At 42.7% G+C, this 144,179-nt stretch overlaps 4 protein-coding genes across 9 annotated transcripts; 1 reads left to right on the forward strand and 3 right to left on the reverse strand.

Moving 5' to 3' along the window:
• Window positions 1-27,833: 27,833 nt before the first annotated feature.
• Window positions 27,834-31,414, reverse strand: LOC117403484 (zinc finger protein 239-like). Its single transcript, XM_034005617.3, has 3 exons — window positions 31,210-31,414; window positions 29,854-30,108; window positions 27,834-29,462 (listed from the first exon to the last, which is right to left on the reverse strand). Exons 2-3 carry the CDS (start codon window positions 30,077-30,079, stop codon window positions 28,561-28,563), a joined length of 1,128 nt encoding a protein of 375 aa, XP_033861508.2. The 5' UTR covers window positions 30,080-30,108; window positions 31,210-31,414; the 3' UTR covers window positions 27,834-28,560.
• Window positions 31,415-33,306: 1,892 nt separating this feature from the next.
• Window positions 33,307-36,851, reverse strand: LOC117403586 (uncharacterized protein C2orf81 homolog). 3 transcript variants are annotated; one of them, XM_058986078.1, is made up of 4 exons: window positions 36,747-36,851; window positions 36,144-36,431; window positions 35,286-35,498; window positions 33,307-34,791 (listed from the first exon to the last, which is right to left on the reverse strand). In XM_058986078.1, the coding sequence occupies exons 2-4, from the start codon at window positions 36,378-36,380 to the stop codon at window positions 33,757-33,759; spliced, it is 1,485 nt and encodes a 494-aa protein (XP_058842061.1). In that variant the 5' UTR covers window positions 36,381-36,431; window positions 36,747-36,851; the 3' UTR covers window positions 33,307-33,756. The 3 variants fall into 3 exon arrangements, with proteins under 3 accessions (XP_058842061.1, XP_033861688.3, XP_058842069.1); XM_034005797.3 differs by having other exon boundaries at window positions 36,699-36,851; XM_058986086.1 differs by lacking the exons at window positions 36,144-36,431; window positions 36,747-36,851 and adding an exon at window positions 35,865-35,971.
• Window positions 36,852-36,883: 32 nt separating this feature from the next.
• LOC131697422 (WD repeat-containing protein 54-like) lies at window positions 36,884-44,064 on the forward strand. Of its 2 annotated transcripts, XM_058986097.1 has the most exons (10): window positions 36,898-37,156; window positions 38,193-38,418; window positions 38,775-38,837; window positions 39,496-39,562; window positions 39,914-39,976; window positions 40,211-40,338; window positions 40,840-40,940; window positions 41,525-41,687; window positions 41,964-42,038; window positions 42,839-44,064. In XM_058986097.1, the coding sequence occupies exons 2-10, from the start codon at window positions 38,194-38,196 to the stop codon at window positions 42,968-42,970; spliced, it is 1,017 nt and encodes a 338-aa protein (XP_058842080.1). In that variant the 5' UTR covers window positions 36,898-37,156; window position 38,193; the 3' UTR covers window positions 42,971-44,064. The 2 variants fall into 2 exon arrangements, with proteins under 2 accessions (XP_058842085.1, XP_058842080.1); XM_058986102.1 differs by lacking the exon at window positions 39,914-39,976 and having other exon boundaries at window positions 36,884-37,156.
• A 1,551-nt stretch (window positions 44,065-45,615) lies between these two features.
• LOC131696793 (rho-related BTB domain-containing protein 2-like) lies at window positions 45,616-115,927 on the reverse strand. Of its 3 annotated transcripts, none has more exons than XM_058986122.1 (10): window positions 115,059-115,927; window positions 79,555-79,756; window positions 77,705-77,808; window positions 67,344-67,529; window positions 65,826-66,871; window positions 64,773-64,891; window positions 55,513-55,663; window positions 54,177-54,256; window positions 53,442-53,547; window positions 45,616-51,817 (listed from the first exon to the last, which is right to left on the reverse strand). In XM_058986122.1, the coding sequence occupies exons 2-10, from the start codon at window positions 79,744-79,746 to the stop codon at window positions 51,606-51,608; spliced, it is 2,196 nt and encodes a 731-aa protein (XP_058842105.1). In that variant the 5' UTR covers window positions 79,747-79,756; window positions 115,059-115,927; the 3' UTR covers window positions 45,616-51,605. The 3 variants fall into 3 exon arrangements, with proteins under 3 accessions (XP_058842105.1, XP_058842101.1, XP_058842097.1); XM_058986118.1 differs by lacking the exon at window positions 115,059-115,927 and adding an exon at window positions 114,737-114,958; XM_058986114.1 differs by lacking the exon at window positions 115,059-115,927 and adding an exon at window positions 88,939-89,295.
• Window positions 115,928-144,179: the final 28,252 nt, after the last annotated feature.

The raw sequence follows: 144,179 nt of genomic DNA on the forward strand, positions 1-144,179 counted from the left end.
TCAGCTAGTCAGTAGCTGATCAGCCACGCGTCCTCACAAGGTTTTTAAATTATAAAAACAACAACAAATACGTGGCGCTTTGATCTGCGCCGCAAACAAAAATACAAATAATAATAAAAATATATATATATATATATATATATATAGGGGCGGGACAATCCGCCACAAAAGCGTGACAGGGCAAGAGCGGTCAGGGCTTAACAATCAGAAAAGAGGGTCAGTACATGAAAGGGATGGAATCTCTGCCTCCATACACAGAAAGTAGAAGGTCATTGTTGTGAAGTATTTTTGGTAGCTCATTGCTAACTTCCCAACTTTTAGATATATTTATTACAGGAGCGAGTATTTGAAAAATGAAATATTGGTCATATGGTTTCTGATGCTATGACAACTGTTATGTAATATCATATGTTTGTTTTTTTTTGTGTGTTTTTTGTATTGGGTAACAACATTACTGCAGATCTAGTGGAAGCATAGTAATTAGCAAACGTTTTAACTTCCATCAGCGTTTGCTGATCATTAAGTTTATACTACATTTAACATTTTTTGTGTTCAAAGTTATGTAAGAATTAACAACAGAACTGTATTTTTTTTTTTATTAAAATACTGAAACTAAGTATATTTACTACAAAGCCTCCATGTACACCAGTGCTCTGAAGTACGATATTAACACATCTAGAGTGCAATGGACTGAGGCACGACTATTTCGGATGACGGATGCTAAATGATGGAACGGAGCCAGTGTGCAATGGCATTATGAGCAGTGTAAATCCTCTTGGGGGAGTGGATCTACGAGGTCAGACATTATGAGCAGTGTAAATCCTCTTGGGGGAGTGGATCTACGAGGTCAGACATTATGAGCAGTGTAAATCCTCTTGGGGGTGTGGATCTACGAGGTCAGACATTATGAGCAGTGTAAATCCTCTTGGGGGAGTGGATCTATGAGGTCAGACATTATGAGCAGTGTAAATCCTCTTGGGGAAGTGGATCTACGAGGTCAGACATTATGAGCAGTGTAAATCCTCTTGGGGGTGTGGATCTACGAGGTCAGACATTATGAGCAGTGTAAATCCTCTTGGGGGAGTGGATCTACGGGGTCAGACATTATGAGCAGTGTAAATCCTCTTGGGGGAGTGGATCTACGAGGTCAGACATTATGAGCAGTGTAAATCCTCTTGGGGAAGTGGATCTACGAGGTCAGACATTATGAGCAGTGTAAATCCTCTTGGGGGAGTGGATCTACGAGGTCAGACATTATGAGCAGTGTAAATCCTCTTGGGGAAGTGGATCTACGAGGTCAGACATTATGAGCAGTGTAAATCCTCTTGGGGGAGTGGATCTACGAGGTCAGACATTATGAGCAGTGTAAATCCTCTTGGGGAAGTGGATCTACGAGGTCAGACATTATGAGCAGTGTAAATCCTCTTGGGGGTGTGGATCTACAGGGTCAGACATTATGAGCAGTGTAAATCCTCTTGGGGGTGTGGATCTACGAGGTCAGACATTATGAGCAGTGTAAATCCTCTTGGGGGTGTGGATCTACGAGGTCAGACATTATGAGCAGTGTAAATCCTCTTGGGGGTGTGGATCTACGAGGTCAGACATTATGAGCAGTGTAAATCCTCTTGGGGAAGTGGATCTACGAGGTCAGACATTATGAGCAGTGTAAATCCTCTTGGGGGAGTGGATCTACGAGGTCAGACATTATGAGCAGTGTAAATCCTCTTGGGGAAGTGGATCTACGGGGTTAGACATTATGAGCAGTGTAAATCCTCTTGGGGGAGTGGATCTACAGGGTCAGACATTATGAGCAGTGTAAATCCTCTTGGGGAAGTGGATCTACAGGGTCAGACATTATGAGCAGTGTAAATCCTCTTAGGGGAGTGGATCTACGGGGTTAGACATTATGAGCAGTGTAAATCCTCTTGGGGGAGTGGATCTACGAGGTCAGACATTATGATCAGTGTAAATCCTATTGGGGGTGTGGATCTATGAGGTCAGACATTATGAGCAGTGTAAATCCTCTTAGGGGAGTGGATCTACGAGGTCAGACATTATGAGCAGTGTAAATCCTCTTGGGGGTGTGGATCTACGAGGTCAGACATTATGAGCAGCGTAAATCCTCTTGGGGGTGTGGATCTACGAGGTCAGACATTATGAGCAGTGTAAATCCTCTTGGGGGTGTGGATCTACGAGGTCAGACATTATGAGCAGTGTAAATCCTCTTGGGGTGTGGATCTACAGGGTCAGACATTATGAGCAGTGTAAATCCTCTTGGGGGTGTGGAGCTACAGGGTCAGACATTATGAGCAGTGTAAATCCTCTTGGGGTGTGGATCTACAGGGTCAGACATTATGAGCAGTGTAAATCCTCTTGGGGGTGTGGAGCTACAGGGTCAGACATTATGAGCAGTGTAAATCCTCTTGGGGTGTGGATCTACAGGGTCAGACATTATGAGCTGTGTAAATCCTCTTGGGGGCCTCATTTTTAATCGAGTACCTGACAGCAGCAGATGGTAAAGGGGGAGAATAGGAGTTAACAATGCAGATTCCTGCTAGATAAGTGTGACAAAGCGAGGCTGTTGCACAGCCTCATGTCATGTGAATTATAGTTAACAACAGGATAACACTTTACATTAAGTGTCTCTAGTTACAATGTACTTAATGTGGAAAACCTTTTGCACAATTTACGTACACCATTCTATCAGAAAAGGGTTAGGGTTATATCGTGCAAAAATATTTAGTATTATTTGTTTATTTAACATACACCTTTATCCATGGCGACTTGCAGAGACTAGGGTGTCTGAACTATGCATGAGTTGCAGAGTCACTTATAACAACGTCTCACCCGAAAAACAGCACAAGAAGATTAAGTGACTTGCTCTGGGTCACACAATGAGTCATTGGTTAAGCCGGGATTTGAACCAGGGACCTCCTGGTTACAAGCCCTATTCTTTAACCACTGGACCACTGGACCACCTGATGTGTAAGAACTGGTTACTCACCAGCTGAGAAAATATTTTACAATTTGGAACAGGTTTTTTTTATCCCTTATAAAAGTTTCCCATAGTAAAAACATAGCAAAGTGTAATAAAGCATAGTGAAAGCATACTACAGCAGAGTTGAGCATTGTAAAGGATAGTGAGGTATGGTAAAGCATTTTAATAAACGCTGCAGACCTGGGCAAACTATGGTAAATCGATAGTGTAACCAGGATTTAATTTGTAAACACAAAGGTACCGGATCTTATACACCTAACATCCTGACCTTGATAGGTTTTTGGGCGTTTTGCAGTTTGTGTGCAACAATAGTCAAATTACTAGTCTTTTCAGAAGCAGACTCAGCGGTTGAAAGATGACATTTTGGCTGGAGTTTTCATCATCAGGGTGCAAGGAACGTGGACTCATCTCGATATGATTGGATCTCAGATCACCTGTCAGGTCCTGTGAAGATGCAGTGCTCTCTACTCGCCCCCGTCCCCTCCGTCTGTCAGTGACTCATTTCACCAGGCTCACACATTGAGGTGCCATAACTCACTGTCACAGGCCTGACAGGTAAAGGACAAATAAAGGTAACCAAACAATGAAGTAGATAAAGGAGACAGGCGAGAATCAGAAACAATCATTCAGTCCCTTTATTGCCAGGTAATATTTAAACAGTAGAGATTACAGATGACATTTTTCAATGCATGGTGCAGTGCGCAGAGCCAGCACTACAGGTCTGAGGTTGGTGACAAGTCCTAATCCTCTACACACACACCCGCAATACAAAAGTCTGTTCAGACAATCAGTGCTATGCAGGAGAGTCGCATCCAATAACAGCAGCATGAGGCAGCAAAGTCATGTGAGCCCAACTACAGCCAGTCAGATTAGTGTTGTCACATCACTTTCGAAAACTGCATAGATTGTAGTCAAGGAGACAATGTCATACTCTGAGCATCATGCAGTGAAGTTGTACAAGTTAATTCCTGATGAGTGGAGTGATAGAACGCAAAACCCCTGGAGGTTTTGTATATTTTAATATGTTTTAATGAGGTAATTCATATTTTTACTACATGAATCATGGTGCTTCTCCCTGTGGTGTTGGAGACAGCGGGGTTTCTCCTTGTGGTGCTGTAGATAGCAGGTCTTCTCAATGTGGTGCTGGAGACAGCAGGGTTTCTCCCTGTGGTGCTGGAGACAGTGGGACTTCTCCCTGTGGTGCTGGAGATAGCAGGTCTTCTCCCTGTGGTGCTGGAGTCAGCAGGGTTTCTGCCTGTGGAGCTGGAGACAGCAGGGCTTCTCCCTGTGGTGCTGGAGATAGCAGGTCTTCTCCCTGTGGTGCTGGAGATAGCAGGTCTTCTCCCTGTGGTGCTGGAGACAGCGGCGCTTCTCCCTGTGGTGCTGGAGACAGCAGGGCTTCTCCCTGTGGTGCTGGAGATAGCAGGTCTTCTCAATGTGGTGCTGGAGACAGCGGGGTTTCTCCCTGTGATGCTGGAGACAGCAGGTCTTCTCCCTGTGGTGCTGGAGATAGCAGGTCTTCTCCCTGTGGTGCTGGAGTCAGCAGGGTTTCTGCCTGTGGAGCTGGAGACAGCAGGGCTTCTCCCTGTGGTGCTGGAGATAGCAGGTCTTCTCCCTGTGGTGCTGGAGATAGCAGGTCTTCTCCCTGTGGTGCTGGAGACAGCGGCGCTTCTCCCTGTGGTGCTGGAGACAGCAGGGCTTCTCCCTGTGGTGCTGGAGATAGCAGGTCTTCTCCCTGTGGTGCTGGAGTCAGCAGGGTTTCTGCCTGTGGAGCTGGAGACAGTGGGACTTCTCCCTGTGGTGCTGGAGATAGCAGGTCTTCTCCCTGTGGTGCTGGAGTCAGCAGGGTTTCTGCCTGTGGAGCTGGAGACAGCAGGGCTTCTCCCTGTGGTGCTGGAGATAGCAGGTCTTCTCCCTGTGGAGCTTTAGACAGCGGGGTTTCTCCCTGTGATGCTGGAGACAGCAGGGCTTCTCCCTGTGGTGCTGGAGATAGCAGGTCTTCTCCCTGTGGTGCTGGAGTCAGCAGGTCTTCTCCCTGTGGTGCTGGAGACAGCGGCGCTTCACCCTGTGGTGCTGGAGACAGCAGGGCTTCTCCCTGTGGTGCTGGAGATAGCAGGTCTTCTCCCTGTGGTGCTGGAGTCAGCAGGGTTTCTGCCTGTGGAGCTGGAGACAGCGGGGCTTCTCCCTGTGGTGCTGGAGACAGCAGGGCTTCTCCCTGTGGTGCTGGAGGCAGCAGGGCTTCTCCCTGTGGTGCTGGAGATAGCAGGTCTTCTCCCTGTGGTGCTGGAGGCAGCAGGGCTTCTCCCTGTGGTGCTGGTGATAGCAGGTCTTCTCCCTGTGGTGCTGAAGATAGCAGGTCTTCTCCCTGTGGTGCTGGAGGCAGCAGGGCTTCTCCCTGTGGAGCTTTAGACAGCGGGGTTTCTCCCTGTGATGCTGGAGACAGCAGGTCTTCTCCCTGTGGTGCTGGAGTCAGCAGGGTTTCTGCCTGTGGAGCTGGAGACAGCGGGCTTCTCCCTGTGGTGCTGAAGATAGCAGGTCTTCTCCCTGTGGTGCTGGAGATAGCAGGTCTTCTCCCTGTGGTGCTGGAGACAGCAGGTCTTCTCCCTGTGGTGCTGGAGATAGCAGGTCTTCTCCCTGTGGAGCTGGAGACAGCGGGCTTCTCCCTGTGGTGCTGAAGATAGCAGGTCTTCTCCCTGTGGTGCTGGAGATAGCAGGTCTTCTCCCTGTGGTGCTGGAGACAGCGGCGCTTCTCCCTGTGGTGCTGGAGATAGCAGGTCTTCTCCCTGTGGAGCTGGAGACAGCGGGCTTCTCCCTGTGGTGCTGAAGATAGCAGGTCTTCTCCCTGTGGTGCTGGAGATAGCAGGTCTTCTCCCTGTGGTGCTGGAGACAGCGGTCTTCCCCCTGTGGTGCTGAAGATAGCAGGTCTTCTCCCTGTGGTGCTGGAGATAGCAGGTCTTCTCCCTGTGGAGCTGGAGACAGCGGGGTTTCTCCCTGTGGTGCTGGAGATAGCAGGTCTTCTCCCTGTGGTGCTGGTGATAGCAGGTCTTCTCCCTGTGGTGCTGGAGACAGCGGGCTTCTCCCTGTGGTGCTGAAGATAGCAGGTCTTCTCCCTGTGGTGCTGGAGTCAGCAGGGTTTCTCCCTGTGGTGCTGGAGACAGTGGGGCTGGGCACTCTTGCAGTGGTAGGGCTGAGAGCAGCAATGCTGATAGCAGCACGGGGCCCTCCAACAGTGGCGGTGGCGCTGGCAGCGACAATGCTGACATCAGCGCGGGGCACTCTGGTAGCTGTTCCTCCTTCTCCTCCTCCTGGAGGAGGCAGTTGACTGGGAAGTGCCCCCACTCCCTGCAAGAGGGGCACCAACTCGAGACCTCAAGAGCGCTGAGGCAGGCGTCCCAGCTGCCCTCCTGTCGTGTAGCTGGCAAGGGTGTGGGGTATTCCAGCAGTGGTGACAGTGGCTCTGGAGGTGATACTGGCTTCTTTGCTCACCTTCAGGAATGACCGGTAGCTGTTCCTCCTCCTCTTCCTCCTTGACCACAGTGCCCCCACTCCCCGCAGATAAAGCACCAGCTTGAGGCCTCAAAAGCACTGATATAGGTGTCCCCACTGCCCTCCTCCTCTGGCCTCTCTCGCTTGCCTCCGGGACTGGCCATTCTCCTTCTTCATTTTCTTTTCTTTCTCTTCTGTCTTTTCAAACTTGCACTACTGGTCTGAGTCTCTAGGGGCACTGTCCCACTCTGAAACCACCTGTGTCAAGGCAGCATCACTGGCCACGCTGTTAGGACCAGTTACATTGAAGCACTAACGTGCATGTTTAATACAAAACAAAACAGAGAAACAAACACTAACAAAAGGCATTAACAAAATAACAGAAGCAAAGGCCAAAACAAAAGGTCTACAAAACACTCACGGAAATGTAAACAGACGGGACAAGACAGCATGGATCAAGGAAAACCTCTACTTCTCAACAACATCAACTCTCAATCATTATTCCCATCACCTGTGATCACCCCATTTATACACCTGCAGCTGGAGCCTTAATTAATTATTTAATCATGTATTCAATTCACAGCTCCAGCCACATTCCCACGTGTTTTGACAGGGAGAAATTTAACCCCCTCCCTGCCAACCCATTATTCCCCACACCAACACAGACACATGTGCACTGGCCTGCTGCACTGCCACAGATTCCTTCATCAGACTGGACATTCTTAATGCAGCCTTCACACAAAGTCTTCAGTTATTCCTACTGATGTATAATCCAAGACTTCACGCTGAGTGAAGAGAACTTCATCTTCCTACAGGCTGAAATATGTCAAGGAAGACTGATAGTCTTCAAATAAATTACACAGCTCTTTCTGAAAATTCGGATGTGGTTCACAGTGTAGTCCTGAAAGACATGTTTATTAGTCTTCCACTTCAATGAGATACCAGTCCGTGGAGTAATGTGCCTCATTTTACAAGGGGGGGGGTAGGTTTGTGCCATGAATCAAACCCCATTCCCATGCTGTAGATTACCTGAACACAGGGAGGGGGGTGGAATAGAGAAACCTGCAGGTCTTGGTTAGTGGTATGATCATTTCATGAACTATTCAATTTGGTTTAACTGATGTAGGTGTGTATAAAAGGCTGCACCTGGCCTGTATGTTCAGGCTTGTAGAGGCTGGGGCCTAGGAAGGAGCACTAGTGGGCTGGTGCTAAAAGCATCCACATGTTAAAACCTGTTGTTTTGCTTTATGTTTGTTGAATAAAAGTATTCAACAGCATTGCTATTTCAATGGCTGCATGATTTCCTGGTTGCTTTTGCCTAATCCTTACAATCCCTCTCGCTGAGCTGGTAAGCTTTCCTTTTGGAGGGGAGCTAAACAGAACATGATGGGATGCAACTCCAGTGCCTTAATACAAATACACAGTCAGTCAGCTTCCTAGTTACTAACTCAGTGCGCCCTGAAGTTATCAAAGCATACTGAGCAATCTAAAAACTGCTGAAAGAGAAACTAAATAAAAATACCTTAAAGAATTCAATTACATCCAAGACATTAGGAAAGACTTTTAGACAAAATGTTTAACATTGAGCTTATTAAGTTTCTTTTAGTATTTCTAAAATAATCCAATAAAACCTAATGGTTAAGAAACAAAGTTTATTATTGAGGAAATAGGCGAGAGAGATAAGCATACAAGACACACAACTCACAGGTAACAGCGTATTTATCAGATGCAGTAAAGAATTAAAAACAATAATACATCTTATTCATCTTCCACATGTTCAGAAATGTCTCCCCGTAACTCACTGATAAGTGATGAGTGTGGATGTACGATTATTGCAGTGCCAGAAATACTGGTGTTGCATGGAGGGATAATAATAAAACACACATGAAGTATGAGAAGCGGGGATGCAGAACATCGACAGGCAACGCAATCAATCCCACTGAAGCCAAAGGGCTGTAATGAGAACATTTTGAAAGACAATTCAAGGAAGCTTTCCACACCCCCCATGACAGGAAATCCATTTGACAAAACGATGCGCAGGAATGGCTAACAGCACTCTGAAGACACAAACAAAACCAGAGGAATGCAGATTACAGCACTGGAACCAGCGGGCCCATAAACAGCAGCGTTCAAAGCTAACTGCAAACGAGGGATTCTAATCCCTGAAAATAGATGGACAGCATGTCTTGAAATATGACATCACTCTCGCTCCTGTGGGTTATGTTTCCTGTTGGATATGTTTTGTAGTTCACAAAAAATAAACACATTGATAGCAATCAAATGGTTGTGCACCAAGGCTTTACATATAATTTTTAAATATATATATATATATATATATATATATATATATATATATATATATATATATATATATATATATATATATATATATATATTTTTAAATGGTGTCATAATATCCCATCCTGTCAGGTTCCATGATTGTGTAACACCCCACCTACTCCACAGGTTTGAGGAAGTCCTAACCTCTACCCACATACTGTATATTGAATTCCTGTAGTCCATTCAGCCAATCAGAAGGGTGCATTTGAGTGCATCCAATCAAAATAGCATTATGCAGCATCAGTCGCCGACCTGCAGCCAATCACTTTTGTGCTGTCACATGACTGGGATAGCGGTGGTTGCTGGGGAGCTGTTATACCCAAGCTGTGTGTTAGAAGCCTTCTTCAGCTCTTTAAAGAAATAAAAAAGCAACATGTCAAACTGAAACATCATGAAACATTGTAGCATTGCTTTTAGACCAACGATTGAGCGATTGAAGTCTTTGTCAATATCTATCTATAGCGTTGCTAGAGATTTCTCATCAAACGTTTACTAAGAATTTTTCAATCCCTTGTAAGGTTTCTGCCAGAGTAATAATGTAGGAAAGAGTCCTTGAATGAATACGCAGAAGTCCAGATATTTGGAAAGGCCTCAGTTTATTTTCCAACACATACTTCGTTACTCCATCCTCACAATCGAGTACACAAACCACAGATAGCCAATATATGCATATTGTTGTAAGAGTTCCCGTATCCCTGCACAACTATTAACCGCATTGCTGTACTTGTTCCACTCTCCTCTCCGACACACGCAAACACCTCTACTCTGTTGGGAGGTGGAGTTTGACGTCAGTCTCTCAAGAGCTCCAAACCTTAAAGGTGCAGAGCTAATATTAATATTATTAATTATAATTATAATATTAATATACAAGGGATCATTACACCCTGCTTCTAAAAAGTTAATTTTCTAGAAAAGACCACTTATGGGTGTGTAACTGTAATGTCTGCCCCCTCTGCAACAGTGGCAACTGTGAGTACATGTAAAATCTCTTTACAAAGCTTTCAAAAGTTTTTCAGAAGCAGTCCCTGTGGTTTATAAAAGTACATTACTTAGTAAGCCAGTGAAAGAATGAAGCCAAAACAATAATACAAAACACACACATGACATTAAAGGGAGGAATTCAATATTCTAAGAGCTTTTGATTTGATTTGAGAGTAGCCCTTTAACATATTTGAAAACATATTATTGAAACTTAATCTTGCCACGACTACCGTTGAAGGAACTTCTTGGTTTCTTCTCCCCATTAAAGCTCCTGTGTTACCTGACATGTGCAGCATGGAACTTGAGAGTCAGGGGGTTTATTGCCTGTTATACAGGAAAATAACTTGAAGTGTTGTGGCAGTCAAAATAAAGTCTGGAAAGCAACAACATTTTCAATGAGCTCACTGGCACTGCGGCAGAAGTCCTCTTTCCTCTGCAGTCTGCTTTGTAACGCCAGGGGACTTGGAGGGATGGGTTTGATGGCTGTCTAAATCGACTACACTCTCAAGCTGCTCCCTGCCGGCAGTAGCTGTGAGATCATGTGCGAGGAAGGTGAAGGGTTAAACAGCTGGTGCACAGTGATGTGCGGGAGCCCCGATGCCTGTACACTGCAGCTCCATCTGAAAGCTGCACTGACCAGCGTGCATCAGCTCCAGACAGAGCAGAGAGACAGAAAGACTGGCTGGGGAGCTCAGCTGGCAGAGCACCTGTGCTGCAGGAAGGCAGGTAGACAAGACAGCACACAGCACTGGGCTGATCACATTCCTGCTTATCCCACAGATTTCTGCCATTCCTTTATGCCTGTGTTCAGGGATTCATGTGCAGCTGGTACTCCTCACCTCGACATGCACCAACACTGCCATCTAATGCATTCCAGGAGTAAAGCAAGTTTATTTAACCATTAACATTAGCATGTCTGTCTGTATGAATGCTGTGTCTCTGTGCTGTCAAGCTCGCTGTGGAGTGTAGCAGCAAAGATTGTAAATCTGCAGTTTAGTTTGGGTATCCGGTATAAGTGGTTAGGTTTAGCTACAACAATTTCACTGGCCATGTCATTTTTGTGAATAACAGCAGCTATCATCTGAAGAGGCTCTAGCATGGAAGCATCAAGACATGTACTCGAGTGGAGTACAAGGCAAGACAAAGACTTCATTAAATCCAGATTCTTCTGAGACAATCTGTGTTCCATCTCGGACACTGTTCAATGTTTAACATAGGTTTGTAACAGGGGAGATCTGGACTGACTATCTGGCACATGCGTGATACTGCAGGAAGAGGGCAGCAGTCTCTTAGGATCCGCCTGTCAGTCATGGTTTTCATTATTATTTTTGAGCACCTGTGAATGCGCCTGCCTATACATGTGTTGGTAACCTGTGGTCCTAATTACCATTGCCGGTATACAGGCCACAGACAACAGCGCCCTCTGCGGGCAAAAATAAATACAAAAGAAAATAAATAAAACTGAGCACCTGTGCAGCGTTTGCAACTACAATCTTCTGTCTCCTGTGTCAGTGAATAACCCCACCCTTCCACAAGGTCTCTTTAATGTCAGACTGCAGTCAGATTTAGCAGTACTTGCAGAGTCTGAATGTCCTAGTGTTGAAAACACAACAGAATCATCTAGCTGCTTACTCATGGTTCTCTGTCTCTTTGTAGTACAGCTACACTACAGTGCTCATTCCAGAAATCTTCATCTTGACAGATATTTTTTTTAATGCATCTACTGATGCTCTTATCATCTCACCAGCACATCACAGATCAACAGAATGTGACTGAAGAACAGTATTGTCTGGCTTTGAAATACCAATAATATGGACTAGGAACTTTCCAAGAACAAAGCAGCTCTGTCTCTTTAGCTGAGAAAAAAGTCTGGATGCTTCTGTACATGAGTCTATGGAAGCAATATTATCCTCTGAGACTTCTGACAGTATATCAAGAATAAGATCCTGATTATCAGCAACACATTTGGTCACTTCAACATGACGTCCAGCAAATTTCTATCAATGTAGTACTGATGAAAGAATGCATACAGAGAACTACAAAGATCAAACAATCTCTTTGCACATGGTTCACTTTGAATTGCATGCACTAGTACTAAGTGCAGCTGATGGTTGTATCAATGTGTGTATGGTATGTGCCTTCCTAGTTTTCTTTGCAGTAAAGCCTGCACACCTCCATTAACCCCACTCATCACTGATGCTCCATCGTAGCACTGGCTGATGATGCTGTCAGCATTAAAACCTGCTTCAGAGAGGTGTTGAAGTGTTTGAGTTGTAATGTATTCTGCATCCAACTGATGCAGTTCAAGTAAGCCAATCAGATGCTCCTCAGGTATTGAATCAGTAACACATCTTACCATGATGGACAGATTTCCTACATTGCACTTATCTCCTGTCCCATCACTTTTGATAAAGTACCCACTAGAATCAGAATGCATATATTTCTCTTTAATTTGATTAAGAACCATTTACTCAATGTCTCTATCACTTAATTTTGTATATCTTTTGCTGTATACTTTGCATTTTGTGGTATAGTCTTTACTATCTCTGCTAATTTTGGATCTTTCTGTAGATTGTATTCAAATAGCTTTAAAAAGCCCAGTTGTAAAATGGTTATTAGTAGCTTATTGATCCCAGAATCTCATCAAGCAGCTTCTTGAAGTATCCCAGGGTGGCAGTTTCAACAACATTACATTTAAACCAACTTGTGTTAAAGCTTCTCTCTCGTTGACCAAACATACCTCAGGCTCTTTTATTATCAGTGTTTCTAGTAGTAGTGTGAGGCACAGACTCTTTTATTATCAGTGTTTCTAGTAGTAGTGTGAGGCACGGGCTCTTTTATTATCAGTGCTTCTAGTAGTAGTGTGAGGCACAGGCTCTTTTATTATCAGTGCTTCTAGTAGTAGTGTGAGGCACAGGCTCTTTTATTATCAGTGCTTCTAGTAGTAGTGTGAGGCACAGGCTCTTTTATTATCAGTGCTTCTAGTAGTAGTGTGAGGCACAGGCTCTTTTATTATCAGTGCTTCTAGTAGTAGTGTGAGGCACAGGCTCTTTTATTATCAGTGCTTCTAGTAGTAGTGTGAGGCACAGACTCTTTTATTATCAGTGCTTCTAGTAGTAGTGTGAGGCACAGACTCTTTTATTATCAGTGCTTCTAGTAGTAGTGTGAGGCACAGGCTCTTTTATTATCAGTGCTTCTAGTAGTAGTGTGAGGCACAGGCTCTTTTATTATCAGTGCTTCTAGTAGTAGTGTGAGGCACAGGCTCTTTTATTATCAGTGCTTCTAGTAGTAGTGTGAGGCACAGGCTCTTTTATTATCAGTGCTTCTAGTAGTAGTGTGAGGCACAGGCTCTTTTATTATCAGTGCTTCTAGTAGTAGTGTGAGGCACAGACTCTTTTATTATCAGTGCTTCTAGTAGTAGTGTGAGGCACAGGCTCTTTTATTATCAGTGCTTCTAGTAGTAGTGTGAGGCACAGGCTCTTTTATTATCAGTGCTTCTAGTAGTAGTGTGAGGCACAGGCTCTTTTATTATCAGTGCTTCTAGTAGTAGTGTGAGGCACAGGCTCTTTTATTATCAGTGCTTCTAGTAGTAGTGTGAGGCACAGGCTCTTTATTTTGTCGAATAAGAAACCGATCAATTGTGATGCAGCAGAACTACAGTAAGGAGGCCCAGAAGTAAATAAAACTAACTTAATGTACGCAATAATAACTAAATAAAATGAATGGATGGCAAAAAAAAAAAATCTATTTCCTTGGCAATCAAACGTTGATACTTTAAACTAAATCACTAACCTAAATTTACTAACCTTTTAATAATCTCTCTGTTTACTGTTCTTAACTGTCTACAGTACTTCCCTCTCTCTCACACACTCTCTCTCTTCATTTTAATGGCTTCTTAAACCGGATGTGAGCTTAAACTGAGTGGGCAGATATATATATTTGATAATGTGATGTGCTTTGCAAGTACTGTATCTATATTCAAGCATATGAGTCAAATAGAAAATGTAAAAATGCACAGATGAAATTAGAAAATGAAATGGAAGATAATATACACATTTGTCCCACCCAGCTTCACTCTCTTAAAGAAACTGTTTAGGAAAGTGGATCTGGGGGGGCCAAAGGGACATTTGGGAGGGCCGGGCCCCCCCTGGTATCCCCCTAGCGCCGGCCCTGATGTGTAAACATGTTATTATTAACAGTTATAGATTATTATTAGTGATAATAACACACTGTTATGATACACGTTTTGTAAGCATTATAGTAAGACAGGGTGGATTGATGTGCTGAAATATCACAATGGCAGAGGGGGTTATGAGTCCTGAAGCCACAGGCATCTAGCCCCAACTGATACAATACCTGAGCACATCACACCACCCTGAGTAATCAGAATGCCTTTATATGAAACAGCCTTTAATCATTAGCTATACACATGTTAGTTGGACACTTGAATACTAATCAGAAGGTCTAAATGATCTTTAATTGATCTATGCTTTACAAACTATCCAAATAGGTACAAAGAGGCAGGAACTTTCTGTAATGCTTTTAGCGATCATAATACAATTTATTGTATCAGAGATGTGCATATCCCTAAACTTAAACCGAAAATTCTCTTCAAAAGACACTATAAAAAAATTAAAGATGCAGGTTTTTAACTGCAGTGTCCCATATTGATGGGACAGTAATTACATGTTTCCCACAAGTTGATATTGCTTGGGGGTATTTTTTATGAATTTAGTACAGTTATCAATAATCATGCTCCATTAAAAAAAGCTGTGTGTAAAATATATAATTGTCCCTGATTCCCTAGTGAAATCAAAGGGTCGTTAGAAGCTCGAGACCAATGCTGGGCTAGAGCAGGGAAAACAACATCTGAACATGATTGGCAACAGTTTCGTACTTTGAGAAATAAGTGTACGAATTTAATCAAGAAAACTAAATCTGATTATTTCCTGAGACTAACTACTGATAATATGAATGACCCATGTACATTCTGGAACCCTGTGAAAAACATACAATGCACTACGATATCATCAGCTGTCCCTCATCAGGTTACATTTAATGACTGTAGTTATACTGGGAGTAAAGATAGTATTGATTGTTTTAATAAGCATTTTTATTAGGGACGGTCAAGCATTTGAAAACTTTGTAACACATTTGTCAACGGATTTGCTTGTTGCCAATACTGAGTCACACATTGAGTCTAACTTAGACAAACTAAGGAAGGATAAGACTACAGCTACATTTTATTTTCAAACTATAAAAACAAAGGAGGTAGTTAAATTACTAATGAACCTTGATCAAAGGAAGTCTGCTGGACCCGATAATCTGGAGCCATATTTCTTAAAGATAGCAGCTAGGATTATTGCTCATTAACTGAATTATTTAATCTTTCTGTAATCACCAATTCAATTCCATCAATATGGAAATCAGTATATGTTGTCCCTGTTTTTAAGGAAGGCGCACCCTCAGACCTTAATAATTATAGGCCTATATCTGTCCTACCAGTTATTGCTAAAATATCTGAGATGTTAGTAAGTGAGCAATTAAAGAGCTTTTGATTCAGTTGATTATACTGTTCTCTGTAGAAAATGAGGTGGCCTGGGAATTAGTGACAGGGCTGTGGATTGGTTCAAGGACAGCTTAACAAATTGAACACAAGCAATAAGAGCTGATGGAAATATGTCAACCTTTTTTATCTCTGTGCAGAGGGGTTCCTCAGGGTTCAGTACTTGGATCACTACTATTTACTTTGTATATAAATGATTTGGGATGTAACTTGGGCACTACAAATTCAAGCATACATTTATATGCAGATGACACTATTCTATATACAACTGGATATTCCATACAGGCTGTGCAGAGAGATCTGCAGAGTGCATAAATGCAACTAAGACTCAACCCATGTTATTTTGTTCTAACAGGAAAAACGTTAGTAGTCAGACCTGGGCTATTACTACTTTGTATGGTGAATCACTTAAGAAAGTTTCCTCCTATAAATATTTAGGTATATGAATCGATGAGCATCTTACATTTAATTATCACATTAATAAACTGTTTTCAAAATTAGGACCTAAACTAGGTTTCCTTTTTAGGAATAATACGTTTTTTTTTCTCAGGCTAGCAGATTAAAGTTAGTGACTATTACTATTCTACCTGTTTTGGACTATGGTGATTTTATCTATCAGTTTGCTTCCAAGCAGTCTTTGCAAAAATTGGATGTAATATATCATTCATGCTGCCGTTTTGTTTTAGAGTGTCCTTTTTTGACACATCATTGCCAGATGTATAAAAACTCGGTATTGCTTCGTTTTTAAAGTTATTAAAGGTATGGTTCCTGATTATCTTAGTACTTTGGTCAAAAGGTCAATACTGACTATAGTTTGCGATCTCATGATTCTGATAGTTTGGTAGTCCCAAGGATACGGACACGATCAGGAGAACTGGCTTTATGTTACCGACTCCCAAAAACCTGGAACCCTTTTTCACCTGGTTTAAGAGTGGAATTTGATCGCCTCTCATGTTTTGGTTATAAAGAGCGTATTGGGGATGTGCTTAAAACTCCTTGCCATTGCTTTTCTTTTAGCCCACATTGAAAAGAAATATAAATAAATAAATAAATAAATAAATAACGCTGCATTACTGCACCTTTGTTTATTTCTTGTTATTGTCTAAGGCTGGACCACACAAATATTAATTGTGTTGTTTTATGTACGAGGCTTCGGCCTCAATGGGTTAATTTCCTAAATAAATAAATAAATAAATAAGCTTATAAATATAAGCTTCCAGTGTATGTGTGTGTGTACAAGTGTGTATGAAAGAGAACTTTCATATGAGCATCCAGTGTGTGTGTGTGTGTACCACATGTGTGTATGAAAGAGAACTTTCATATGAGCATCCAGTGTGTGTGTGTGTGTACCACATGTGTGTATGAAAGAGAACTTTCATATGAGCATCCAGTGTGTGTGTGTGTGTACCACATGTGTGTATGAAAGAGAACTTGCATATGAGCATCCAGTGTGTGTGTGTGTGTACCACATGTGTGTATGAAAGAGAACTTTCATATGAGCATCCAGTGTGTGTGTGTGTGTACCACGTGTGTATGAAAGAGAACTTTCATATGAGCATCCAGTGTGTGTACATGTGTGTATGAGAACTTTCATATGAGCATCCAGTGTGTATCACATGCGTGTATGAGAGAGAACATTCATATGAGCATCCAGTGTGTGTGTACCACGTGTGTATGAGAGAACTTTCATATGAGCATCCAGTGTGTATCACATGCGTGTATGAGAGAACTTTCATGAGCTTCCAGTGTGTGTGTGTACCACATGTGTGTACGAGAGAAACTAGGGCCGGAAGAATAGGTCAAGGCAAGATTTACCGCTGTATTTTGCACTTCCACTTTAAGACCTTGACAGCATAGAAAATTAGACTTTAAAATAGGACCTCTTTGTTCTGGAATGCTTAGTGGAGTGGTGCCATGTACCCAGGATGTAAGTATCCTCACCTGCTTAGGCTCATGTGTGTGGCTTTAGCACCACCTAGTGGATGGTCTGCAGATTTCTGTCTCTTGCCAGATTCCCGGAAATGGCAGTGGTTTAATATGAATAAAATTGCAGTGTTATTGCTGAGCCAAACGCTATCAACAGAGCTGAGACCAACTGTTGTAGCGCAGATTAAACTTTATTTCAGAGGGACACCTACTTAGTTTGCCTGGTACTTATTTGTTTTTTTGGTGTATATATTTAGTTAATATAGCAAGTAACCTGTTTATAAACTAATAAAAACGGCAAAAGACCAAATGACCAAGATGGGCCGAACGGCCTCCTCTCGTTTGTAAACTTTCTTATATTCTAAATGGGAGCCACGACCCAACTGTGTTATAACCAATCCCGCACCATGACGAGGCGCATTATAACGGGTGAGCACTGTATGTATGTATGTATGTATGTATGTATATATATATATATATATATATACACACACACACACTACCGGTCAAAAGTTTTAGAACACCCCCATTTTTCCAGTTTTTATTGAAATTTAAGCAGTTCAAGTCCAGTGAATAACCTGAAATGGTACAAAGGTAAGCGGTAAACTGCCAGAGGTTAAAAAAAAAGTTTAGGTTACCAAAAACTGAAAAATAATATACATTTCAGAGTTATACAAAAAGGCCTTTTTCAGGGAACAAGTAATGGGTTAACAACTTACAGCTGTTCTGCAGCAATGGGAGTAAATTAAGCCTTGAAAGTTGATGCTAACAATTCCTACAGGTGTCCCAACTTTTGTTGATTACTTACAAATCCTCTGTCTGTATAAAAGCAGTGTTGGAACAGACTGTGTTACTACACCCTCTTAAGCATTATTTGGACAGTATTGTACTGCAGGAAGTAGTATATTGCTCTCATAATGGCAAGAAAAAGGCAATTAACAAAGGAAGACAGACCATTTTAACCCTTAAAAGTGTAGGTCTTTCCTTTAGAAATTGTAAAGAAAGCCAAGGTGTCAGTGAGTACAGTTTCCTACACCATCAAAAGGCACTTGGAAACTGGAGGAAACTCTTGACAGGAAGAGGTCTGGCAGACCCAAAGCCACAACAGAATCAGAAGACAAGTTTCTGAGAGTCAACAGCTTGCGTGATAGGCGGCTCACAGGACAACAGCTTCAAGCACAGCTTAACACTAGTCGAAGTAAGCAAGTCTCAGTTTCAACTATGAAGAGAAGACTTTGAGCTGCAGGTTTGACAGGTCGAGTGGCAGTAAGAAAGCCATTGCTAAGATGGCAAAATAAGAAAAAGAGGCTTGCCTGGGCCATGAGGCACCGCCAGTGGACTACTGAAGACTGGAAGAAGGTCTTATGGACCGATGAATCCAAATTTGAAATCTTCGGTTCATCACGCAGGGTTTTTGTACGCCATCGAGTAGGCGAAAGGATGGTTCCTCGGTGTGTGACACCAACTGTCAAACATGGAGGAGGAAGCGTGATGGTCTGGGGCTCTTTTGCTGGATCCAGAGTCGGCGACTTGCAGAGTGAGTGGCACCCTGAACCAAAACTGCTACCACAGCATTTTGCAGCGCCATGCAATACCCTCTGGTATACGCCTAGTTGGTCAGGGGTTTATCCTACAGCAAGATAATGACCCAAAACATACCTCCAGGCTATGTCAGAACTACCTTAGAAGAAAAGAACGAGACGGTAGGCTTCAAATCATGGAATGGCCAGCACAGTCTCCAGACTTAAACCCCATCGAGCTGGTTTGGGATGAACTGGACAGAAGGGTGAAAGCAAAGCAACCTACAAGTGCAAAACATTTGTGGGAACTTCTGCAACAGTGTTGGGAAGAACTTTCCGAACAATATTTGATTTCCATTGTAGAAAGAATGCCACGAGTGTGTTCGGCTGTTATATCTGCAAAAGGTGGCTACTTTGATGAGTCAAAAATTTAGATTAAATTTTGTTAAACAAAACGATTCCATGATTTCTTTTTTATCTCCAATTGTTTATTTGTTCTATGCTTTAATTTCAGAGTACATTGAGATATTAAACTGCGTAAATTTCAATAAAAACTGGAAAAATTGAGGTGTTCTAAAACTTTTGACCGGTAGTGTATATACAGTGCCTTGCGAAAGTATTCGGCCCCCTTGAACTATGCGACCTTTTGCCACATTTCAGGCTTCAAACATAAAGATATGAAACTGTAATTTTTTGTGAAGAATCAACAACAAGTGGGACACAATCATGAAGTGGAACGAAATTTATTGGATATTTCAAACTTTTTTAACAAATAAAAAACTGAAAAATTGGGCGTGCAAAATTATTCAGCCCCCTTAAGTTAATACTTTGTAGCGCCACCTTTTGCTGCGATTACAGCTGTAAGTCGCTTGGGGTATGTCTCTATCAGTTTTGCACATCGAGAGACTGAAATTTTTGCCCATTCCTCCTTGCAAAACAGCTCGAGCTCAGTGAGGTTGGATGGAGAGCATTTGTGAACAGCAGTTTTCAGTTCTTTCCACAGATTCTCGATTGGATTCAGGTCTGGACTTTGACTTGGCCATTCTAACACCTGGATATGTTTATTTGTGAACCATTCCATTGTAGATTTTGCTTTATGTTTTGGATCATTGTCTTGTTGGAAGACAAATCTCCGTCCCAGTCTCAGGTCTTTTGCAGACTCCATCAGGTTTTCTTCCAGAATGGTCCTGTATTTGGCTCCATCCATCTTCCCATCAATTTTAACCATCTTCCCTGTCCCTGCTGAAGAAAAGCAGGCCCAAACCATGATGCTGCCACCACCATGTTTGACAGTGGGGATGGTGTGTTCAGGGTGATGAGCTGTGTTGCTTTTACGCCAAACATAACGTTTTGCATTGTTGCCAAAAAGTTCGATTTTGGTTTCATCTGACCAGAGCACCTTCTTCCACATGTTTGGTGTGTCTCCCAGGTGGCTTGTGGCAAACTGTAAACGACACTTTTTATGGATATCTTTAAGAAATGGCTTTCTTCTTGCCACTCTTCCATAAAGGCCAGATTTGTGCAGTATACGACTGATTGTTGTCCTATGGACAGAGTCTCCCACCTCAGCTGTAGATCTCTGCAGTTCATCCAGAGTGATCATGGGCCTCTTGGCTGCATCTCTGATCAGTCTTCTCCTTGTATGAGCTGAAAGTTTAGAGGGATGGCCAGGTCTTGGTAGATTTGCAGTGGTCTGATACTCCTTCCATTTCAATATTATCGCTTGCACAGTGCTCCTTGGGATGTTTAAAGCTTGGGAAATCTTTTTGTATCCAAATCCGGCTATAAACTTCTCCACAACAGTGTCTCGGACCTGCCTGGTGTGTTCCTTGTTCTTCATGATGCTCTCTGCGCTTTAAACGGACCTCTGAGACTATCACAGTGCAGGTGCATTTATACGGAGACTTGATTACACACAGGTGGATTCTATTTATCATCATTAGTCATTTAGGTCAACATTGGATCATTCAGAGATCCTCACTGAACTTCTGGAGAGAGTTTGCTGCACTGAAAGTAAAGGGGCTGAATAATTTTGCACGCCCAATTTTTCAGTTTTTTATTTGTTAAAAAAGTTTGAAATATCCAATAAATTTCGTTCCACTTCATGATTGTGTCCCACTTGTTGTTGATTCTTCACAAAAAATTACAGTTTCATATCTTTATGTTTGAAGCCTGAAATGTGGCAAAAGGTCGCAAAGTTCAAGGGGGCCGAATACTTTCGCAAGGCACTGTATATTAGGGGTGGTACATAGAGCCAGTATCTGTATCTGTATTCGTGCCCATACTATTAGTACTCATGTTTGTATTCGTCAAACTGGAAGTGGGAAGGGGCAAACCCAGAAGTTGTTTAAAACTCGTTTATTTACACTTATTTACAATGTAAAAATGTCCTGAGTGACAAAACAATGCAACAATGTGCAGTTTTCTATGCAACACCCATGCAAACTTCACTTCTACTGTGTATAATATATACTGTGCAGTCCAGTCCTGTGCTGTATTTTGTAACAAAGCTCTACTATAAGTAGGGCGCTTCGCTTTCTTTTTGTATTTTTGATGACGTAATGCCCCTTTATGTTTGCCCCTTAAAGTTTTTTAAAATCGAATAAACACTCTTCTAAAATCCCAACCATCAGTAAGACAGCGTTTTTCCTCTTTCACACAGCCTGCAGTGCAGCTCCAAACTGGAGCCTAGTGCTGCAACTGTGCACGATACACAGAGACCATCGTCTTGCTAAGCTGGTTACAAAAATATTAATTATATTTTCACAACGTTTAAAAAAACTTCAAAGCTCCTACCCCCTCCAAAAACACTATTTTATTTAAATTACGACAACACAAGTCTTTTTTCTTGACACAGTGAAACAAATTTAAGCACAATTCCACTTTACTTTTCCCTATACAGCGCTCTCGAATCGAATGAACTGAAGCACTGACTCTGTACCCTTCTTCCCCACACTGATTGGCTTCCAGTGTCACAGACTGCAGAGGGAGGCGTGGTTGAAATGAGAGGCTCTCAATTCTCACTGATTTCAAACACTTCATTTGCAACGAATACGGCCTAATATTCATAAAAATGAAAGTCACTATTTGGCCATTACTAATATTAGGAAGAAGACCAATTATTTGTGCATATCTTAATACGAATTTATATTCGGTAAAAACCCCTAATTTATATATCTATATATAGATAGATAGATAGATAGATAGATAGATAGATAGATAAAATCTTTAAATCCAGTTTCTTATCAAGGAATAGTAAGAATGGTATATTGTATGTTGGTTTAAATTAAGAAACTGCAATATGTTAAACAACTTGTGAGTGGACATTTTTGTAATATTTACTGTGATGGCAAGTTTGGTTTGTCACTTATTTTAATTGTTTCCAGTAAGAATATTAATTTAAAACAATACAAAACATAAATACACTTAAAAATGAATCTGTCTCTAACTACACAGTACTAGATTTCCTGGGCCTCAAATAACACCTTATGTAAGTACCAAGACAAGTGTATTTGCGGTCTGTGAAATCAGACATTAATATATGAAGTGTTTCACACACTTCTAATATCTATTCACGTATACTTTATTATTATTATTATTATTTATTTCTTAGCAGACGCCCTTATCCAGGGCGACTTACAATCGCAAGCAAATACAAATACATTCAAGTGTTACAATATAAGTCATACAATAAGAACAAGAAATACAATAATTCTCAAGTGTGACAAACCACAATTCAATAATACAGCAGATAATAGTGAAAGTTACATCAGGATATGATTAAGTAGTGATAGTTACATCAGGATATGATTAAGTACAAAATACTACAGATTAAACACTTGGGAGATTACAATATTCTGAGGTACAGGATTAAATGCAGTAAAATAGGGGGCAGATAAGAGCAAAATAAAGCATATTTAAATGAAGGGTGATAGTGTCCCAGGATACAACAGAGGAGTTCTACAGGTGCTGTTTGAAGAGGTGAGTCTTAAGGAGGCGCCGGAATGTGGTCAGGGACTGGGCAGTCCTGACATCTGTAGGAAGGTCGTTCCACCACTGCGGAGCAAGGGTGGAGAAGGAGCGGGCTCGGGAGGCAGGGGAGCGTAGCGGAGGTAGAGCCAGTCTTCTAGTGCAGGCGGAGCGGAGAGGTCGAGTGGGGGTGTAGGGAGAGATGAGGGTCTGGAGGTAGCTGGGTGCAGTCTGATCAAGGCATCTGTAGGCTAGTACAAGAGTCTTGAACTGGATGCGAGCGGTGATCGGGAGCCAGTGGAGCGAGCGGAGTAGTGGAGTAGCGTGGGCGAAGCGAGGTAGAGAGAACACCAGGCGAGCAGCAGAGTTCTGGATGAGCTGGAGCGGACGGGTGGCGGACGCAGGGAGGCCAGCCAGGAGGGAGTTGCAGTAGTCTAGGCGGGAGAGTACCAGGGCCTGGACCAGGAGCTGGGTAGCATAGTTGGTGAGGAAGGGTCGGATTCTTCGGATGTTGCTCAGGAAGAATCTGCAAGTGCGTGCCAGAGTGGAGATGTGCTGGGAATAAGAGAGGCAGGGGTCCAGGGTGACTCCAAGGTTTTTAGCTGAGGAAGAGGGAGAGAGTGTGGTAGATTCCAGAGGAACAGAGATAGAGAGATCAGAGGAGGGGGAGGAGGAGGGAAAGAAAAGGAGGTCAGATTTAGAGAGGTTGAGTTTGAGGTGATGCGAGTGCATCCAGGAGGAAATAGCAGACAGACAGGTAGAGATACGGGAGGAGATGGTGGAGTCAGAGGTGGGGAAGGAGAGGAAAATCTGAGCATCATCAGCATAGAAATGGTATGAGAAACCATAGGATGCGATGAGGGGGCCCAGGGAGCGGGTGTAGAGAGAGAACAGGAGAGGACCCAAGACTGACCCTTGGGGGACTCCAGTCAAGAGAGGGTGAGGTGTGGAGGTTGCTCCACGCCAGGTTACCTGGTAAGTGCGGTTGGAGAGGTAGGAGGAGAACCAGGCCAGAGCAGTGCCAGAGATCCCCAGGTCAGCAAGAGATGATAGTAGAATAGAGTGATCAACAGTGTCAAAGGCAGCAGAGAGGTCGAGGAGAATTAGGACAGAGGAGAGAGAGGCAGCTCGGGCACACTTAAGTGAGTTGGTGACAGAGAGAAGGGCGGTTTCAGTGGAGTGAGCAGAGCGGAAGCCAGATTGGAGAGGGTCAAGCAGAGAGTGGTTGGACAGGAAAGCAGAGAGCTGGCGGTGTACAGTCCGCTCGAGGGTTTTGGAGAGGAAGGGTAGGAGGGAGACAGGACGGTAGCTCTGGAGGGAGGTGGGGTCGAGGGTAGGTTTTTTGAGGAGGGGAGTGATAGAGGCTTTTTTGAAGGCAGAGGGGAAGATGCCAGAAAGTAGAGAGGTGTTGAGGAGGGAGGAGATGAAGGGGAGTAGAGCAGGAGCAGCAGCTTGAAAGAGGTGAGTGGGGAGGGGGTCCAAGGCACACGTGGTGGGTTTGTGACCCTGGAGCAGGGAGGAGAGGTCAGAGTCTGAGAGGGGCAAGAAGGTGGAGAGGGAGGGCGAGTTAGTAGGGGATGTAGTGGGTGTAGGGGTTGGAGCAGGAGGGGGTGCGGGGGAGGGAGAGGTGTTAAAGAGTTTGCGGATATCTGAGATTTTAGAAGAGAAGAAGGAGGCAAAGTCGTCAGGGGAGATAGAGGAGGGAGGAGGAGGGGGGGGGAGGGTTTAGGAGGGAGGAGAAGGTAGAGAATAGTTTACGTGGGTTGTTAGTGGAGGCTTGGATTACAGATTGGAAATAAGCACATTTAGCAGAGGAGAGAGTAGAGGAGAAGGAGGAGAGAAGAGTGCGGTAAAGGTCTAGGGCAGCAGGGAGTTTGGTTCTCTTCCATTTCTTTTCAGCAGATCGCAGTGTGATTCTTGCCGAGCGGAGCACAGAGGAGAGCCAGGGATGGGGAGGGGAGGGGCGAGCGGGTCGGGAGGTGAGGGGACAGAGGGAGTCGAGGGAGGAGGTGAGTGAGGAGAAGAGGGTGGAGGTAGCAGAGTCTACGGAGAGTTGTGAAAAGGAGTCGATAGGAGGGAGGTGAGAGAGAGCAGTGGAGGCAAGGACAGAGGGGGAGAGAGAGCGGAGGTTACGGCGAGAGGTGACAGTGGGGGTAGGAGGAGCAGGGAGAGGGGGGAGAGAGAGAAAAAGAGATGAAATAGTGATCAGAGAGGTCCAGGGGGGTGACAGAGAGGTTGGAGGGGCAGCAGGCCCTGGAGAAGGTGAGGTCCAGTTGACGGCCAGCTTTGTGGGTAGGAGGGGACGGAGAGAGACAGAAGTCGAAGGAGTGAAGGAGAGGGAGGAATCCAGCAGAGTGGCTGGGGTTGGAGAGATGGATGTTGAAGTCACCCAACAGGACAGTCGGGGTAGACAGAGAGGGGAGGGAGGAGAGTAGATAGTCGAGTTCATCCAGAAAGTGAGTGAGAGGCCCAGGGGGGCGGTACAAAACAATGAGCAGGAGTTGACAGGGAGAGGTTAGTTGGACTGCATGAAATTCAAAGGTAGTGACAGAGAGGGAGGTGAGATCAGAGGGGACAGAAAAGAGTAAGGAGGGAGAGAGGAGAAGATCCGTCCCACCTCCCCGTCCGGTGAGACGCGGGGTATGGGACAGGACGTAGAGAGAGGACAGGGCAGCAGGAGTAACAGTGTTATCAGGGGACAGCCAGGTTTCAGTGAGAGCAAGGAAATCGAGCGAGAGGTGGGAGGCAAAGGCAGAGATGAAATCAGCTTTGTTAGCAGAAGAGTGACAGTTCCAGAGTGCACCAGAGAGTGTGCGGGAGGGGGGGAGAGGCAGAGAAATGAGGTTAGAGGGGTTGGAGGAGCAGTAGCGGAGGGAGGGCAGAGGACGAGGACGGGAGGACAGAACAGGGATGTGAGAGACAGTCATAGCAGGACAAGCAAGACAAAAGGCACAGTAGGAGCAGTGGGGTGGAGGATACAGAACTGACTAGTAGATGGCTTCTTCCAGAGCGCTGGTAGGTTCGGATCTAGTCGAACAGCGTCTCAGCGCAGGCCTCCCCTCGCTGGACTCCCACAGCTAGACTCCCGGCTCTTTTGTTGAGGCGCTTCTGTTGGCTGGCGCTTCGTGCTGGCGCTAAAATAAGCTGCTTGAATAAATGTTGTTACCCCTGCTTGGCAAAAGAACCAACTAAACTGTGTGGAAACCAATCAAATAGCAAAATCAACTGCTAATCAATTTAGCCACTCACCTGGTACTAATCACACACAAACTCAGCCAATTCAAACACCACCTTACAATGTCACCAAATGTAGTAGTTACAATTACAAAAAGCAGGAACTTATCTATCTGCCTCTCTCCCTGGTTCCCTGAAGACTGAACTAATTACCAGATGCCCACTCTTAAATAACTCCCTTCACTTAGCAAGGGAACTAGCTGCTAACTGCTCTGGAGACAATAGTTTCACACACTTTGATGGGATCACACAACTGCAGGAGCTGTGTGGAGACCAATTCAAATGCAAACTGCTCTAATCAAGTTAACCCACCCTGATTCAAATTTACAAATTACAAATTAAGTACTCAAAATAAGCACACTGCCTGGGATAAAATCACACACTCCTCCCCAATTAGAAACACCAGGTAATACTATATAGTTAATGGAAAAATTACTAGGAGCAGGATCAAATACCTATCTTGCTTCAAATGCTGGTTACCTGGTTACCTGTCGACTCCCACAGCTAGACTCCCGGCTCTTTTGTTGAGGCTCTTCTGTTGGCTGGCGCTTCGTGCTGGCGCTAAAATAAGCTGCTTGAATAAATGTTGTTACCCCTGCTTGGCAAAAGAACCAACTAAACTGTGTGGAAACCAATCAAATAGCAAAATCAACTGCTAATCAATTTAGCCACTCACCTGGTACTAATCACACACAAACTCAGCCAATTCAAACACCACCTTACAATGTCACCAAATGTAGTAGTTACAATTACAAAAAGCAGGAACTTATCTATCTGCCTCTCTCCCTGGTTCCCTGAAGACTGAACTAATTACCAGATGCCCACTCTTAAATAACTCCCTTCACTTAGCAAGGGAACTAGCTGCTAACTGCTCTGGAGACAATAGTTTCACACACTTTGATGGGATCACACAACTGCAGGAGCTGTGTGGAGACCAATTCAAATGCAAACTGCTCTAATCAAGTTAACCCACCCTGATTCAAATTTACAAATTACAAATTAAGTACTCAAAATAAGCACACTGCCTGGGATAAAATCACACACTCCTCCCCAATTAGAAACACCAGGTAATACTATATAGTTAATGGAAAAATTACTAGGAGCAGGATCAAATACCTATCTTGCTTCAAATGCTGGTTACCTGGTTACCTGTCGACTCCCACAGCTAGACTCCCGGCTCTTTTGTTGAGGCTCTTCTGTTGGCTGGCGCTTCGTGCTGGCGCTAAAATAAGCTGCTTGAATAAATGTTGTTACCCCTGCTTGGCAAAAGAACCAACTAAACTGTGTGGAAACCAATCAAATAGCAAAATCAACTGCTAATCAATTTAGCCACTCACCTGGTACTAATCACACACAAACTCAGCCAATTCAAACACCACCTTACAATGTCACCAAATGTAGTAGTTACAATTACAAAAAGCAGGAACTTATCTATCTGCCTCTCTCCCTGGTTCCCTGAAGACTGAACTAATTACCAGATGCCCACTCTTAAATAACTCCCTTCACTTAGCAAGGGAACTAGCTGCTAACTGCTCTGGAGACAATAGTTTCACACACTTTGATGGGATCACACAACTGCAGGAGCTGTGTGGAGACCAATTCAAATGCAAACTGCTCTAATCAAGTTAACCCACCCTGATTCAAATTTACAAATTACAAATTAAGTACTCAAAATAAGCACACTGCCTGGGATAAAATCACACACTCCTCCCCAATTAGAAACACCAGGTAATACTATATAGTTAATGGAAAAATTACTAGGAGCAGGATCAAATACCTATCTTGCTTCAAATGCTGGTTACCTGGTTACCTGGTTACCTGTCGACTCCCACAGCTAGACTCCCGGCTCTTTTGTTGAGGCTCTTCTGTTGGCTGGCGCTTCGTGCTGGCGCTAAAATAAGCTGCTTGAATAAATGTTGTTACCCCTGCTTGGCAAAAGAACCAACTAAACTGTGTGGAAACCAATCAAATAGCAAAATCAACTGCTAATCAATTTAGCCACTCACCTGGTACTAATCACACACAAACTCAGCCAATTCAAACACCACCTTACAATGTCACCAAATGTAGTAGTTACAATTACAAAAAGCAGGAACTTATCTATCTGCCTCTCTCCCTGGTTCCCTGAAGACTGAATACTTTCCTTTAAAATAAAATTATTTATAGGGTGCAGAAGTATTCCGTACAGCAGTGGTACTCAGATCTGGCCCCTGAGATCCATTCAAATCCAGGTTTTATATCAATCGGGTCCTAAATTAGACAATTGCCTCTTAGAAGGCTCAATTAACTATTTTAGAACCTTCTTGGAGTATAAACCTGGACTGGAATGGATCTCAAGGGCCATAATTAAGTACTACTGCCATATAGTGTATATGTTTACAGATTATCTCCTTTGTGAGTTCTCTGATGTCTTTTAAAGGATCTTAGCTGCTTAAAATTCTCTCACGTTCAGTACAGACATACACGTTTCTTCCGTGTGTGTCCTCTGGTGTGCTATAAGGGGTTGGGACTGCTTGAAGCTTCTCCCACACTCACAACAGTCATAAGGTTTTTGTCTCTCCTGTGTGTATTCGCTGGTGTTTCTTCAGTTGCATGTAAACCCGGAAACTCTTCCCACAATCAGTACAGTCATATGGGTTTTCTCCAGTGTGAATTCGCTGATGGATTTTAAGGCTCCTACACCGACTGAAGTTCTTCCCACATTCAGAGCAGTGATACGGTTTCTCTCCTGCGTGAACGCGCTGGTGCACTTTCAGGTCCCTGGAAGCCTTGTATCTTTTCCCACATTCAGCACACCAGTATGGGCTCTCGCCTGTGTGAATTCTCTGGTGTATTTTCAGGTCTCCCGACTGCTTGAAACTTTTCCCACATTGAAAACAGTGATACGGCCTCTCTCCTGTGTGGGTTCGCTGGTGTTTTTTAAGATTTCCTGGCTGCTTGAAACTCTTCCCACAATCGTAACAATAATACGGAGCTTCTCCTGTGTGAGTCCTCTGGTGGCTTCTGAAGCTCCCTAGCTGGCTGAACCTTTTCCCACAGTCAGCACAGTGATATGGTGTCTCTCCTGTGTGAATTCGCTGGTGTATTTTCAGGTCTCCTGAAGCCTTGAAGCTTTTCCCACATTCGGTACACAGGAAAGGGGCTTCTCCTGTGTGAATTCGCTTGTGTATTTTAAGGGCTCCCAACTGACTGAAACTATTCCCGCATTCAATACAGTAATAGGGTGGTCCTCCTAAGCGCAATCTCTTGTTTTTCTTGAGGCTTTCCAAGTCATTGAAAATCTTATCATATTCAGTGCTGTGCAAAGAGGCCTGGTTTCTCAGTATCTTCACGTATTCTTCTCTGTGTGCCATCTTTGTGTGCTTCTCCAGATACTGGGCACCAGTAAAAGAGAAGTTGCAGTGAGGGCAGGGATACGATCCATGTTCTGATTTAACATCCACTTCAGGATAGATGATAGATCGAGAAAGAGAGGGAGAAAAATAAATGTTACAGCACGTTCAGTTTAGCTCACCTTTACACTGGATATGAACAGGGTGTGACCAATATTAAATCAGCAACCAACATTAAATACTTATGGAATAAGACTCCTATTGCAGAGCCGTTTCCCCCCTTTCCAAGTTTTAAAATGAGCCTGGATAGCCACAGTGCAGAGGTAACAAAGCTCGGGCTTGTCTTATAAAACCAGGAATGGATCAAACTGCATGGATATTCTGAATAGTTACATTTTATAATGTATGGGAATAAGACTAGCAATACATACACACCACTTTGTATTTGAAAAATATTTAAAGAGATTTGAATCCCAATAAGGCTAACGTTGTTTTACGTACGTGTCACAGTGCTACTGGTCTGTGATGTTTCCTCTTGTTTAATATCGCCTTCGTCGTCTCCAGTGCTCTCGGTTGTTATGTACCCAGGACTGTCAGCCACCCTTGTCACCTCTTCCTTGATCTGAACACTCCAGTCCTCTGAAACAACACACTTCAAGGGTGCGGATGGCGGCTCGCTGGACTCCTGTTTGATATAAAAAGATTCCATCTCGGAAACGTCCTTCATGCGATGCTAAACCATTTCCTCTTCAGAACCTGTGTGGGGATAAATGAGACATTCTTACAATTGGGAAAATACAGTGGGAATTTGTTCCTTTGATGCTGTTCTGTGGGGTGTGCTGCACACTACCCTGCAGCATGCACTGGGACACCTTGTTGAGGTAGTACAGTATTATTATTATTATTATTATTATTATTTGTTTATTTAGCAGACGCCTTTATCCAAGGCGACTTACAGAGACTAGGGTGTGTGAACTATGCATCAGCTGTAGAGTCACTTACAACTACGTCTCACCTGAAAGACGGAGCACAAGGAGGTTAAGTGACTTGCTCAGGGTCACACAATGAGTCAGTGGTTGAGGTGGGATTTGAACCGGGGACCTCCTGGTTACAAGCCCTTTTCTTTAACCACTGGACCACACAGCCTCTATGTGTGACATTACTACAAGAGACAAGTCAAGGTGTTTTGGTTCGGGAAGCAAATTGAAGAATATAAGACTTAAGGTGATATTCAGAAACCACACTTTTTGTTGACTTTGATGCCTGCATAAGAAAAGCACACTTCAGTGAACACTAACATTTAAGTGTTGTTTCTGAGTATGGATAATCTACTGTGGATTCATATATTAACATCATTAAAGGCCAGGCAGGTTTCTGAAGCAGGTGACATTACAACGAAACATGTTTTGAGAAAATAATTTGACAAAGGGTGTAGGGAGTTTGGAAAGAAGGAAGAACAACATTTATTTTGCAGTTTCTTAAACGCACAGTAAGCTTGTGGATACTGTAGATACAGTAAAATTAATTTTGGAATATATATCCTTTTAGACAAAGGTATACAGTGGCAGCCATCAGTGCACTGCAGTGCAGTGCAGAACAGTAACGGCATCAACATACACCTACAGAAATATCGCCATTAAAATCGATAACAACATCACTATAGTCGGTTCTTTGACACTTCTTACGTCATATAAGAAAGGTTACAAACGAGAGGAGGTGTCCAGGTGTCCTGGATACCGTAACAGTAGTATGCAGTACAAAAATAAGACAAACATACAATTCAGTGACACTCAAGCTGTGTCTGAATCAGAGGGCTAGTGTAGTACTGTACTTGACGTTACTGTGCCTGTTCCTTACCTGTACTCGCCTCGGCTTTGTCGCTTTAAAGTTTTAATTCTATTTATCTTCGAGTCTTGCTTTCCACCTGTCTCACCTCTTTAGACTGTATACGACTTTTCAGTGAAATAAATATATGAACAAAGTAAAAGTACAGAAAATAATTTAACCTGAGAGACGCAGCATTCACATACATACAACAAAACAGTTATCTCTCCTTCCGTATAACAAGCCTCATACTGACCCACCCCCAAAGACTGACGAGGAGGTTAGCCAATCAAGTCCTCCTTTGGAACACCGTCAGCCAATAGCGTGGGCGGTTCATCGCATCGCTGTTTTTGTTTTGGATGGAGGGGAGACGTAGAAATCAAAGTAGCACTAGAGTGGTTACTTGTGTCATTTACTTTGGCTGGTAGAATGTTGTGTTTGTAAAAGTATCTGCTGGCTGGGCACTGCGCTGGGCAGCGTTACAGGGTGGGGAGTTCCGATTGTGCTTTAATGTACAGTATCTATACTGCAAGATTCTGAGTAAAACAAAAACAGCACATATTAATAAAACATGCTGTCAACAATTTAGTCTCCAGAACAACGTATTTAACAAGACTGTGGCACAATACGACACAACATAAGAAAGTACAGAACAGTAAAGTGGGGAACATGTGTGGAACACCTGGAATGGGAAATCAAAATGATAAAACATTGTAAAAGACACGGTAAAGCATGAGGAAGCAAAAAGCACGAGGAGGATCGATGCTTATTGACTGCAGCATGTTAAATGAGCTGTTTCCAGTTCAACTTGAAATTTAAACAGCAGTCTGCATCATATTTTATTTTGATTTATTCTGACTGTCCCCTTGAGGTTTTATGATGCACAGTAAGCATGCAGGCACCCAGGTCACTCACATACTGTGCTTTTAAGTGATGGCCTGTGTGAGAAGTCTGTATTAAGGTGCTTGAGTCACTATTGGCTGGTTTCACAGACCCGGATTAGCACTTAGTTATGTTAGGTAAGACTAGCGCTAATCGAGTTCTGTGAAACCAGCTGTATGTTTTTAGTTGCAGTTGCCTGCCAAGTAACTTTACTCTAGATCAGCCAAAGAGTCTTTATAAAAGCAAGAGTGATCTACCACTTTGGCTCATGTTTCCCGTTGTTTTACTGGCAATACCCAGCACAGCTGTTATTGGTGATGGCTCTTACTTAGGGAAATCACTTTAACACATACTGCTGGTGACAGGTTTATCACATGAACATGCATTTATGCATTTTATTTTGAGATGGCGTTCAGACACAGAATCATGAGAATCAATTTATAAATGGACCTGAGGAATGCCAAACAAGAACAATCAGACAGATTTGCATAGACAGAAAGCTACTCACTCTCCCCTCCATCATGTGCTTTGGCACTCTGGTCATTTGGCCATGCAGATGTGCTGTTGGCCTTTCTGTCTTTGTGGAACCTGATGGTCTCCAGGCTAATGCCATTGCAATGCAGTGGTTATAAATCCAGTGCCATGGTACAGAATCAAGACAAAAAGATGCACAGTACAGCACACTTCTTGAACTTTATTTACACTGCATGGATTTTACATGTCTCAGTGCAATATAGAAATATACTGCAATTACCCCAGCATTGGATGTGAATATAAAAAAATAAACTAATTAAATCAATAGTAACATTTCTCAATCATGAGCATAACAACATTCACAAAAGAGCTTTATCTTTTAGTTTTCCAGACTTTATTTTCACATTGACTCTGAAAGCTGTTTTGCCTGGCACAGAACTATTCGTTAATGGTAACCACCTGGTTCCATGTCCATACTCACTTCCTGTGCTGTAGGTGCTAAAACCCAGCAAGCTGCACAATCAAACTCAATGCTGACTCTATGTTGTGTCAATTGGATGTCTATTGCATTGCTGCTCTAAATAATGTGAACAGGGCAAGAAGACTTCATCACTAAATGCATGGGATCTTATTTTGAAGCAAATGCAAGACAAGGGCAAATTTCTAAGACAAATGAAATGTTTTTTTTTTAGCAGATTTAACAGGAGCTTGAACAGGAGTACTTGCTTCCTACAGCGTTGTGCAAGCAATATTAAGATTCAACAGAGCGGGTAATAAGCTTATGTGATCATTTACCATGCACATTAAGTGTATAAACAGTTCAAGAGAAAAGTGCTGCATGTAAGAAGCAAGTATGTTGAGCCTAATGGCTTTCTCTTGTTCCTAAAATCGCATGTTTTTGTATTTTGCAACAAGTTGCAGTGGGCATTTCTGCATTACAGTTGGTCTCAGTGTTCCATGTGTCTGACCAGGGGAACAATGATCACCAAGCGAACATCACCATCTAAAGCTGAGTTACATGTCAACAAATGCAGTTGAATCACCCCAACACTGCTGACCACACTTCTAACACAGACTGGAAACACGGTAGCACATTTTCATTACATTTTTCTATTTTAAATTACGTATTATTTTTTATTCTATTGTATATGCTTTAAGAAAAAAAAACAACTGTGATTTTTATTTTACCAAATATTATACAAAAAAACTCAATACAATACAATTCTAGCGCCCCACGAGTGGAGTCTGAAGTGAATGACGGGGGACAGCGTGGATCACTTGAAGACTGTGGCCTTCCAGCAGCTGGTCCACAGAGATTAAGGGTCGAGGCACATTGGGGAGGATGGGCCTCAGAACATTTCCTTGGTAGTCTCTGCCTTCTTGTGTGGACCCTTTCCACGAGCCTCGTCTGGCACCACTGGGCTCTCGAAGCACCACTCCCGGGGACAGCTCCATGCTCTCTAAGAGCAGACTGGCCATTGTGGACATGGGGCCATGTGGAACCTGCCGTTCCTCCTTATATAAAGACTTAGAGGCCTGGGGATCATCCAGCACACAGAGGGAAATTTGCTTTCTGGTGCTTTTGGTCACTGTCCGATCTGGTCGCGCCCCAGCTTCTCTGGCTCTCTGCACCTCTGATTTGTCTTTCCCCCGAACGGTCCTGCGCAGCGCACCCCACCCAGCCTTGATAGCTGCCAGCCTTACTTGCTCGGCCTCCACCTCGGGGTCCACCAGCTCGACCCTCGGCCTCACAAGGTGCCTGGGTAGCCGTGCCGGCTCTAGCCTGCGCACTGCGGTGACGTTGCCGGACTCATCGTAGGTGATGTTATTATTCTGCGCCGGCCGGCTCCCCTGGATCTTCAGAAGGTTGTGAAAGGCAGCAGGGATCAGTTTGGGTGAGTCTTGCTCAGAGGGGAGAGATTGGGAGAGTTGCTGGATCAGCAGATCCCTCTCAGAGTCCTCCAGAGGTTTGGTGAAGTTACGCAGGCCGGCTGACGGCAGAGCCCCCCGGTGGGGCTTGTACTGCCTTTTTGCTTTCTGCTCTTTGGGAGGGGGGGTGGGGTTACGGGGGAGATTAGTTTTTTTGGGTACAGGTGGTTCTTTTTTCTCTCTTTTGATCTCAGAGGTCTGTTTATTTGGTGTCAGATCCAAATCCTTGATTTCTTTCTGTCTGGATTTACTCTGTTCCTGCTGTGTGTCAGTTTCTGGCTGGTGTGCCGTAGGTTGTGTGTTCTCTTTAGTAGGAGGCTCAGCCAGCTTCTGCAGAGAAGGTTAAATGATGTTTCATTTTAATTTACAGCTCAACACCAGTACAATGACAATTGTTAAGTTTTCAAAGTTTCAATTTCTTTGTAAATTCTCTGTAAGTATACCCTTACTGTGTAAATTCATTAACAGGTATACCCTATCACTTTTTGGAATACCCAACAACAATAACAGTTCGGAATGAAGATAAAGAAACCGTTGTGTAGCACGCAAGCACAAAATCACTACTGCTTTACACACTACAGGGGGCTGCACTTCAGTAGTGGCTACATAAATCAGCTGTACAATTGTGCTCTGTAAAATACATTTTTGACTGTGTGGGAATGTGCTACATAAATGTCAGTTCTATTTCAATAGCTTGCAGAGATCTTACAAAGTTGTAATATCTTATAGGAACAGGAATAAGGACATTGTCAAATAATATAATCAATAAGGTAAGGCCTTACACTACTGTAATAACTACAGTTAAGACATGAAGAGCAGTGCACCTGTTTGCCTGTCCCACGTGGTGTCAGTCCTGTGTGCACAACTGGAACAGACCCTTGTGCCCAGGAATCTGTGCCACATGGCGAGGGCTCCTCATCTTCTTGCCAGGTGGGGTCGCACTGCACAGACTCCTCCCCCTTATCTCGGGCCAGGAAGCGCCACTCCACAATCTGAACCATTGCATCTCTTGCCTGCATCACCGTGAAGGGTATCAGCTGGTGGGAAGGAGAAAAGAGCGAGGCACATTTAGAATTTCACATTAAAATAGGTGCTCTTTGTGTCTCCTGAAGAAATGGGATTACTTGAGCAATGGTTTGCAGAAAAACATTGTTCATAACTTTGAATCCTTGCCAATTGGCACTGGCTCCGTCTGCGGTCTAGCAGGGATTAAAAAACAAACAAACCAAAAAAACTGTTCCTGATGTACAAAACTTAAATGAACAGCTGAGGTCCTACATCTTTAAACTTGTTCCAAAGTACAAAACTTTTTCAGTGCATTTAGAATTTAATGATAAGGAAGGCCAATTATTTACACCAACAACTACTTAAATAATAATAAGGCAGAAAGAAGCAGCACTTACATCTTCCGCTATTCATGTTATTATTAGACCACACGTGTCAGATGTAACGTGAAGTTCACTAACACTGAAACGTTTGTTGTCTTGACTTGTAAGTTTTACCTCTGACTGTTATTCACTCAGGCTTTGAAACTTTGCAACCTACTGAACTTGTTTGATCTGATCTACTTGGTGACACATCTCTGTTCACAGGTTTCAGGTGCAGGGCAGTCAGTAAGCAGGTATCGAATACTGTGGCGCTGCATTGTGTATCAGACGGTAATTAAATGTGTGCCTCCTCACTTGCTTCTTTAGGTAGGCTCTGTAACACTCCTCCATCACTCGGGCCATCAAGACATCAAAGACTTCCGCCACCGCCTCCTCCCCCTCCTCCTGCGCTACCATGGAGACCCAGTCGGCCTCGGTGAGTCGGCCCTGGACAACATCAGGGGGCGCTGTTTGACCAACAGCCTGGGAAACAGACACAGAGGTGGTGCGGGATTTCTCCGCCCGTGATTTGGACATCGCTGCGCGGGACATGATATCTAGCTGTTTGGAAAGCAAGCCAGACAGGGACACGGCGGGTAATCTCTGAAAAATAATAAAGCAGTCGTCTCCATTAGAACTGCTTTACAATTTACTAATATATATCTTAGAAAACATTGCTAAACATTTATCGTAAAACTGTTTACAATAACAATACACCTGGTATAATGTGTTTTATAAGGAAAAAAGTCTTTGACAGTGTTAGAAATCAATGAAAAAACATTTATGTCTTCATACAGTGATATAAAAAATCGAATTAAATGTATTGGAAATAAATACCCAACCAAACTACAGTTATTCTATTTAACGTACCTAAATATTGTTTCCAAGAGAAATCCCACTCCAATTCCAGGTGCTTACCAGAGTCAAATATCCTCTATTTTGGTGTTTTTTTCAATGTATTTATATCTGTTTCGCCTCTTCGCTGTTCTGGTTACGATTTAGGAGCAGAGACCGACGGGGGATGTTGTCAATGGTTGCTTAGCAACTCACCAAACGCGCGGCTAGTAATGACGTTTCGCACAGTTTGTGCCCTGCTTTGGATGACGTCATCGAAAGCTGCGCTGTCACTATGGCTGCAGACGATGCCGAATGTATTTCAGCAGCAGATGAAGAAAGAATACAGTATACTTAAACACACGCAATTACAGAAACAGCAATTACTATCGCAGTAAAAGACACGGCTGATTGATTTACAGAAAGCTGTTTGTGTTGTTATATTGATTAGGTAACCTGTCGAGGAAAGCATCAGTATAGACTGCTGGTAAAAGGTAAGTTAACCAGATGAATTTATATGTTGTACCCGAACCTGTAGAAATATACATACAGGTGTATATGTAGTACAACCAAACGAGCAAGATGGGCCGAATGGCCTCCTCTCGTTTGTAAACTTTCTTATGCGTAAACTGGTGTTGTAAAAACAACAAAACAAAAGGATAACACCACAATCATTGGCAGAAAAATAATTACTATAAAGTGTTATTGACTGCAACACAGAGAATGCTTCTCCAAAGCAAAGCACCAGACCATCAATAAACGAACAGGTCAATATCTACAACAATTATTAAAAATGCAGACAAAGCCAATAGTACTGTTTTATTTGTATTATCAGAGTTGCGTACAATGATTAGCTGGCTGTTTGAGCTATATATGTGTGTGTACAGTATATATATATATAGGGCCGGGATGCGGATTCGTACTTGGCTACACAGCATCCTTGCTGTTCAGATGAATTCCGTGTTGTCATTTTGCTACAGCCTCAGGAGAAATACCTATGTATAAGAAACGTATATCGCGTCACACAATAATGAGTGTATGCTGCTAGCACAAGAGACCTACTGCTTGCTGTACTGTAAAGCTATCCGCCCAGCCAGGCTCAGGTTTCGGTCATACAGTAGGCAGAATAATCTTGGCTGCTTCTTGTTCTCGACCCAAAAATGTCATGGAATAACGGGGGTCTGTTTTCATTATGTAAAGAGTGACGGCTCTTAATACCATCACACACAGATGCTTACAAATGTTGCCTGTGATTCATTACAAAGCAGTTGTATGCAAAAAACAAAACAAAAAACTATTTGCGATTCATGCAATGAAACCCTTTACTGTCAAGAACTGTTTTCAGGCAACATTCTTTTTTTATGTTACTGCAACATGTCCCATATGTTGGTTTCAATGTTTGGGCCATATTACTGTTAATAAATAAATAAATAAATCACAGAGATGTGTCCTGGTAGGGTTAAGTGCCGTACACACCCTCCGCGGCCCTCTAACCCTTGCATGCCTGTCCCCTGTGTGTCTGCCCTGCAGGATGTATCGCAGGGAGAAGAGCATACAGATCAAGAGCAGCGCCTCGGCGCTCTACAACAACCTGAGCGTGCTGCCCATCGCAGAGAAGTGCCTCACCTACTTCACAGTGGTGCACTGCAATGTGGTGAACATGGTGAGCGCCTCGGGGGACGGACTCAACTTCTCACACCGCCAGCTGCAGTCCAAGGAGGGCAGCATCGCCGCCAGCTCCTCCCTCATCATACAGGTGCTGCTGTACTGGGGTCTCTCATCACTGGAAAGAGGAGGGGGAGGAGATTTAGCCAAGCCGTTTGGCTTAATACACAGGTCTCTTATTTGGATAAGTGCTTAGGGGTTTTAATGAAGAAGGCAGACCAAATCAGAGCCCTCTTAAAATAACACTCCTGGCTCTGGTTCAGAGGAATGAGATTGTTCTTGGCTCTCCGTACCAAAAAAGAAAAATAAATAAATAAATAAATAGATGTTCATGTTACAAAGTATCAAGTTGCGTTTGTGAAAAGACAGAATTCTACTGGTATAGACAGCTGGTCACATTTGTATAGGGTCTTTTACCAGTAAAAGCTTTGCACCTCTGTGTTCCAGGCGTCCTGGTGTGTGCTGCCATCTCGAGTTCTGCTGGTTCTCACGTCACAGAAGGGAATCCAGGTGAGGGCCCTTTGCTGCTGAATTAAGTCCTGCTGTATTATTAAACCCTTCAAGATCTTCAACAATAGTGTTGTGTTTTAATGATCTAAACACCTTATTTCTGCATCCTCATTTACCTTTTATATTGTATGTAGTAATTTTTGGTCTATAGATCACCCCGGGGGAAAAGCCCTGGTGGTTTAATATACAGTTAAAGAGTGGCGGCCCTGTTTAGATCATTAAAATAGAGCCCAATGTGTCCTGGAGTTAAGCATCTTCAGGTTTTTACTCCTAACTACTGTAACACAATAGGAATAGACAGCTCTATCACTAACTTCAGGAGGCCAAGACTAAACTACAGAGTTTTGCTTTTACCATACCCTCATAAAAAAATATGGTATAGTAGTAAAAGCATAGCATTACAAAGTGTAACGAAGCACAGTGAGAGCATGGTAAAGCACAGGTAAACATTGTATGCTAAAACTGTTAAATGCATCGTATAACCATGGGATAACTGCAGAATTTACCATGGCAAACTTTTATATGGGTAAATAAGGACACTGTTCACTTTGAAAAGAGTTTTGAATTTGGATTGTATTCTTAACATTGGAGATTTAAACAGCTGCAGGTGGTGTTGCATTGACTGGAGCTATTAAATAGATATACTTGTCTTTTGAAGATGTACGAGTCGGATGGCTCCATCATGGTGTACTGGCATGCCCTGGACATCCCTGAGACCCCTTCAGGTACTGCACTGTCACTAGGGACGGGACACCTGTGTTACTAGGGACACCACATTGTGATTAGCATGAACAGTGACATTTACCCTTCTGATCTGTATTCTACAACTATAAGGGAGGACGCACAAGTCACAAGGGGCCCACTGTAAAGGAGTTATTGCCTGTAAGCTGCCCGAGAGCTGCGTTGTCCTCCGACGCTGCAGCTCTTGGGTGGCTGCATGGTGAGTCCGCAGTGTGAAAAAAAGCGGTCGGCTGACGGCACACGCTTCGGAGGACAGCGTGTGTTCGTCTTCGCCCTCCCGAGTCAGCGCAGGGGTGGTAGCGGTGAGCTGAGCCTACAAAGCCTTTGCTTTGTAGACGAGGCAGTGTTTGCTCGTGGAATTGCTGCAGCCACTACGCTCGGACACTACATCTGTGTGGGTGAGTTATTTCAAAAGAAAACTTGTCATCTGGTGACTGCTCCCTGAATCATTAGATTTAGTTTTGGTTAACTCAATTCTGGCGTTAAAGGGAGAGGTTTATTTCTTTATTTCAAAGGCTTCTGTTTTGGATCTTAGTTTGTAATTTAGTTTTCCTTTCAGTTCAGTGGTACTCGCATTGCATTGCCCTCTCTACAGTCAATCTCAGTCTCTCATGCTGTGTGTCTCTCCTCAGGCACCTCCTCTGGCTCTGTCCTGGTGTTTAAAATACCGGACAAGGGGGCCAACATCATCCTATCCGAGGTGCTGGAGGAGCACTGGGATCCCATCACAGACATCGCCACAGAGACCTCCAGCAGCAAGGTCATTCAGTAGACCTTTTTGTATTTTTATTTGGGTTTATAGCTGTCCCCGTCATGTTATCATAGTAAAAGCAGAGCAAAGTGGAATCATGGTAAAGCATAGGTGAGCAGTTCAATCCCAGAGAGTTATGGTAAAGCATATTAAAAAAGCAAGGCAAGCCAGGATAAACTACAGTAAATGAAAAAAAAACAATTACAGCAATGGGAAAACTGCTAAATTACCAAGCAAATGTACCGTGGTAAGCTTTTGTAAGGGGCACCTGAGAGTCTGTTCAAAGTCTTTGGAATATCCCATGATTTAAATTATAATAATACAATTAAAATACATTATTAACAATGTAACATGAAAAAGAATATGAGCAATTAAAGAATAATATAAGCAATGAATTTTATGGTATTGTGTGCAACGTACTTGTTGTTTTTCTCTGAAGAGCCCAATCGCACACATGTGTCCCACTGTGGGCTGTGGCACTGATCTGCATGTGTCTCTGTGCATCCCCAGGAATATATTGCTGATATAGTCAGTGCAGACGACTCCGGCTTGCTTTGTATCTGGAAAGCAGGAAAAGATTTTAAACTGCTGAAGAAGATCCCTGCTTATGGGTGAGACAGATCTCCTTGCACTCAGTATTCAGTCAATTTGTGTCACCTGGGTTCCAGGAAAGTTTGGACTTCCACTTTCATGTGGAGAAGAGAGCTGTACAGCCTCTTGACCCTCCTAAAACCTTTATTGTAAATCTTTTATGTGCACCAGGACAGCCCAGTCAAATTCCACATGTATAATTTCTACCTAAAATCTTGGAACGAGTGTTGTGAATAAGTTGCTGGACCCATTGGGAATTTCAGTCTGGTTTTAAGCATTCTCACAGTATTGAAACTGCATTGGTAAGGGAGCCACTGGTTACATTATTGGTTTATTAGGAAATGTCCAGAGCTGGTTTAGATCTTTTAATGTGTAGTTGCCTTATGGTGGTATTACATTTACTTGAGAGTGTTGACATCATCAAACCGTGCTCTAAGCTGTCAATGAGACACTAAATCTGCATCTGTTCTGACTGTTTCAACAGGACTATAGCATCATATAAATATCTGACAAAGGCACTTAACTGTATAACAAGTAAAACTAGAACAGTAAAACAGATGGTGCCGACAGTTAAGTGCTCAGTCTCTTCTTTATGTGTGTCCAGGTGCTCCTGCTCCTCGGTAAAGCTGTGGTGTGGGATTGTTATCGCGGGGTACGGCAGTGGGCAGATCCGGCTCTACGATGCCCTGTCAGGCGTGGTGCACGCGGAGGTGAACGCACACGCGCGCTGGATCTATGCACTGGATATCGCACCGGACTCAGGCAAGGTAGGCAGACTGAGTGCCTGTCCAGAACAGCAAGAGCCAGGACAGTGAGCAGTGATTGAAAACTGGAGCTGTAATACTTTGCTGTCTGTTTACTACAGTCTGCCATTATCCATCATTATCAAAAACACTCAATAGTCTAATCGTTTGACATTTAATTTTTAGTATTGCAACGTACTTCTTTTGTTGAGTTTTCTTATAAAGGCTTGGTTATCAACCCTTGCAGTAGCTAACTGATCCCTTCACCTCTGACAATCACTGTGTAACTGTCACACATAGCTGCTGTCCGGAGCAGAGGACTCGCTGGTACGAATCTGGAAGCTGAGCAAGTCCCCTGAGTCTCACACTGTCGAGGTAACGTTCTGCTGCATCTCCTGTGAAACGCTGTTACTGTTATTGCACTGGCTGCACCAGACATGTGGTGGGACTGCACACACGATCAAGGGACTTGGCTAAAGGATTAATGGGTTATTGTTTGAAAACATCTTGAGAACTGCTGCCACAAATCTTACCTGTTTTGTACTTCCATTAGTTCACTCAATGTGCAGTTTTGAAAGAAGCACATGTTGTAGCTCGCATGTATTTTCATTTTATAACATGATATCTGGTAATGCTAAAATGTGGGTTTCTTTCAAAGCTGCACATTTGAGACCTACAGTATATAATGAATGGATGTGTGTGGCAGGGAACATTTGTGGAACTATTTTGTTAGCTACAATCACTTTCAGCTCTTCCCTGATTGCCTGCACCTGTAAGCATCTTATATTGTGATACTGGGTGCGACCCACGAGAAGGAATTAGGGGACACATCAGAGGGCTAAACAGAACTTCCAAATTCCAGTGAACAGGGTGTTATTATAATAATGTGATATCTGTATAATGTAAAATAATGTATAATGTGATATCTTGTAACAATTGTAAGTCGCCCTGGATAAGGGCGTCTGCTAAGAAATAAATAATAATAATAATAATAATATTAGCAGTTCATGTGAAACCTTAAGAGTCCAAGCCAGTGTAGTTTCTGAAGTCATTTTGGAGAGCTTGTAGAAAAGTTTTTTTGTTGTTGTTATCCCGGGCCATGGAATTTATTCCAGTTACAGAAAAGTTTCTCCAGTGTAGCCCTCCGTTTCCCCACTGACTCTCCCTCCCTGCAGATCGAGCACCAGCACACTGAGTGCGTCACCGACGTCCAGATCTGTGGAGCAAAGTTCTGTGACCCTGAGGGGAGCGCCTTCGCTGTCACCGGATACGACCTGAGCGAGATCATCCGCTACACTGTGGTGTAGGGCCTGGGAGTGAGGAAGGAGCACGAACCCACAACACACAGATCATCTGCTACCGCCACATTGTGTGTGTGTGTGGGGGGGGTTCATTTAAATTGCTTATGGGGTCAAAAAAGTTGGGAAGACCTGACAAAACCTACCTTATGAGGACATGATTGTACATGCCCATATAATGTAAACATAACCATCTAATATATATATAATTTAGCTCAAAGAGCCAGCTGCCCAACGTTTCAATATGTTGTACATATCTTTATCAAGGGAACATTTGTTTGAATCAAAACATTGGAGGTATTTATAGGTTTTTGACGGCATGACAACTGTTTGTTATTGTTTATATTCAAATCCATGATTTTTTCTTGCATGATGTAATGGTGTTCTATATATTGTGACATCATTTTTACTTTATCTTTTAAATCTGTGTTAATTCTAATTAACATTATTTTATATAAACTTATATTTATATTATCATGCAATGCTGGCTCAGAGGATCAGCCTTGATTTGGCCTCCCCAGCGCATCAGCATGCATAACTTTAGAATGAATTTGGTTTATTTATTTATTTAAATGTTATGTATTTATTGGAGTTAATTGGTTCATTCTTTTTTTTTTTTTGAGTCCCGTTGGCATAATTGTGTTCAGTCTATTTATCCATTTACTTTCTTTTATTCTTCTATGTGTTGCATTGTCTAATTTTAGCTGTTCTAATACTACAAACTTTACATAATTTATGTCATGTCCATATATAGGTCCAAAGTCTTGGTGATGTTGCCCTTTGCAGCGATAACTGAAATGTTAGGAATGTTTTCTGTGTGTCTTTGACTTGCTACCACAGACAACATGTCTGGCCAGAAAACAGCTGCTGCAAAATTAGCTTGACCAGTAGAGGGCAGTTTTGTGTCACCTTTTACTACCCTGTACACCAGATACATATTTAACTTTGTAACTATAAGGGACCGTTTTAGATGTTCACTGTAGATTTTAAATGCAAAGGCGATTGTGGATGTTGAATGACAATGTGCTATTTTACTGTGCAGAGAACACCTATGTATTTACTGTAGGGATCTGTTTAATAAACTATTATTAGTAATCACTGTTTTCCAAACTGGAAGTTTGATTGTGTTCCTGGTATTTGATGTATTGTATTGTTCTTGCAGGTACAGGATGGAAACCCCTGTTCAACATGGGAAGTGTACAGTTACAATACAGTGAGCTTTCACAAATGCATTCATGTCCCTTTGTGTGTTGGCATACATTTTCTTATTTAGTATTATAATTATATTGTTGTGGAATTAGAAATAGGCTTTAAGCAGGGTTAGAAACATAGTCCTGGGTTCTGTAACTCCCCTCATGTAAGTATGTTACTAACTGATCAGTAGCCAGAGCAATCAGGTCAGTGTTAGTTGTTTCTCTCTTCTAGCTACATGAGCAAGTTGAACAAACTTACTCATGCTGAGATAAGTAGTGTTAGTTCAGAGCAGATTCATCAAGGACTTGATTACTCACATTTCAGGAACCTACTTACTGTGCCTACCTGGTCAGTTCTGAAACCCAGGACTGGGGCGTCAGTTGTGATTGACAAATTCGGGGCTGCTGGTTTCACCAGTGTCTAGGTATGTCACATTAGGAGGTCACAGTTTTTCCTACCATGGTCCGGCTCTTTGGAATTCTTTGCCCTGGATCATCAGAAATGCTGATTCCAAAGTTTAAGTCCTTCCTGAAGGCCTATGTGTTCTCTCAAGCCTTTCCAGTATGAATATATTTTATGTTTTATTTTACTTTTATTCTTTTACTTTTTTTTTGATTGTGAAGCACTTTTGAGTTGGCTTTGCTATGAATAGTGCTATATAAAAAAAAATTATTAAAATTTGATTGAGTGACTGTATGGGGGACTAGTGTGAGTGTCTAACCCTGGGCACAGTATATGAAAATATATTGTGTGCAGAAGCTTGATTTTACACCCAAACATCTGCGGCATCATGTATTCTAAACACAGGCCTCATAAGCTGTGTTAACCAGTTCAGTTTCCACAGAAAAGTGCTTGTGCTATTGTTTTTGCTGACTATGCTGTGTTCTTGTTTTCAATTCAATGTGCCTTCTATCTGAAGTTAATTGTACCTGACAGGCCTGCCTTGTAAACAAGGGCCAATGCTTCTCAAGCAAGTAAGTATTCCCTTGTGTAGAATTATAACAATTAATAAATGATATAACCCAAACAAAAATAATGCTATTGTTCTACTAGCCTTGTCACCAGCACCCTCTAGTGGATGTATCTGGGTACAGATTGCTATAAAATCTCTTTTTCATTTCTCACTCACTTCATGTTTTCAGTGGCTAAAATTAAAACCCTAACGGATCTTAATGCATTAAAAAGAAAAACATTCCAAGCATTTTCATGTTGGGATGAAGTTGGAATGAATTTGGCATCTCAGCCCCGTGATTGAGTGGAAAGGCAAGGGCTGGACTGTAAACCATCCGATTCAAAGACGAACGTCTCGCCATTAAACAAAAGAGCAAGTAAATCCTTCAGTTTTACAATGGCAATGAGGTGGTCTGTGATGGGGCCGGAATCTCAACATTATAAAGACAGAAATGTTTGTCCAAATTGCTTTTCATTTATATTCCAATAAAACACACGCACACAGCGTCCACATTTTAGCAAAGTTTTAATAAGTCAAGTCAAACATTAAAATACTGAAAACGGCAAAACTTTTTTTTTTGTACAAATCGCAGTGGTTCAAAAAATTATTACAAAGGATTTTTTTTTTTTTTTTTTAAAGCAGCAAAACATTCTGATTGTTAAAAAAAGCCCTTTAAAGTGTTTTGTTGTAGTTACTTTTTTTTTTCATTATTATGCACAGAGAAGCTCTAAATTATTTAATTAAAAAAAGTGCAAGAGTTTACTTAATTGTCACATCAAGAGTACAAAATAGCACAGAACAGAACCTGGACATTCATGAAACGAAACAACACACGGTCAGGACAGGGCCAGTTATGAGCACATCGGTTTCATACGAGCTGCATACAGCGTCAGGCAGTGTCAAATAGGGGCCTGGCGTATCCAAGTCTAATATGTACTTTTAAAAAAGCTTTGAACAACTCCTTAGGGTTAGAACTGGTCTCCCATTGCCTTTAAAAGGAAGAGAAAAATTAACTGAGGATTATAAAAAAAAAAAAAAACATATTGTATGTATGGTAGATACTTGGGGAAATCGCTCTTATGCCAGAGCAGAATTCATACTATCTTGTGCTATTTGAAAAGCACGCCATGCTAAGTGCACTGCTATGATAAATATCTTTTGGAATTATAAGAGCTCAGGTTTTTAAACCCCACGAGCCACGACATCGCCCTGCTCACAACGACATGCTCTGTCTCTTCACTGTCCCATCGTCTATCGGGCTGAAAAAGGGTGGATTACAAGAAAACAGGCAACAGTGTGTGAGAAGGCACAAGTAACGCCATATACGACAGTGGACAGGGAGTTCGGTCTCCATTCGTTGAGAGAGACAGAGAGGGGCACCTGGACATACAGTACCCCTTTTCTAACTAAACACTTCTGCTTCTCCGGTTTCCATAGCATGGAAGTGGAAAGCTCAGGATCTGTGGGGTTTCCTAACTATTATTATGATGTACAGTCTCATGAGCGAACTGATCGCATCCTAATAAAGGCAGCAAAGAGCTACCCGTTTAAAACTAAAGTATCTCAGAACTACTGCTTTACTAAAATCAAAAGCAGTACATCTGTGTAACAACTGCCAAGAAAGCTTCATTCAGATCAGCAAAGACTAGTGCTTTCCTATTGCTAGCTTATTAGAGCCTGTCCCTGCGACCCTGTGTCCCTGTGCTTCAGGGCACAGGATTAATACTGCTAAGAAATCTACAATTCAGGACTGACTACAGAGCAGGACTCAACATCACCGCCTTATTGCCAAGTAAATCAGATATTAACACTGCCCGTGGACCGCTTAATAAAACCTCGAATACAACAGTATTTGCATTAAACCTACACATTACTTCATAAACCATAGTTTCCTATACAATTACAAGAGTATTTGTAAGGGAAGAGCTGGTATTTCGAATGCATGTCATATACTTTCATACATGTATATGAGGGTTGTTTTATAAAATACTGCGGATTACAACAGATGCATACTGTAATATATGTTATCCTTACATATACTTGAAATTAGCATTAGCAAAATTTGAGTAATTACTATATTGAGTTTATATACAGTATATGTATACTTAAAATAATATATGCAAACATTTGTTGCCGTAAAGTCTGTGGTGGGAAATCTGCAAAATGAAGTTCCAGAGACATTCCTTGTTTATACTTTCCATTTCATATACATGTGTTTATTCACAGGGACTGAACTCATGAGCTATTTAAGAAGCACAGCACTGTTATTAAAATAAGCCAACAGTGTTAAGACAATGACTAGCTCATTGTAATAACCAAGTCTTTACAAAAGAAATTAGTTCTTCTCGCTAGCATGACAACTTCCTTGCAAGTGCGTCCTTCTCTTAGCATTCTCCTGTAGATCTTTTATAGTTCTGAAGATCGTATTTTCACTTTGAAATCGGACGAAGCCTCTTATCCTGCTGAACTCCGCAATCTAAGTGACTTGTGAAAATGTCTCAAACCTTGGTTATTACCCCTTTAAGTGTAATGTAATTTGGGTGGGTATGAAATAGTAGTTCAATGATTGTATTCTTCATTGAAATCGGGCTGCCTGTGATCTATACGTGTGTAAACTAGGCATGGCCAGGCTGTATACCTATAAGATGCTTGGCTCAAGATACATCCCACATACTGAAGAGAGTATATAAAGTGCTTTTAAAACACCACCAAAAACACACGCAGAAAACAAACAAACACCAGCAAAAACTGTCCATTACACAAACAAAACCGCTTGAGGGTAAAGAAAAGTGAAATGCTGGAGTCTTGCATCTGAAGCATGATGTAAACGCTAAACCTATACTGTATCTAGACTAGTATTAGCAATATAATAATAATAATACTTATAATAGCAACAATAGTAATAATAATAATAATAATAATAATAATAATAGTAATAACAACAACAACAACAACAACAACAACAACAACAATACTGCGCCTGTAAGCAAAACATTCCTTTGTTGAGGCTACACTGCACCTCCGGTCTGTAACTGTAAGTCACTGCAGTTGCATTTCCTTAGCAAAAATTCCACAGCAATAACAAAAAGGTATCAAAACACTGTCAGTTCATTAAGAAAGTTAGTGCAAATCAAGGGAAGTAAAGCAAAGCATCAACATTAAGCAGATCGCATCACCACCAGCCGAAGCAAATTAACTGCAAGAAAAACAATCACCACAAAAAATCTCAAAACTAAATGGTGGCAGGGTATGTGAACAGCAAAGAAATGACAACAGCAATGATGTTGTCCTGCGAACCTAAATCGCAGCTCATATCCTAACTCAGTCCTTACCCCTAACCACCTGGACCACACGCTGCCTGCCTGTAACCCCCTAAAAAAACAGCTCTTCACTTAAACTTCACTTTCATACTAACCCTAACCCCAGCTCAGTCCGTCACACCTAACACTGACCCACTCCTAACTCCTAATCCTACACTCTGAATCCAGGGGATGCTAATACTGCGTTCTAGAACGCTGCATTCTGCTTCTGTATGGCTAATACTGCATTCTAGAATCCTGCATTCAAAAAATCAATGTTGAGGGATCAATTCTGAAGTCCATTCTGCTTTGTCCTGTTTAAACCCCGTAAAATAAACACAAATGCATGTTTTGTGCTTCATAGAGAACCCAACCAGCTGGACATATTTTTAGCAGAAGAAAATCTATATTTCTAGTACTAATAATAGTTTAGACTGAGCACTGCACTACACTGTCTTTTGGTGCAGCCCAGCTGATGCACTTTTTTAAACCCACACCACAACACTCTATTTGTGAAACTCAGCTCTCTAATCAGCAGGCTCCTTGAAAGCAGCTCCACACAGGCAGAATGAACCTTGCAGTCGCAGTAATGAATAAAAACATGCCTGCCAGCTCTGCATGTGCAGCCTACAGTCTCTCTTACATCAGCAGACATGTTATTGCTCTCTGAAACTTAAATATGTGTTACAGCCCTTATAAAAAGTTTACCATGGTATCTGTGCAGTTCCCCCATGATTTGAACATCGTTGACCTTGGTTTGCCATGTGTGTTAATATGCTTTATCAATCCTTGCTATTCTTTATAATGCTTATCTAAATTAAATACATGGGGATAAGTATGCATTAGCATGCTTTCATTGTGCTTCATTGCACTGTGCTTTTACTGTAGTAAACTTTTATAAGGAAGACACTGTACTATATATATATATATATATATATATATATATATATATATATATATATATATATATATATATATATATATATATATATATAATAGATGGGCTTCAGTGAGTTACAGGAAAATAATTCCATCTAGGGTTTCTGTGACGTCATAAACTATGAAACCGTTAGGTCAAGTAATTTATAAACTGTCACAGAAACCCGAGATGATATTGTTTTCCTGTAACTCACTGAAGAGACCCATCTATTATTTTTTATAATACATGGATTCCCTTGTGATGCTAATATTAAAGAAGACGAGGTTCAGCAGTACACTTGGGTTTTTTTAAACATAGTGTGAGTGCCTTACAGACGTTCTATGTCATTATCTGTTTCTCCAGTTTCTCTGAGATACAAATGTACCAGCTTCACTTTTTTTTTTTAAAACATATTCTCATTTTGTTGATCATTAATGAACATTTCTGTACTGTGGGTGTTGTCCAAGACATTTTGTGTTTGAATTGACAGTGACAGTTTCGAGGAGTCGAATGGGTCAAAGTTCAAGTATATTTTCCTCTAGTGGAATTATCACTTTTTGACACCACTAATGTTTTTTTTTTTTTTTTTTAAGAATGGCTCAGGATGCAAATATAGCCTTCATCCATGTATTTATATATATACTGTGTATCTATATATATATATATATATAGAGAGAGAGAGAGAGAGAGAGAGAGAGAGAGAGAGAGAGAGAGAGAGAGAGAGAGAGAGAGAGAGAGAGAGAGAGAGAGAGAGAGAGAGAGAGAGAGAGTTCATACAAAACATCTGTATTATGTGAAGTGCTACTTGCAGTAAAACCGCAACATCTGACAGCGCAGTGCAACTGTAGGTCAAGAAGAGTAATCATTACATGTAAACTTAATAGTTGAACTGCTGGCTGATAATCAGTATAGCAATAATGTAGGTTTAGCCCTTATAATTCCAATAGGGGTTCTATATATGTGTACACATATAGAGACGCTACACTGACTAAAGCTACTGTGTCACTCATTTTACAGCTGAAGTGCACCAACACATATTTTTAGCTTATTTGTTTCCAAGTCATCATTACATTGCCATCTTCTCCTTTTTCTCACCATTCCAGGATTTAAAAAAATAACAGGGGGGGGTACTGTCCTGTGGAAGTCAGGAGTCACATTGTGCTTGAATAAGATTCTTCACAGCTTCATTTCGAATGCAAGAACATGCTAGTCTAGGAGACACCGCAAGGAGGGTTTTTTGAGTCGGGCATCGCGAGGCAGGACAATTGCATGATGGGTTGTATTCACCCTAAGTCTAATCTAAGGCAGGAAGGTGAGGGACCTCTAGTTTCCAGTGAGGTAGGCACAGGTACCCAATAACCGTGGTACCAGCCCATTGTAAAAGGCAGGTACCAGTTCCATATTTTCTCCCTGAGCCATCCTCTAGTTCCTGTCTGCCCAGTCAAGCAGCGAAGAAGGGTTCTGTCTCAGAAGAAGCAACTCCAGCTCCCTGCTGTCGACATTCCCCGTGAGACACAGTGGGAGTGTGGGAATCAGCTGCAGGACGGAGGTTCGGAAGGAATGGTATCAAACACCCTTTTAAATCCACTAATTCGATTTCCAAACCTTACTGTCTGCACCTCCCTGTCCCTGAAGTTTACAGGCATGTATTCCGTGGCAATCTGTCTCTTGTCATTCCCACAACTACTTGGATGACTCAACAACAGTCTGAAAGAAAAAACAAAATCCTAGTAGGTTTTCCATGACATGCCATAAATTCCGTGGCCGAATAAATTGTGTTTGGATCGATTTCCGTGGCCTTTTTCCTGGAGCTTCATCTGGAAAACCTCTCTCGGTATCCAGACCCCTGAGCAAGTCATATTTTTACTTTGTTTGTAGTGATCACAACTTATTTAATTTAGCTTACCTTCCGTGGCTTATCAGTCAAAAAAATAAATGTAAAAATCAGTGGCCTTTTCATGGAATGTCTAAGAAGACTATGTGCTCCATTTCCCCATGCCTTCACGGCCATACCAAATAGACCACCCCCTCCAACTATCCACATCCCTCCCAACACACACTTTCATTGAAGCCTCAAACACACAAAGCACAGGCTAAGTTAGCACCAATCACACAGCACAGTCAGCCAGCCAGCCAATCTCATCATTTTATCTTGTGTGACGTCACCGGGTAGCCAGTTTGGACAGAAACGGAAGGTGGATGGGATCCTGGGCTGCTTGTCTGTTTTGTCCCCAGAGGACGGCCCTCCCCAGTGGGTTTCGGAGGGGGGTCAGGGTCAGCTCAGGAGACATGGGGTGAGGAGGAGGAGGAGGAGGAGGAGGAGGAGGAGGAGGAAGAGGAGTGGCGCCAGAAGCACCAGCCGTGCTTGATGTGCTGCTTGCGGAGGATCTCCTCCTCCTTCTCCCTCTCCTTCCGGGAGCGCAGATAGCTGTCCTCCTCCTTCAGGTACCAGACTGGCGGCCAGCGCTGCTTCTCAAAGTGCCTCTGGTTCTCTGCAGAGACAGAACGTGAGAGAGCCGTGAGGACCTGCTGCCCATCGAGACACGCTTTACATTTGTACTACCGCAACAGCACGGAACCTGCAACTGCTGTCAAACGGGATGCGTCTGGGTATTCGTGAGAGCAAACCTTTAGAAATACTAGGAATATTAAACACTTAACTGGGCTAAATTTAGAAATAGTTAAAGAGTTCAATGACTTTTTCAATGTCACCCTGAGGAAAAATAATATTGAAGACACTGAAAAAGACTTCTTGTCAAAACGTTTGACATTTAACTTAAGTTTCTTTTAGTGTTTCTAAATGTAGCCCTATTGAATGTTTAACAGTTATGACAACAAATGGTTATATAAAGTGTACGTATACTGAATACTGTAAATAAATTACACACATTTTTCAACATGTTTAATAAACAAGAACATTTCTCGTAGCCTTTTAATTGAATACATTATAAACTAAGACATATCTTTTCAATCGAAGCTACTACTACAATCAGTATTTCTCTGACCTTTGCTCAGCTGATACAGTGTGGGCAGCACTGCTCAATCACATTTCTAAAAGGATACTGTCAGTGATAAAAGTTTGTGAAACTGTCCTACACACAAGCATGCTTGCTATAGTCAGCTGACTGCAGGACTTTGCAGTATTCCTGACCTGTATTGCAAGGCATTGTATAGAAGAAAGAATGTGTGAACACACACAAAAAACACCATGGGGTGAAAAATGAGATGATGCAGCAGCTAATTCAAAACCACACAATAAAGAATTCAAGAAAGGAAGCAAAAACGTAGGCTAGTGGCACAGGAGAACAAAAGACCCAACTGAGCAGTGTGTCAGCTCTGCTCCTTCACCGTCACACTCTTTAGAAGCAGGTGCACATCTTCAGAGAGGAATGCCACAGCTAGAACAGGACTCAACCTCTCTTTATTAAATGCAAAAAACAGTGGATTGTTTTAACAGAAAAGCACTTTGCTTAACCTTCACATTAACCTCTGTAAATTATTTTTTGTACAGGATTTCCAATCACTGTAATATTCTTTTAATTGCGAGGCATTTTTTATCTGATAAAACCACAGTGACTCGAGCTGCTGAGAGGCAGCCTGGTGTTTTTACTGTGCAGAATGGGGAGGGACAGAGAGAGCACTGTCATGGGAAAACAATCTAGCAGCCGACACGAATACATTACCCCTAATGTTTCCAAAAGCACTTCCGTCTATTGAATCAAATTGAATTAACACCCTAATGTCAGGGAAGACACAGGCTCGCCATCCTAATGGATTTTACTGTAAAACTCAATCAAAGCCTCAGAGCCTGTTTGGCAACTGGACCACTCTGAGATACGTGTTCCAAACCTGCTAGTGGTTCTGATGGGGTTTCCCAATTGCACTTTTAAACTAGCGTCCGTCACGCAGGGCTGCGGTTGGAAACTAGTTCAAGAACAAAGGCAGGAATGAAAACTACCAAGAAACAGGAGAGAACAATCAATCAGTGAGCTGCTCCTTCCTGGAGTTTTTCTTCTCGCTGTTTTTCTACCAGTATTGCTTTTACATCCCGTTATTTATTTTCCTGTTTCTTCACACCAGGGCACAGTCCGGAGATGCGGGGAGTGGGGCTCTCACCTGGAGACATGGCTTTCATCTCCTTGCGGAACCTGCGGCAGATGCTGTTGTAGTTTGTGCAGATGTGATGCAGGCACCACGTGGCCAGCTGTTTTGCGTTATGAAACTGAAAAGAAATAAGAGGGGAGACTCCAGGAATGGTTTTCATACAGGGTAGCCCTGCTGAGAACACACTGCGGCTACTTTCCACAGTCTGCCCGGGTCCCCTGTAGACACTCGCTGAACTAGCGCTAACCATGGCTTTAAACCCCACTTACTTACTTCTGCTGAAGATCTAGCAGTTATTTGCTTGTACGTTACACTACAATTTGGAACATGCAGGTATTTCAAAGACAAGGCTATAGATCAAAAGCTGCTTATTGGTACCCAGTCACTTCCTGTGCTATAGTTCAACTTCAATCCAATTGTAAAGCAGCAATCAGACCATGTGACCAACAGCACAGGTACCAGGATGCAGCAGGTCATGTAAAAGTTTTAATTTGTATTTTAAATAGGTCCTGAATTAATGTAAAACGACCAAGGTAAGGCAAGATTCTCAGCACCATAAAAGGGGGGCAGTAATACTATTAATAAAGCTGGTAGGAGAAAAAAAAAAGTTACTAAGAGATTCATCTTAACACCCCACCTCCTAGGGAAACCAGTGGTAAATGCACAGTATAACCATGGGAAAAGCATTGGGGAAAAGTGCAAAAATACTGCAAAACTACTGTGGGAAACTTTTATAAGGGAGCTTACCTGAGCCATCTCCAGATAGAGCAGCACCTTCTGGTCTGCGTCCTCTCCAGCTCTCTGCAGCTCGTCCACCGCGTGCTGTTCTGTGGGGGGAACACAGGGGACGGCTCAGCATAGCTCAGCATCAGCTGTCAATACCCTGATCCCCTGCAATAACCTCGTCTGCATTTACAGCATGGCAAGGAACTTCTTAACCAACTTTCATCAATTTCAGGCAAGCAATTTCAAAGATATATCGTGTTAGTCCAGCGAATCAAAGGCCAGAGCTACACCTGTGTGACACATAGATCCTGACACCGTCAAGAACCAAGAAATATCAATGGCAAACCCAATACCAATTGGATGAGCACTTCAACTTGAGACAGAGTAACAGAGAGCCCTTGAGATACAAACAGACTTTATTCTCTTTTGTTAGGGCAAGCGGTTGCCATGGCAACATGCTAATACAGGATGTCAGTTCACTTGGGAGAGACGCTCTCTGTCTCGCTCCTCAGTAGCCGTGGCAGAGAGCTGCAGACAGACTCTGAGGCACAGCTCACTGCGAACAGCATACAGGTAACGAGGAAGAACTAAAGATTGTCAATCGTGTGCAAAAACACCCTGGGATTCTTAACACAGTACAACCTACTGTACAATAATCATCAGATACGGTGAATGTAAGCCATGAGAGGTGTACCAACAAAACAACAAACTTTCAAGGATGAAAAGTGATGAGAGACAGCCAAAATCAGAGAGGACAGCTTGCTCAAAAGAATCAGGAAACAGTGTCTGTGTTTGAGGTGGTAAGTTGTTTGAAGCACTGTCTTAGACGGTCCCCCCGAGTCCACGATGCATCAAGGATTGCAGATGCTCACACCTCTTCCCACATGTATGGATGTCACTCTCTTGCTAAATTCTCCCTGTCTATGGAATACTGCAGCTGTTCAGAATGTATTATTGTTCTGTCTGAAAGAAGCTTGGTCAGGGGACAGCTGGACAGCCTAATCAGTGTCAGCTGGTGCATTCCTTCACACAGGTATTTAAATTAGGACAACTGCTACTTTCACACCGGAACATTTCATTCATAGTCCCTTTTTTAATTTGTTTTTCGTTATATTTAGTTCAATATCCGTCCTTGTTAGCTCCCTCTGGTTGAGGGTGCTAAATATTTTTTTTTCTCATCTACAGAAGAAAATGATGAAGAAGATGAAGATGAAGAAACAACAGTGCACAATTCATGCAAACAATAAGACCTGATAGGGAAAGTTATTCTAAAATGTCTTGTGTATGATCCCCTGCAGTCAGCTCAATGTCAGGACCCCCTCCCCACCGCACACGCACACGCTGGCCCCGCTCTGACCTGTGAGTGCGACGAGGCGCGGCAGGCACAGCCGGTTGGCCAGCATGACCAGCTCCATGGGGTCCAGGTCCGGGGTGGGGGTCAGCAGGCCAGTGTAGAGGTACTCCAGCACGGCGCGCATGCAGGCACAGTTTGTGTTGGGAATGGAGACCTGGGGAAGAGAGAGGAAACATTACAAACCCCTTCCATCTGTTATCACACCTCTCCAAGCACTGCCCCTCCAGGAGTGGATCTCAGGTCAGGGAGAGGGAGGGAAATTCAAAAAATAATAATAAAGCACAATGAAAGCATGGTAAAGCAAAGGTAAGCATGTTAAAGAATAAAGAGATATGGCAAAGCATATAAATAAACATGGCAAACCAGGGAGAACGTCCTTGACCTGGTCATTTTCAGTAAAGTATAACCATAGGAAACTGCAAAAATACCATGGTAAACCTGCAGCAATAATACAGAAAATGTGAGCAACCAACAAACTCAACTGTAAAATGGCATGTCGCTTAGCTTCAGTTCTTGTGTGGTAGTGTTAGGGTTGCAGCGCAGGTACTGTATAGTGCTGGCCAACAACATGATATTGCTGCACCGCCGCGCTGCACTTTCAAAGAGTCGGGCCACAACATCTTATTGATTCAGATCGGAGACGAGCCCTGATTTATCTTAGCGTTTTTTAAAGCTTTGATCTGTCTTAAGGTACCCCCTACAGTGGGCGTCCCGACACTCAGCGATGCAACAGCGCACTGAAAAGATCAGGTTTCAAAGAGCCAAGCCCTTGTAGCCTCTTCAGATGAAAGAGCTGGTGCTGCTTAAATGTCAGGGCTGCTGGAAAATAAACATCAAAGCACCCTGATACCTTCGGACAGCATCCACCCCAACCATGGCAATGCAGCGCCACTTTATTGACAATGCAATGGTTCTGTACTTAAGCACCTATGTCCGCTGGTCATTCCAGCTACATAACTGAGCATGGAGACAGTTATTATTATTATTATTATTATTTATTTCTTAGCAGACGCCCTTATCCAGGGCGACTTACAATTGTTACAAGATATCACATTCTACATTATTATACAGATATCACATTATTTTTACATACAATTACCCATTTATACAGTTGGGTTTTTACTGGAGCAATCTAGGTAAAGTACCTTGCTCAAGGGTACAACAGCAGTGTCCCCCACTGGGGATTGAAACCACAACCCTCCGGTCAAGAGCCCAGAGCCCTAACCACTACTCCACACTGCTGCCCAGTTAGGAGTCCTGAGCTGAACGTGATGCACCTGTAACAGGGCGGAGGCTGGGTGTGAACCTGCGACCCCACACAGTGCACGCAAGCATCTTAATCACAGTGCAAATGAGCCGGGCTCCTCTGCATTCATGGATATAGAGCTTTTAACCTCATCGCATCTCTCAGCCCTGGAGCTGAGGACCAGGGGGGCTTTTAACAGCTGTGCTCCTACTCTCTGGATTACACTGCTGCAGCTTATCAGAGACTCTGAGACTGGGACAGTTTTTAAACCTCGCCCTTAAGATGGATTTGTTTTATTTACCAACTGCCCTCCTTTCCAGCCCCGCTTCCTACCAAAAATTTACCACCGAGCTATTAATAGTTATAAAAAAATACTACTTAGTACAACAGCAGTGCAAACAGCATACTTCTTGTTTGAGCCAAACATGTTGGCGGAAGGATTCAAAGGTTCATTAAGGAGGGAATGGAAAGTGCTGTCACAGTTATTCCTCTGCCTCCTCTCTCTCTGTCTCTCTCCCACCGGCTTCCCTGAACACAACACAGCCTCTGTTCCTCCGGCCTCCTTCTCTCCCATTGTAGAACTGATATATAAACAGCAAGGCAACACACTGCCCACTCAGCTACCACAGCGTGTTAGATTAAAGAGAGACTGCTTATTTAGAGTAATGGCAGCTAACTAAATCATTTCACAAATCTTACCTGTCGTGCACTTCCATTCAATATGTAGGTCTCACACGTGCAGATTTGAAAAGAAAAAGAAAACAGGCTATCTGGAACCACAGCAGGTTAAAAACATCTCTGTTTGCAAGTCATGCTTTCAGACAGTGTTGCACTTCCTTGGTTCTTTCAGTACGTGGGTGAAATTGTCTCTACTCCCCAAACTGTCCATGGGTGAAATCTGTTGCTTCCCATGCTTTGTGATTTTACAGCGACTAACCTCATCTCATCTCACCGGCAGGCGACATAATCCGTAAGAGCAGTATATCACACAACACTGCCCATTACATTGTCCTTAAGGGTCTAGGTCTCTCCTGTTGGTCTGTACATAGAGAGAGAGTAAGTACACTATGGCTTCTTTTCTGAACAGCAGTAGTAAGTGTGTTTCCATTAATAGCTACAGTAACACATGCTGTGCCACCCAGCATTACTGAAAGTGGCACAGGGTTTGATATCCCTTCTGTCAGAGGACTCAGAGGACTGATGGCCGTTTATTTCCAGTGGTTTTGTTTTGCTGCTGTGTGATGTTCTCCCCATGTTGATACCAGTGTGTGTGGCAGGACAGGAGCCCTGCACATGAAGAGTGGGTTTTGTGTGTAAACATTGTAAACAGTGTTTTGTAAAATGTGTGTACATTTATTCTAAATAAATTATGAAGTAGCTGACGCTCCTGGGAGAGCCTGCCTGCTGTGTGTGATTACCAGGTGTGGAATCTAATCAGCAGGTAGGTGTGTTCCAGTGAGGGCATCAGGTATAACAAGGACCCATGTATTCACCTCATGACGGCTGCAAAGCCATAAGCCGACGGGCTGAAGATCGTCCACGCTACCCGGACACAGAGAACGAAATACACAGTGACAGAGGTGGGATTTAAACCAGTGACCTTCTGGTTACAAGCCCGGGACTTTAACCACTGGACCGCACTGCCTCTCGTCACCATGATTAGAAATTTTCCTTTTTCTTGATTTTTTTTAAGCATATTTCATGTCTGAAATTAGAAAGATGCTATCCCGAAGGTGATTCAGAGCACGTGGTATTTTATGTATTGGTCCAAATCAATACGTGTACTAAATATTTGGAAAGCGTACTAAGATGGCCTTCCATAGACACCGTCTGTGCATGAGCAGGATGTGCTCCCATAGCAGGAACATGGCGAGGTGAAGAGTTTTTTTCTTTTTTTTGGGGGGGGGGGGGGGTGTCCAAGCCGATGTGTAGGTGATGTGCATTTTAAAATCAGTGAATAAATTGTCAGGGCCAAACACATTTTAGCCTGTGTCTCCAGTAGGCTCCTGCAAGCGACATCAAACTGCTTCGCGAGTGACATGTGGCTCGCAAGCTATGGATTGGACACTCCTGGTCTATGTAAATAAAATCGTTCACCTGTTCAACTTCACCCTCCGTCTCGATCTCCTGCTTGTCACTAAACAGCGAATGCACGCCCCCACAAGGCAGACAGCTACCCTGTCACACAGTGTTTGCTTGTTTATTTAATATTTTATTTAGGTTGTGTCTTAAACTTTAACAGCAATATGACAGCGAACGTTTATAAGTATTTTTAATTCACACTTCTATTGAATGATAATAGAAGGGTAGCAGCCTCAATAAAGATCACTCGTCTGCAGGGGTTGTTTACCCACTGCGGGGGCGTCGGCAGGGGACCTTGACAGGCTCTGGGGTGTCCACGCTCTGCCTCAGCGGTTTGGGCCAATTAGCTGAATGTCAAGTTCGACATGGCCCCTAATTATCGTTCAAAAGGTCAGGCCGTCGAAAACAAGGTCAGGCCAGCGATTTGAAAGTTACGTTTTTAACCTAAGAGACTATCAAGGGCCATGCCCCTTCATACATTTCTGACCTACTGGTTCCCTATCTCTCAGGCCAGTGAAAACAGAGGCCAGTCTAAATGTCACGATAGTCACCTGTGCTGCCACGAACCTCGTCTTTTAAAAAAAATAAAATAAAAAAAATAACACTGCCATAGCCAAAACATTTTTCTGTTTTTCTGCTTCATGTATCTCTGAATTAATGTTTGAATGATAGAAGTCCTTGATGGGAGTAGAATCTGCAGTCTGAAGGCAGGACTGAATACTGCAGCCCTAGGTGATACTATGCAGAGGTATATACTGCAGTTATAGCAACATCTATCTATCTGTCGGCCATTTAGGTCAGATGAGACTAGAACATTTCAGCTGAGTGCCCTGCTTGTCTGGCACAGACACACACATGGGTGCAGGAATGTGCAGAATTCTCCGGTATCTGATAGGCTACAAGGCCAGGCACTCGCTGTGTGTGTGTGTGTGTGTGTGTGTGTGTGTGTGTGTGCGTGCGCGTGTGTCGGGAAGAGGAGAGAACTGGATCAGTATTCACCTGAGAGTGTGGAATCTATTTTAATCATGCTAGTGATTTACTGACCTCCTTACTAACAACACTAAATACAACACCCAGGGTTCCATGTCAGAGAAGGTTTATAGGTGCTGTTACTAGGATCTGCAGCTGTTTAAAGCAGTACATCAGAGGACACACAGTTGGAATTTAAGTGGATGCAGACTTAGGACAGACGGCAGGAGACGCTTCTTCACCGCACAGGGAGCAGCGAGGGCATGGAATGGGTTACCTAGCCCTGTTATTGATGCAGAGTCACTAGGATCCTTTAAGACCCATTCTGAATGGTCTACACACTTTCTTACTGCATGTTCTTGTGTTCTTATGTACAGCCCCTGTGTGTGTTTGTTCCAGGGAGCACTCGGATCAGGATGCTATCCCTTTAAATAGCAGCTGGAGCAGGCAGTGGGGCCGAGATGGAGTTTCACTGCGGGGGCCTCGCTGTCAGTTCTGTTTGCTATCTGATGCTACGGCGCTGGGTGACCTTTCCTTTACCCTTTGCTCCATATTGAGGCAGCCAGCCTGACACTGCAGTAGCCAGCGTCTCTCTGACTGGAGGTGGGGGGGATGATAGTTCATGTGTGTGCAGTACTGATAGTTCATGTGCGTGCAGGACTGATAGTTCATGTGCGTGCAGGACTGATAGCTCATGTGCGTGCAGGACTGATAGCTCATGTGCGTGCAGGACTGATAGCTCATGTGCGTGCAGGACTGATAGCTCATGTGCGTGCAGGACTGATAGCTCATGTGCGTGCAGGACTGATAGCTCATGTGCGTGCAGGACTGATAGCTCATGTGCGTGCAGGACTGATAGTTCATGTGCGTGCAGGACTGATAGTTCATGTGCGTGCAGGACTGATAGTTCATGTGCGTGCAGGACTGATAGTTCATGTGCGTGCAGTACTAATATTTACAGTTTCATATACCACAAGTGGTGTATGTGGTGAGTGGTTTTTTTTTTTTTTTTTATCCAAACCAAACAGAGCTCTAGCAAAAGCAGGTCACCATGGCCTATATTCTAACCCAATCAAGAGCGACACCAAATTCCATCATTACAATTAAATGAGCGATTCTCAAGATACAAAGACAGGTGCCTCCTCTTCACATAGATATTAACCCTTGCGGGGGATGGAACCCTCTACAGTAAGAGTTACATTTACACAGCAAGGGACGTGCTTCTTTAAACAGACCCCAAACTACTGCAGGATCACAGCATTACGCAGCGTTACTGCTAATGTAATAATTGCAATGCGAAGGTTTCACCTAATTAATTCACCTAGTTTTAAAAAAGAACTGCTGGTACAAAAATCTATCTGTTGATCTGTCTCTCTATCTGTGAGCGTATCCATGTACAGGCACGCCCGCAAACATCTTTCACATGGTACACACAACCACACCAACATCCCTTCTCATGCCCATAACGACTCTGCATCACCATGCTGTTAAGTGTTTCAGCCAATCAGAGTGCTGCATTTTTGTTCTTTCCTGAGTTTCACAGCACCTACACTGTCGCATTAAAAACTAATATCAAATTGCATCACTGTTTCCCTTTCTAAAAATGAATAAACACAGCGTGCTGCCATCGAGACAGAACAGCAACTATAGTGACAGCCAAATAGTCCACAACAGCAATAAAACCTACAAATAAACCTTTCTGAAATACACCATCAGTCTTCCAACACACTCAGAGTCCTGACATTTAGTTAGGGAAACGTCTGTCAACAGTTTAGTTAGGGTCTTCGTAAGAAGATAGGATTTGTTTTTATAAATCGCAAACTGCAATCACCATCTCCCAAGTCTGATATTTAGGTAATCTGCACCCAGCACTCAGTCACACTCAGCCAAACAGAAACATCTGAAGAATAAAAGAGAAAGGCAACCAGCCGTACAAACAACTTAAGAAAATATGCATCATTTAATCAGTTTATTAATTTCATTACTACCAAATAATAGAAACAACGGAAATAAACAATACAACATGTTGCATTTATTGATTCTCTATGAGATTTGTAAAACAGGTGAAAATCAATCAATCAATACTTATGTTCTAATCACTATTGAAGGTTTAAGAAACACAATTTATAAAATAATATTGTGGGTCAGAACATATTACCAGACAAAAATATCTCGGGTTGGTTCTGAGACGTAACGTAGTCGTGGCTGCATCATTCATGCATTACGGCTCAAAACTAACTTGAAACTGATTTTTGTGAGGTAGTATATTCTGACTCATACACAGTCACCTCCAAAATTATTGGCACCCTTGATAAAGATGAGCAAAAAAAGGCTGTATAAAATAAACAACACAGGTAATGAGCTATATTTTATACTCAAATATATGGAAAAACCATATTCTTTTATTGTAATACAATTGCTCAGAGAAAAAGTTTTTTATTAACAAGTAATACATTTTTTTCTCAAAATGACAGGTGTCAGAATTATTTGCACCCCTAAAGATTCTTCTAAATAAAATCAAACAAAATTAAATCTGCATTAACATTCTACTTATTTAAGTTAATCTCAGTCTTAAGGAACTGTATTGTGGCCTTCCATGGCTTCCTGTTTCACTTGGGTATAATAATGAGGTAACACGCATATGAAATCCATTTGTCATCCATCACCATGGGGAAAGGCAAAGAACTCACAAATGAAAAGAGACAAATGGTTGTTGACCTTCATAAATCAGGCAATGGGTACAAAGCAATAGCTAAAAAACTAAATACCACTTAACACTATTAGGGCAATAATTAAGAAGTTCAAAACCACTGGAACAGTGGTAAACTTGCCTGGTAGAGGACACAAGTGTATCTTGCCCCCACGCACAGTGAGGCAGATGGTTCGGGAGGCAAAGGGAAATCCAAGGGCCACAGTTGGAGAATTACAGAACTTGGTTGCATCTTGGGGTCACCAAGTCTCCAAATCTACAATTAGATGCCACCTTCATGCCAATAGGCTATTTGGAAGGGTTGCCAGAAAAAAGCCTTTATTGAGAGCAACCAACAAACGTAAGCGCCTGGAGTTTGCTAAACGGCATTGGCACTTCGATTGGAACTGGGTGCTATGGTCAGATGAGACGAAAATAGAGCTTTTTGGCCACGCACACCAGCGGTGGGTTTGGCGTCGAAAGAAGGATGCGTGTGCAGAAAAGAACCTCATACCTACTGTAAAATATGGTGGTGGATCTTTGATGTTATGGGGCTGTTTTGCTTCCACTGGTCCTGGGGCCCTTGTTAAGGTCAACGACATCATGAACTCTACCCAGTACCAGGACATTTTAGCCAAAAACCTGGTTGCCTCTGCCAGGAGGCTGAAACTTGGCCGCAAGTGGATCTTCCAGCAAGACAATGACCCCAAGCACACACCAAAATCCACAAAGAAATGGTTAATTGACCACAAAATCAACATTTTGCAATGGCCATCTCAGTCTCTGGACTTGATCCCTCCCAATGTGTTCTCCAATCTCATTAAACATTATAGAAAAAGACTCCGTGCCGTTATCCTTGCAAGGGGAGGGTGTACAGAGTACTGAAAACAAGGGTGCCAATAATTGTGACACTTCATTTTTTTTGGAAATAAATTTATGATTTGAGAAATGTGTAATTTTGGTTGATTCCATTGAATCATTAATAAAGTCAAATATATTCCACATGTTGGAAAATTACAATATAGCTCAGTACTGGTATTATTTATTTTATACAGTCTTTTTTGCTCATCTTTATCAAGGGTGCCAATAATTTTGGAGGTGACTGTATATTATAGGGTAACTTCTCTGTCAGCAAGAATACACATCTCACAGGCAGATGATTAGCATGCCTTTAAATACTTACTACCATTTGAAGGAGACACATCAAATAAGCTACCAGAATATGTTATACAAGAAAAAAGAAAACAGGTTCAATTTCCAGAGATTTTTCATACCACAATACTGCAGTGCAGTGAAAGCAATCCAGTTATCTGTCTGGAGAATGGGTGGGTGCTTAAAAACAGTCTCTGTAACGTACTGAATTGAACATTGCCTGGCATTCGCACTGAAAGAGTCGAACCTCTGCCGGCCTGCTTGGACCGTTCCTCAATTTCAAAATCACCAGCTATAAACAAATCTCTTATTGAAGAGCGACTGTGTGTTGCACTGTCAGGGAGTTGGTCTTTCAGGGGCTGTTTCTACACAGCTCAGCAGTATGAAAAACTACGGTACTGCAAGCGCACCAGGTTTGTTATTATATCCACGGGCGTCCTATTTCTTGAGTGAGCTCACCAACAGGGATTGAACATGTAACACTATACAGAGATATCCTTTCCCCAGAGCCAAGGCCTCAGCATAAACTGAGAGCGCCGGGTTCTTCCCCTCAGAATAACTCTACCTTTGCACAGCTAGAACATGAGCCTTTGGAACACTGCAGCTGGCAACTATATATGGTACGGTTTATAAAGGAAGCAGCATTTGTGAAGTTACACCTACTGTAGATTGCAATAGCAGGTGTAGTAACAACATACTTGATGCATGCATTATGGGCATGTATATACATGTGACATACAGACAGGTGGACAGGGCGTGTCCATAAACCATGCGATTCTGATTCTCTCAATAACTTGCAGGAGAATGCCATAACCAAGTCTCACCCATTGGAGAAGCGGTTCTCTAGGTAGGTGTAAAACTGTAAAGTGTGATGTACCTACCATACAGGCGTCTGCAATATATCTATTCCTAACTGTTTAACTTTAACTGCACGGCACTTAACAGCCTTCCCCCCTCTGCCAGCATCTCTTTATGGACAAACTGGTTGTCTTCAGTGGTGCTTATCCTTTTTGGCTTTAGACTATCACTGATAATATGATTTAACAAAATTATTGATAATATAAAGAGGATACCAACCCTAACGGGTACAGTGAAGCACCAAAGCCCTGCATGAACGAGACCCACCTCCTCAATGTAGCTTTCCAAAAAGGAACCCCGGAACATAGCCGCCATCCAATCACAGCTGGAGATCAGTAAGGGCTTGTGGGCAGGCAACTGTCCGTCATCCAATTGGAAGACAACATCTAAAACAACAGGGAAAACCGTCTCCACATGTGTCATCGAGTGTGGACACTACAAACAGACAGACAGACAGACAGACAGACAGAGTCAGACAGACAGACAGACAGACCGGCAGACAGATACAGATATTTGTTACAATCATACCTTCACATTGCTGGAGCTTCTTAATTAGCTATGAGATCCCTTGACATGAAGAGCCCTATATACAATAAAACTACATTTGTTTTGTGTCTGTAAAAACAGAACTAGCTAGCAATTATATTAACAAATAAACCACTCAAGTGCTCTTCCAACCCCCTCCGCTCTTTGTGTCCAGTTCGCTGAGCCTGGTCTATTCTCCCAGGGTGGTTTGTTTAGTTCCCTTCAGACTTCTTTCAGTTAAATCTTCTCACTGTAAAACCAATCCGCTCTACTCAGCAGCTCCGTCTGAAAATGACCTTTATTGTAAAACATCATAAGTGGCCAAGGAAGGAACTGTCCTGCTTAGCCCTACACTATGATCTCTTTGATCATGCAGTAAGCTGCTTTAAAGGACTGATAACCAAGACTTTATCTCCTTACCTCTTATTAGCACTGATCACACTACCACTGCCCCCATTTAAACTATACAACGATCTTAATGTTCTTTGTTTTGTTTTTTTATTTTATTGTACAGGTATGACGGAATACAATAAAAAATACAGGGGTGGAGAGGCCTTTAATATAGCAGGTTTACACAGTGGTGGCATTAAGAGATGCTACTGTGCAAATCATTAATAGACTCTTTCTGTAATTGTGGTATTACTGTTTGCACACTAGATATGAATTAGCATTAAAAACAATGCTAATTAGCTGGTTGAAACCATATTCTGGACAGTACTTAAGGGTGACGGATGAACACTGATATAGACAGACAGGTAATGTAGGCTGATAGACAGATTAGACACTCAGACAGACCTGCAAAGGTGCCCTTGACCAGGCACTCCTTGATGCGGTTGGCACGGCGCACATGGAAGGCCTTGGTGATCTCCTGGTTCATGAAGCTCTCCTTGTTGAGGATGTTGGCCACCATCATGCGCAGGTCAAACACCTCCAGCAGCTCAGCGATGGAGGCCACCTGCATGAGGTCCCCCCGGCCCTCGTCCAGGCTGCCGGTGTACAGGTAATTCAGCACGGCCTGGAACGGCCGGGGCTGGATTAGGCAGTCTATGGAAACCACCGTCATCAGCCTCTCTCGCCGGGTCACCGGGTCTTCCACCCGCTCCAAGTACATCCTGAGGAAGCCCCGGCCCCAGCCAGAGAGAGTCCTGCCGACTCCCACCCCACCCGGCTCCTGGGCCCTCTCCGGGAGGAGGTTGTCACTCTTGGAAGTCGTCAGGGAGCCCTGGTGTGAGAGATGCCTCCTGACAAAGTGGTGACTGCCTCCTCCCTCTAGAGGGTCCTTGTCGATGTTCAGGCTCTTAGTGCGGCTGGCCGGCTCCTTCCCTCCCCTGCGCTCCTCCTCTAGCACCTCCTTTTCTTCTTCTTCTTCTTCCTCCTCCTCTTCCTCCTCCTCCCACTCCTCCTCCCTTCCCCTCCAGTCAAGCTCCATGATGAAGAGGTCATAGAATTTTGAGCAGGAAGTGGCCAGGTAGGCCTTGTGAGCGAAGACGCGTGTGGTGCCGCCCTGCAGGAGGAAGAGGACGTCAGCGCAGAGGGGCACCGAGAAGAGGGTGGCAGGCCCCTCCCCGTCGCAGGGGGGCGGCTCGGGGATGACAATAATAGGAGGAGGGGGCCGCGGCGGAAGGAAGGGGGCTTGCAGCAGGGGGCGCTGCACCTTCTTCAGGTGGGACTTCCAGAACTGCAGGTGGCGGCGGGAGATGAGGGCGGCGCGGATGGCGTTGTCAAAGACATCCTTCACCCCAAACTGCGCCACCACGCTGGTCTCATAGTAGGGCACCCCCAGCTCCTTCGCCACCTCGTGACCCTTCTCTGGGGGCAGGATGTCTGTCGGCTTGATGGGCCTGAATGGAACCAAACACAGCAGCATTTTATAAGTTTAATATACGTGGCTTGTTCTGTGGGCAAGCATAAGACTACAAACACCATGAACACCAAGTGAATTAATACATTTTCTTGAACATTAATGATCTATCATTGTGGATAAGGGCATTAGTAAGGTTAACAGAATGATATGCGAGATTATATATATATATATAATGTTCTGTTTTTGTTCTGATTGCCCCATTGCTTGAGGAGAAAACAACCCAGAATGGAGGCTAAGAAGCATTTTTTGCCCCCTAGTCCTCTTAGCAGGTCTTGGAGGCAGTGTGGTATAGTGGTTAGAGCTAAAGGACAAGGGAGGTAGCGTGGCCTAGTGATTAGAGCTGAGGGACTGGGAAGGAAGCAGTGTGGTCCAGTAGTTAGAGCGGAAGGACTGGTAGGGTAGCTGAGCTGAGTCAGCTGGGAGAAGGGCAGTGTGAAGGCACTCCTCACTTGGCGAGTGGCCGGCGGGCACGGTTGACTGCGTCGAGGTCGGCATAGCGCAGGTCCAGCTGGCAGCCCACCAGGATGATGGGAGTGCGAGGACAGAAGTGCTTGATCTCAGGGAACCACATGGACCTCACGTGGCGCAGAGAGTTGGGGTTGGCGAGGGAGAAGCACAGGACCACCACGTCAGACCTGCCACGGACAGAGAGAGAGAGAGAGAGAGAGAGAGATGAGAGAGAGAGACAGACAGAGAGAGTGAGAGAGTGACAGACAGAGAGAGATGAGAGACAGAGAGAGGGATAGCTGGAGGAATATCTGTGCAACCAGGATCATTTTTCTGAGACAGAATGAATACAGATAAATAAATATATAAGTAAGCATAACAGACAACAGGGTGCGGTAATTGTATAACTACTGCGGTAATGCGACCATTTTACTACTATCTACTATTCTATAAATATTAATTAATAAATGCATTTATTAATGGCCGGATATCCAAGATTATATATAGTCTCTCATGAGATCCTATGGTCTTCAATGGTAAAGCAGGATGCCTCACCTGCAGTAGTTCGTTTCAGTAGCTATTAGCTGGCAGCACAGGTCTAATGACTGTGATATTTATCATTTGAAGGCTGGTCTGAAGGTGATTTCACAGGAGGCATCTCCTAACTATAGGAAAGTGTCAATTATTTAGTTTTTCTGCTGACAAGAAAGCAGCAGCGCAATCAAACAATGGCTTCTTCTGTTTGCAGCCAAAGATGATCGTCCTTTAATTATTCTCTGCTTTATTGGCAAACTGAAATAGATATTTAACTTTGTACGTCTTGGACTTTATCATCAAGGTTTTCCCTTATTAGCGAAAAACAGCATTCTTCAGGTTTCCCTGTGGTTTTCCCATGGTTACCACTGTTTATCACAGTTTGCAATCTTCTTTTTGCCATGCTTTTACCATACCTCTCTGTGCTTTATTACATTTTACCATGCTTTTACCATACCTCTCTGTGCTTTATTACATTTTACCATGCTTTTACCACACCTCTCTGTGCTTTATTACATTTTACCATGCTTTTACCATACCTCTCTGTGTTTTATTACATTGTACCATGCTTTTACCATACCTCTCTGTGCTTTATTACATTTTACCATGCTTTTACCACACCTCTCTGTGCTTTATTACATTTTACCATGCTTTTACCATACCTCTCTGTGCTTTATTACATTTTACCATGCTTTTACCATACCTCTCTGTGCTTTATTACATTTTACCATGCTTTTACCACACCTCTCTGTGCTTTATTACATTTTACCATGCTTTTACCATACCTCTCTGTGCTTTATTACATTTTACCATGCTTTTACCACACCTCTCTGTGCTTTACTACATTTTACCATGCTTTTACCACACCTCTCTGTGCTTTATTACATTTTACCATGCTTTTACCACACCTCTCTGTGCTTTATTACATTTTACCATGCTTTTACCATACCTCTCTGTGCTTTATTACATTTTACCATGCTTTTACCACACCTCTCTGTGCTTTACTACATTTTACCATGCTTTTACCACACCTCTCTGTGCTTTATTACATTTTACCATGCTTTTACCACACCTCTCTGTGCTTTATTACATTTTACCATGCTTTTACCATACCTCTCTGTGCTTTATTACATTTTACCATGCTTTTACCATACCTCTCTGTGCTTTATTACATTTTACCACACCTCTCTGTGCTTTATTACATTTTACCATGCTTTTACCACACCTCTCTGTGCTTTATTACATTTTACCATGCTTTTACCACACCTCTCTGTGCTTTATTACATTTTACCATGCTTTTACCACACCTCTCTGTGCTTTATTACATTTTACCATGCTTTTACCACACCTCTCTGTGCTTTATTACATTTTACTATGCTTTTAACTTTGCTTGAACAAAAGTTATTCTATTTCTTGCTCTTATTGTATTACTTGTATTGTAACACTTGAAATGTATTTGCTTACGATTGTAAGTCGCCCTGGATAAGGGCGTCTGCTAAGAAATAAATAATAATAATAATAAATAATAATTTTACCACACCTCTCTGTGCTTTATTACATTTTGCCATGCTTTTACTGTGGACAACTTTTATAGGGGTTGACCCTTAATAACATCACCTAAACACCAGCAGGATTAGAACGAGATACAGTGGCTGTGTTAACATCCTCCACTGAGACAACCAGCAGGAAGGCAGACACATGACTGAAAGAGGCTATGAATAGAATTTAAATAAAAAAAAGAAAAACAACTGTTCCAGCAAACCAACAGCTGTTTCCTTTTCTTGAGAGTTTATCGTGTGTAGTGCAGTGTGGAGTAGTGGTTAGGGCTCCGGACTGGAGGGTTGTGGGTTCAATCCCAGGTGGGGGATACTGCTGCTGTACCCTTGAGCAAGGTACTTAGATTGCTCCAGTAAAAACCCAACTGTATAAATGGGTAACTGTATATAAATATAATGTGATATCTTGTAACAATTGTAATTGTAAGTTGCACTGGATAAGGGCGTCTGCTAAGAAATAAATAATAGTAATAAAGCACAGAACACTCCGGCTGGCTATCTTTAGACTGCTCACTGCCTGTCACTAATCATGAGTTATACAAGAAAGATCCCTTCGACTCAACTCAAACTGGCCACTAGGAGCCCTGCTGGACCCCAGCACCCACAACTACTAGAAAAGCAACACAAGAAAAACAACAAGTCTGTGCAAGCTAGGAAACCTAGTGAATCTGAACACTTGCTGCAGCAGAGTATATGCTGAAGCTATTTTAGATGCTACTCAATCTAATCTGACAAACATTCCAACATGTTTACTGTTATAGCACAATTAGGTGGTGCGCTAGTCTGCACCGCATACTTTTAACCCTGAATATCTGTCTACTGGTCAGGTGACTTTTGTATATAGCTCTGCAGCTGTTTGCATGTTTGGAGCAACGCTCTGGTAGCGTGGTTAGATACAATACCGCTGCATACTTCATTATAAAGCCATGGAATGACAGGCCTAAATAGGAGTGGATGAAGTCACGGGGAATGTGAAATACAGTAGACAGGCTGCTGAAACTCTGAATACCTTCCCGGTTTAAATATTTAATATCTACTGTTAATCATTTATAACACACGTGCAAACACACTTAACACAAAGGTCATCGTTTTATCTGCAGTATTTAAACAGGATGTGTTGTGTGTGACTTCCGAGTTTGTTTTAATCAACTACACACCCACCCACCCACCCACCCACACACACACACACACACACACACACACACACACACACACACACACAAACATATTCTGTATATATAAAGACTTTCAATAATGAATATACTGTAGTTACTATAACATAATAAAATAATTTGTATTTCAGGAAATAAGTAGTATTTAAATGATTTATCTTAATAAAAGTCATTTTCACTAAGTCATTTGGGATATTTGAACTATTTGTAAATTCAATTAATTTTGTAAAAAAAAAAAAAAAAATCAGTTTTGCATCACCCTATAGAATGAACTAATTTGGCTTACCGCTATTGTGATATCATTTTGTAGTTTTTTTGATTACATGATGTTGAATAAAATACTTTTTTTTATTATATCTCAATCCTAAAATTCTAGGTGATGCACAACTTTTGGCCATAACTGTACATTAATTCAGATTTAGAAACAGTTATCAGCAGACAGGCCCATGCAGCTTCCCCAGCTACAGTAGTGTGTGTGTGCCACAGCTGCCTCTCCTGCTGTGATCTGGTGAGGTGTGTGAAAGTCTGTAGAGCGCACACATCATCCAGGTGTGATCTGGTGAGGTGTGTGGAAGGCTGTAGAGCGCACACATCATCCAGGTTAGATCTGGTGAGGTGAGTGGAAGGCTGTAGAGCGCACACATCATCCAGGTGTGATCTGGTGAGGTGTGTGGAAGTCTGTAGAGCGCACACATCATCCAGGTGTGATCTGGTGAGGTGTGTGGAAGGCTGTAGAGCGCACACATCATCCACGTGTGATCTGGTGAGGTGTGTGGAAGTCTGTAGAGCACACACATCATCCAGGTGTGATCTGGTGAGGTGTGTGGAAGGCTGTAGAGTGCACACATCATCCAGGTGTGATCTGGTGAGGTGTGTGGAAGGCTGTAGAGTGCACACATCATCCAGGTGAGATCTGGTGAGGTGTGTGGAAGGCTGTAGAGCGCACACATCATCCAGGTGTGATCTGGTGAGGTGTGTGGAAGGCTGTAGCGCACACATCATCCAGGTGAGATCTGGTGAGGTGAGTGGAAGGCTGTAGAGTGCACACATCATCCAGGTGAGATCTGGTGAGGTGAGTGGAAGGCTGTAGAGCGCACACATCATCCACGTGTGATCTGGTGAGGTGTGTGGAAGGCTGTAGAGCACACACATCATCCAGGTGAGATCTGGTGAGGTGTGTGGAAGGCTGTAGAGTGCACACATCATCCAGGTGTGATCTGGTGAGGTGAGTGGAAGGCTGTAGAGCGCACACACATCATCCACGTGTGATCTGGTGAGGTGTGTGGAAGGCTGTAGAGCGCACACATCATCCAGGTGTGATCTGGTGAGGTGAGTGGAAGGCTGTAGCGCACACACATCATCCAGGTGTGATCTGGTGAGGTGTGTGGAAGGCTGTAGAGCGCACACATCATCCAGGTGAGAGCTGGTGAGGTGAGTGGAAGGCTGTAGAGCGCACACATCATCCAGGTGGTTGTTACACAGAGGCAGGAATAGGACATTTTCAAAACAAAAGTCTCATTCAGATCCCATGCTAATCGCAGTGAAATACGATGAAGGAGCCCTAGTGCACCCAGTCACAGACCACAGCATTACGAGCAATGGAAATACTGCACAATGGTCCTGATATAGTAGCACACTGTCCAGTACTGTTATGGAAATCCAGTGGGTTACCCGTGTATGCTTTTGCTATGTGGAAATATGAAGATGTGGCACCGATCCACGATTCCACCAATGGCTCGTACCACTGTAGCTTTACCTGTCACCACAGAGCAACAGCTTCGTCACTGGAGATCAACTGGGAAGAACTTAGACTAGTTCACTTTAAAAAAGCCCCAGTATGCCGATGGTACGGCTGCACTGTAAGGAAGAGTATTCTCCTTTGCTGGACCGAACATCTCAATGGCTGCATTGTGGTTTAAATCCTGGATCATTGCAATCAGCCTGCAGTGTAATTATGCTATTGGCACTCTCCATAGGACAAAACACACCCACCCTCCCTTTGCCTTTCCTTTTCATTCTTATACACTTCCACTCTCTGTTCCATCTCTCTCCCCCCCTCCCCATGTCCCTCCCTCTCCCCAGACACACTCTCTGTTCATCTCTCCCCCTCTCCCCATGTCCCTCCCTCCCTAGACACTCTCTCTGTTCCATCTCTCTCCCCCTCTCCCTCCCTCCCCAGACATTTTCTGTTCCATCTCTCTCCCTCTCCCTCCCTCCCCCCCAGACACACTCTCTGTACCATCTCTCCCCCTCTCCCAATGTCCCTCTCTCCCTAGACACTCTCTCTGTTCCATCTCTCTCCCCCTCTACCTCCCTCCCCCCAGACATTCTCTGTTCCATGTCCCTCCCCATGTCTCTCCCTCCCTAGACACTCTCTCTGTTCCATCTCTCTCCCCCTCTCCCTCCCTCCCCCAGACACTCTCTCTGTTCCATCCCTCCCCCCTTCCCCATGTCCTTCCCTCCCTCCCTCTACAATCTCTCCCCCTCTCCCCATGTCCCTCCCTCCCTATACAATCTCTCTGCTCCCTCCCTCCCTCCGTCCCACCCCCCCCCTCTTTATCCCTCGGGCATGGTTTACTCATGATCCTCTTCAATGAGAAGATCAGATTATCTTGTTCATTTTAAGGGGGATTAAGGGATTTTAAAGAGCTCTTGTTCACAGCCGCCTCATTACAGCTCTGCGAGGTGACTGGGTAAAGCGGTATTAGTTGACGGACGGCTTGTGGCAGGAAGCTTAGTCGCTAGGAACACTCTGCGTGTTCTAAAACCGCTGAGCCGCTGAGACTGTCTGCTGCACACGCCCAGCTGACTCAACAAAGCGCTTTGAAGCATCTAGCAGGGCCGAACTCATTAACATCCTTCTATCCGTTTCACAAAACTAGGTATCAGTAACTTTAGAAGGACCAGCTGGAGATTTAGGATGCTGCTAAATATCTAGCAGCTTTCCAGAGACTCTCACAGAGCACTGGTGCATGTTCTAAACCAGCTGCTCCCAGTTTGTGTAACTCAGTAAGACTGCAGGATAAGGAGATAACACATAACAGCCTCCCATCCACAAACTCTGTACAAATATATAAAGCAATTCTTTATGCTGTAGAATGAATAGATCAGGGAGGAAATTCTCAACAAAAAAGTGCATGTATTCATGTGCGCAGTACACAATACATTTATGAATACAAAATAAGCATTAAAAAAAACTGATAAAATATAACCAATTCATCATAAACAAAGAAGCTGAAAATCCTGAAAGCTTTGTACCCTCTGCATGTATCACTCAGTCATGTACTGCAATATAACACTTAAGTTAAACCTTAAATGATAAGTATTAAGAAATATTACACTATGCAGTAACTGCTGTAGAGAGGGAGTTTTGTTTCAAGATATCCTAAAAAGGGGGGATGTTATACAAAATGTGTATAAAGAAAACAACTGTGCTATGAACAAATGATACAAAAAGGTCTAAGACAAACAATGTGCAATACGGGCTGAAATACCCCTTTATTTTTTAATGTACAAGGCACTACTATTAAAAAATGACTTGGCCATTTCAATCTCCATGTATTCTCTGAAATCCTCCCTGTATGTTCCAGACACTGGGTGCTCACCTGCAACAGGACCTGGCCATGCTACACTGATAACCTTGGATTATAATATATTGTAATCCTACAATATATTCTGTGTGCTTCTCTGTTGTGTTTCTGTGTAGATGAATTATACCATGCTCTATTGCAGATAAAGAGGAGTATATTTCAGGCAGAAACCGTATAAAAGCAGACATCAGGTTTCTAGGGTTTTTTTGTTTGTTTTTTTAATCCCTGGCACTGTGGTTCCTACACAATAACAAAGTGACAAATGACACATGTTCATAAAGTAATATCATTACTGTGGTTTACGTATGCCTTTACACGCAAGTGCAAAATTTAACTGAAATAAACTGTAGAAAAAGGGGGCATTGTAAATGTACAGCCCTCATAACAGAAAATGCTAGGATCACAACAAAACAAAACTTTGATCACTGTACTTAACATTCACCTTGCAGGTTGGGCCCGTGTTTGGAAAGTGTAAAAGCACACCTGCATCTGTATCCCGATTCTGACTCGCTCGCCAAATCTGAAGCAGCACTTGACTTTGTTGATCCTGTTTTTTATGTTAATCCCTGCTGTCCCACACGTCACTTTCCATTTTATAAATCGGTGCAAGACAAAGCACGTTGTGATCATTATTTCTAAAATTTATGGCGGACACTGACGTGGATTTTTGCCTTCAAATTCATGTGCAGCAATGGTCGTTCGAATATTCAGATAGTTTCTCTGAACTTAAGAAAATAATAATTACTCCATGGCGCTGTTTTCACGTCTCACTGCTAAAGTCTTCTCTTATTGATCAACCAAGGAGCACTGACACAAAGCAAAATGGGCAGAGATTTGTGAAGCATGCCAAAATGAAATCTAATCAGAATGAAAGCTCAGCCAATCAACACGCAGTGATTACACTGACTTTAATGGTGGCCAATAGCAGCTAAGAGATGCTGTATGAGTAAACAGAATGCAAGCAGCATGAACTGTGCTGAATGAAAGCACATTGGAGAAACGCTACACTAGTGTGACTGAACGGAATGCAAGCGCGTTGGATGAAAAGCAGATGAAGTCCCGGTACCCAGTACCAGGATTAAAATAAGACCTGGCAGAATTTCACCCCTGGAACAGATTTCACTTCATGAAAAAAAAAAGCATTTGCACGCTCAGGAAATAATTATTTATTTGGAAGTAATTCATAGCAATTCAGTTCTAACATTCGTTTTTAAATCAAGTAAGTAAGTCATTTCCTTACACATATATATATATGTGTGTGTGTGTGTGTGGACCTCTGGTGTTTTGACATTATTAAATTGTGTGAACACTAAAAGAAACTTGACAAACATTTTTGACTGCAATTCTTTGACAATGAAGACAATGAGAAGGATAGTCAAAGTTGGTTTCTTTGCATATTTCTATGGGGTGGTTTAATAATTACGGCTGATTAGATTGTATGCTGAGGAAAGGCTAGGTTTGCAATTCAAATACATTCAAATTTAGTTCTAGCCCCCTCCATAAATGCATTATCACAATTTCTTCCAGCTTTAATTTATCAAAACAAACTAAGCTTTAGGTCACTGTGGAAGGATGATGACCCTTCACACTAATAATTCTATGTTTTTGGTTGAGACAGGGTAACAAATGGATTGCTAATTTAACCTGACCACATGTACTGTATAAAAGCACCTGGATTAGTTTCAGTTTGCAACGGAGTTTGGGGAGAGAACTCATGGTGAACGCATCGCTGCCTCTGGCTTTACAAACTCATGGTGAACGCATCGCTGCCTCTGGCTTTACAAACTCATGGTGAACGCATCGCTGCCTCTGGCTTTACAAACTCATGGTGAACGCATCGCTGCCTCTGGCTTTACAAACTCATGGTGAACGCATCGCTGCCTCTGGCTTTACAAACTCATGGTGAACGCATCGCTGCCTCTGGCTTTACAAACTCATGGTGAACGCATCGCTGCCTCTGGCTTTACAAACTCATGGTGAACGCATCGCTGCCTCTGGCTTTACAAACTCATGGTGAACGCATCGCTGCCTCTGGCTTTACAAACTCATGGTGAACGCATCGCTGCCTCTGGCTTTACAAACTCATGGTGAACGCATCGCTGCCTCTGGCTTTACAAACTCATGGTGAACGCATCGCTGCCTCTGGCTTTACAAACTCATGGTGAACGCATCGCTGCCTCTGGCTTTACAAACTCATGGTGAACGCATCGCTGCCTCTGGCTTTACAAACTCATGGTGAACGCATCGCTGCCTCTGGCTTTACAAACTCATGGTGAACGCATCGCTGCCTCTGGCTTTACAAACTCATGGTGAACGCATCGCTGCCTCTGGCTTTACAAACTCATGGTGAACGCATCGCTGCCTCTGGCTTTACAAACTCATGGTGAACGCATCGCTGCCTCTGGCTTTACAAACTCATGGTGAACGCATCGCTGCCTCTGGCTTTACAAACTCATGGTGAACGCATCGCTGCCTCTGGCTTTACAAACTCATGGTGAACGCATCGCTGCCTCTGGCTTTACAAACTCATGGTGAACGCATCGCTGCCTCTGGCTTTACAAACTCATGGTGAACGCATCGCTGCCTCTGGCTTTACAAACTCATGGTGAACGCATCGCTGCCTCTGGCTTTACAAACTCATGGTGAACGCATCGCTGCCTCTGGCTTTACAAACTCATGGTGAACGCATCGCTGCCTCTGGCTTTACAAACTCATGGTGAACGCATCGCTGCCTCTGGCTTTACAAACTCATGGTGAACGCATCGCTGCCTCTGGCTTTACAAACTCATGGTGAACGCATCGCTGCCTCTGGCTTTACAAACTCATGGTGAACGCATCGCTGCCTCTGGCTTTACAAACTCATGGTGAACGCATCGCTGCCTCTGGCTTTACAAACTCATGGTGAACGCATCGCTGCCTCTGGCTTTACAAACTCATGGTGAACGCATCGCTGCCTCTGGCTTTACAAAGTGCTGCTCCAGAGCGTTTATGTCTTTAAAATGTGACTATTGTTTAGTTAATTATCAATAACAGCATGGCCTTGTTCTTCTGTTTCTGCGATTCCTGCTTGCCTGTCTGTCCTGTTGCAGGCACATTATTTAAAAAAAAACAACAAAAACAGTAACTTTATTAAACCATCACTTACAAAATACAGAATTACTTCAATTCCATGTCTGACAGAAATCATTTTTCATGTGGTATCTGGCTAATATTTTCAAAGCATTTACTCCAGTCTTTAAATGAACTCTTATTTTTTGAAAGAGGTAAAACACCCTGTTAATTTTACAAAACTACAACCAAACACCTAAGTTACAGATTTCAAGTTCTGTTAAGCACTCTCAGGGTGTTTGTTTCTCACTTTGTAGCATTAAGATGAATTGTTCTCCTTTCAAAAAAGAGGAGTTAATTAAAGAATGGAGGAATCACTTTGAACATATAGCCCATCGCCTCCTGGAAAAAGTGTCTGTAAAGTTTTGTGACAGACTCTAAAGGGTTAAGAGCGAGTGCATACCTGCCGTACGCGAAGCGGCGGTCCTTGTGATGATCCCCAAAGGTGTCCCAGAGTCGCAGAGACACGCTAACCTCGTCCACCACATCACGAGAGCGCTCCAGCACCTGCACGGCACACAGAGACACGCTGGGGTTAACCACACAGGCACAGTCACACACTTAATGCACCAGCCTTTCACTTCTACAGCTCTAGTATGAATCTGCCTAGAGCAGATTATCAACTAATAATCAAGGGAGGGTGATGGTCCTACAGAGCAGGATTATCACTGAATGGCACCTGTGCACTTCTGCACTGGTCCTGAATAATGAGAATAAAACTAGCCTCCCCTCTCCCTGCTCCAGAGAAGCTGTTCTCAGCCTGTGTACTTCTGCATTGGTCTTGAATAATGAGAATAAAACTAGCCTCCCCTCTCCCTGCTCCAGAGAAGCTGTTCTCAGCCTGTGTACTTATGCATTGGTCTTGAATAATGAGAATAAAACTAGCCTCCCCTCTCCCTGCTCCAGAGAAGCCATTCTCAGCCTGTGCACTTCTGCACTGGTCCTGAATAATGAGAATAAAACTAGCCTCCCCTCTCCCTGCTCCAGAGAAGCCATTCTCAGCCTGTGCACTTCTGCACTGGTCCTGAATAATGAGAATAAAACTAGCCTCCCCTCTCCCTGCTCCAGAGAAGCCATTCTCAGCCTGTGCACTTCTGCACTGGTCCTGAATAATGAGAATAAAACTAGCCTCCCCTCTCCCTGCTCCAGAGAAGCTGTTCTCAGCCTGTGCACTTCTGCATTGGTCTTGAATAATGAGAATAAAACTAGCCTCCCCTCTCCCTGCTCCAGAGAAGACGTTCTCAGATTGCCTCGTCTGGTTACATTTCATTGATTGGAACTGATTGGTTGACTGGCTGATCCAATAGGACAGCGCCCCCTCAAACTATGCTGGCTTTAAGGGCGAGGGAAAAGGTAAAAAATAAAATGTCATATTGTCCTGTTTTTGCCCATAACATTTTAAGCACATACTGTAGTACATAAAGACACAAATTACTGAAAAATCTACAATGACCCAGTTTGAAATCAAATAAAAAGCACAAAACTGATACTGGATAGTTCTTTCACAAAGGTTATTTCCTGTTGTTTATGGCTAGATGACTTTGTGAACTTTTTATTTCCTGTATCTATCGTATGAAAGTCACAACATCCGAGACAAGTCAGCTCCTAGGCACTGTGCACCCAATTCCTAATCTTTCAACCTGCTGTGGTTGTTTTAGTGCAGTTTTAATACACAGACACATTAACTAACCAAACTGAATTAATAACAGAACTCGCTCTGAACAGGATTAACTAGTGCGGTTTTCGCTGCCTTTTGCTACTGAAATGTGTGTGTACTTAAACCGTATCAAGACAAAAGGCGAACTCGCAAACCGCATTTAGGCTGTGTGTGTGCGAGGCTTTAGAGTACAAGGATCAGTCTCCGGTTGTGGGTAGTCCTTTATTATTATTTGTTTATTTAGCAGACGCCTTTATCCAAGGCATCTTACAAAGACTAGGGTGTGTGAACTATGCATCAGCTGCAGAGTCACTTACAACAACGTCTCACCCGATTCTCTGTCGACTGTCATATTTGCATATTATTATGTATTAAATGTCTTTCTGACCAATGTATGCAGCGCTGCATTGACAAAGTATTTGTATTCTCTCTGACTCTGCCATGTTCGCAAAGTTGCACTGAGATTGTCTTGTGCTTGCTGATCAAAACCAACAAATAAAAGATTTATTATTTTCAACTGTGATGATTGCATCCTGCGTACAGTTCTTCACAATGTAAAGTTAGTTATCTAGAGCTTCCAGTTGCTGTCCTCTTACTTCCTGGCACACCCTGTACTGGTCGATGGCCCAGACAGTTGGCACGTGCGTGGCGAGCAGCTGGTACTGCGTGAGCGTGGCATTGCAGGCCCTGGCGCAGATCAGTCGTGTCTTCCCCGCCGCGTTGTCACCCACCACCACACACTTTATAGTCTCGACGTTCGGCCGCTCGTAGTCTGTGTCAATATCCATGGAGAGGGCCCTGGGGAGGGAGCGGGAGAGAGGGAGAGAAGGAGGGAGAGGGAGAGAGAGAAAGGGAGGGAAGGAAAGCACAGTCTGTTAGCAAGAGAGACACACTCTGAACCACATAGCATCCCGGCAGCCTTGGAAAAAAAGGGAAACAGGCCTTCCTTCTTTGCCTCGCCGATATACTGCACCCAAGTCTCGACATTTTCATGCAGCCTCCATGTGGATTTGTTTTTACACTAAACTTCATAGGTAATCTGCACAGTTTTCTGGTTGGTCTGAAAATGAACTGCATTGTCACCTCCGAATTCTCCCCTGGGTCATTATATATTTATGTTGTCCTGACTCCCCCTTCCCCTCCCTTTTTAAAGTCAGGGTTAGGAATAATAGAAGAGGTCTGAATACATGTCCCACACTGGTATACATTATACATCCTTTATAAATAAAATACTGTTTAATAAATCTGTGTGATTTATAATAAGTTAATATGTTGTGTACAGGGTGATGGCATTCTGTACGGTTTGAGCAGTCAAAACCTGTAAGCTTCGCCTCACAATTCACTTGCCCAAACTGGATGAAAAGAAATGTTTTTCTATATAATAAGATACACTTATGACATCTGAATGTATACAGTAAGCTTTTAATAACCATAGCATTTGCCAAGATCTAGAAACTTGACAGAAAAAAAGCTATGTAACATTCAAGTGAAAACTGGAAAAGGAAACAGTGCAGACGCTGCAGATACTGTATATACTGTCCTGAAGAATAACATCTAATCACAACAGGGGACTAAATTTTTCTGTAAATTAAATGTGTGTGTGGTTTTACAAAGAGAGAAGTATCCAGATCATCCTGGGGTCCCCCTGGGGTCCCTGAATGCCAGGTTTAGAAGCACTGCTGTAAAGAGACGCAGACACACCTCTGTGAGCAACGGGTCTGCTGGCATCATTGTGACAGGATCTGAAAGCAGGGTCCAATTAGCAATGTAGTTAATTAGAGCTAATTATAACTAGGACAAGGAATGCAAAAACAATAATAATCTTACAGAGCTACAATTTACATAACTTCATAATCACCTCCAAAAACACATCTTCCACTGTACTGTATATAACCTCAGTACAACCTAAAACAACATCAAGATGATCACGTTTACTGTAGCAGTTTACCTGAATAAGATTTTTTTTTGTAGTGCAGATATACAACCTGCAGAGCTGTAAAAAATTCCTTTCTCAATCTATCAACATCTTTTCAAGGACTGGCAAACCACACAGTGATTTGTCAGAATGTAGTGCTCTGAGAGTTTTAAAGGCCACACACTTAAATAAGCATTATCCCACTTGACATTTATCCATGGGTATTACTGGAGACTCACCAATCTCCCGTCCTTAACTTCTAGTGACCCCTAGTATAGGGGTCACTACGCTGCAAGTGCTACCCATCCGAGCTACCAGCAACGCACGAGGCTGACTCTTTTGCATAGTGGTTAAGGCACTTGCTTGTGGTGTGCTTGGGGGCTGGGTCACGCCCAGGCTCTGCTGTGCTACACAAACAGGTCTTAACCACTGTGCAAAGAGAGTCCGGCTGCTCTTCATTCATGGTTATAGAGCTTTTAACCTCATGTCATCTCACCGGCACGGGAGCCCGAATCTGTGAGTGTTCTACCCACTGAGTGCTTCACTCGTAGTCATACAACCGAACCTCAAGCTCCCTACATCACTCAGGGATTACAACAGAAACGTTTGGATTTGAAAACCTGGATCCAAACTATGCAAGCAGCAAAGGCACTGTGTTTACCAACACAATTAAAATAAACCCTATTCCAGCACTGACCTTCAATGAGCTTTGATGTGTCACCAGAATGCACATCAAGTACGTTATGCATCAACTGCGTGTACATAATGTTATGGTATGGATATGGCACTGCAGTGGGTGTTGGTCCAGTTCATACTATTGTGAAGCCACCATTGGTCAGACCACTGTGGTACCAATGCAGCCATGAGTTGACATTACCACTGTCTATCTGCATTGCCACTGAATACCATTTGGGCAAGAATGAAACCCACAAACTTCCAGTCCCGCAGGCTAAACAGTGCACTCCACTACACTCCACTGCGTCTACTGCTGTGTTTTATGACTCTGAGTATCATGGAAGGACTTGGTCCCATTATCACCACTTCACAGAAACTCAACCTCGGATAAAACTAGTTTCTATAGCAACCTCATTAAAGTCTGAAGATGCTACTTCCAAGGTGTGTTTTTTAGACTGTATATTCACCACAGCTTCATACTAAGTGCAGTGCCAGTATTTATTCCAGCAGCAATCATAGGTTAAATTGAAGTCTCTGCTTTCTTCTCTCAAAGCTCCTGATCCCTAAAAGCTTAGTGCTTTATTGGACAGGCCTGGACTTGTCCCCCGGGTCCTTCTCCTGTGGAAAAGTCAAGTTATACGTACAGTACCTTCCCCCCGGTCAGTTCACAGTGCAGCAGCCCCTGAGCTGCCCATATTCAGAGGAGGATGGAGGATATATTAACTTGCAGAAACCATCTGTGTTATACAATGTTAAATCATATACAGTGGCTCTCAAAAGTATTCACCCCCCTTGGACTTTTCCACATTGTATTGTGTTACAACATGGAATCAAAATGGATTTCAATTAGGAGTTTTTGCCACTGATCAACACAAAAAAGTCCATAATTTCAAAGTAAAAAATAAAATCTACAAATTGTTCTAAATTAATTACAAATATAAAACAGAAAATAATTGATTGCATAAGTATTCACCCCCTTGAGTCAATATTTGGTAGAGGCACCTTTGGCAGCAATTACAGCCATGAGTCTATTTGGATAAGTCTCTACCAGCTTTGCACATCTGGACACTGCAATTTTTGCCCATTCTTCTTTGCAAAATTGCTCAAGCTCTGTCAAGTTGGATGGGGACCTTTGGCGAACAGCAATTTTTAACTCTTTCCACATATTCTCAATTGGATTGAGGTCCGGGCTTTGACTGGGCCACTCCAGGACATTGACCTTTTTGTTTTTAAGCCACTCCAGTGTGGCTTTGGCTGTATGTTTGGGGTCATTGTCCTGCTGGAAGATGAATTTTCTCCCAAGTCCGAGGTCTCTTGCAGACTTCAGTAGGTTTTCCTCCAGGATTTCTCTGGACTTTGCTGCATCCATTTTGCCCTCTATCTTCACAAGCTTTCCAGGCCCTGACGCAGAGAAGCATCCCCATAGCATGATGCTGCCACCACCATGCTTCACGGTAGGGATGGTGTTTTCAGGATGATGTGCGGTGTTAGGCTTGCGCCAAACACAGCGCTTAGCGTTGAGGCCAAAAAGTTCTATTTTGGTCTCATCAGACCATAGAATCTTCTTCCACTTTGTCTCAGAGTCTCCCACATGCCTTCTGGCAAACTAGCCGAGATTTGATGTGAGTTTTTTTCAACAATAGCTTTCTTTTTGCCACTCTCCCATAAAGGCCAGTTTTGTGAAGCACCCAGGTTATTGTTGCCGTATGCACAGTGTCTCCCAGCTCAGCCGTGGAAGACTGTAACTCCTTTAGAGTTGCCATAGGCCTCTTGGTGGCCTCCCTGACTAGTGCCCTTCTCGTCCGTTTTTGAGGGTCGGCCTGTTCTAGACAGATTAACAGTTGTGCCATATTCTCTCCATTTCTTAATAATGGACTTTACTGTGCTCCGGGGGATATTCAATGCCTTGGAAATGTTCTTATATCCTACCCCTGATTGGTGCTATTGAAGAACCTTATTCCAAATTTGCTTTGACTGTTCCTTCGTCTTCATGATGTAGTTTTTGTTAGGAAATGTACTAACCAACTGTGGGACCTCCCAGAGACAGGTGTATTTAACCTGAAATCATGTGAACACCTTAATTGCACTCCATTCAACTAATTATGTGACTTCTAAAGACAATTGGTTGCACCAGAGCTTATTTAGGAGTGTCATAGCAAAGGGGGTGAATACTTATGCAATCAATTATTTTCTGTTTTGTAACTCCTAATTAAATCCATTTTGATTCCATGTTGTAACACAATAAAATGTGGAAAAGTCCAAGGGGGGTGAATACTTTTGAGAGCCACTGTATAATTATAATGTCTCTCTGCTAGCCTTGAATGAGCTGTTACACACTTCGATAAGACCGAATGAAAAAGCAGACAGTGATAACAAAGTTGCACAGTCTTAGAGTCGAGAATAAAACATATTTTAACATATATTATAAAAGTTTACCACAGTAAATATGGACAGTAATTTAGCAGTTTTCCCACGCTTTTTCTCATGGTTATACTATGCATTTACCATAGTTTGCCATGTTTTTTTTTTTTTTTTTCATATGCTTTACCATAACTCTCAGGGCTTCACAATGCTTTCCTATGTTTTATCGCGCTTTCACTGTGCTTTATTACAATTTGCTGTGCTTTTGCTATAGTGCACGTTTAAAAAAGGTAGCTTTGTTTTATTGTTATTAATGAAACACAACTGACAATGTGCTTTGCATTGAATAACATCTGTACACAGAGTAAGATGTCCTAGAATTTTGACAAACCTATTATCCTTTGTAGTGACCGGATGATTTCTCATATGTGATTTATAATGTCAGCTTTCAAATCGAGACCGTTCTCCATTTGGATTTGAAAAACAGAATTTAAACAATAAAGATGCTTTGCTTCGTCCATTATTTAGATGTTTTCAGATGGAAATAAACTGTGCAACTTTCTTTCTTGCAGTGTAGGACGTCTCTGAATCCTCCTGCTTGTGTTCTTATCTTCACTCGTAGTGGACTTGAAGCCACCTGCTGCGTTATTCTAAACACTGAAATCACATGCAGTTGTTTGGCAAGTTGGGCAAGGCAGGAGCTCAGTGATTAGCATCAACTACTTGGGAACCCATTCCAATTCCCCTCACCACTTTCTGTGTAAAAACGTGTCTCCTTCCCTCTGTCCGAAGTCCATCTCCACTTCATTTCCAACTGTCCTCTGGTCCAGGTTTCTGTGTGTGCTTGAAGCATTGGTTAGGGTTAGCTTTGTCAACCTATAGCCCCTTTCACACTGGCATGATCTACCCGGGTCAGAACCTACCTGGCAGGACCCGGTGTCATGTGGGTCAGCTATGTGATTTCACACTGCTTTTGATAAAGCATTGATCTGGGTGTCAGATGCAAGTACACAATGCATGTATCAAAGCCCCGGAAGCAGCTTGTTACAGACGCTTCCATCCGAGCCTCTCTGGATTGAACCATCGGTCACATTTCTACATGCTGCAATCTGACTCATGCTGTGTCTCAATCAACAAAAATATGGCTAAACAGAATAAACAGAAACATTCCTTGCGGAAATGAAACTTTCACGCAGGCGTGGCTGTTTGTTATTGTGTTGGCTCACGAACAGCCGTCAAGCATTTTGTCTCGCTCAACTCACATCCTGGGGTGGGTCACTGGGAACCGGGTTAACCCGGGTCCGACCCAGGTACGTGATTTCACACCAAGCAGGATTGTGACCCGGTCAGCCAGGACCCAGGTCCGGACCCGAGCAGGAGTGCCAGTGTGAAGGGGCTTATTACTGAAGCTCAGTCCTTTATTTGTTTATTTAGCAGATGCCTTTATCCAAGGTGACTTACAGAGACTCGGGTGTGTGAACTATGCATGAGCTGCAGAGTCACTTACAATTACGTCTCACCCGAAAGACGGAGCACAAGGAGGTTAAGTGACTTGCTCAGGGTCACACAATGAGTCAGTGGCTGAGCTGGGATTTGAACCGGGGACCTTCTGGTTACAAACCCTTTTCTTTAACCACTGGACCACACAGCCTCCTGTCCTTTAAGTCCTTGCTATCTATCCCTGATCTAGGTCACTGATTTAAATAAGAAACAGCTGGTCCTTTTATATTTTCACTTTCAGGTAAAGTTAACTTACTCTGTTCAAGGTAATGAAACCCAACCTGGAGTCTCACATTCTGTGCTGCTCATAGTAAACTGTGTGACCACAGGAAGAGAACAGAGCAAGGAAACCCACATCAAAGTCAGTGTTGTAGACTGTATAATTATGTTCCCTCACTGCAGCAACCCCCCACATCAGCTCAGGAGAATGGTAGATCAGAGCTCCGATCCTACAGACAAGCCCATTGCCTCTTTACACCCAGGAGCTTGACAGTGCATGTGGGTGAGCCACCTGCCCCTGCCAGACAAAGGCCAACCCTGAAGGTGTCTGCTTGAGCTCACTCTGCACCTGTCCAGCAGGAGCTGCTGTACTGCTGGACAGGTGCAGGTCCTCAATCCATGGGTACGTCAGCACCCTCTGGGATTCCCAGCCAAGACCGGCAACTCTGCTCAGTTAGAATGACTCACCCTGCACACCACATAGTCTTGCCTGTACTAGGTAAGTCACTGGGGGAGCCATAGATTTAAGATTAAAAAGAGATATTATTATAGCATCATCACTATCAATACCATCTCATGAACTAGGTAACAGCACAGCTTATTCCTAAACTGTACGTATGTATTCATTGACTAATTGCACTTTATCAAACACGCTGGGACCACATAGCCTTTTCAATAGAGCCCTGGTGGTGAAGCAAATAGAAATGCTTCCTCCTATAAGTAAGGTACAGTGCCAGCACTCAGGGCAATCCTTCACATCCGTACCAGGTGCTGCACTGTGCTTTACAAACTGTAATGTAATCTGTATTCATTTTATCTCTCAATACTCCAGACCCACATCGTGTTGCATGATGGAGCATCTCGGAGGCTGAACTACGATTCAGACAGTCACGAGCAGGTCATGTCGTACAGCTCGTGGGTTCAGAGTCGCATTAGAGAGAGCAGCGAGTCACGCTCCCAGCTATCTGGAGGCAGGGATCCACAGTCTGGCTGAATAATTACCAAATGTCCTGCGGCCACACACAGACATGAGCTGCAGGGACAGCGGGAAAGCGGTCGGAAGGAAATTTGAAAAAATGTGTTTGTAATAAAGCAGTCCCTGGAGTTTCCCTTAGTAAAAATGTGTTTGTAATAAAGCAGTCCCTGGAGTTTCCCTTAGAAAAACTGACCATGGTATTCTTGGTTTTTTTTTGCACTTTCCCCATGCTTTTTCTCATGGTTATACTATGCATTTCCCCTGGTGTGCCATGTTTTTTAATATGCTTTACCACATCTCTCTGGGATTTACAATGCTTGCCTATACTTTACCATGATTCCACTGTGTTTTATTACACTTTGATGTGCTATTACTATGGGAAACAGGTTTCAAGCCCCAGTTTTGAGGTCTCCTGTATCTCCACTTTTCTTCACCTGCTTCTAAACTATTCATTCAAACCCTGGGTGTGGTCAATTTATTAGGAACTATTAGGACCCTTGGTAGACTGTTGTGAAGTGCCAGGCAAATAACCTGAGGAATACAACGAAACCAAGTACTTTCTTGCCAGTTTTATAACATTGCAATTGTCCAAATGCTGTGTCAGACATACAAAGAGTGCAAGAGAAAGTACTCTCTCAACTTGATTAGAGGAGCCACCGAACACTCATATAAATTCATGAACTCTAAATAAAAAACAAACGACAGACCTGATTTTAATGCACTTAATCTGTTTCTATAGAACCTGTTGAGAGTGAAATGCTTTGAATGCTTCGTTATTGAAACTGCGAGTGCTCCGAGGGACATTACAAGTTGTCTTGGTGCTACAAATAGGTTCTAATGGGGACAGGACTTACAATGGCCTTGTAAGTTTTAAGTTGTAAGGAGAAGTTATGCCAGCATCCTGGTGGGCGTGACTGAGGCTTGCACCCCAGGCTGCTGGTTCTGGAGACCGATGTGCTGTGGAATTCTGCTGCTTTACACAGCTCACAGTAACGGTAGGGGTCGTGTTAACACACAGAGGCAAGCCTGGTGGGTGAGGCTTGCACCCCAGGCTGCTGGTTCTGGAGACCGATGTGCTGTGGAATTCTGCTGCTTTACACAGCTCACAGTAACGGTAGGGGTCATGTTAACACACAGAGGCAAGCCTGGTGGGTGAGGCTTGCACCCCAGACTGCTGGTTCTGGAGACCGATGTGCTGTGGAATTCTGCTGCTTTACACAGCTCACAGTAACGGTAGGGGTCGTGTTAACACACAGAGGCAAGCCTGGTGGGTGAGGCTTGCACCCCAGACTGCTGGTTCTGGAGACCGATGTGCTGTGGAATTCTGCTGCTTTACACAGCTCACAGTAACGGTAGGGGTCGTGTTAACACACAGAGGCAAGCCTGGTGGGTGAGGCTTGCACCCCAGACTGCTGGTTCTGGAGACCGATGTGCTGTGGAATTCTGCTGCTTTACACAGCTCACAGTAACGGTAGGGGTCGTGTTAACACACAGAGGCAAGCCTGGTGGGTGAGGTTGCACCAGGACACATCATAGTTAAACAAAAGCTAACAACAGCAACACAAAGATCTCTGAATTATCAAAACATGTTATGAGCAGGACTGCACCTTTAGCAAGCTAAGTACCTGTACTGCACTATAATACAGAACTAATGCAGAGAAGTACCTCTTTCCAGGTTTGGAATTGAATGAAACTATAAGACAGGAAGGAGAGATTGTAAACCATGTGTACAGCCAGCAGTTTACTGTAGCTGTAACTAGAACTGCGGTACTACACACCTGCAGCTACAACACATTCCCCTGAATCAAACTAACTGACAGAGTGCTGGAGAGTATCTCTGAGATATAGTTTGCAACACCATTCCTAGGCACCTACTGGGTACTAAACACATTACATCTGCTGTCTATATTAGTACCAGCCCTGGGGTCAATTAAAATTAGAATTAGGTAGTCCAGGGATAATGCTACTAGAAGGGCTATGAAAATGACCAAGAGAGTTGAAACGTTAACAGGTACAAAGTGACTGTAAAAACACTAGGATCAGTCAAAAAAAGATTCTGGAATTCGATTGTTAGCTGGGTAAACGAGCAACCGTGGGCAGAACGTTCCCAAACATTTCTTATATTCTTATGTATAACGCATTTTGATTGGACTGGGGTTGTCACGACACACAAGGGTTTTCAGCAGAAGCATAAAAGAACATGACCCATCCTACCCTCCACCCCCGCACACAGACAGAGACACGCATACAGTCACATGCATACAGCGCATTATACTTTTACTTTCTAATCACCCTGTATATACACGCAAGCACACGCGTCTCCAGTGTTCTTACCTTGTGATTGCTACAGAGCTCAGCCACATTCCCCAGTGCTCCCTTCATCCAGCTCGCATATATCCCCTCCTTGGGCACAACTCTCCCTTGAGTTGTATCTTTGGTGCTTGAAACCCTTACTAAACATCTCACTGCATCCTGTCTTACAGCCACTGCAAACTTTTAAGCACTCCCGACGCAGTTAAAAGCTTTTGCCTGAGCAGCAGTATCTTTTTTCAGAAAAGAGAGCTCTGCCCCTTTAAGAACGAGGGTTGGCGTGTTCTCTCGATATTTCTGCACTCCTCTTTCCTATAGTCCAGCCAGCGTCTGCCAGCACTGCAATCTGCTTCTTTGTTGCCTGTGTTATATTTTTCCCAGCTGATCGGTAAACAAGGAAACAGACAGAAACAACCCCCCCGGCCCAGCCCAGAAAAGGGGGTGTGTTCTCAACCCCCGCCCCCATACAGGTGAGCCAATGAGTTACCACGACCGTCCCTTAACTCCGCCCTGGAAAAGATAGAACAATGCCCCTCTCAGCACAATCTTCATTGTGTCAAAGAATGTGTGGCTTATTTTATATACTGTGTATATATATATATGAAAAAAAAGGTTTTTTTTAATGTACACAAAAAAGTTTAAAAGATTAAAAAATCTCTTATTTCCAGGACGTTTCGGACAAAAGCCCTTCTTCAGCTGTTTAAAAAGAAAAGTAACCACACAGTTCAGTAAACTTGTTATATAACACTGGGATAGTAAGATCGTGCGTGTGTGAGAGAGAGTGTGAGTGTGTGAGAGTGTGAATAACAAGTTTACTGCACTGTGTTTTCTTTTTAAACAGCTGAAGAAGGGCTTTTGCACGAAACGTTCTGGAAATAAAATATTTTTTAATCTTTTAAACTTTTTTTGTACATTTAAAAAAACTTTTTTTCATATGCCTTCAATATTGTACACTGCTGTTTACATATATGTCTTTTTATATGTGTGTATATATATATATATATATATATATATATATATATATATATATATATATATATATATTATATATATATATATATATATATATATATATATATATATACAGTGCCTTGCAAAAGTATTCAGACCCCTGACCAATTCTCTCATATTACTGAATTACAAATGGCACATTGCAGTTTCGTTCTGTTGGATATTTTATTTTAAAATACTGAAACTCAAAATCAATTATTGTAAGGTGACATTGGTTTTATGTTGGGAAATATTTTTAAGAAAAATAAAAAACGGAAATATCTTGCTTGCATAAGTATTCAACCCCCACACATTAATATTTGGCAGAGCCACCTTTCGCTGCAATAACAGCTTTAAGTCTTTTGGGGTAAGTATGTACCAGCTTTGCACACAGTGTCGTAGTGATTTTGGCCCATTCTTCTTGGCAGATTTGCTCCAGGTTGTTCAGGTTGGTTGGACGACGCTTGTGGACCGCAATTTTCAAATACTGCCACAGATTCTCAATGGGTTTGAGATCAGGACTTTGACTGGGCCACTGTAGGACAGTCACCTTTTTGTGCTTGAACCACTCCAATGTTGCTTTGGCCTTGTGCTTGGGATCATTGTTCTGCTGAAAGGTGAATTTCCTCCCAAACTTCAGTTTTTTAGCAGGCTGAAGCAGGTTCTCTTGCAGTATTTCCCTGTATTTTGCTCCATCCATTCTTCCTTCAATTTTAACAAGATGCCCAGTCCCTGCTGATGAGAAGCATCCCCACAGCATGATGCTGCCACCACCATACTTCACTGTAGGGATGGTGTGTCTTTAGGCATGGGCAGTGTTAGGTTTGCGCCACACATAGCGCTTTGAGTTTTGGCCAAAAAGCTCTATCTTGGTCTCACCTGACCACAAAACCTTTTCCCACATCGCAGTTGGGTCACTCTCATGCTTTCTGGCAAACTCCAGACCTGCTTTCAGATGGTACTTTTTGAGTAACGGCTTCTTTCTTGCCACCCTCCCATACAGGCCAGTGTTATGCAGAGCTCTTGATATGGTTGACTGGTGCACCATTACTCCACTCCCAGCCACTGAACTCTGTAGCTCCTTCAAAGTGATTGTTGGCCTCTCTGTGGCTTCTCTCACAAGTCTCCTTCTTGTTTGAGCGCTGAGTTTTGAGGGACGGGCTTTTCTTGGCAGTGCCTGGGTGGTGTGATGCAGCTTCCACTTCCTGATTATTGATCCAACTGTGCTCACTGGGATATCCAAACACTTGGATATTATTTTGTACCCTTTCCCTAATCTATGCATTTGTATTACTTTATCTCTAACTTCTGTAGAATGCTCTTTGGTCTTCATTTTCCTTCAGATTCACAGCCTGACCAATGATCCTTCAACAGTGGGGTTTTTATCCAGAAAATGTGACAGCAACTTTAATGGTTCACAGGTGGAGGCCAGTGGTAAGGTAATTGTGTCCTCGTTAGGGCAATTTCTTTCATCGGGAGCTTCCACAGCACAGGGGTTGAATACTTATGCAAGCAAGATATTTCAGTTTTTTATTTTTCTTAAAAATATTTCCCAACATAAAACCAATGTCACCTTACAATAATTGATTTTGAGTTTAAGTGTTTTAAAATAAAATATCAAACAGAACAAAATTGCAATGTACCATTTGTAATTCAGTAATATGAGAGAATTGGTCAGGGGTCTGAATACTTTTGCAAGGCACTGTATGTATGTATATATATATATATATATAGATATATATATATATATATATATATATATATATATATATATATATAGATATATATATATATATATAGATATATATATATAGATATATATATATATATATATATATATATATATATATATATATATATATGGATGAAGGCTATATTTGCGTCATGAGCCATTCGAAAAAAAGGGATGATACCGCAGTACTGACGTCAAAAAAGTGATAATTCCTCTAGAGGAAATATACTATTCCCAGGCACTTTTATCCACGCATATGTATATTACAGGACATCTGATTTTAATGACAATTAACTTGTTTTGTCAACATGGAAATATACTAGGGAACTCACTTATTGTGATGTCTATATCATTTACATTAAATGATTTATTTCTGTTTTAAAATGGAACATTTGCCTGCAAAAAAAAATCTTTCTTCATATGAATATAGAAAAGTCTGGTATACATGGGATTTGAACCTAGAACCTTCAGTTTGGAAGCATGTTGTGTTGTAACTGTCAGTGCTATACGTTTAGTTGAGAAAAAGCACTATTTTGAAAGATGAAGCCACCCACCTGAGAATTCTCCGAACATTTGTTATGTTAGATTTTTTGAGCCATCATTCATCATCATCATACTCAGATTTTGACCTTGAGCTCTAAAAATGTGTGGTTTCCTGTGAGTGTAACGCTTATTGTGGTCCCTACGGTTTCCTCTCTCTATACTGGTTGATGAGGGTAACGCTATTTGTGGTCCCCACTGGACAAAAAGGAAATCATTTCTGAGAATTAGCTGTGCTGAAGGATAGCCTATATATTTGGTACATAAATAAATAAATAAATAAATAAATAAATAAATATTGAAATAAATGAATATAAATGAATACATAGACATTGATGTATTTATTTATTTATCTTTATATTTATTTATTTATTTTTCACTGTCATATAAACAATGATATTTAATACTGTATGAAATGAAAATAAATAGTCAACAGTCCTTGTTCAATTGTATATTAGTGAAGATTTTTGTACGTAAAGGTTGTCATGCTTTCTTATATATTTTTACTTTCAAATGAAAAGATATTAACAACCCGGACAATTGCTTTGTTGCAGGACTTGCTGTCTGTTCCGTTTGTCTCGTCTGTCTTTTATATACTGTATGTTACATGTATTGTAAGGGGAACAGGACGGGTCACGCCGTTGGTGAATGAGGAGAATGTGTGTGTTGTGTGTTGTAAGCAAACTTGTTAAATTTGCAGACAACACAAACATAGGAGGAGTGGCAAACACTGTTGCAGCAGCAAAGGACTTTCAAAATGATCTAGACAGCATTCAGAACTGGAGACACATGGTAAATTACATTTAATAGAGAAAAGTGTAAGGTACTACATGCAGGCAATAAAAATGTGCATTATAAATATCATATGGGAGATACTGAAATTGAAGAAGGAATCTATGAAAAAGACCTAGGAGTTTATGTTGACTCAGAAATGTCTTCATCTAGACAATGTGGGGAAGCTATAAAAAAAGGCCAAAAGATGCTCGGATATATAGTGAAAAGTGTTGAATTTAAATCAAGGGAAGTAATGTTAAAATTTTACAATGCATTAGTAAGAGCTCATCTAGAATATTGCGTTCGGTTCTGGTCACCTTGTTACAAAAAGGATATTGCTGCTGTAGAAAGAGTGCAAAGAAGAGCGACCAGAATTATCCCGGGTTTAAAAGGCATGTTGTATGCAGACAGACTAAAAGAATTGAATCTATTCTGATTCAAGCATTCAGAATTCTAAAAGGTATTGACAATGTCGACCCAGGGGACTTTTTCGACCTGAAAAAAGAAACAAGAACCAGGGGTCAACAATGGAGATTAAAGGGGCATTCAAAACAGAAAATAGGAGGCACTTTTTTACACAGAGAATTGTGAGGTTCTGGAACCAACTACCCAGTAATGTTGTTGAAGCTGACACCCCTGGATCCTTCAAGAAGCTGCTTGATGAGATTCTGGGATCAATAAGCTACTAACAACCAAACGAGCAAGATGGGCCGAATGGCCTCCTCTCGTTTGTAAAAGATCTGCCTGTCAGTTATGGCAGTGACACGGAGAGGTGGGGATGAGGGTGTGTTGGCTTTCCCTCTCTCTGAGTGGCTGAGAGGCGGGTCTTGGAGGATTGCTCGGCCCATAAGTACTGCGCTTGGTTATGCATTCGGGTGGTCGTGATTGGGAATACACAGAGACGCTGGCTGAGAAGGCCAGTGTAAACATAAACCAGGCAAGAACGCCAGTGGTTGGAGCGAGCGACCAAAACAGACAAGCACCGCTGAGGAAGACAGCCAGCAATAAATAAACAATTTATTAAAATCTATTGTTACGTACCCGAGAGGACGTGTGTAGTGATAGGGGAACCTTGGCCACCCCAGTGTATATTGCATAACAACGTACGACGGAGATCTCGAGCTGACCGTCTTAGCGGCAGTGGGGGCACTGCGTAAGCAGCACCTTTATATTGTAGTTTTAATACTGTGTTTTATTTTCCCTTTTCATTTCGCCTTTTATTTTCATTATTATTTTGAGCACCTATGAGTGCGCCAGTTTCTCACTGTTTTACCAGTATTGGTATTCCTGTGGTCCTGTGTACCGTTGTCGGTACGCAGGCCACGGACAACAGCACCCTCTGCAGGCAATAAGAAAAACGTCTAAAATAATAAAACTGGGCACCAGTGCAGTGTTTTCAAAAAAAACTTCTGTCTCCCGTGTGTGTCAGTGAATTGCTCACCACCTTTCCACACATGTTTTTTTTTTTTTTGTTCTTGTTATTTTTACATTTCTAAGATTTCCTATTCAAAGTTGACAGTACAATTACTGGACAATTAAAGAAAATAAATCAGTAAAAAGAATGTCCATTTAATAATTGAAGCAAAGGTAAATGGTGACATAGTACCATCTTACCCTTCCTAAGGTGTTCCTTTTTTACTTGCCACTATATTATATTATATTATATTATATTACACTTCCTGCCTTAAAACATACTTGTCTGGTTTCAATACCCTATTCTCCTATCCCAGAGCACAGCAAAGCAAAGTGAATACATACAGTAATATAATCCCGGGAAACTGCAAAACAGCCATGCAGATGTATCAAAGCTAACTTGTATACAGGAATGCTGGAATATTGTGAAGAAAGGAGAGAAACTCTTCTGTACAGTAGAATGTGGGTTCTTTATTCCAGATCTCACCGATGCATTGGTTTCTTTTGCATGATACATTTTGGATACAGTCGTTTATAAATTCAGTTATATGATAGATTACGAACATTACCATTTTTGCCACCGAATACATTTTGAGCCGCGTTAGTTTGAATTGTCTCAGCACTATCTCAATTTAAACAAGTGGGTGTATTGAGATCCGGCAGCATGATCAGATTGAAGACCCCAGTGAGTGAACCGGGCTGTTGTCCTGCCCCTGCAATGAAATGAAAACACTCCCACACTCCAGCTGCAGCGTTTCATTTCACTTAATAAAGAGCCTCTTTGGAACAGCTTTGGGTTTTAGATGCCCATGCTAAATCACTGAGGGTTTGGCAGCAGGGAGAGGAAAAGCTCCCTTCTTGAAACTCGCTGGTATTTCTGGCAGCGGAGAGCGACTCGGCTGGGACTCCAGGGACTGAAAGGAGTGTTCGTGAAACACACAGCGGTCCGACTTGTTTAGCAATTACTTTCTGTGGGATTCGAGCAACTGCAGATATCCAAAATAGATGCTTTATTAACTGCAGGACAGTGGACAGTTATCAAATAGCATTTATCCAACATGCTTTGGCCTTACATATTGATTATTCTTAAACCACCGATTTAATCCATGTGCTAATGAACGAGAGCAAGCAAACTGAGGGTTCACAAACCCAACAACTCTCCGTACCCCAGCCAAGATGGTAGTCATAAATAATTTACTGGCACTTTATTCAAGCTTAGTAAAAGATTACTTTTGTTCAACATTTTACAGTGAGACCACCAAATCCCTGCCGTACATTTATCACAGGCCTTTGTGTATTGTTACTGCTGGTCTCAAATTGTGAATATAGTATAATCACCTTAGAGAGCTTAACTAACTGTGCCTGTCTGAGGGAGGCAGGGGGTTACTATGCAAGCGTCCCAAAGAACCCAACACTGTCTACTAAAAAGCAGGATGAGGGGAATATTAAACTCACTCGTCTTGTAATCTGCATTTCTCAGCCATTTCTGAAGCCTGTGAACATCCTGAGCTTTAACCCTCTGGCACAGCTGGCATACCAGGCTGATTCAGAGCCAGCCAAAGCAGCTTCAATCCCATTGTGATGAGAATGAAGTGACCACAGTGCAGCCCAGTCTGGCTGTCTGAGCTGGGTGCTGTCCAGAGACATTCTTGCAGAAGAAATGCCTGGGTTGGGTTGGGTTTGCAAAGCTCAGACAAGAGTCAGCATAATTTGTTCAAGCAATTCTTTTTTCCCCAGGATCTTAAACCCTTATAACACATTACCTCATTTTATGAAACCCCATTGCCCATACCTGTTAGAAACAGATTTTTCCTGGCCCAGGATGCTGGTGAGTTTTCCATCAGTTATTGACAGTATCTATACAGTGTACACAGGGTACGGTCCCACTATCCGATTACAAGCTGGTTTGTGATTGGAATGAATAACTCAGCGAAGTCAGAAGAAGTGTAGCAGGTCCATTGCTAGCATCACTTTGAAATGATCAGTGAGTTAGCGAGCACGTGGGAGATTGTGGGGGGGGGGGGGGGGGGAGTGTATCAACCACTCTGATTGCAGCTGTGGTTATAGCTGCCAAAGCTCAGTATGTGATGGTCAAAGCATCGTAAAGTGTGGTAAAGCATATTAAAAGTATGGGAAAAGCATGGCAAATTGTCAATTTACATTGCAAATTGACTGCGTTACAACTGTGTTAATGGACACTGTCATCCAGTTTAAGAATACGGACTAGCTCTGTCTGAAGCTGGTGAGCGTTGGGTATGGGACCTGTGGAGCCTCCTGTCCAGAGGTGCTGCAGTGTGACTTCAGGCACTGTGCACAGTCGGCTCAGTGAGGTTCCTATCACCCATTGTAATACAGCAGATAGTTCACATGGAGCATGGGACTTATCCCAGGAATGTAGTCAGTATTTATAACAGCTCCTGCCAGTACTGCCAGAGCCATCTAGGGGCATCTGGAGCCCTTTGTGATGGAGCCACTACTACAATAAACACTGGCTCCAGATACACCTCTGCCATAGAGCTAGCCATGGCATACAGTACACCCGTTTTCATGCCCAGCAGCCCTGTCGGACATTATCAGACAGTCAGTCTGTTTACAGAGAGTTTCCCCAGTAAATATAATTCAGCAATGATTATCTGAAATGGATTCTGCTGTCCAATGTTTGTTTTGTTTCATGCATCTCATGCATTTTTTAACTTTGATTCGTATCAGTTTAGAGGCTGATCAACTGATGTTACCTTCATGAGCAACAAATACTTTAATGATGCTAACTGCGACAGATTAATGATTTGATTACAGAGTACCAGTTTGAGATCTGTTATTTTACTACCCATACATTGTATTGAAATGCTAATATAATAGCATAGTTAAAACCCATGTATTAGTCCATATTCCAACTACCATTCAAAGATCGAGGCACAGCTTTGACACATGTAGTATGAAATGTAGTGCGGGGTAATTAGACTGTTTGGCCAGCATCTCACCTGCTGGTCCAGCAGGATCTGCCCTCAATTGAGGTGTGACCTTCGACGTCGGTCAGAGGTCCGCCAAGGCTGGATGATGGAGGACCACCGACCCCCCCAGAAGGGAGATCCATTTTCAAAGGAGGTGGTGGGGAGGAGGGGGAGAAATACTTGTAGAACATTTAGTGAAATGTTAGCTTGGTCTATGCAGTATTGGGTAGTCAATAGGTTTAGCATAGTAGGCTGAGCCTCGCCCCTAGAATCACTGTAAGCCTCCAGTTCAAACAGTATGGGTTACCAGTGTGTCATATACGTCAATCCAGGAATTAAAGAGATAACATCTCAGAATAATCACTAGGACAGGGGTCGGCATCTCTGGTCCTGGAAGAGCACTCTACACCTGGTATAACAGGTATAATTCAATAATGAACCTGCTTTAAGAGCTGGGTGGAACTTTCATGAACATGGTTGGAACAAAGACCTGGGAGGCGTTTCCCTTCGTGCAGTGGTTCTTTTTTGCTCACAGACCACCTAGATTTTTTTTATCTCCGCGGACCACACAATAAAAAGCATAGCTTACTGATAAATAAACACATACAAAAAAAAACACTATAATATTAAGAATAACCGTAGACTTACCTTTCTTTGTGGTAATGCGATGGGTAGGCGTGTTTCTGTGAGCAAAGTTATTTTAAAATTTGAGTTTTCAAGAACGTTTCTAGTTTACTTTTCATAACAAATTTACCGAGAGGGAAAAAAAAAACAGATTCTACGCTTCAGTGCGTAATTCGGCTGGTCAAGAATAGGCTACTCAGTTTTGTTATGTTAGCCTCCGTGCTGGTCTCAATCGCTCCGTAAAACAGTACTGACATAAACCGCAATGATAGCCTGTTAGTGCAAGCATTTAAAATGTCAATAATGTATTTTTGTAATGTGTGGATAGTGAACTTTGTCTTTGCTTCCTTTTCTGTATCTTCATTATCAACAAAAACACATGATTGGCATTTTTAAATGCTTGGTCACTAACAAGGCAAACATTGCGGGTTATGTCAGCTCTGTTTACGAAGCGATTGAGATCAGCACGGAAGCTTCATTCATTTTAATTAATTACGATCAATGAATTTTTATAAGCGGGTTAACGCACTCCAGGGTTTGTACATATGGCTTTGTTGATTGAAGGGCATTCCAGCTTCGCTTTGTGCCTCCAACCCAACTACAGCTGTATGAACGCAACACAACGCACGCCGTGAGTGCAATACACGAAAACTCCCAAGAATACATTTAGACGCTCCAAAACTATATATGAAGGAGAGGTTACACCTTTTTTTAACTTGGAGATATTCTCCATCTCTGCATTTTCTTCCTGCTTCCGTAGCTGAGTTTAAGGTCTCAAATTTTGGGATCTATAAACTATGCTGCTGCTTTCCTTCCATAATGTAACCTTTCCACGGACCACCTGAAGGGACCACAGATTGAGAACCACTGCCTTAGTGCCTGTGAATTCAATATTATTCTTTCAAATAAGGTGCAGGTATTGCCAGTTCTGCAAACACAGCTTGTTCAAAGATTCTCAAAAACATTGTTTGGTTGGAAAGCAGAATGAATAATCCATCTGATATGAATTGCTGATTTTTGGGGAAAGTATAATTTATTCTTTGTTTGTTTAAAAAAGATGCAAGCAAATAAAGTAAAAAAATGTTTTTAAAAAAAACTGAAAAGAGAAGTGGAGATACAGAGCACTGTAACAAGGGAAAATACAGACGGTGTAGAAAGCACACTCCTGCTCAGTTCTTGACAGGTTTGGGCATGATCTTCAAGTCCCCAGCTAGTTTCCTCTACCAGGTGTTCAGGGAGGGAACGGTCTGTTTTCCAGGCAGGTTCAGGCTCAGGCAGGCTGGCTGGGGGTTTGTGACGCTTGCCCTGTGCCTCACAGACGCAGCTCTGTGCCTCCGAGCCCTGCTGCTGTTTGCTCAGAAATCAGGCACACGTCTGTTTGCTCATGGCATCACTCCTCCATTCTCAAAGCAAACACTGGAGTGAGGCCAAGCTGCCAATTAGCTTAGAGCTGTTAAATCGACCAAATGAGTGGACCTTGTGTCAACATAGTGTTCTCTTCCATGTAAAAAACAGATTTAGTGCCTGGAAAAGAGCAAAATCTCTGGGGCAGTCTGTAATGCGAGTATATTTACAGAAACATTTCTACAATCTGATTGTTAAACAATGGAAAATGTCGTCAGACGGCAAGAATAATTTGAACAGCGTATGGATCCTGGCTCTGTTTACACACGGGGGTTCTGTCCACAAAATAAACAGGAACTCCGTGTATAAAACCTCACCTGAACGACAACCGCAGCAGCAACCCAACTCATGATGGGACGCTGAGATACTGAGTACTGGTTTGAGGGGAAACGGACACCAAAACCTCCTGCAGCCCTGAGAATACACTCACAGGGCTTTGAGTTGGTAACAGCCATGGCTTAAAAACCATTCCTACCTCTTATTAGCATTACAAAGGGAAGATAAAGTCTTGGAAAATCTCTGTATCTTACCGGTGCCCTCTGATCTACAGCAAAGAGATAATAGACCTGTGACAGAGTTGTAGATGAGGATTTATTAGTATTACATTTTTTTTGGTGAGATCATATCAAGGAATCGTAGGAAAAGCAGTAATGAGAAGAAGAGATTCCAGCATGAGGTGCTGCAGTGGCTTCACTAAGCTTTATTTAATCATTATCATTTATTAACAGTAATTTCTCCAGACAGTGGCTACTGCAAAGTCATTGAACACAGTCGATATCAAACTGGCAAGGCCTTCTTCTTAATACCATCCACTCTAGACCTTAACAACATGTGTCTCAATAGAAAACCAGTTAAAATAAGCCTTAGCTTCACTGGCTTCTGTTTGACTGTGTAACCTATCAAACATACAGTAAGCCCAGCGAATTGGACTAGCTGATACCGGAAGGTTTAGGAGCACAGAGAGCACACACGCACACGCAGTCTGAGGAAGGAACCGAGAGAGAACATGCTAGGCCACTGTTTAAAACCCTTTTTCTTTCCTCATGTATTTGCACTTTTGTAACATCATCCAATACTGCTGTTGACAAGCACCTTACACCCATATCCCAGCCACCTGCTGGACAATAACCACATTACATTTTAATTCACAATCATCTCACTTCAAAGATTACTGTGGGGTCTATGGACTCTGCAACTCCATTCTACTGACTGAAGGAGCTCAATATCTCAGATACTGTATATATTTAAAAATAAATCCCTAAGATACAAATCACTTTTCATAGCTTTTTTATTTTATTTTTTATCTAATGTGCTGAGGTTCACTGGACCACTCAGAGTACAAGCTAGAGCATTTCAGTCTATGTAAATATTTAAAATAGACACAAGCACAAAGTCCACTGCACAGCCGGCATGGACAAACTCAAAGAGGCGATTGTGACAGCCCTGGCAATCAATCCTGTGCAGAAAACATGACATCGGACCGACTGCACTCAGCAGGAACGTAAAGAACAACATACAGAAGCACTGGGACGCTGAGAAGAATGTGTTTGCTGTGAACAGAAAGGGTCCCCTTACCCTCTGCCCTCTTGCAGACCATGCCAAAAGGTTTTGCAACCAATACAGCAGAAGCAGCAGTTAGCCGTGGTTCAACTGTTGACTCAAACGAAGATACTTTGTAACACAGGAGCACTGGAATAATTGGCTGCAGCTGGACTCATGTGATGGCTGAAGCTACAATAAGAAGCTACATTGCTGGGATTAAAACTATGTATATAATGTAGCTACTGCTCTGTAAATAGAGATCTGTTCACTGCACTACACAGAGGCAAAGAAAGCCTTTTCAATCATGCTCATGTTAAACAAGCAAGCTTATTATCCACTAATACAGTCTGTCCAGATGTTGAAACAGGCAGCGCAGGCCCCTCTCCCTGGAAACAAGGCCAGGATTGTGTGGTTTCAACGGCATACAGTAACGTAGCTAATCTATTAGCTGCTTTTTTGGATCAAGAATTTAAGGTGAACCCAAATGAGCATGAATTTAAACTGCTTAGGATTTATCTCCCACAACCACCTTAAACACCAGGTTAATGGGCACCGTATCCTTGAAAATAGCATTCAGTGTTTCTGCATTTCCAAAAGGGTTACAAATGTGTTGCATAATGACAAATCAGCCCAAGGGTTATTTATGTAAAACACAATGTTTTAAATTACAAAACCCATCTCTATGCAACAGAAGCACAAATCCAGAAAGACAAGACCTACAAACCGAGACTTGGCCGATTTTGGCAATGCTCATTAAACAAAAAACAGTAAAAAACAGACCATTCTGAACTTTACCCCAGTGACAACTAGCCTTGAGTTGAGTTTTTCAAACCACTCGGGTTTCAGTTAAAGAGAGCATGATTCTCTTAAAGCACTTGCAATAGTAATTAAGAACAAGAATATAAGAAAGTTTACAAACGAGAGGAGGCAATTCAGCCCATCTTGCTCATTTGGTTGTTAGCAGCTTATTGATCCCAGAATCTCATCAAGCAGCTTCTTGAAGGATCCCAGGGTGTCAGCTTCAACAACATTACTGAGGAGTTGGTTCCAGACCCTCACAATTCTCTGTGTAAAAAAGTGCCTCCTATTTTCTGTTCTGAATGCCCCTTTATCTAATCTCCATTTGTGACCCCTGGTCCTTGTTTCTTTTTTCAAGTCAAATAAGTCCCCCGGGTTGACATTGTCTATACCTTTTAGGATTCTGAATGCTTGAATAAGATCACCGCGTAGTCTTCTTTGTTCAAGACTGAATAGATTCAATTCTTTTAGCCTGTCTGCATACGACATGCCTTTTAAACCCGGGATAATTCTGGTTGCTCTTCTTTGCACTCTTTCTAGAGCAGCAATATCCTTTTTGTAAGGAGGTGACCAGAACTGAACACAATATTCTAGATGAGGTCTTACTAATGCATTGTAAAGTTTTAACATTACTTCCCTTGATTTAAATTCAACACTTTTCACAATATATCCGAGCATCTTGTTGGCCTTTTTATAGCTTCCCCACATTGTCTAGATGAAGACATTTCTGAGTCAACATAAACTCCTAGGTCTTTTTAACAGATTCCTTCTTCAATTTCAGTATCTCTCATATGATATTTATAATGCACATTTTTTTGTATTGCCTGTGTGCAGTAACTTACACTTTTCTCTATTAAATGTCATTTGCCATGTGTCTGCCCAGTTCTGAATGCTGTCTAGATCATTTTTAATGACCTTACTTCCTGATAGGGAGGCGGTGTTTGAAGAGGAAGTTTGCTTAGCTGCAAAGAAGATATTATAGCATTACTCTTTCAGTTTGTTAGAAAAATATTTTCTAATTTGCCATTCTCTATCCTTAAAGAATCCAGTTAACTAAAATACTGACCAAATAAAACTAACAGCATCGAATCCATTAGTTCTGAATGCTGTCAAGTCATTTTGAATTACCTTTGCTGCTGCAACAGTGTTTGCCACTCCTCCTATTTTTGTGCCATCTGCAAATTTAACAAGTTTGCTTACTATACCAGAATCTAAATCATTAATGTAGATTAGGAATAGCAGAGGACCTAATACTGATCCCTGTCGTACACCACTGGTTACCTTGCTCCATTTTGAGGTTTCTCCTCTAATCAGTACTTTCTGTTTTCTACATGTTAACCACTCCCTAATCCATCTTTCAATGCGGGACTTTGTCAAAAGCTTTCTGGAAATCTAAATAAACCATGTCATATGCTTTGCAATTATCCATTATCCATTGTCGATGTTGCATCCTCAAAAAAATCAAGCAGGTTAGTTAGGCACGATCTCCCTTTCTAAAACCATGCTGACTGTCTCCCAGGATACTGTTACCATATAGGTAATTTTCCATTTTGGATCTTATTATAGTTTCCATAAGTTTACATATAATAGAAGTCAGGCTCATTGGTCTGTAGTTACCTGGTTCGGTTTTGTCTCCCTTTTTGTGGATCGGTATTACGTTTGCAATTTTCCAGTCTGTCGGTACAACCCCTGTGTCAAGAGACTGTTGCTTGATCTTGGTTAGCGGTTTGTAAATAACTTCTCTCATTTCTTTGAAAGAAATCCATTCTGTGAAAAATAAAAGGGAGGAGAGACCTCTATATACTGCATAACTGCTAGTATTATTACTGCTTTATTCATCAGCCACTAATCCACTGGTGGCTTACCGTAATTCATAGGGACGAGGCTCAGCCCGCTATGCTAAACCTATTGGCTACCCAATACTATATAGACCAAGCCTGCTTTTAAGTAAATGTTCTGTAAGTCTTTTTCCCCACGGCCTCCTTTGCAGCTGGATCTCCCTTATAGGGGGTGTGGTCCTTCCTCACCCGGCCTCGGCTGAACACCTTGATTGCGGGCAGCTCCTGCTGGACCCGAAGGCGAGATCCTGGGCCAATCAGTCTAATCACTACATTTCATACTGCATCTGTCAATGCTGTGCCTCAATCTCGGAATTGAAAATTACATTTCTAAAAATATGTTTGCTTTAAACAGACATTAATATACTGGTCTTTATTTGTGATATTAGGTTTGACACTAAAGCCTTTAAATAGAGTACTTTACTTGGAGATATCCTTGCTAAGGAAAATCACGGCAAATGAAACGGGTGTCAGTCGTACCTGGCGCTTTCCTATCGTTGACTTTGGATCGCAGTATCTCTGCCCCACTCAATCACAGTGTATCGTCAGCTCAGCCGGTCAGAAGAGACTGTGAAAGTGGCAAAACCTGTTGTAAAATGCATAGGTTTCATGGTGAATAACCCAAAGGTGAGTGATTTATTACAATATTTTGGTAGAAAAACCGATGCTTAAAAGGAGCAATCCTGCTTACAGTGCATATAACCCTGGAGACTGTTGCTCTCCCAGATAGTTTCCTTTGTGTTCTACTTGCAGCTGGCCTCGCTCAGTAGCAGCAGCAGGAAGATTTGCTCTGGCAGGATGGGGTTCTGAGCTCCTTGTTGTGCTCTAATGTTTACCTTGCCTGTTTTCCAAATCCATTATTTCACTCTGTGATTTAAACTAGGCCTGGCTTTTGTCTTCCTTGTGTTCAAGGCTAAGAATGTCCAGGCAGTAGTACATTTGTTTAAATTAGATTTATTTGCAAAAGCAAAATCTCTATTGCATTAGGGTTTTTTTTTGTTTTTTCTGAACCGAAGGTGGGAAGGGCCTCCTTGGCCCTCAAAATGCGGTCTCCCACGATCATTTCATATGGAATCCCATTAATTTTAGAATTTCAGAACGTCTCGTCTTGTGTATAGAGGTCATCCCTAGCACAGAACATACGGCATAGTGGACATACAAGATGACAGCCCTATACAATAAGAAACCCTACGCATGACGTATGAATTTATATACAGTAAGACTGAACATAATTTCTAAGCTGTTTTTTCTTTAATTTTGTTTATTGCAGGTGTTCCACCCACAGTGAACTACATAGTGCTTTGTTAACAATTCAAATATATTTTATTTCATGCAGTATTTTCATAGATCAGAAAATTGGAAAATATGCTGTTCTCCGGTTTCAATGTGCACTAACATCAGTTGTCTTAGGCTTTTAATTCCCTGACAGCTTGTGTTCAACAGAACCAACCAGGTGTCTCCTCTTCCACAGCCAAAGCGCGCCTCTTTGTGAGTTCTGTGTTGAAGCAGTCTCCTAGGACTGAGGTTACAATGTCCTTCCTTTAGAGTTCTTCAACAATAACCATGAATTGTATTTGCTGTTTCCCAAAAGGAGGGTATACAGGAGGAACCTTGTAGTGAGTAATTGATGAGAGAACTAAAAGACACTGTAGATGTGTTGAACACAATGTATGGTTAGCACATGTGATATCACCGTGTAACAATTTTTTTTTTTTTTTTTTTTTGTTCCTGGGTAGTAAGTGTTATTTCCTAATTGCTTATGCCTCAAAAGTACAGAAAATGGCTATTATTCCCCACAAACTTTGCTTTTGTGACCAGGACAGTGATATTTTGAAATTTACCTATTTCCAATGAGAAAACGGGCAAATTTGTGTCTTTTCGTTCACATAAAGTCAGAAAAAAACAACATATGAATCCAAATTAACATGTATTTATACTAAAGTAATACAATAATGACTACAAAAGATTTAGAAGTTAGTAGTTTTTCGAGATTTATGATTATACAGTAAATCACTTTCACGAATCAGTCCCCAAATGTAGTCTCCCATCATGTTCTCGTTATACTGTCCTTCACTGACAGCTCATCCAGGAGCCTCAAAGCCGTGCTGCTCCATAATGGTAACAAGTACCCGTCTCTTCCCCTGGCTCACTCGGTGCACCTCAAAGAGGATTACAACAGCATCAAGACCTTGCTGGACGCCTTGAAGTATGATGAGTACGGCTGGGACCCCCGGAAGGTGCTGATGCCACCATTGCACATCAAATTAGGCCTTATGAAACAATTTGTCAGAGCTCTAGATAAGGAGTCGGCAGCCTTCAAGTACCTTCAAGACTTCTTCCCTAAGCTGTCTGAGGCAAAGGTCAAAGCCGGTGTCTTCGTCGGACCACAGATAAAGAAGATCCTGGAGTGCAATGAATTCCCCAAGAAGCTCACTAGTAAGGAGAAAGCGGCTTGGAACAGCTTTGTCGCAGTGGTTCGGGGCTTCCTGGGCAATCACAAGGCCGAAAACTATGTGGAGCTGGTTGAGACTCTGGTAAAGAACTACGGCACAATGGGCTGTAGGATGTCCCTCAAAGTCCATATCCTTGATGCTCATCTTGATAAATTCAAGGAGAACATGGGAGCATACTCGGAGGAGCAAGGCGAGCGCTTCCACCAGGATATACTGGACTTTGAACGCCGCTACCAAGGACAGTATAACGAGAACATGATGGGAGACTACATTTGGGGGCTGATTCGTGAAAGTGATTTACAGTATAATCGTAAATCTCAAAAAACTACTCACTTCTAAATCTTTTGTAGTCATTTTTGTATTACTTTAGTACAAATACATGTTAATTTGGATTCATATGTTGTTTTTTTCTGACTTTATGTGAACGAAAAGACACAAATTTGCCCGTTTTCTCATTGGAAATAGGTAAATTTCTAAATATCACTGTCCTGGTCACAAAAGCAAAGTTTGTGGGGAATAATAGCCATTTTCTATACTTTTGAGGCATAAGCAATTAGGAAATAACACTTACTACCCAGGATCAAAAATTGTGTTACATCAGTAATAATGTATTAATGCACAATATAAAGATCTCTACAGAGACTATGTGTCACAGCAAGACGCATTGGTAGAACTTGCAGGCTGACTGAGGCGGCTAACTATTTGGTAATGCAGTTTCCCCTGCAATTACTCTGCGCAATGCATGCAAAAACAGGAAGTTTAGCTAAGAACTAATTTGTTGTTGTAAAAACTGGTGATGAGTTTGTAGAATAACACACACTATCTATAGAAGATGATAGCGGAAATGGTGAGGGAATTATTATTATTATTATTTATTTCTTAGCAGACGCCCTTATCCAGGGTGACTTACAATCGTAAGCAAATACATTTCAAGTGTTACAGGTAATAACATGCAAACTTGTTCACACACACAGCACTGCGTCTGGTTTAACCTGTGCTTGATTTAACACCCTGTGAACTTCACCAACGGAGCTGCAGAATTCTAATTTCATTAATGCCTTGCTGACTTGCCGAAGGTGAAGGTACCTTGGACATGTTTCTTCAGTGGATTCAGAGTGTGAACTCTGCCAGAGCACAAAACTGCGTTTATTCTTCTTCAGCATAATGTGCTTGTTTAGAAAATCAGCTCCCCATTCCCCACGTTCCTGCTAGGGAAGTAAAAACGAGCCCAGCACCAGCAGAGTGGTAGAGTTCAGAACGAGGATCCATCAAACTCGTAGCATGGGCCTCTGCTAAAGCGAGCTGGCAGTGTTATTGGGATGCACACGTAGGTTGGGTCAAGGATAGGATGTGTGATGCTAGTCAAGGGGGCGTCAGTACAAGCTGTAGAAATACTTGGAAACTAGGCCTCTACTCTGGGGTGTTCTGTTTAGAGCATTAATCGTGTTCTTGAGCGTTGAGCTCCCATGTCTGTTGAAGCTCTTGGCGTCCTGACAAGACAAATACTTCCCCTTCAGGGCAGGCAGCCATGATTCCAGCCCATAGTCAATCCAATTATCACAGCATTATTATAAACTTGGGGCTGGCCTTACAGAAATGTTTAAAAAATATAACCATGTTTAGAAGAATCAGTCGCAGTATTACCAGCAATGCAAACACAATGGATTAGAAACACATATTGCATATTGGTCCTTATGTCACACAGGTTCTTGTGTAGTACTGTGGTACTGCAGAAGCACAGAACCGCTGCATTGCTTTTGCATATCAGTGGAAAATCTGTAACTAATGCTGTCATGCTTAGGTTTTTTAGTAAACGTGTAACGTATGTGCAGTAAACTGAATGGCATGCTTTAAACAATGGGTGTAGCCTTTGTCAAGGAAAAGTTAAAGAAATACTAATCAGACTAATCCCATGGCTTAAAAGACTGAGCTACAAAGAAAGGCTGAAAGAACTGAATCTATTTAGCCTGGAACATAGAAGAATCAGGGCTGCATGATTGAAGTCTTTACAATCTTAAAAGGAGTAGGGTCATTCCGTGACAAATCACCCAACAGGTTACACCCTACCATCTCCCATTTACATCCTGTCATCTCCCATTTACACCCTACTATCTCACATTTACACCCGACCATCTCCCGTTTACACCCTACCATCTCCCATTTACACCCTGCCATCTCCCATTTACACCCTGCCATCTCCCATTTACACCCTACCATCTCCTATTTACACCCAAACCATCTCCCATTTACACCCTGCCTTCCTGAAATTTTGCACAGACGACACCGAGACCTTGACCTTTTCTTGGTAATTTGTTGAGATTTATATTTTTAGGGTTTCACACCAAGGTCAAAGGTCCAAAACTTGCTTTATCAACACTGCATCATGATAAACAATCAAGGCAATTTCCACTCCGCTCCACAGACCAGCCTCTGAGTATTCATTTGGCAGGAAGTTGAGTCTGGTCAGTTGCATTGTGGACTGCGGTTTCTTAACAAGCTAATTAGTGCTGGCACGCATGTATGTAAAGAGAAATACAACTACAGCCAGTCTTTTGCATGAAGAAAAAAGACACAGGCCTGTCTGCTGCTTCATGTTAGTTTAGAGTTTATGGATTTTCTTAATGTTTCTTACCAGTAGACTAAACTGAGGGTTTTATATATTTAAAAGTGTCAGGCTCAGTTGTAATTAATAAAAAAGTTAACTTTGCAGGACATTAAAAAGAACATATAACATTTTCAGAAACTTTAATGTAGTCAAGTTTTTTTAATTTTTTTTTAAACCTGTCAACCACATTTAAAATATAAAAATCATATAAGGTTGTTAAAAATGTTTCACATTACTGAAACACGCACTACTTTTCTTAATGGGGTCTGAGACCTTTGGCCTGGTAATGATTATATAATCCTTGATTGCATAACGCTCTGACAATCTGCAGCCTTGCTGCTTCAGCTCGTGCTAGGAACACTATAATGACTAAGGCTGCCTGGAAGCGTGCTGTATCAACAGTCAGGTGCACACTGTTTAGAAAACAGAATGCCTGAAAGGAACAGGTCCTGTCACTGACTTCTGTACAACACTTCTGTATCTTCCAAACACAAATACAAGGGGGTGATGAAGGGCAGCTGTGGAAACACAGAACGTCTCATTGAATCTGTAACATCCACAAAACCTCATGCTGCCATAAGAACGTAGTCGTACATGAGATCGTTTACGTAGACTTCCTCATTTTGCGTTTGTTTGGTAGGCTTTCCCAAACTCAGTATTCATCCTCAATTTATCTGCACAGTGGGATTGCATCCCGTTTTTTTATATTTATATCTTCTGTGTGGACACTCTTTCCATTGCTCTAGTTCAATGCACATGGTTCTGGCAATGGGAGAGAGGAATTCACTTTTGCGAGTGATGATGACTAGCTAAACTACAATATTTCTTCTGATTTCCACTTGAGAGTTCACAAAGCAAGACTGGAAAGGACGAAACAAGAGAGTTATTGGGATACTGTCATAATCCCAGTGAAGACAACCCAGTGCAGGGATCCTCGCAGGTGCTTGACATGGCCCACATTCATGGATTTCTCATGAGGGTCCAGGGCAGGATCATCTCTCTTTTGACATTAAACAAACTGCTTATCCCGAAATGTGAAATAAAAGGACATTAAAATACAGATTTATCACATGGCCCCAAAGCGCAGCGCTGTTAAAATCGTGGACATAGTCAAGGCATTCTGTACGACCAATGCAATACAGTGAGACACAGTTAAAATCACATTGTGCTGCCACAGAATGAATGGGAATGTTCAAAGCTATTCACCCAACAGAGAAGCCTATAATTTATAATGTTTTAATATTCCGCTCCGAACAGCTGAGTGTTCTATACAACGCTTCTTTAAAAAAAAAAGGAAAGGAGGATTTTTTTTCCCACAACCGTCTTTTTTCTTTTTCTTTTCATTTACAGAATTGTTTAGAAATTCCATGTTGAACTTGTTAAAAGGTGTGTTTGGAATGAAAGTGTTATTAGGGTCTGGATGCTATGTTCTCTATTCTTTCTTTCTGTATAAACTCACACGTGCAGGGGAGACCGGGGTGGCTTGTCCTCTTTCTTTTTGTATAAACTCACACGTGCAGGGGAGACCGGGGTGGCTTGTCCTCTTTCTTTTTGTATAAACTCACACGTGCAGGGGAGACCGGGGTAGCTTGTCCTCTTTCTTTTTGTATAAACTCACACGTGCAGGGGAGACCGGGGTGGCTTGTCCTCTTTCTTTTTGTATAAACTCACACGTGCAGGGGAGACCGGGGTGGCTTGTCCTCTTTCTTTTTGTATAAAGTCACACATGCAGGGGAGACCGGGGTGGCTTGTCCTCTTTCTTTTTGTATAAACTCACACGTGCAGGGGAGACCGGGGTGGCTTGTCCTCTTTCTTTTTGTATAAACTCACACATGCAGGGGAGACCGGGGTGGCTTGTCCTCTTTCTTTTTGTATAAACTCACACATGCAGGGGAGACCGGGGTGGCTTGTCCTCTTTCTTTTTGTATAAACTCACACGTGCAGGGGAGACCGGGGTGGCTTGTCCTCTTTCTTTTTGTATAAACTCACACGTGCAGGGGAGACCGGGGTGGCTTGTCCTCTTTCTTTTTGTATAAACTCACACGTGCAGGGGAGACCGGGGTAGCTTGTCCTCTTTCTTTTTGTATAAACTCACACGTGCAGGGGAGACCGGGGTGGCTTGTCCTCTTTCTTTTTGTATAAACTCACACATGCAGGGGAGACCGGGGTGGCTTGTCCTCTTTCTTTTTGTATAAACTCACACATGCAGGGGAGACCGGGGTGGCTTGTCCTCTTTCTTTTTGTATAAACTCACACGTGCAGGGGAGACCGGGGTGGCTTGTCCTCTTTCTTTTTGTATAAACTCACACATGCAGGGGAGACCGGGGTGGCTTGTCCTCTTTCTTTTTGTATAAACTCACACGTGCAGGGGAGACCGGGGTGGCTTGTCCTCTTTCTTTTTGTATAAACTCACACATGCAGGGGAGACCGGGGTGGCTTGTCCTCTTTCTTTTTGTATAAACTCACACGTGCAGGGGAGACCGGGGTGGCTTGTCCTCTTTCTTTTTGTATAAACTCACACGTGCAGGGGAGACCGGGGTGGCTTGTCCTCTTTCTTTTTGTATAAACTCACACGTGCAGGGGAGACCGGGGTGGCTTGTCCTCTTTCTTTTTGTATAAACTCACACGTGCAGGGGAGACCGGGGTGGCTTGTCCTCTTTCTTTTTGTATAAACTCACACATGCAGGGGAGACCGGGGTGGCTTGTCCTCTTTCTTTTTGTATAAACTCACACATGCAGGGGAGACCGGGGTGGCTTGTCCTCTTTCTTTTTGTATAAACTCACACGTGCAGGGGAGACCGGGGTGGCTTGTCCTCTTTCTTTTTGTATAAACTCACACGTGCAGGGGAGACCGGGGTGGCTTGTCCTCTTTCTTTTTGTATAAACTCACACGTGCAGGGGAGACCGGGGTGGCTTGTCCTCTTTCTTTTTGTATAAACTCACACGTGCAGGGGAGACCGGGGTGGCTTGTCCTCTTTCTTTTTGTATAAACTCACACGTGCAGGGGAGACCGGGGTGGCTTGTCCTCTTTCTTTTTGTATAAACTCACACGTGCAGGGGAGACCGGGGTGGCTTGTCCTCTTTCTTTTTGTATAAACTCACACATGCAGGGGAGACTGGGGTGGCTTGTCCTCTTTCTTGTCTTCTTATTTGTAATGACATTCTAAGAGGTTCTGTTCCTAACCAAGTACAAGCGTAACCTTGCATGTATAGATGGAGATTTTAACATTGGCGTAACTTTACTCACAATATCATATTTCGGCTGTTCAAAAAGCATGGCTTTTGGGTGTCACTGAATATGTGGTTGCTTCTACGATGGCAAATAATGCAATATTTTAATTTTTCATAATAACATAATGCTTTTGTTGTATGATACAGAATTACAATGGCAGATCATTTTGATATTTCTCTTTTTTACGAACATATATGTTTTTAAGGCTATATAATGGGAGGACAAGCATCAAATAATTCGGATTGATATATCTGGTGACAGAGCCTAGGTGTCAGTGTAAATTGATAGCCCCTTATGGATGCATGTACAGCTATGGCCAAAGGTTTGACGTCACCCTGTAGAATTAACTAATATTGCTTCATAAAGTCGAATGAAACCTGCTGAATAATCTTACATTAACATATTAGATTACATACCGCTTTGTAGTTTTCCATATAACGAAAAACTGACAAAAAATGAAAAATGTGCCATTTCAAAATCTAACATGAAATACTGTAATACTATTATGGCTTTAGGTAGACTTTTGCGATATCATTTTGTAGTATTTGGTTGCACTATATTAAATAAAAGACCTACATTATGTTATATATATATATATATATATATATATATATATATATATATATATATATATATATATATATATATATATATATATAGGACGAGGACGTGGTACAGAGCAGGGCATCGCGGTTATTGTTCTGCGCTGGTGATGACCTCAAAATCGAAAGAATTAGAACAAACATGCATGAGAAAAAACTAGCCAAAAGACAGCATTTACCCGCTAGATGCTTTCAAAACAAGACACATGTGCCTGGAAAATCGCCAATCTGGCAGCACTGATCAAGGGGGGGAGTAGCATCGAAATCGCATGCATTACCTATTAAATGTTACCTCGAGTTCAAAGTACAAATAAAACGTGAAGTCGTATAATTTGTTTTAGAAAAATAAACAATTTAATTTGCCTTCCGGCACTAAGATTTAGGACTGCACCACTGGTCCTTTCTCTGACTAAATCGAAAGCTGGATCAGGAAGCTGTCCTTGTACGATCGCGTAAACTGCCACCTGGAGTCATTTTATTACGAGGGGTAACTGTTTGGATGAGAATGCCTTGTCAAAGAGTGACTTGCAAGCCGTTATCGGCAGCAACCTGGCCAGCCTTCGGGCTCAGTTTCGATTTCCCTATTTCCCTGAAAAGGATCGGAAAGCAGAGCGGTGGATTGCAGAAGAATAAATGGACCTTTCTTGTGACGAGACCTGAAGCTCATATTTTTTTCAAAAACCTCTTGCTTGTTTTTGGATTTCTGTGCGACAAGAATGTCAAAAGCTATCATCTGCAGCTCTGAAAGCACTCGTGCCTTTTCCGTGTTCATTCATGCACGCTCACCGCTCCCATTAACCTGTAATGTCGTTTTTATTTTATTTTTTACAGCTGGCTGTAAAAAAATAAATAAATAAATAAAATAAAAAATCTTGCGATTTGTATTGTGAATTAAAAATAGCCAATGGTTATATATTTATGTTGTTGATATTTCCTTGCAATGCATGTTTTACTTATCAATACTAACTACTTTGCAATAACACAGGGCAGTGGTGTCGCGTAGTCATTCTTAATGCGAGAAGGGGGTTGCAGTGCAGCGAAGTTTGAGAACCGCTGGGCTATACTATAACTAAGGAAGTTCAACCTCAGAATTCAGAACTGGCGCACAATCACTCCGATTTAACAACTGATTCACGTACAGTATAACTACGAAGCCCTTTCTAGCACAGAAATACAAAAGTCATGTGGCTTTCACACACTTTGTACAAACTTGATGCATCTGTTCTTGATCTAGCGCAGCAAAACACTCACAGCTAGGCGGCATGAATTAAAAAAAGTTTATATCGCCATAGCTATACATTTAATGCAGCGCTGTGAGGCGAGGACAATTACATTCAAGACATGTATTACCACGAAACCCTTACCTAACTGAACCAACAAAATCTCGGTATGGTATTAACCCCTTCATTATTTCATTGATAACCTGAAGACCTGATGCGCAGTTTCAGTGGCTTCTCGGCTATGCTGCCGCCGAGAATTAGATTTATTCCAAGGGTGGGTTATTGCTGCACTAAATCAGTAGACACGGGGTCTAATGTTCCTCTAATCCACTGGGATTTCTAAACATCAGAGGAGTGTATGTTTCAGAAGGAACACACACACACATGCTGTCATCGTATAGGATGTACCCACACGGGGAACTGGCATGAAACAGACGGTGTACATACAACGCGTTCGCTTTTAAGTGGATCTCCAACTTGTAAAGCATGAAGTATGTGTTCATTAATGGTTAAAATTACAGAGCTGTAAATATTACAGCTATGGGAGGAAATTAACTGAGGATACAGGTTGTAAGGATACAGGTGCTTCTTCTCATTCTATCATAAGGCTGTCATGAACAAAACATTAGGGAATACTGCTAAGAAATTATTATTATTATTATTATTATTATTATTATTATTATTATTATTAATAATAATAATAATAATAATAATAATAATAATAATAATACCCTCCACCATCAACAATAAACATGATCCAGCTGGCGAGGGGCAGAATTCTGATAGAAACATAATGTAAGCAAAGCCTCCCTTATTAATGTTTACCACAATACATTTACAAAAACATTTCCCCCCGTGGTTGTACAGTACTATGCATTTAACATAGTGTACCATAGTTTGCCTTTTTTTTTTATAATATGCTTTAGCATACCTCTCTGGGCTTTACAGTGCATACCTGTGCTTTACCATGCTTTCCCTGTATTTTAATTCACTTTGCTATGCTGTCACTAAGGAAACGTTTATAAGGGTTGCCCAACACACTTTTTAAAAGTATTCTGGTATGCTGCTGTGATAGAAAATACGCCATAAGGTGTGGAGACTCACCTAATTCCAGTACCACAGGAAATTCTTCAAATAAACACACCAGTCCCCCACAAGAGAACGGCTCCCGAAACTTGGGATGCAATCGCGAAACTTCACAAAGTCAACTGACTACCTCGCTGTGGACTGACAGCGCGTTAATAATATTCGGGTAGCGTTGTCATCAGATGGCACATAACCAAAATACACAAGGGCGTGCAGGGAAGACTACACTATACTGAACTGTACGCTACTTATCCTTAGATTTATATAAACGCCTTCAGGTTATGTGATATCCAGTTTCCTAGATTACCCAGCAGTCTGTGTTACCACATAGTAAACTTACCTTGAATTGTCTGCAAACAAAGCTCAACTCGTTGGTTTAATTCTTGGTCCGTTTAGTTCCTAATCTGCAAAGTGTCCTTTTTCTTTCTTTCTTTCTTTCTCACGTAGACCGTCAGAAGCACCCTACTGACGTTCAGCTACTGGTGTGTATTACAACTAGACTTAATCTTTCGGATCCTCCTCTGGAAGAGAAATGAACTCCTAAACATCCCCGCCGGTCCGCCTATATAGCCAGCACGCCAGTGCTGCTGCTGAGCGCAATCGCGCTCCGAGCTCCGAGGTGTCGCAATGAGAAGCAGGCGGGTTGCTGAATCTGTTTCACGATACTAGATGGGATGCATCATTTAAATTACATACAAGACCGGGCTGCAGCAGCAGCAACCCAAGCCCGGGTGTGCACAACAAGTCACGTTTATTATTGTATACCTTCGAGAGGGAGAGCTTTCTAAACTGATATTTCCTTTATTACAACCCATCAGTCTCTCGTTGTCGCGGAGTATTTTCTTGTTGCAGGTACAGTAGTAAGCCACTACTGTATGATAATCAATAGTGTATGTGGACTGGGTATTAGCTTTTTATTCTTTTGGATAATAAAATCTTTTTTTTTTCTTCAGCACTACTTTTTTATTTTAATAATCTATAATAAAGTCCTGTCCATTTATTATAACGGTATTGGTATCACTATATATACGTCGTTCAAGGCAGTCCGTTGTTTCGCCCAGCCGGTCCTTTCCATACGCCTATGCGATGATTTCGTTTCGTCGTCTTTGTTGCTGTACTCGGAGATTCGGACATTCCCCAGCGATCTGAGTGTATCTACAATTACTTCCCTCCCTGTTGCTTTCTGTTTCCTATTGATTGCAACCCTCTTGAGCTTGATGTGTAGCCCAGTTACTAAACCCAGCGCCGCCTATGAAACGCGCTGACGACAGCCGTCCCTATGTGTCAATCACCCCAGTTCGCAACACCCAGTCATTCATAACTCCCCGCACAGACACGCCCACCGCTGTACGAGGACTGCCCACTCTTAAAGCCACTGGCCTACACTGAAAAGGAGTTTGTCATATTACACTACACGGGTATTGTACTCTAGCTATAAAAACACATTAATTTGACAAATTGGCAGCTTTACACATTTCCCAAACCTGGTTCAGTTAATTTCTTCTTTTGGTATATGCAAGCAACACTTTGGCTTTATAGAACAAGAGACTGGGCTGAAGTGAACAAGGAAGAAAAATCCATAGGTGGGGTCCTGTGATACCAGAAACCACAAGAACAAAGCTTGAGAAATATGTATTGCTGAATTTTAATGAACAATTGAAATGAATATTTGATGTTGACTACTTAGTCACTTTTGTAACAGAAGTTAACGTTTCACCAGCGGCTTCTGTGTTTATCAGTCTTGAGGATGGCAGGGGCTCCCTTGAAATGATTTACTGCCATGGTGATATTTATAGCAAGGTTTGTAGCATAACATAGTGAAGGCCAGATAAAGCACCAGCGCCATGGTCAAACACAAGTGAGAAAAGTATGGTGCAGGGTTGTGTGATGCATTGAAGGTACGGATCCTGACCCCTGCTGGTGAGATGGCATTAAAAGCTCTATACCTGCTCATGTAAAGAACCCTTTAGTACAGGGGTTGAGACACTCACCTGAGGTGTTCAATGTCAAGCACTCTCTGAACCGTATGGTCTGCGGTGCTCGTCCAGCCCATGCAGTAAAACTAAATAAATTTGTAGCATACATATGAAGAAAGCATGGGAAACTACAACATGACATTAACAGTGAAGGTGCTCATTCACTGCTTAACCAGGGGTCAGAAGACTATATTATAATACAGTCGTGGTGTCGCAAGTGACGCTGAATCAGTTAGGCTGGTCAGTAAAATATTGACTCCTTTGACAGGAGGATCTCGGTAGCTACAGCTGTTGGTTCATCAATTGAATCAGATTCAGTTGTATTGTGTCTGCCAACTGATGATGTGAGGCAGAACAGTAATTGGATACCAGAAAATATGAATAACAGTGAGTTTTGGCCTCCTTCAGTGTTCTGGATGGAAGGCGTACCTCGCAAAGTGACTCTGTGCGACCAAAAGGAAATATAAAGAAATAATATTTACAGCTAAACGTGTCCAAGTATCTTATAGGAATGAAGTCAGGCCATGGAAATCCACACCTGTGATGGAGAAACATTGGATCAAGGGACTTCTTGTGGAAACAACTAAGAGCGAAACCTGGTACAGAAGCTGAATCCTGCTGAGAACATATGGATATGCTGAATATGTACTAGGCCATTTTAAATATGGAATGTATTATAAAATGAAGTGTCAAAGATATTAGGAAGGATAAAGAAAGAGTATCCTTGTACCACCAGTCTACATATGGTTCTAATTGAACATTTAGTAATCTGAGAATTTTTAAATTATATATTATATATATATATATATATATATATATATATAGATAGTGAAGGGTTTTTGTCCTTCGGGTTCTTTTCCAGCACTTTAAATGACCCAGCCACACACAAAACTTGATTTTTAAAAGCGCAGTTGCGCTATTTTTTTAATAGTCACAAAAAACCAAAATAAAACAAAACAAACACTTAGCTCTTTTACGAGCACTAACTAACACACAGGTACACCCTGACTACCACGGGACAGCTAAGCTGTTTCCCCGTACTTACACAAAACACAAGTTTAACACCGCACTTACTTTTTAACTCTGGCTACTCGGAGACAGAGCACCTCTTCTGCCTCCTTCTACTCAGCAGCCTAGAGCAGACTGACTGCTCTCCTTATAAACCCTGCACCTGGCTCTAATTTACAATCAAAGCCAGGTGCAGGTGATAATTAACAATAAAACAATTAACAGAATAACAATTAAACAATAAGCAAATTAACCAAAATGTGCATACGCACATGTTTTCTGCAGGGAGGATATTAACCCCCTCCCTGCTGTGTTACACATCCTCCCCCTCAAGTGTGCAACACAGATCGGCCATTCCAAGGCCACCCCCTCCCCTAAAACACAACCACCCACCCTCGAGTCCACAAATGTCAATTTTCGCCCTCTTCCACGGGCGGACTTGAGGGTGGATCGGTCCACATCCCGGCCCAGCCAGGTAAGGACCGCGCACCGGCGACGAGGGACCCCAACAGGCTGACAGGGGCGACCGGAGCGTAGGCCGGGGCACTGGAGGATGCAGCAGTGGACAGAGGTCTTCCCCTGGGAACCGGTGCAGTGATGTCCGATCACCCAGGGGAAGCGAAGCAGCTAACAGGGGGAGCAACAGCGACGTCTGGCAGCAGCCCAGCGATGTCTGGGTGCTCGGGGAGAGCGGAGCAGGGAACCAGGGGCAGAGCTGTGGCCAGTGTTGCAGACTCCTGGGCTCTAGGTCCAGCACAGGGAGGTCCAGGAAGGCCGGCAGGGTGTCCAGGAGCAAGGGGCGAGGGACCGGACGCAGCGACGCCGGACTGGACCGTAGGGGTGGTGGTCGGGGCTGTGGTGGAGGTATGCTTTTCGCCTCCCCTGTGGGCTCCGGAAGCGGCGGCTCCTCCCCTGTGGGCTCCGGAAGCGGCGGCTCCTCCCCTGTGGGCTCCGGAAGCGGCTCTGGTTCCACTACCGGTGTTTCCTCACCCAGCTCTTGCTCTGTTGCAGACGGTTCTGGTTGTGCCGCAGGCCACTCCCATTTCAGCGCAGCCCAGTCCGTCTTCTGGATCAGCAGTTCCAACTCTGTCTGTTCTGTTGGTTTTTGTGGGGGGAACCCTCGCTCTAGCCTTCGCCTCTCATTCTCTTCTCGTTGCCTGCGGTTGGCCTCTTCTTGTTCCGCAACCATCTGTTTAAGTATTTTCATCACCTCCAAACAGTCTCCAGTCTCCATTTTTATTTTCCTCGGGTCAGTAGTGCTGTTTACCGCTGCCACCATATGTGAAGGGTTTTTGTCCTTCGGGTTCTTTTCCAGCACTTTAAATGACCCAGCCACACACAACTTGATTTTTAAAAGCGCAGTTGCGCTATTTTTTTAATAGTCACAAAAAACCAAAATAAACAAAACAAACACTTAACTCTTTTACACTAACTAACACACAGGTACACCCTGACTACCACGGGACAGCTAAGCTGTTTCCCCGTACTTACACAAAACACAAGTTTAACACCGCACTTACTTTTTAACTCTGGCTACTCGGAGACAGAGCACCTCTTCTGCCTCCTTCTACTCAGCAGCCTAGAGCAGACTGACTGCTCTCCTTATAAACCCTGCACCTGGCTCTAATTTACAATCAAAGCCAGGTGCAGGTGATAATTAACAATAAAACAATTAACAGAATAACAATTAAACAATAAGCAAATTAACAAAATGTGCATACGCACATGTTTTCTGCAGGGAGGATATTAACCCCCTCCCTGCTGTGTTACAATATATATATATATATATATAATGAACGATTTACCACTAGTATATCTTATCTTCAGAAAGCATGACGCTTGATAAAAAGAACCATTCCGGCTAAAAGTGAACGTTAATCTACAAATTTATGTCAAGAAAAACACAAGATAAGAAGAGACTTTTTATGACCAAAAGATTAACTAACAAGCCAGAGGTCTTGAGAAAAAATCCTGTCTTGGCTGGATTTTGTATGAACAAAGAGAAGGGTCAAGCCTAGTTGAATGCAGTTATACTGGCCTATATTTGGATTTAAATCCTAAAAGGGATTCGCCAAAATAATATTATAGCAATTGATAAACAGAGGTAAATTAATTGAAAGATTATCTTATAATGAAACAGGTTCAGTGCTAATTGAAACTGTTTATAGTTCATAACAGTTATTTCATAAGATTAATAATATGTTTTAAGTATTTGCTATAATGAGAAAACATATTATTTAAAACTGACAAGTATTATTGCTTGTTCACGACTTTGCTGTAGTGATAAGAAGATTAAAACCTGTAGCAGTATTCGATTTACTTAAATGGGAAAATGGTACAAGTTTATTCTTCTTGCTATTGAACAATAAGACTTCTAGACATTATGATATCCATTGAATTATAGAAGTTAAAAGGTGTTGTGTTATGTTTTTGTGTTAAGTTTGTAACAATATACTATAATGTACCTTGTTATTAATCCACTATACTATTGTCTAATGATGGTAGATGGAATCCTTATAATGTGGTTATTTGAAACTGCTGCAGTGAAAAAGGGCCTCATATGGGCTGTAGAGAAAGGAGGGGGTCATCTTACATTCCACTTCAGCAAAATTGCAAATCTCATAGACTTGTAGTGTTAAGGTTTATGGAGTTAGTGGTTTAGTACTGATAAGTAAATGTCTTGAAATAATATGCACAAATCATGGCTTAATGGACAGGTCATATATCTAATAAAGTGTTTGCACAGACTCTGACCTTGGAAAAAACAAGAGACTGTGGAAACTGCTAGCAGTAACATATTCCCAGAGTCAGGTACAGGTCAGAGCCTGGTCAGTGCATCTCTTAAGGGATAAATAATTGTAATGAAAACTATTACCACTTAAACTTAGTGAAACTAAATGACTTGAATATTGTATGAGACAAACTTTTGTCAAATACTCTGTTAGACAATGGTATATGGAATCAAAACTGACTCATTAACAAAATGATGAAACAATATGAAGTTAAAAGAAACACATACCTTTAATTTAGCATAATATAATCACTTAGAAGATGATGTCACATATTATTATTATTATTATTTATTTCTTAGCAGACGCCCTTATCCAGGGCGACTTACAATCGCAAGCAAATACAAATACATATTAAGCACATCTCTCACATATAACACACATATAAAAATAGTGTTTCGCATGCAGTACTGTTTTTATATTGTATTATAAACCAAGATCCTGGGAACCTTGGTTCACTTAACTTTTCAGATAAAGGAGGGGCTCGGAGGAAAGCAAAGACATGAGATCATAAGAGTTGAAACAAGTGTGAAGTTTTGAATTTATTGAGTACATGACCCCTATTAATTCTGAAAAGTTAGTCCGGATCTTTTGAAAACTATTATTTGTAAAATGGATAAGAACTGTCCCACCTGATTAATGATTGGATTTAATTGAGGCGTCCCATGTATTCCAATGAGACGAAAAACCTATAAAACTCCAGAGTAATTTCAATGGAGTACCACACTCATCCCAGACAGGGCAAGGTGGTCCATCTTTTGCAAACCGACACAATTGAGCTGATTGAATTCAGTTTCATTTGCCTGGTGAAGACAGCCATATCCTTTTACGATTTATATTAAAGGGTAAGCATTAAGCAATTATTATTCTTTTATCTCACATGTATTGCATGTATTGCCATAAGGGACTCACGCTATGTTTTAGAAATAAGAGAGAGTTTTGTTGAACGTGCTGAAATAGACCATTGGGTACTTTAGGTGACGTGTTCTTGGCCTGCTTGTCGGCCTTGATTAACACATATATACATGTATTAAAGTGTTAACGTTGATATCTGTTAAGACACTGGACTGCCCAGTGTGTCTTTCAGCTGGGGATACGACGTAGCCTGTAGCTACTCTATCCAATATTTAACCGTTAATAAACCGAACGAGTACTGATCATACTCCGATTCGTAAAAAACTTTAAATACATGAGTCTGTCAATTTCTTGAGTTCTATATTAGTCATCTGGATATACTGCGGGTCCAGAGCAGGAACTATATCCCACTAGGAGTAATAACAGCTCTGTCCTCCTAACGTCTCCCCTGAGATAAGAGTGTATGCTGAGCAGTTCATAAGAGTACGTAAAGAAATCTGACCACGCGGATTTCGTGACAGTGGTAATAACTTGGTTATCGTGAGTTGCAATGCTGCTTTTTTTCTGCTTTATCTTGCATTGCGCTTCATTTGAATGTGTTCTGATCAGCCCTTTTCCCCTGAAACGAAGGCTGTCCCTATTCATGTCCACCTGAACAATAGGAGTGAGATTTAAATAGAGCACTCTGTAATCCATTCGCTCGTCTACTATCCTTTGTGAAAATGCTGATTTGAGATTTTAAACCCCCGTGTTGGCTGATTTATACAGAACACTTACACCCTGCCACACAAAGGCTTGAAAGCGTCAGGCTAATCCACGATAGCAACAGGAGAGATTAACTTCACTCAGCAATATCTATGCCACAAAAAAAACCCAAAACGCCCTGTCAAGTTGAAACAAACGACACCTCTAGCTGCTAAAACCCTTCCAATTCCCTTGCAAACCACTGGAACGAACCTCCTGCATGACCGTTCCCTAAGGGCCTCAATATCTCTAATTTCAATGAGTGTCATATCAATCTGTCATTTCAGAAACACATTTCTAGCTGCGAATGTGGCACATAGCTTCCCAATTTTGAACACAGCTTACATGTTGTCTTTTATGATGACTGCAGAGCGGCTGTTTGACTGAGCATGCTTTCCATTAACACCACCGTCGTCAGTTTACGTATGTACGACGTGACTAGTGGGGCCGCTTGCCAGATTGACAGGATCTTTTGCTTTGGTATTGGAAAGTCTACAGAAGCTGTCATAGCTTGGAGAAGGCTTCAAGACCGCTTCAAGATCTAGATCGCAATTAGAATTAGAGCTGTCGATAGCATGAAAAAGTAAATCACCACGCCATACATCCACTGTATGAAAGACTGACAGATGCCTCCTGACAGACACCCCAAGAATATCCTTAACAAGCTTCATCTGAATTGGATAAGCAGTTCTTCAGGTATACATTGACATGCAGGCTGACAGCTTCCATATCCTTCCAGATTAACAGTGACTTAAAGATGTCCTTAGTGTAACAGAACGGAGGCTGGGCATGAGCCCGCAACCCTGCCACTGCAAGCGAGCACCTTAACCACTATGCAAAGAGATGGGCTCATCTACTTGTGTGGCTCTAGAGCTTTTAACCTCAGCTCAACATTAGCAAGTTTCATCCCAATTAGAGAAGCGGGTTTATAGCTAAAGGATGAACCCTGTGGCCGCCTCGCATAAATAGCCCTGTCACTGGGGATGTGTGCAGTATCCTCAGTGTTGAGTACTGAATGAGACTGTTCTTACACATCGATTTCACATGGAGACTGGCTGAAAACCTTCTTTACTGTATGTCAAGTGCTGGTGACCCTGTGTTTCTTGCTGTGTTTTGCTAATTCCTACAAGGCAGATTGTCTCTGTAAACCTACTGCAGAGCAGGTCCAAATTGAGCACTCTGCATGTGGAATCAGCCCAGACTATTTATCGGCTGTGCGACTGTGTGTTATATTTTGATAGGTCTTAATCTCCAGTGGTATCTGCATTAATACTGTCTGAGATGAAAGAAACTATTAATAGATTTTTAAAAGAGAGGTGTGCATTACTGGGCAAGGCTGAGTCCTCAATAGCATTACTTTTTAACAGCACTTTAGGTTACCATGGCAACAGTATGAGTGCCGTTGTCCTGAGATAGATATATATATACAGTATATATATATATATTTTTTTCAATTTAGTAGTCGCCAATTGATTTTTACCCAATTTTTCTTCCAATTTGAAACAGCCCATTGTACTATTTTAGGCTCAACTCACCATTACCACCCCCACGCTGACTTGGGAGCGGCGAAGACAAACACACACTGTCCTCCAAAACGTGTGCCCTCAGCCGACAACTTTTTTTCACTCTGCAGGCCCGCCATGCAGCCGCCTCAGAGCTATAGCTAGGCTGTGTGGTCCAGTGGTTAAAGAGCCGCCTCAGAGCTATAAGAGGCTGTGTGGTCCAGTGGTTAAAGAAAAGGACTCTGGTTCAAATCCCACCTCAGCCACTGACTCATTGTGTGACCCTGAGCAAGTCACTTAACCTCCTTGTGCTCCGTCTTTCGGGTGAGACGTAATTGTAAGTGACTCTGCAGCTGACGCATAGTTCACACACCCTAGTCTCTGTAAGTCGCCTTGGATAAAGGCGTCTGCTAAATAAACAAATAATAATAATAATAATAATAATAATAATATAGTGTCGGAGGACAACGCAGCTCTGGGCAGCTTACAGGCAAGGACGCAGGCGCCCAGACAGTCTACAGGGGTCGCTGGTGTGCGGTAAGCTGAGGACACCCCTGCCAACCTAAACCCTCCCCACCCGGGCGATGCTCAGCCAATTGTGCGCTGCCCCTTGGGAGCTCTCATCTACGGTCGGCAGTGGAATAGCCTGGACTCAAACCGGCGACCTCCAGGCTATAGGGCACATCCTGCGCTCCACGTGGAGTGCCTTTACCGGGTGCGCCACTCGAGAGCCCTTGATATTTTATTTTAATGCTCGTTAGGATTTTCAGTTGTGATGCTTGTGCACTGTGCTGTAGTGTGGTATCCACATGTACAGACTCTACTGGGGTTTAAGCAGAGGAAGAACGATACAATAGGGGTGTGCAGAAACTCATACTCATACTCGGAATTGCTATTAAGAAGTATTTATCGGCAGGTATTCAATAAATCCATTCATTAATGTGTTGATTTCAAGACATGTTTACAATTGATTACCAATCAACGGCAATTAACTTCCGCAGCACTGACGTTTCTACTGCCATACTGGTGTACCGAGGCAACAAACTGACAATGAGTTTCTGCACACCTCTACTATACAGTATCTTACTGTGCATTCAATTCAGTGAACAGAGATGCCAATTCATTACAAGGAGGTGTGTGGCAGGGGTTATTATTAAGCCAAGTTGTTGCTACTGATTCACTGGGATCTTTCAAGAGTTGTCTAGATGCGGTTCTGGGATCAATTAGCTGTTAGGAGCCGGCTGAGCATGGTCTTTTCTCATTTGTAACTCTTAGTGTATCTTCTTATATTCTTCATAGGGATGTCTGTCTCATATGTACGTTTAAATTATACAGTACAATGGAAGACACAGGGAATGCCTGCGGAGAGCCCCAGGGTGACCCGCAAGGTGTGCCCTCTCCTGGTCATTCCAATCAGATCTGACTCTCTTGGGTAGCTGACTGTGTTGGTCTCTGAACCTGTTAACTTTTCTAGCATTTCCTTAATGTCTTTGTAAATACTGTTATTATCTTTAACCAATCATTTCCAGTGGGAAGGGCTTATAATCAACAAAACAAAACAATCTGTGTAGAAAAGGTCAGTTGGTGCAGAACCTCATACTCGTATTGCTGTGCTTTAAACTGGAAGATTCAGGTGTGATAATACCACATTCCAGTGGATTACGGACGTTTTGAGATTACTGGAAACATGTGCATTGCCTTACTAAGTATACTGATCTTCCATATGAAGGGTTTGTTAGTACCTAGTGCACATGCTGGCAGGTTGGTCCACACTTACTGGAAGCATGTGCATTGCCTTACTAACTATACTGATCTTCCATACGAAGGGTTTGTTAGTACCTAGTGCACATGCTGGCAGGTTGGTCCACACTTACTGGAAGCATGTGCATTGCCTTACTAACTATACTGATCTTCCATACGAAGGGTTTGTTAGTACCTAGTGCACATGCTGGCAGGTTGGTCCACACTTACTGAAAGCATGTGCATTGCCTTACTAACTATACTGATCTTTTATACGAAGGGTTTGTTAGTACCTAGTGCACATGCTGGCAGGTTGGTCCACACTTACTGAAAGCATGTGCATTTCCTTATTAACTATACTGATCTTCCATATGAAGGGTTTGTTAGTACCTAGTGCACATGCTGGCAGGTTGGTCCACACTTACTCTACTGGCCCATGAGAATGGGATAACGACCCTTCATACTGTTTCACTGAATGGGGTCGTATGAATCAGATCAGCTGTTAAGAACAAACCCCTGCAAATCATTATAATTCATTGAAAAAAAACTTTGTTAAAAAATAGTTATGGTTTAAGCATGAAGCCATGAAAGCCAGGAAATTCCTTACAACAAATGTCAATTAAATTAACTTCAATGGTGCAGCTTGAAGCCAATTAAGTGATGAAATGCCATACCACCCATGACTCAGCTGCATCCAGGTTAGGCTTTTAGCAGAGCTACTGCAATGTGATGGGCAGGGTGTTATTCAATGATAAGGGGAGCAGTGACAATGGCAGAGGTAAGAAAATCGATTTTAAAACCTTAGCACCACCACCTTGAACAAGGAAAGGTTCCTGTGACAGGGTAGCGTCACGGCACAGCTCTTACTGGCAGGAAGAGAAACTCTGAAGCAAGAAGCTGCAGTTTGAAGCGCTATTGCACATGTTTAATCCACAATATAGGAACAAACAAAACACACTAACAAATAAAAAGCCCAGGTCCACATCCCCACGTGTTTCCTCCTCACACACACACACACACACACACGATCATGCACACGCACACGCACACACACACACACACACACACACACACACACATGCACACACGATCACGCACACGCACACACACACACACACAAACACACACACACACACACACACACATGCACACACGATCACACACACGCACACACACACACACACACGCACACACGATCACGCACACGCACACACACACACACACGATCACGCACACACACACACACGCACACACGATCACGCACACGCACATACACACACACACACATACACCTTACACCGGCAGGGCTTCCGCCCTGGTACAGTTCAACTAAGCTATGATAAGAGGAGCAATTAAATCCCTTTTCCATCACATTTGCACTGCTGTAGATGTACCCTGGGGCTGCTGTATTGTGGATGTGTTGAAAGGTGACACAGACTGGTCTGGATGTTTGTCAGATGATCAGATTAGGACCCCGAGCGGAGCTGCATGCTGCTTTTGTTGACACAGAAAACTCATGCTGCTCCTTTTGAACTTCAGCATAAACAAGTCATATAACTCCCTCTGTGTGTGCAGTTAGGTTGGGTTAATGGTGTATTATACAGCCATAAACTAAATGACCTATACTTGTTTTGCTGTTACATAGTGTAAGGTTATATTTGTACTGTTTGAATTATTATAGACTATTCTTTGCAGTCATGTAGCCAGAGTGTATTTTATGAACCGGCATAATGTGGTTCCTGGGAGAGGTGCAAGGGTGATCTCACAGTCATTGTGTCGAGGTGGGGACTGCTTGTCCTGAAGTGATTAACATATCTTCAATAGTACGCACCCACCTTTGATTGCACTTTTTAAACAGTCTTTTGTATCTCCAGTCAGCAAACTGTCTGATTGCCCTCTTTTCAGTCTTTTGTCTAGCAAGACAGCCACACCTCTTGTTCCAAAATGATATATGCCTGTAAGTATCTGCATGCATAATTCACTCACAACCAACATTCAAGTCCTGGAGAGAGCATGCTCCAGTATATTACAGTATGTTAATGTCTGTAACTAATGTTTCTGGGCTCAGAAAACTACATCTACACTGATGCCACTCAGAAACAAACTCTCTGATACCATGAGGGTGCAGACATACCATGGATGTCGTCTTGGCAGCTCAGCCAACATCTTGAGGCCAGTGTGGGGGCTTGAATCCCACCTGCTGACACCTGTAGGTTTCCCTACAGTATTATCCTGTGATTGCACCCTGTACTGTCTTTGGATTTGCTTTGTTCCTGAATAATATAATACTTTATTTATAGAGCGCCTTTCATACTGCAGGGTTCAAGGCACTTCACACAAGTTCACAATTACAAAGACAGATATTATAAAAAACACTAAGACAAAAAAATAGTTATACAAATAAAAAATACATTAAAAAAAACAATTAAATAGAACAGTTAAAATAAGCAAATCAGAAGGCTAATAATAAAGATGAGTGTTAAGCCTTGATTTAAAGTAGCCACTGTGGGTGAACTTCTGATATGCTCAGGCAGAGAGCTCCACCGTTGCAGAGCCCGAACACACAAAGCAACATCTCCTTTCTTCCTAAGCCTTACCCTCAGAGTGCAGAGCAGGCCACTATCAGCTGACATCAAAGCACACAGAGACCAATAGGAGTTATATGTGCTCTCTTTTTTGTTCTGGTGAGAGCCCTTGCAGCTGATTTCTGCACAAGCTGCAGCTGTGATAAGGCTTGGCTAGTAAGTCCAGCAAACAGGGCGTTACAATATCCAGTCTAGATGAAATAAAGGCATGGACTACTTTCACGGCATCAGAGAATGACAGAAATGATCTAATTTTTACAATGTTTCTTAGATGATAAAAAGGCACTTTTGAAATCCTTTTAATATGCTACTCAAAACTTAAAGCACAGTCAAAGATAACAGATTTCTCATTTTGGGACATCCAGATTTTGATGTCAATAATACACTCCAGTAAGACTGTTGTGATGATATCACCAGGTTTCACAGAGATATATAACTGTGTATCATCAGCATAGCAGTGAAAATTTACAGCATGTTTACGAATAATCTGGCCTAGAGGTAGCGTGTACAAAGAGAATAATATTGGACCAAGAACAGAACCCTGAGGAAAGTCCTTGAGGATACTGTGGTTTGTCAGCATTTTATGTATATTGCAACACTATGACATATGAAAACACTGAGAGCCAGGGATTAGGATAGGATATTTATAACATAACAGTATGTGTAAATGCAGAGTGAGCACGCTTTGAACTAAAACAGTAGCACAAGAATATAGCAAATAACACACAGAGAGACCGACGCTTCCCAACTGAATAATTAGCATCGGAGGAAAGACATTAGGCTTTTAGGCATAATTACAGTCTGGTTAACAAGGGAAGTCAGTGTTCATAGTTGTGGTAACCCTAAAGGAAGGATTACTTGTTTCAAAAGGAGGAGAGTGGACATCCTGAATTAAGCAAATATTTTGTTCCCTCATGACCCAAGAAGCTGGATCCAAACCCAGACCTACAGCTGTGAAGGGCAAGACCTGCTTTTAAATGAAGCCACTCGTATGGAACTCGCATCCCAAATTAATACCTCAACCTCTAAAACCTGCAAACAGGAAGTGCACTTGAGGTTGTTGCCACAGTAACCGAGAGGGAGTCCGGTATAAGTGGCACATTTTTCATTAATAGTACCATAACAGAGCAGAGGCTGGGTGCAAATCAGAGACCCTGTGCATTGCAAGCGAGCATCTAAACCACAATGCAAGACAGTTGTGGTTTTAGAGCTCTTATTGTTATAGCAGGTTACAGCAATTCAAGCTCGAATCCCAAAGAGTAAACCAGGATTCTTATTATTATTACTACTGGCCTGACTGATCAGCAAACATGCTTTTTTTATTTTAAAATGTAGAACTTGACCCAAATAAATGGAACAGGAAATCCCTCAAGGGAGATGTCTTCATCTTCTGAGATAATGGCCCTGAATCCAGATAGGAGCTGGAATGACATCAATGAAGTGGGTACCTAATTATCATAACCCCAGTGCAAAAATCAAAGGGGTTGATGTGGTTGGATTGACTGTTTTCCATCTAAAGTAGTTCTGCCTGTTTCAAAAAGTCCTAATGGAGACGGGACTCTATTTCAAACAGGCTCTGTCTATAAAAAGGCTCTGATGTGGGTGTCGTGACTCTGACTACTTTGACGATAGAGCCCAATGTGCTGCTAGAGATTGCTGCGATTTTAGAGGATGAAAGGGATAATAGCTGCTGTGCCAAAATGAAAAATAAATAAACAAATACATAAATGAATAAAATAAATGAATATATATATATATATATATATATATATATATATATATATATATATATATATATATATATATATATATATATATATATATATATAAATACATACATACATACATATTTATTTATTTCGACATGTATTTATTTTTTTATATTTATTTATGCATTAATTCATGTATTGATTTATTTTTCATTTTGGCATAAAATATCCTCCATAACCTATAAATTATAATTGAATACAATATTCATTTAAGAATTAGGCTCCATTGAAATAGGAGCTCTCTATTTCCTTTTTTTCTCTCTGTCCTGATGTACTTGCTTTATTATTATGTTCTATTAAATGTATCTTCTCTTCTTTCTTCGTATCTCTTCAAACACACACCTGTTTTGTTTTCCTTTACTTCCTTTCAATCCCACCCTGTCCATTGATTGAAATCCTGAAATGCCGTCAAAACTGTTATTTGCATCATTAACATATAGGTTTCTCATTTAAAAAGTTATTCTGCCACCTTTATGTAAATTGCACCCTTTCCACCTGTCGGAAAACAGCAGAGATGTGTTTAATTTTATGATGGAAACAAGGTTTGGGATAAGAGGGTTCAAACAGATGGAAACAGAGAGTTTCGGACTGTCGGAAGGCTATGCGTCTGCAGCCAGCGAGACTAAAGATGTGGTTTGCTCCTCCATTGCGGGAATAGGCTCTGGAAGAGTGGTGGCATTGTCGTTTATCTCGATAATGAGTTACATTTGATCACTGGAAGCATTGTGTTCAGTAAGGTCTGCATGTAATTTTTCACTTTGCAATCTCCCTCATAAAGTTTGACTGCAATATAGCAAGGCTCAGTGTAAACAGAAAGCAGATAGGAGAAACACAGTCAGCATGTATTGGGCTGAATGTTCTGTGCTGTGTCATTTTTGTGATAAGGTGATGATACAACTTTTATATAACAATTCAGCAGTTCTACACAGTCGGTTTGTGCGCAATAAGAACCTAGTAAATAAATCTATACAATATATACTGTGTTTGAACTGTGTGTGCGGACTTTGCTGAACTTTGCTATTGCAGTGCCCTCTGCAAATCGTGTGCAGCTGTGCTGCTCCCGTGCATGGGAATCGCTCTGTCTGCAGCCTTATGTTTTACTGCATGGGACTATGCATGCAGCTCTGCACCAGCAATGACCCCAGGTGCGGAGTGCGTGTGACCCGCGAGGACACCTGTCACTACCGTCCCTACAGGCATTCCGCAGTTAAGCCCCGCCTCTCCACAGGGTCTTCAGTCCTGTGTGTTAATTTTGTCTTGGTCTGGCTCGTTGAACTGTCACACTCTGGCTGTGGTGAAAGATGAACTGCCTAGAATTTACCTGTATGATATTAATAGCAACCGATTTACAATTCTTTTGCTCCAGTGTAAAGTTTGAGTAACTAGTCTTCTCAATACCACCAGCGGTAGCTCCTGATAGGCAGAAACATCTCTAGAGTTACAACAATAGACATTTATTAACATTTTCAGCAGATGAGAAAGAGAGAAACACAGTTATCAGTTGGAAGGGGAATGCACAACAGCTCCAGTGAATGCATTCATTACATACTAGGATATTCAGTACTGGGGCAGAACAACTACTAATTTGACAATCAAACAAATAAGACACAAAATATAGTAGAACAGGTCGACTAATCACCACTTTACAAATTATATTTACGTACTGTTTAATGGCACTTAGCTGTTTGTGAATTATATTTTAAAACTGCTTGGGACTTTAAAATAATTTTCTAAAATTTAATTTTATGTTAATGGTTTTCTAATGGAATGGTGCTGGTGGTTGGGGAGTGAGATGGTGGTCATTGGGGAGTGAGGTGGTGGTGGTTGAGGAGCAAGGTTGTGGTGGTTGGGGAGTAAGGTGGTGGTGGTGGCGGTGGTTGAGGAGCGAGGTGGTGGTGGTTGGGGAGTGAGGTGGTGGTGGTGGCGGTGGTTGAGGAGCGAGGTGGTGGTGGTTGGGGAGTGAGGTGGTGGTGGTGGTGGTGGTGGTGGTTGGGGAGTGAGGTGGTGGTGGTTGAGGAGCGAGGCGGTGGTGGTTGGGGAGTGAGGTGGTGGTGGTGGTGGTTGGGGAGTGAGGTGGTGGTGGTTGAGGAGCGAGGTGGTGGTGGTTGGGGAGTGAGGTGGTTGTGGTGGTGGTGGTGGTGGTTGGGGAGTGAGGTGGCGGTGGTTGGGGAGTGAGGTGGTGGTGGTTGGGGTGTGAGGTGTATATATATAGTGACTGGTTGATACCTATTACTTACGTGATAGCACTTATTACTAAGTGATTACTTCCAATTACTTAATAAATAATTAATTGAATTACACTGTATTTAGCAAATAAGATATGTGCTGTGTAACCGAAAGCCAAATGCAAACACGACTGAGCTCAATGCCCAAGGTGATGGCTGGTTGAAAATACAAACAACGTCTCGAATGACCTCTGGTACTGAAGCAAGATAAAGTGTGAGGTTGAAGGTTGGAGCCAAGTCACTGTGCACCTGTATTTTATTGAAGTGTTCTATGTGAACCCTTTACACCTTAGAGTTGAGAAGTTACATGTAAATATGAAAAAATGACAGTGTGTGTTAACTGGAATCAGTACATTGCTCCTTATTCTCCCTTCCCAGGTTATTATTCTAGGTGATTAAAGCTACTGAAGGAATGTGAAAGTAATAACACATGACAGGGTGTTTAAACATGGTCTAATATCCACACCCCGTTAAACAGCCCAGGGCTGTGGATTTTGGACTTTGAACACCCTGGAGTATTATTGAGCTTATAAAATATACCATACCACACCATACCCCACCATACCCCACCATACCCCACCATCACACCCCACCATAACCCACCACCACCCCACCATACCCCACCATCCCACCCCACCATACCCCACCATATATCCCCGCCATACCACCCCACACCCCACCCTACCATACACCACCTTACCCCACCATCCCACCCCACCATACCCCACCACACCCCACCACACCACACCATCCCACCCCACCATACCCCACCACACCCCACCACACCACACCATATCCCACCATCCCACCCCACCATGCCCCACCATCCCACCCCACCATACCCCACCAAACCATACCGCACCATCCCACCCCATCATACCCCACCATTCCCCACCACACCCCACCATCCCACCCCACCATACCCCACTATTCCACCCAACCATACCCCACCATACCCCACCATCCCACCCCACCATACCCCACCATATATCCCAGCCATCCAACCCAACCACCCCACCCCAACAAACACCACCATATATCCAACACCATCCCACCCCACCATACCCCACCATACCCCACCACACCATACCACACCATATATCCCAGCCATCCCACCCCACCATCCCACCCCACCATACCCCACCATCCCACCCCACCGTATCCCACCATACCCCACCATACACCACCATCACACCCCACCATACCCCATCATACCCCACCACACCCCACCATACCACAACAGCATACCCCACCATATATCCCAGCCATCCCACCCTACCACCCCACCCCACCCCACCATACCCCACCATCCTACCCCACCATCCCCCACCATACCCCACCTTACCCAAAGGTGAATTGGCTGTCAAGTGAATCAGGACAGAATGTTCTGAAAGTTCCAAGCTGTGCTGGTATGGTGAGCCTCTGTTTTTGCCATTTTATAAGGGAAGTCACTGCTTCTGTTCTGGTACATATCTGTTTGGCCAAATGGTTGCAGTGGAAACTAAAGTGGCCCATGATGTGTCGATGACCTTTTGAGTTGCAAGGCATCCAGTTGTCAATATGAGTCTCCAGCAAGTGGGGGCTGGGGCACGTAGGCACAGATCCAGATAGGATCTGCATTAGCGAGTCAGGGCAGGCAGCTATCGACTCTACTGGGTTACAGCAGGCCAGCAAGCGAGAGAGAGAGAGGGTGAGAGAGCGGAGGGGCTGAGGGAGACAGAGAGGAACTAAAGCAGGGAGGAACTAGAGAGAGGAAGAGGGAGAGGGGGAAATGAAACAGAGAGGGGAAGGAGAGAGGCAGACAGAGACAGAGAGCACGGAGGAGCAGTGAGAAAGGAGGATATGGAATAATAACAATGTATATAGTAGGCCTGTGCAGGTATGAAGCTTTTCCAAAGCATTTGTTATAGTTGTAAGGTACACATTCAAATGTAATAAAGCCTGTAACATAAGGCTCCCAAGTGGCACATCTGGTAAAAGCACTCTGCCCGTAATGTAGGATGCACCCTATAGCTTGGAGATCGCCTTTTTGAATCCAGACTATGCCACTGCCGACCGTGGACAGGAGTTCCCAGGGGGCAGCGCACAATTGGCCAAGTGCTGCCTGGGCGGGGAGGGGTTAGGTCGGCTGGGGAGTCCTTGGCTGACCGCACACCAGTGACTCCTGTGGCTGGCCGGGCGCCTGCAGGCTGGCCTGTACTCAATTCAGAACTGCATGGTCCTCCGACGCTCTAAGTTCTGGATGTGGCTGCACGGCGGGCTTGCAGACCGCAAAAAAGCGGATGGCTGATGGCACTCGTTTCGGAGGACACGAGTGCTCGTCTTCATCTCTCTCAAGTTAGTGCAGGGGTTGCAGAGGTGAGCCAGGTTGAATAATAATTGGACATTCCAAAATTGGGAGAAAATCGGGAATTAATAAAAATAATTGTTAATAAAATAAATAAATAAAGCCTGTAACAAAGCTTTCACTCGCTTGCCCTTGTCTACACAGTTACTTAGCACCAATCAATAACAAGCTGACAGTGTGATTTATTGCAGAACCTGCCATGATCAAAACAACTAAAACCACTTGTATTGTAACTGCAAATATTTGTCTTTCCTTTCTTTTATATGATTGATAAATCTTTTTCATTCCACCTTCTGATTTTCACTTTGCTCGTATCCATAGAAACGCATTCATCTCTCAATGTGTGAGACTGTAGTCCTGAGCGAGATTTAACCTCTGATGAACAATCTGACTGACTGAATTACTTATCTGAGTATCTGGGAGTTCATCCCTTCATAGCGTGCTCTTTTCCAAAGGACTGAGGAAGCTCAGAGCACTGCTCTTGATAAATACCCCAAGTTAAAGCAAGCGGAATGAGGGTGTTGAGAGCGTGGATCCTTGTTGAGCAGTCTCTATTTTCCCTCTCTCTGATTCTCCCGGAGGGAACACTCTGTGCTCGGCCTGTTGAGTAGCTGTCAAAACAAGCACTCTGACGCTTCCTGTTCACCAACAAGCTCGCACCCAGCACTCACAACTTCCCAGAATCCCTGAGCATACCCCGTGACAGAGCGATTCTGTCATTGTGACAAGAGGGGGAGAGAGGCAGTGGGGGCATACATACATCGCACCCACAAAGTTCACAAAGTCACCATGACAACACCACCCTCCTAATTCCCTTCCCTGATTCCTATACAATCTGCGCTTTCTTACTTGCATGTTGTTTTCAAGCAGGGGGTGCCACCATGCAGCAGCTGATTGGTGTTGGGTCCGTTCTACTTCCCATTCTCTTGCCCCCGGACCTTCAGTATATTCTAGAGGCCTGGGGCGTGGATTACCCTTCACCCCCCCAGAGGTCTGAAGCCGAGGACAAAGCTTTCCACTATCAGTCATTTATTCCAACCTGTCCAGTTGGCTTCTGTCGTTATCCAGTTTTTGTTATTAATCTGTTTTCTGCTTGATTGGTTATTCAATAAATAATTTAACTTCTTCCCGGTCTTGTAGTGCTTTTTGAATTGCTGTGTGATAGTACCTTGAAGCAAAAGAACAAAAGTAGAGATTTCTTGCATATGGGAATTCTCTTGTGTGAATGTGATGCAGTACACTGATCTACCTTATAGCGCTGTACAGGGGAAAGCGCCCTGCAAAATGCTTTTTGTGTTAAAGCATGTCACTGTTCGGACATTTGGGTTTATTTAAATCAATCATCCATAACTATTAAACACTCAATGGTGCTAAATTTAGAAATGCTAAAATAAACTTCAGTTCAATTTGATCAGTAGTTTGGAACGTTTGTCATTGAATTGAAGTTTCTTTTAGTATTTCTTATTGCAATCAATAAAATGGTGATGGGTCTAAATAGTGTTGTTCTTTCAAACTGGCAATCCTCATCTAAAGCAGAGCACTTCTCAATGTGTCTTTATTGTACTTGGTGACATCAATGACATTCAATCACCCATAAGGGAGTGACACTTGCGAGATGTGGAGTCATATCACATAGTAACATGTGTGCGTTAGTGGCTTGCACATTATTTCTACGTTATTAGGAGCGTTGTGTTTTTTTTAATTTAGCAACCTGTGAAAAAGCTATGGCAGACTATACGCAAAGGTTTAAAACTCATAAGTCATTAAAAGAAGACCAGTATGGCTGTTTGAATGAAACAAAGCTGTATACAAGAATTTGCAATGTCTGAGGTATCCATTACTTCTGCCAGTCAGCCCATTAATTATTGATGAAGTGCAGCGTGACTTTTTCCAGCTTCCACATCACCCCATTCAAGGACAGCAACCCTGGTTTACAGGCTCTAGTCCAACACAGGTCTGTCGCAAAACTTTGGTGCAAAAAATGATTAAAAACAAAGCATGCTAAACCATCCATAACTATTAAACACTCAATAGTGCTGAATTTAGAGATACTAAAAAAAACTTCAGTTTGTCTTTGCATTTAAGTTTGTTTTATTATTATTTATTTCTTAGCAGAAGCCCTTATCCAGGGCGACTTACAATTATTACAAGATATCACATTATTTTTACATACAATTACCCATTTATACAGTTGGGTTTTTACTGGAGCAATCTAGGTAAAGTACCTTGCTCAAGGGTACAGCAGCAGTGTCCCCCACCTGGGATTGAACCCACAACCCTCCGGTCCAGAGCCCCAACCACTACTCCACACTGCACAGTAACGCATAGGTAAGCTTGGTAAAAAGAGGTATGGTAAAGCATACTAAAAAAAGTAAATGCATGGCATAAAACATGGAAAAACTTCCGAACTCATCATAAATTACTTATAAGAAATCAGCCAATCATATTGAACAATGTTGTGACAGACTAGGCTCTGAAGCTGTTACTGCAGACTGTAATAAGAGACTGAACATTATGCTGAACCCTGTAAACACAACACCTGACTATCAGTGGATTATGTAACTACCTAATATGAGAAGAGAACACAATGTCTGAAGTAAAATCAAGGCCTCTTTGGTAACGGGACATTAAAGGAAGCATTCCAGTCATGTTCCCTCACAGCAGCTTTGCCTCCCTAACCAGCGGGAGCATTAGAGCCAGTGCAACGCTCTCTCTGCAACGCTCCCCAGCGAAGACCAGCAACTTCACACAGCCAGGACGCAAACCTGTGTGTCCCCTGACCACCAATATTCACACTTTCTAACCGGGTCCCAAGAACTCAAAAGCAAGAGGCAGGGAGCTGGGGGACAGGACAGCAGCAGACTCCAGCTGGAGAGGAGGGAGGAAGGGCGTGAGAGGAGTGTGTGTGTGTGTGTGTGGGGGGGGGGGGGGGGGGAGAGAGTCTGCAGCCCTCCAGGCATGAGAGACACGTGAACTAATTTTATTTCAGGCTCAAGACTTCATGACACTTCAGCAGTAAATAAAGCAGTCAGTGCGCTTCAAAGGAGGTAAGATCTGACAAGGAACTAGGTGATCCTGTGATAATAAGGGGTGTACTTAGATTGCCTGTCACCTGGTATTGGCTTGCATAAGCAAAAACCACAGAGCGAAACTCAATTCAACTTAATCACTTTAGAAAATGGTGCATACATATATTGCACAAGAGGCAAGGTGGTCTGTGCCAGAGAAAAACAGCACTGAGATTCCTGCAGAGAGAGAGAGAGAGAGAGAGAGAGAGAGAGAGAGAGAGAGAGAGAGAGAGAGAGAGAGAGAGAGACCACAAATCCCCCTGTCAGATCACAGCCAAATCAACAACACAGACACAGCCCTGTAAGCTGTACAATCTAAACCATTCCTACAGATGGGCTCCAAACAGCACAGGAATATACAAAGAAGCAATTGGCACCAATGAAATAGAAACCCTAATATACACATTTCAAAACACACAGTATCAACACACAAAAACAGGAGTAACTATGGCTGTAAATTATTTGAATAACATATTTAGAAAAGCAGCATAACAATCTAAATTAAAAATAGTAAATCAGAAAAACAACCAAAAGAAAAGACAGCTATCCAATCAAAAACATAAAGATCCAGACAGCCCAGATTTATGCCTCAGATACTGTGAGACACTTAAACAATACAAACTCACTAAGAAATAAAAAAACAAGACCATATTAATAAACAACTCAGCGAAATTGAGGAGTCAATAAACCAAAAACATTTTTGGGAAACTTGGAACAATCTAAATTCAACAAAAACTGAAGAATTGGCCATCCAAAATGGAAACATTTTGAAAAAAACATTTTGAAAACCTTTACAAAGAAATACAAAACAAAGAATTCAAAACTCAGAATTCCATTTGTGAAAAACACAAAAATGTAGAATCCTGTATTAAGGACAATCAGAACCCCCTAGACACCCCAATCACGACGGAGGAGCTGAATGATAAACTCAAGGCCCTCAAATCAAGAAAAGCAAGTGGGCCTGACAGCATCAACGCTGAGATGCTGAAACACAGCACGTTAAACCATTTTCAGTCTACACAATATGAGCCTAATAAAATTGGATTAAAGGTAGCAATCAAAAAACTAAATGAAATATTTGAAATTATAGTAAAAAAAATATCTGCAATAAAAACTTTCAATACAAAAGGTACAAAAACAAAACAAAATGAAATCTAGTTTGATAATCAATGTGCGGTTGCCAGAAAGGACCTCAGACAGCTATCTAATAAAAAACACTGAGAGCCCCACAAGCAGGAACTACACGTCCGCTGCTGCCAGGCTGGACAGCTCTACAAGAACCTGCGCCGAGAGAAAAAACAAGAGCACACATCCCAAAAATGAAATGACATCAAAGAGTCTATTGAGTAAAACTCCTTCTGGGAAAAAAAAACAACCCCCAAGAACCATAAAACCCACTAGATGCCCCTATCACATGGCAGGAGCGGACAGCCTCAATTCACAAACTCAAGTCAAAGAAAGCTAGAGGCCCAGGCAGCATCAACAATGAAATGCTGAACCTAGCAGCGCTCTGGAAGACACCAACTACTAGACAGGTCTGTACCATCCCCCCACTGCTCCTGCTCCCACTACTACTGTACCTATCTGTGTCTCACATCCCTGTTATTCTGTCCTCTCACTCCCGTCCTCTGTCCTTTCTCCGCCGCTGCTCCCCTAACCCCTTTAACCTCATTCCTCTTTCTCTCCCCCCCTCCCACTCTCTTCCTTCCCGCATTCTTTCTGGTGCCCTCTGGAACTATCACTCTTCTGCTAACAAAGCTGATTTCATCTCTGCCTTTGCCTCCCACCTCCCTCTCACGATTTCCTTGCTCTCACTGAAACCTGGCTCTGTCCTGCTGCCCTGTCCTTTCACTATGTCCTGTCCCATACTCCATGTCTCACAGGACGGGAAGAGGGGAGAGACTGCTCTTCTCCTCTCTCCCTCCTTACTCTTTTCTGTTCCCTCTGACCTCTCCACACTCTCTGTTAACACCTTTGAGTTTCACGCTGTTCAACTAACCTCTCCCCCCCTCCTCCTCCCTCCTCTATCTCCTCTGATGACTTTATTATTATTATTATTATTTATTTCTTAGCAGACGCCCTTATCCAGGGCGACTTACAATCGTAAGCAAATACATTTCAAGTGTTACAATACAAGTAATACAATAAGAGCAAGAAATACAATAACTTTTGTTCAAGTGTGACAAACCACAATTCAATAATACAGCAGATAATAGTGATAGTTACATCAGGATATGATTAAATAGCGATAGTTACATCAGGATATGATTAAATACAAAATACTACAGGTTAAACACTTGGCAGATTACAGTATTCTGAAGTACAGGATTAAATGCAGTAAAATAGGGGGCAGATAAGAGCAAAATAAAGCACATTTAAATGAAGGGTGATAGTGTCCCAGGATACAAACAGAGGAGTTCTACAGGTGCTGTTTGAAGAGGTGAGTCTTAAGGAGGCGCCGGAATGTGGTCAGGGACTGGGCAGTCCTGACATCTGTAGGAAGGTCATTCCACCACTGCGGAGCAAGGGTGGAGAAGGAGCGGGCTCTGGAGGCAGGGGAGCGTAGCGGAGGAAGAGGGAGAGAGTGTGGTAGATTCCAGAGCTACAGAGATAGAGAGATCAGAGGAGGGGGAGGAGGAGGGAAAGAAAAGGAGGTCAGATTTAGAGAGGTTGAGTTTGAGGTGATGCGAGTGCATCCAGGAGGAAATAGCAGACAGACAGGTAGAGATACGGGAGGAGATGGTGGAGTCAGAGGTGGGGAAGGAGAGGAAAATCTGAGCATCATCAGCATAGAAATGGTATGAGAAACCATAGGATGTGATGAGGGGGCCCAGGGAGCGGGTGTAGAGAGAGAACAGGAGAGGACCCAAGACTGACCCTTGGGGGACTCCAGTTAAGAGAGGGTGAGGTGTGGAGGTTGCTCCACGCCAGGTTACCTGGTAAGTGCGGTTGGAGAGGTAGGAGGAGAACCAGGCCAGAGCAGTGCCAGAGATCCCCAGGTCAGCGAGAGATGATAGTAGAATAGAGTGATCAACAGTGTCAAAGGCAGCAGAGAGGTCGAGGAGAATTAGGACAGAGGAGAGAGAGGCAGCTCGGGCACACTTAAGTGAGTTGGTGACAGACAGGAGGGCGGTTTCAGTGGAGTGAGCAGAGCGGAAGCCAGATTGGAGAGGGTCAAGCAGAGAGTGGTTGGACAGGACTTTGCCTCTTTCTTCTCCTCTAAAATCTCTGATATCCGTGAACTCTTTAACACCTCCCCCTCCCGCTCGTACCCAACACCCTCTGTCTCTCCTACTAACTCACCCTCCTTCTCCACCTTCTCTCCCCTCCAAGACTCTAACCTCTCCTCCTTCCTCCAGGGCCACAAACCCACTACATGCGCTCTGGACCCCTTCCCCACTCACCTCTTTCAAGCTACTGCTCCTGCTCTACTCCCCTTCATCTCCTCCCTTCTCAACACCTCTCTCCTCTCTGGCCTCTTTACCTTTGCCTTAAAACAAGCCTCTATCACCCCCCTCCTCAAAAAACCTACCCTCGATCCCACCTCCCTCCAGAACTACCATCCTGTCTCCCTCTTACCCTTCATCTCTAAAACCCTCGAGCAGGCAGTACACCGCCAGCTCTCTATTTTCCTGTCTAACCACTCTCTGCTCGACCCTCTCCAATCTGGTTTCCGGTCTGCTCACTCCACTGAAACTGCTCTCCTGTCTGTCACTAACTCGCTAAACTCTGCCCATGCTGCCTCTCTCTCCTCCTAATTCTACTTGATCTCTCTGCTGCCTTTGACACTGTCGATCACTCTATTCTCCTATCCTCTCTCGCTAACCTGGGAATCTCTGGCACTGCTGTGGCCTGGTTCTCCTCCTACCTCTCCAACCTCACTTACCAGGTACCCTGGCGCGGCTCAACCTCCACACCTCACCCTCTCTCAACAGGAGTCCTTTACACAGTCAGGGGTTTGACAAGCGTCCGCTTGACTGCTACAGTCTCAGGATAGAGGTTCTCTAGAAAAGTGTTTTTCAACCTTTTCATCTCCAGTACCAGTGTTTCCAGCAGGGACCGCCAGGTGTAACAGCAGTGTTAAATGGCTATTGTATAAGAGACATACCCCCATTACAACTGAAGATGTGACGGCTTCATTTGACAAGAGTTCACCACAAACAACACACAATGGCTGCTTTGGTTCCACAACTTTGAAAGCTCAGACTTAGATTTCTCAGACTTGCTCTGAGTCCTTTTTTTTGTCAGTGGTTCATTTAAGTCAGATCTGGAATGCAATTTGAACCTATATGTTGCTTGAGGAATGGGTTAAGATACCAACAGGGGCTTTACTGACCCTATATAAAGCCAATGGTGCCATTAGCCTCACCCCTTATTGACAAGACCAGCACATGTCACAGTCTGTATGCCTCCTCTTTAAAAGAGCCTGAAGAAGGCAAAAGTGAGTATATTCCATTGGTGTGATTTTTAAACAAAGATTGTTTTCATCAACAGGACTAGAAAAGGAAAGTGTTTTATCTTTGTTTCAGACTGTGCAAAGCATCAAAAGATCCCTGTGTCCAGTCTAATCAGGATCACTGTTTGTTTTTCAGCTGCGGCTGCTGTTGCTGAAGGTAATGACCGCTCAACCCCACAGCTCTACAGAATGGAATAATCAATACTTGTCAAACCAACTAAGGCATGAGACAAGCTCTGTGGGAAAAATGGTGCTTTAAATGTTTTTTAAATTGATTCCGTTCTATAGCTGTAATGTAGAGGCGTCCAGGCACTTGGAATCTGTAACACACTCGTGCCAAGCAAAGCAGCCTTTTCCAAGAAAATATCCTTCCTCTGTGTGCATGCCTGTGAGTATGTGTGCGTGTGTGTGAGAGTGTATGTGTGAGTAAGTGTTTGCATGTGTGTGTGCGTGTGTGTGTGCACGTACATGTGCGTGTGCGTGTGTGTGTGTGCATGCCTGTGAGTACGTGTGCGTGTGTGTGTAAGTGTGTGCATGTGCGTGTGCGTGTGTGTGTGTGTGTGTGTGTGCATGTGTGTGCGTGTGCATGTGTGTGTGTGTGTGTGTGCATGTGCGTGTGTGTGTGTGTGCGTGTGTGTGTATGTGTGTGTGCTTCATAAGGGAAATTAGTTCTCATTAGTTTCTTGTTATTTATAGTAATCCTTTTGGATATCATTTTCTATTTCAGTCATCACATCCTGTTGACTTTTTAAAGCTCCCCACTGGCTTCAATACAGCTCTCAAGCATGTCCAATCTTCAAGCTGTTACTGTACACCAGAGTGTAACCATTAACATGTCCCCCTGCAACACTTTGCCTCCAGTGGTATTAAATATCTGTGTTTACTTGCTGTTAAGATTCACTTTCTATACAATGTGTCAATGTGAATGGAATTATTTCATAAGCATAAGAACATGAGAAAGTTTACGAACGAGAGGTGCTCGTCCAGTCCCTAATAGCTAATTGATATCAAAACTCTGTCAGGTTGGGATCCAAGTGATTCTGCCTCAACAACATGACTAGGCAGCCCATTCGTACACTCAGGACTCTCTGTGTGAAGATGTGTCTCCTTCCCAAACTATACCCACTGTGAACATCAAAAAACAACAGCAGTTGTATTATTGTCAGAAGCAGTTTCTTGGTAGTTGATTATTATTTGTATTCCTTGCCCTTACCCTTCAGCAGGGTGGTCCAGTTAGTCCAGCATCTCCAGTATCAGGGAGCTCAGGGTTAAGCCTGGCTGTGCTCACATTGTGTTCGTGTTAGGGAGTATTCCCTCGAGGCTGGAATGGGTTAGGAGCTGGTCGATGAGAACAAGGCTGACGATGGGCGCTGACAGGACGAGCTCCAGAGAAGCGGCTTCACAGCGCTCAATAACCAGGGAAATAGGACAGCAACGTGCAGATAGAAATGGGCCTAGAGGGAAAGAGAAGTCAATGGAAAATCAGATCTGCTAGGGGAGCAGCACAGCACAAAGCCCTCTGCCCTTTAAGAGTCGAAGATGGGAACAACGTGTTAAAAATAAATCGGGAATATGAATGATAGAAAGAAAGAAGAAAGAAAGAAAGAAAATACTCTTCCTGTTCTCTTGAAGGGAAGGAGTTTTAGGATTGTGTCTCCCTCTGCTGGTTTTGCTGTGGATTACACTTCAGGTCCCTTCGGTTTGATGCTCTTGCTGGTAAATCACAATGTCGAGTTTGTGATGACTGCACAGCAGGGCAACACAGAGGAGCACTATCGATCTTTTCATAGCTTTGTTTTCCCCTTTCATCTTACAGTATTATATCTGGGGCAGGCCTGTTCAACTGATGGCTCCTGAGCCATATAAAACCACAATATGGCTCTTTTGGTGGAAGCTATTTAGAATACAACACATGTTGTTGTGCCTGTTTATAAACTAGAAACATGTTTAGTGAGCACAGAAATACTGAAGCGGTGTGTACTGTAGTCTAGATACAGACTTTCTTTTTTCATTTGCAATTTGTTTCATTTTGTTTTTATCCACCTTCACCTCTTATAAAACTTTTGTTAACACTTAGCCCTAAAGAGTAAGTAGCGGGGTTCTGAAAAATCTAGCGTTAAATGTCCCCATGTGTTGCTACAGCTGTTTAAATAATGCACCTGTAATTTTTTCTTTTTATTGTTAACATCCTGACAACTTTTTACACTTTTAACTTTAAAGTCGGTTTCAAAGCTCGTTTCAAAATGTCCGCTCTAGTGTAAGGATTTTTGCCCACATTGTCAAACAGCAATAATGATTCATGATGTATGGAACAGAAAAGCCAGAGCACTTGTTATGTTTTTTTTCCTGCAGTGGTTTAAAGGACGGATCACGCTACATTGTCGGCGCTGTTGGAGG

This window comes from Acipenser ruthenus, chromosome 2 (genome assembly GCF_902713425.1).
Source record: "Acipenser ruthenus chromosome 2, fAciRut3.2 maternal haplotype, whole genome shotgun sequence".
NCBI lineage: Eukaryota > Metazoa > Chordata > Actinopteri > Acipenseriformes > Acipenseridae > Acipenser > Acipenser ruthenus.

What these genes read in the sequence shown, in the direction of transcription:
- LOC131697422 (XM_058986097.1), top strand. Translation starts at nt 38,194, where the DNA reads ATGTATCGCAGGGAGAAGAGCATACAGATCAAGAGCAGCGCCTCGGCG. An exon ending in GCTCCTCCCTCATCATACAG is followed by an intron (nt 38,419 to 38,774) that starts GTGCTGCTGTAC and finishes TCTGTGTTCCAG; the next exon opens with GCGTCCTGGTGTGTGCTGCC. An exon ending in CGTCACAGAAGGGAATCCAG is followed by an intron (nt 38,838 to 39,495) that starts GTGAGGGCCCTT and finishes TGTCTTTTGAAG; the next exon opens with ATGTACGAGTCGGATGGCTC.
- LOC117403586 (XM_058986078.1), bottom strand. Translation starts at nt 36,380, where the DNA reads ATGTCCCGCGCAGCGATGTCCAAATCACGGGCGGAGAAATCCCGCACC. An exon ending in GAGCCTACCTAAAGAAGCAA is followed by an intron (nt 35,499 to 36,143) that starts GTGAGGAGGCAC and finishes CCTTCCCACCAG; the next exon opens with CTGATACCCTTCACGGTGAT. An exon ending in CACGTGGGACAGGCAAACAG is followed by an intron (nt 34,792 to 35,285) that starts GTGCACTGCTCT and finishes CCTTCTCTGCAG; the next exon opens with AAGCTGGCTGAGCCTCCTAC.
- LOC131696793 (XM_058986114.1), bottom strand. Translation starts at nt 88,967, where the DNA reads ATGTGGCTGAGCTCTGTAGCAATCACAAG. An exon ending in AGCTCTGTAGCAATCACAAG is followed by an intron (nt 79,757 to 88,938) that starts GTAAGAACACTG and finishes CTCCCTCCCCAG; the next exon opens with GGCCCTCTCCATGGATATTG. An exon ending in TGGAAAGCTACATTGAGGAG is followed by an intron (nt 55,664 to 64,772) that starts GTGGGTCTCGTT and finishes TCTCTTCCCCAG; the next exon opens with GTCTCCATTCCCAACACAAA.
- LOC117403484 (XM_034005617.3), bottom strand. Translation starts at nt 30,079, where the DNA reads ATGAAGGACGTTTCCGAGATGGAATCTTTTTATATCAAACAGGAGTCC. An exon ending in GACCAGTAGCACTGTGACAC is followed by an intron (nt 29,463 to 29,853) that starts GTACGTAAAACA and finishes TCTATCCTGAAG; the next exon opens with TGGATGTTAAATCAGAACAT.